Source organism: Macaca fascicularis, chromosome 14 (genome assembly GCF_037993035.2).
Source record: "Macaca fascicularis isolate 582-1 chromosome 14, T2T-MFA8v1.1".
Taxonomy (NCBI): domain Eukaryota; kingdom Metazoa; phylum Chordata; class Mammalia; order Primates; family Cercopithecidae; genus Macaca; species Macaca fascicularis.
In genome coordinates this window covers 68234938-68379116 of record NC_088388.1, presented here as the reverse complement: position 1 = coordinate 68379116, position 144179 = coordinate 68234938, and the positions used below count along the sequence as shown (strand labels likewise).

Genomic DNA, 144179 nt, shown 5'->3' with positions numbered 1-144179 from the left:
TTACTCTGAACTCTAGTCTCTACCAGGTCAGTTTGGCGTACGTTCTATTTTTTCTTTTCTTTTCTTTTTTTTTTTTTTTTTTTGAGACAGGGTTTCACTCTTGTTTCCCAGGCTGGAGTGCAATGGTGCAATCTCGGCTCACTGCAACCTCTACCTCCTCGGTTCAAGCGATTCTCCTGCCTCAGCCTCCTGAGTAGCTGGGATTACAGGTGTGCGCCACCAGGCCCGGCTAATTTTTGTATTTTTAGTAGAGACGGGGTTTCTCCATGTTGGTCGGGCTGGTGCCGAACTCCCAACCTCAGGCAATCCGCCTGCCTCAGCCTCCCAAAGTGCTGGGATTACAGGCGTGAGCCACTGCACCTGGCTAGTCTACATTCTTTTTTTTTTTTTTTTTTTTTTTTTTTTGAGACGGAGTCTCGCTTTGTGGCCCAGGCTGGAGTGCAGTGGCCGGATCTCAGCTCACTGCAAGCTCTGCCTCCTGGGTTTATGCCATTCTCCTGCCTCAGCCTCCCGAGTAGCTGGGACTACAGTTGCCCGCCACCTCGCCCAGCTAGTTTTTTGTATTTTTTTAGTAGAGACGGGGTTTCACCGTGTTAGCCAGGATGGTCTCGATCTCCTGACCTCGTGATCCACCCGTCTCGGCCTCCCAAAGTGCTGGGATTACAGGCTTGAGCCACCGCGACCGGCCTAGTCTACATTCTTAATGGTTTTAGGTCATCTACTGCTCTTTATTACAAATTTTGTTTTGTTTTAGCAGATATGGACGAATGAAATGTCTTTGGTCTCCTTTATGCCAGACATAACTTTTCCACATAGATTTTTTTTCAAGAACAAAGCCAATAGCTGGATCTACACATACAATCAAATAGTTTTGCTTTTTTGTATTGGTACTTTTATGTTGTATGTAACATAAACCAAATAAAACTGGATTAAATGGTGAAAAGGATTTTGGAAAGGGCAATTACAACTTCAGTCATAGCTGAATTTTGAAACTCAAACCTTGTCATCAAGATCTGGTCTATGGGCCGAGCACAGTGACTCCCACCTGTGATCCCAGAACTTTGGGAGGCTAAGGCGAGCAGATTAGTTGAGGTCAGGAGATCGAGACCAGCCTGGCCAATCTGGTGAAATCCTGTCTCTTCAAAAAATATGCATGCCTATATAATCCCAGCTACTCGGGAGGCTGCAGCACAAGAATTGTTTGAACCCAGGAGGCAGAGGTTGCAGTTATCCAAGATCATGCCACTGCACTCCAGCCTGGGCGACAGAGTGAGACTCCATCGGAAAACAAAAAACAAAAATGTGATCAATGTCCTTCTCCAAATTCTACTTATTCCTCTACATTGAGTTTATTCTCTGTACATGAAGGAAATGTAACTCTCCTGATACAAACCCCAGCAGAAAGGAGAACTTCTAAGTTTTAACATAAAAAACTTTTAGGCTTGCGTGGCATTTGTCTGTGTTGGATTAGGTGCCCATCTTTTTTTTTTTTTTTTCTTTTTTTTTTTGAGACGGAGTCTCACTCTGTCGCCCAGGCTGGAGTGTAGTGGCACGATCTCGGCTCACTGCAAACTCTGCCTCGTAGGTTCACGCCATTCTCCTGTCTCAGCCTCCCCAGTAGCTGGGACTACAGGCTCCCACCACCACGCCCAGCTAATTTTTTTTTTTTTTTTAAGTAGAGACAAAGTTTCACCGTGTTAGCCAGGATGATCTCGATCTCCTGACGTGATCCGCCCGACTCCGCCTCCCAAAGTGCTAAGATTACAGGCACGAGCCACTGCGCCCAGCCCAGATGCCCATCTTAAAAGCACTACTGCATTGTGGCTGGAAACAACAGGAATTACATATATTAACTTAACTAGAAGTAAGTTATATGCAACCCTGGCCATGCTAAAGACACACACATATGGAAAGGATAAGTGAAACAACATATCAGTGAGTAAATTGTAGCAGATTTCAAAACAGCCTTAACTTTGAATTAATTTGGACAATCTCACTAACCCAAGCACAGATTCATCAGGAGAGGACAGAAGCCTTACTGCCTTGAGGGGATTGAACATAACTTCTATTTGAGCTAGGATGCCAAACTTAAAAATTATATTTGAGTTTTCTTTAAACACAGCAGAGACAGTAGCAACCATAAGGAAGTAACTAAATGAAGATACAGAAACGCTTCTTGCTGGGTAGAGACTAGAGGATGGGAAATCTCAGAAACTACAAAGTAACAAATATGTACATTTTGACCAGCTGCAGTGGCTTATTCCTGTAATCCCAGGACTTTGGGAGGCTGAGGCAAGTGGATTGAAACCAACCTGGGCAACATGGTGAAATCCCATCTCTACAAAAAATACAAAAATTAGGTGAGCATGGTAGTGTGGAGCTGTGGTCGCAGCTACTCTGGGGACTGAGGTGAGGGGATTGCTTGAGTTCAGGAGGTCAGGCTATAGTGAGTCAAGATCGCACTACTACATACTAGCACTCTGTCACTCTGGGTGACAGAGTGAGACTCTGTCTAAAATATATATATATATTTTTTTTATTTACAAAAGAAATGTATACAAATACAAAGGAACAAGATAGAATACCACAGCTCGGGGGATTTAAAAAAACACACACACACACACACACAAAAAAAACCCCAAAACAATAAATTGAAAATATCCTCAAGTGACCCCAGATGTTGGAACTAGAAGATAAAGACTTCAAAGCAACTATTGCAAATAGGTTAAAAAACTAAGGAGAACTATGCTTAAAGGATTGAAGTATAGGCCGGGCGCGGTGGCTCAAGCCTGTAATCCCAGCACTTTGGGAGGCCGAGATGGGCGGATCACGAGGTCAGGAGATCGAGACCATCCTGGCTAACACGGTGAAACCCCGTCTCTACTAAGAAATACAAAAAAAATAGCCGGGCGAGGTAGCAGCGCCTGTAGTCCCAGCTACTCGGGAGGCTGAGGCCGGAGAATGGCGTGAACCCGGGAGGCGGAGCTTGCAGTGAGCTGAGATCCGGCCACTGCACTCCAGCCTGGGCTACAGAGCGAGACTCCGTCTCAAAAAAAAAAAAAAAAAAAAAAAAAAAAAAAAAGGATTGAAGTATAAAAACAATGACTCAAAAAAATAGATACGCTTGAGAGAGAGAAATGATAAGGAAATAAAAATTCTGAAAATTTTAAGTAAAATAACAATAATGAAATATTTGCTAAAAGTGCTCCACAGCACACAAAAAGATCGTTGAACCTGAAAAGCTGCATCAATAAAAATTTTCTCATTTAAAGAACAGAGAGAAAAAAGACTTAAAAAACAAAAATAGCCTCAAAGACATGTCAGATGTCACAATGTAGCAATGTAGCAATGTACATGTAATAGGTCTTCCAGAAGGAAAGAAGAGAGGAAAAGATTTCTAAAACCTGTTTTAAGACCTATTACATGTATGTTGCTACATTTTCAAGTAGAAAAGAATAATTGGGGAAAAATAGTTTAAATTCTATAAAAATTAATATTTCATCTATGTTAATATATTCATCTGTGTTCAATGAACCCCAAGTTAAATAACTAATGAGATCCATATATCATAGAAAAATTTCCAAAGGCTACAATCAAAGCAAAGAAAAAATTAAAGGAGCAAGAGAAAAATTAATCATTATATAAGGAATGCTTTCAATATGGTTAATAGCTGACTTCTCATCTAAATAATAATAGATGACAGAAAAGACTAGATTGACTTATTGAAAGCACAAAGCTGTCAACTCCAAACTCCATATAAAGCAAAAATTTTCTTCAAATATGAAGAAAAAATATTCTCAGATGAAGACTGAGAGAATTTGTTGCTGGAAGATGGAAGAAAAAATGTTTTTTCCTTTTTTTCTTTTTTTTTTTTTTTTGAGACGGAGTCTGGCTCTGTTCAGGCTGGAGTGCAGTGGCACCATCTCAACTCACTGTAACCTCTGCCTCCCAGGTTCAAGTGATTCTCCTGCCTCAGTTTCTCAAGTAGGTGGGATTACAGGCACGTGCCACTATGCCCAGCTAATTTTTGCATTTTTAGTAGAGATGGAGTTTCTGCATGTTGGCCAGCTGATCTTGAACTCCTGACCTCAGGTGATCCACCTGCCCCAGCCTCCCAAATTGCTGGGATTACAGGTGTGAGCTCCTGCAAAATATTTCTTCCCATAAATATTTCTTCCCAAAAATATTTTTTAAATTTTCTTCAGTTGAAATTAATTTCCTCCAAAGATTTACTCAACCTAAACAAAATGGTAATACTATAAAATGTGAGTTAAGATAAAAGAATCTATAGTTTATTTCCCAAAGTATTTTCTTAATAACTTCAAAAGACATTAAGTTTATTACAAAGTAACTCAATACTATATTAATAGGTTATAACATATATGCATGTGATATATGACAAAATGATAACCAAAGATGAAGAAAATGAAGCAATACTGAAGGAAAGTTTCTGTATTTTACCGGAATTAAGTTACCATTAATCAGAAGCTGGCTGTGATAGGACAAGATGCATATTGTAATCATTAAAGCAACCACTAGGAAGAATACTAATGTCATATAGCTGAAAAAGAGAAAAACTAAAAATAGACATTGGAGAATATTTATTTAACATAAACGAAGCCAGTTAAGGATGCAGAAGATAACAACATCAAAAAAGACAGCAGAAATACAGAAAACGAATAGCAAAATAGTAAATTTAAGTAAAACTGTATCAATAATTGCATTAAATGTTATAATGAAAACCCAAATGGAAAGTCAGAGACTGTCAGACAGACTGGGCAAAGAAGATTCAGTTATCACTACCTATAGAAGAGCACATATTAGATTCAAAGGCATAAATAAACCCAAAGTAGAAATAAAATATATATACTATGAAAGCTTTAACCATAAGACAACTCAAGTAGATATATTAATATTAGACCAAAGATACTTTAAGGCAAGAACTGCTAAGTGAGAATAACAGGAATATTTCATAATGAAAGAAAGTTTCAATATGTCAAGAGGAAATAACAATATTAATGTATCTTCACTTAACAACAGAGCTTCAAAATACTAAAAACAATATATAAAGAATTAAAAAATGGAAAACAGACAACTCAGTAACAACTGGTGAAGATTTCAATAATTTACTTTCAGTAATTAATTGAAAAGCTAGTATAAAAACCATAAAGGATATAGAAGACAACACTATCAGTTAGCTTGACTTAATGGACATCTTTAGATTATTTCACCAAATGAATGCAAAATACATATTCTTTTCAAATGCATATAAAACATTTTCCTGCTCATGTAATGTTCCATACCATTAAGTTTTAATACATTAACAAATGATAAAAGTTATCTGATTACCAAGGAACGGGATTTGAAATCCACAGCAGAAAAAACATTTTAAAAATTCTTAAATGCTTTAAAATTAAACACTACTTTTCTGAATAACCCAAGAGAAAACCAAAAAATCACAAAGAAAATTAGAAAATACATTGAGCTGAATGAAAACTCAAAAATTAAAATGTATGAGATACAGTTAAAGCAATTCACTGAATAAACACTATATCAGAAAAAAAAGATTTCACAGTATCTAAGATTTCACCTTGGGACATTAGGAAAGGAACAACAACAAAAAACTCAATGAAAAAGATGAAATAATAAAGATCAGAGCAGAAACGATATAGAAAGCTTAAAAAAATATAAAAATCAATGTAGCAAAAAGCCTTTTTAACCTCGTAAAAGTTAATAAAATTAACCCAATTATAACTGAAAGGACAAAAAAAGGGAGAGAAAACAAAATCACCAAAATCAGGAATAAAAGAGGAGACATAAGTGTGTGTGCTGTAGATAGAAATGAAAGGAATTGCAGATGGGTGTCAGCAAAATAGTATCATAGGAGTCTCTAGCAGTTGTCTCCCCGCAAAAACAATTTAAACCACCATCCAAGAACTAAAACACCTCACCAGAACTAAGCAATAGAGTAGGAGCTTACAGCATCTGGGTATAGCACAGAAATAAGAAAAACACTCATGGAAGAATGTAGGAAGGACAGTTTTACATTTTCCATTTCACCCCTCTTACAACTCTAGGCAGCATAGCATGTAAGAGGTAACCCCCATAAGGAGAAAGAGGGGAAAATCAGCACCAAAATTTACCTCAGGCCCTAACACTGGGTTCAATCTAGTAAAACCCTGTCTGGCAGGTCTGAAGGCATCAGACTCCAGACTGGTACCTACGGATAAGCCTCCAGGCTGTATCTCACAGCCCTAGGCTCCAGATCTGTGCAGTGGACTCAGTCTACGGGCCATCTAAATGCCAGGTTGCCCTCAGTGGTAGGACCAATCTCAGTTTTAGGACAGTCCAATAGCCTCAGGCTCCAGATTGGCCCCACAGCCAGGCTGACCTCAGGCCCTGATGGCCACAGGCTTCTGGCCCATACCAGCACCAGATCTAGCCCTGTATCCCTAGTTATCAGGCTGACAATTCTGAACCTAGCCTTCAGTTCAGTCCCTGCATATACAGGCTATAGGCCAGTACCCACGGACCGAATCTCCAAGCCCAACCCTATGCCACACAGTATCCCACAGCCTCAGGCTCAAGTCCTGCCCAATGGACTCGGTCTATAATCCTGCCCCAGAGCCAGGTTTACCCCAGGGTGCATACTGTCCCTGGTGCCAGGTCAGTCCCCACAGAATCAGCCTTCTAGCGTTGCCTAGGTTCAGGCTTTCCCCTGTGGCCCCAGGCTCCAAACTGCCTCCAGTATCCAACTGGTCTCCATGGCCCCAGGCTTTAAGTCTGCCACAGCATCACACTGACTTCCACAGTATTAGTCATCATGGGTACCTGCAGACACATCCTTCAGCCTAGTTCCTGCAGACATATGACACAGGCCCACCCAACACCACAGCATCCCCTATGACTCCAGGCTTCAGTCCTACTACAGTGCCAGCTCAGCACCCTTGGCCACAAACACCAGGTAGGTATTTGAGAACACAGGATCCAGGCCTATTCAGTGCCAGGCCAGTCCCCCATGGCCTTACCCTCCAGGCTTGATCCTGTGAGTCCACGAGCCAGCAGACTCAGAATCCAGGCCTGCTCCAGCACACCGAACGTAAAGCCTGTCCAAATAGAACACATTGCTGGACTGCATCCAGCTCCAGCTCTGCCACTGTGCATCCTTGTTCCAGGCCAGCTCCTGAGGCCTCAGGACCCAGGTCTGCACTTGTGGACCTAAGCTTTAGGATAGCACCTGCACAATCAGCTTCTATTCTAGCACCAAGGGACAGAGGCTCCAGGCACCAGGTCAGTGCCTGTGATCTTGGGCTTCAGACTCGCCTTAGTAAACCCAGACTAAACACTGGCTCCAGCACCAGGAGGGTCAATGTTGACCCAGGCTCCAGAGGACCTAGAGTCTAGACTGGGCTCCAGTATACTTAGGATCCAGGTCTACTCCCAGTGGACCCTAGTGCCAGACCAGAGCCCATGAACTGGCCAGATTCTGCTAACTTTAGCTCAAGGCCCGCTGCAGTATCAGATCAAGACCTGTGAATTGAGGATTCAGGATGGCCCCCAGAGATACAGGCTCTAGGCTCACTGTCATGGACTCAGGCTATAGGTCCAACTCCGTAGAGTCAGCTGCCAGGCCTGGCCACCTGCTGACTCTGGGCCACCCTGCCTGAACGCTGAAGCAGCAAGCTTACCCTTGAACCATAGCAGACAGTATGCCTAGAATCTCAGAAAACAAACAAAGCCAGTGCACAGAAACTAAATTATGTCCTTCTGCAAACGTATAGACATAAACATAAGGAAACAACAAATTTGAAAACCCAGTTTTGTTTATTCTTTTGAAGAACCAACTGTTAGCTTCAGTAATCTTTTGCATGGGTTTTTGTGCCTCAGTTTTATTCAGTTCTTCTCCAGTTTTACTTATTTATTTTCTTCCGCTACTTTGGAGGAACGGTTCATTCTTTTCTTTCTCATTCTTCTAGATGGAAAGTTAGATTGTTAATTTGAAATCTTTCTAACTCTTTAATGAAGATGCTTTGTGCTATAAAGTTTCCTCTTAATTGTTTTAGCTGCATGCCAGAGATTTTTGTAAGTTTTGTTCTTATTTTTACAGTTTTCAAATAATTTTTTGACTCCTGCCTTAATGTCAGTATTCACTCAGGAGTTATTAAGGAGCAAGTTGTTTAATTTGCATGTATTTGTGTAGTTTTGAGAGGTCTCCTTGATATTGATTTCTATTTTTTTTTTTTTGAGACGGAGTCTTGCTCTGTCGCCCAGGCTGGAGTGCAGTGGCGCGATCTTGGCTCACTGCAACCTCCACCTCCTGGGTTCACGTCATTCTCCTGCCTCAGCCTCCTGAGTAGCTGGGACTATAGGCGCCCACTACCATGCCTGGTTAATTTTTGTATTTTTAGTAGAGACAGGGTTTCACCATGTTGGCCAGAATGGTCTCGATCTCTTGACCTCGTGATCCGCCCGCCTCGGCCTCCCAAAGTGCTGGGATTACAGGTGTGAGCCACCGTGCCTGGCCATTTTTTTTTTTTTTTTTTTTAATATATTGAGACTTGCTTTATGACCCAACATGTGACTGATGATAGAATATGTTCTGGTCCAGATGAGAAAAATGTATTTTCTGTGGTTGTTTCATGAAGTATTCTGTAGATGTGTATTAGATCCAGTTGGTCAGGGGTCATGTTTAAGTCCAGAGTTTCTTTGTTAGTTTTCTGCCTTGATGATCTGTCTAATGCTTTCAGTGAAATGTTGATGTCTCCCAGTATTATTGTGAGGTCGTCTAAGTCTTTTCTCCGGTGAAGAAAAGCTTGTTTTGTGAATCTGGGTGTTCCTACCTATGGTGCATATATATTTAAGATGGGTAAGTCTTCCTGTTGAATGATACCCTTTATCATGTTTGCTCTTTTTGTCCTTGGTTGTCATTGTTCAAAAAGTATGTTTTATCTGATATAAGAATAGCTACTCCTGCTCCTTTTTGTTTTCCATTTCCATTAGATCTTTCTCCACTCCCTTGCTTTGAGCCTGTGGGTGTCATTACATGTGAGATGGGTCTCTTGAAGACAGCAGACGGGGTTGAGTCTTATCTTTTTATTCCTTTTGCCACTTTATGTCTTTTAAGTAGTGGATTGAGTTCATTTACATTCTGGGTTAGTATTGATATGTGACATTATGCTGTTCATTGGCTGTTAGGTAGACTTGATTGTGTACTTGTTTTATATCGTCTGTAGGGTATGTGCGTTAGTGTGTTTTTTTTTTTTTTTGTATCAGTTGTTCTTTCTATTCCATGTTTAGCACTCCCTTTAGGACCTCTTATAAGCCTGCTCTAAGGCTGCTGTAATGATGAGTTGTAATATGGTGGTAGTCTAGTTGTAATATCCTTAAATGTACATGTTACCCAAAGTAATCTACAGATTCCATGCAATCCTTACTGAAATTCTGACATTTCTTACAAAAATAGATACAAAAAAAAAAAACCCTCAAGTTTGTATGAGACCAGAAAAGACCCTAAATCACCAAAGAAATCCTGAACAAAAAGAATAATGCTGGAAGCATCATACCTGACTTCAAAATATATTATGAAGCTATAGTAATCTAAACAGTATAGTGCTAGCATTAGAAACAGACACATAGACCAATGGAACAGTATAGTAACCCAGAAAAAAATTCATACCTTTATGATCAGTTAGTTTTTGACAGTGGTAACAGCATTCATTGAGGGAAGGACAGTCTCTTCGATACACTGTATTGGAACAACTGGATAGCCATATGCAGAAGACTATCTCACACCATGGAGGACTTTAAGTAAAATAAGTCAGGAACAGAAAGACAAATACTGTATAATATCACTTAGTATGTAGATGTAAAAAATAGTTGAGCTCATAAAAGTAGAGAGTGGAAGACGGGTTTCCAGGAGCTGGGGTGTAGGGAGAGTTCAGGCCGATGTTGGTAAAGGGATACCAACTTCAGAATGAAAAGAAGACTATCTTTAAGAGCTCTATTGCACAATGTGGCAATTATAGTTAACAATTATAGTTAACATCATGAAAATTGGGATGAGAGCAGTTTTCGTTGTTTTTTTTTTTTTTGAGATGGAGTCTTGCACTGTCACCCAGGCTGGAGTGCAGTGGGGCCATCTTGGCTCACTGCAAACTCCGCCTCCCGGGTTCACGCCATTCTCCTGCCTCAGCCTCCCAAGTAGCTGGGATTACAGGCACTTGCCACCACACCTGGCTAATTTTTTGTATTTTTAGTAGAGACGGGGTTTCACCGTGTTAGCCAGGATAGTCTCAATCTCCTGACGTCGTGATCCACCATGCCCGACCTTTACTAGTGAATCCTGTTCAGCATATAAAGAAGTGATAGCAGTTATTTATTTTTTTTCAGAAAATAAAGAGGAAAAAGTCTCAATTAATTTCATGAAGGGAAACAATAAAAAGCATCTTGTATTTTGATGTGTATTTGTTTGCCAGTGGCTAAGCTAAGCAATGAAAACTGCACTGATAAGGGCTTAACACTGGATTACAGAGAATAGGAACCCATCAAACATAACTAGAGCTAATTGATCATCTCTACTATGTCAAATTTGTGTACTGCTCTGGGATAAATTAATAAAAATGGGATTATCTCTTGTTACTTCTACATTCAATTATTCCTATAACTTCAGCAACTGATTCAGAAAAGCGGTCCTGCAGGGAACACTGTTAGTATTAGAAAGAGCACAGCAACACAGAAAAGGAAATAGCCTTCACTTTTCTTTAATCTCAATGCTCAGGCTTCTTTCCCCTTTTTACCTGCAGTAGATCCATCATTGACCCCTGCAACCGATGCTCCAGATCTGAGATGAGCTCTCTCACGTACTGGGTCTGCTGCACCATCTTCGTTTCAGACTTTGTAAGACTTTTCAGAATGTCTTCTTCCTCCTTCTCCAGGTTCTGCAGCTCATTGCTCTCCTCCCGGTCCAGGATCTCTCTCAGTTGCTCAAAATCTGCCAAGACGTTGGTTTTGTCGTAGTCTATTTGAATCTTCAGAGATGAGAAAAGAGAAAGGGGCACTCAGTCTACCAGGCAGAGGCTGTTAGTCAGAAAATGAACTTTCTTTTGAGGAGTTTTCACAAGGGGAGACACAGTAGCAGGAGAGTAGGTCTTAGGAAAGCTGATTTTCCTATTTCTTTTCCTTCATGACATTTTAAAACAATGACCTTGAATGGGTATGTTGAGGTTCATTCTGAGTCAAAATGGGTTACCTGGATGTAGCTTGCCTTTCACGCAGCTGTCCAGGACACTCATGCCTGCCTATATTACTTTTATCAGCCCAAGCTCAAACTCCCTGCCAAAAGTTGGACATTGAGGACAGAATCATGAGCCACTGCCAAATGTCTTCCCAAAGTAGAGTCATGGACTCAGAAAGTAGCACAAAAATAGAATGCAGGATTCACTAGCCATCCTCACCAGAGAGATCCTTCATGTAAACAGCTCCCTACAGATGTCTGTGTTCATTGTGGCATATTTACTTCCCAGCCACCACACCCCATCAGGGAAAGAATGAAGAGGACTAATCAAATGACATCTGGACTTATCAAGTGTCAGGGAATAAAGAGGAAAAAAGCTCCTTCCCATGGTTCTGCCCAGATTTCTAGCTAACTCCTTCAGGAACCACATCCTCTTGCCTTCCAGGAAGCTTTCTCTTCTCTGATGTCAGCTTCCAACTTTTCAGCTTCCTGCTGCTTCTGCCTCAGCATCTCCAGAGCTGTCTGGAGCTTCACCTGTGAGAAAGGAATCACACCATAGTCAAGCTATGAGCTTTCTCAGCACCTAGGTAGAGTATAAACGTGAAATCAGGTTGAGCTCAGAAGAAACAAATTTGCAGAAACTGTGAGAATGGCCATGAGAATCCATGATTTGGAAGAAAACTTACATTGGCGAATATGCTCCCTACATCTCAGGTAATAGACCTCCCCATCTCCTCACCATGAGTAGACTGATTCTTTTTGTCCTAGAAGAAAAATCTGATCCTGCAGCAAGGAAAGAACTTACATCTCAACCCACTCCAGTTACTCTCCTGCTGAAAGGGGTAATCAGAGCTTTTCTTGGACACCAAATCTCTACCCATCTAACCCAAGGTACAAAATATTTACTCCTGGCCAGGAATATATACTCTAGGATTATTCTCCAGTAACTGAGTGAAATGCAAAAAACCGTCCTTCAAGCCTCAGAAGTTAAGCATAGCATGAAAAAAATAATCCCAGGCCTCAGGTCTATGATGACAAGGCAATTAATGTCAAAGGCAAAGTGAAAATTTTCCATCAGGTCCCATTTTCTGCCCTCTCTTCCTTCCATCCCAGTCTCTTACGTGGTACTCCTGGGCAACCTCCTCCATGAGGAAAGTGTGGTGACCACGGTGCTCCTGAGACCGCTCACAAAGCCAGCAAATGACCTTGCTGTCCTCCTGACAGAAGAGTAGGAGTTTCTCTCCATGGCGTGCACAGTGATCAACCTTCTGCCCCTCTTCTGGGCTCAACTTGACCTCCCTGAGCTTCTCCACTATGTTGGCTACATGCCGATTAGGCTGTATGTTCTCAGGCTGGTAACTGATCCGGCACACAGGGCAGCTTCTCTCTCCTTCTTTGTATAGCATGGACTTCTTGTGGTTCGCAGTGATGCACGCTTGGCAGAAGCTGTGGCCGCAGTGCAGACTCAGGGGTTCTGTCAGGAGTTCCAGGCAGATGGGACAGGTCACCTCCTCCTTTACATTAAGCAGGATTTCAGAAGCCATAGCAGCTTCTCCACTGCTCCTGCCTGTCCTGGCTGCTGAGGTTCGTCTTGTTCACAGATCCCTGCATGATTGGGAAGGTTAAAATGGGACTAAGTAAGAAAGGTAGAAATAGAAAGGATATTGATTGTACACAATTAGAAAATGGGCAAGATGAAAATAGTTAAGGACAAAAAAAAAGGGGGAGAAATAAGAAAACATGTTTGGTTACCTGGTAATAAGGGCTTTTTGTAATCACCTTAAATACTTTACTCCCAGTTCGTGTCATATGACAAATTCTGTTCTTATCTGTGCATTGGTTATCATTTTTCTTTATTTTCAATGAACAGAAAACAGACTGAGGTCTTTTCTACCAAGATCTTTGTGTGACCCATCATCTCTCAGGGCTTTTCTTTCCCAAGCCAAAACACATCCTCAATATTACAATCACCAAATCATTTATGCCTCAGGGCTTTCACATTTGCTCTTCTCTCAGCATGAAATGTTTCTCTGATGTTAGTATGATTTTATTAAATTCTCTCCTTACATGTTGTATTATCAAAAATACCTGCTCTGACTACCTTATATGCAGTATAACAAATCTCACCACTCACTGTACATTTGCAATGATTGCTCTTATTATCAGTAGAGTGAATGACTGTTTCATCAAATTTATAAATTGACATAATAAGTGATTTACAAAAATTATTTATCTTCAATATGGTGACCTGAGATGACCCCGTATTCAGGGTCCTCTTTCAGTGGCCTCTTTGCTACTCTTTTGGTTAATTGATGACAAATGGAGATAATGGCACATATTCAATTAATACTCAGAGCAATTGGGGTGTGGAAGTAGAGGAATCCACAACAGCTGGAAGGTTCTGGGGAGTCTCGTCCTGAAAGTTTGCCAAGGACATTTATGGGAGCCTAAAGGTATGGACATAGTGTAGAAAGTAATGATAAATAGTGGATCACACATGTCAGAGACTTGAAAACTAGAAACACAGAGGAAATGGATATCAGTCTTAAGAGAGAAGTCTTAAAATACTAGATGAGATGATTTTGTTCCTGGACCAAACGAAGGGTCCGCTGCTTATTCTCGCGGCCCAATAACAAGATGCAGATTTACTGGGAAAGAAGGGAGTTTTTATTTCTGTAACTGCACACACAGAGAAAGCCTAGAAAATATTGCCAGACCGACTCAAAATTACAAAGTTTTCCAGAGCTTATATACCTTCTAAGCTATATGTCTAGGTATAGTTGTGCATTCATCTAAAAACATAAGTGATTAACTTCTTCTTCTAATCTATAACTAAGGTCTGAGTTTTAAAGACCTTCCTCTGGAGCCTCAGTAAATTTACTTAATCTAGATGGGTCCAGCTGCTGGGGTGATTATCCTTATCTTGTCTCTCCTGCTAAATCATTAAGGTTTGGGGAGTTCCTTCAGACCCCCATACAACTTTTTAAATCCTAAACAGGTCCTAATCGATTCCTTCGTTATCTTGTCATGCTTCAAGGCCCAGGAAAGGTCTGGGCAAAACTCTCGGTGGGCTTCTGTTATATTCCAGCCTTTGTATAAGGGCACTGGCTCTATCAGCTTTTATTTATTTATTTATTTTTTGAGACGGAGTCTTGCTCTTTTGCCCAGGCTGGAATGCAATGGCTCAATCTCGGCTCACCGCAACATCCACCTCCCAGGTTCAAGTGACTCCTCTGCCTCAGCCTCCTGAGCCGCTGGGACCACAGGCACGCACCACCACACCCGGCTAATTTTTGTATTTTTGGTAGAAACGGGTTTTCACCATATTGGCCAGGCTGGTCTCGAAATCCTGACCTTGTGATCCGCCTGCCTCGGCCACCCGAAATGCTGGGATTACAGGCGTGAGACGCCGCGCCTGGCCTCAGCTTTTAATATTTAACTTAACCAGTCAGGTGTGGTGGCTCACGCTTGTAATCCTAGCACTTTGAGAGACTGAGGCAGGCAGATCACCTGAGGCAGGGAGTTCAAGACCAGCTTGGCCAACATGGTGAAATTCTGTCTCTACTAAAAATACAAAAATTAGCTGGGCTTGGTGGTGGGTGCCTGTAATCCCAGCTACTTGGGTGGCTGAGGCAGGAGAATTGCTTCAACCTGGAAGGTGGGGGTTGCAATGAGCTGAGATCATACCACTACATTCCAGCCTAGGCAACAGAGCAAGGCTCTGTCTGAAGAAAAAAAAAAAAAAAGTAACTTAACACTCAGTTAGTGCTGAAACAGTTGTTATGGAGGCCTGCGTTAGTGAAACTTGGCCTGCCACAATTTGACAAATTATTGTTGAAGACTGATTATATGCTAGCAACTGGACCACAATCAAGACAAAGATTAACGTGGTGTTTAATCTACTGTAAACTTGGCATTCACCTAAAACATTATAGTAAACTAAATGATCAGCCATATATATACAAAATAGCAGATGTGATGAACACTACTAGAGAGAGGTAAGTGCTCTTGAGAAGTCAAATAATGAAGCGAAGCAAGGGTTATCCAAGAATTACTAATTGAAAACTAAAGGTTTAACTGAAGCGTGATATGAGAAAACGTAGGATGAGAGCAGGGCAAATGTATTAGTAGAAGAAATTACATATATGAATAACTTGTACATGGAAAATGCAACATCTAAGGGTTTTAAGTTGCCAGTTTCCTCTTATGCACAGACCTATTATGGTGCATATTGTGCACAGATCTGTTAGACTTTTAGTATTACAGGGATCAGAAAATGTGACACATCCCAAATGACATATTTGGGAACTCTTTCTTAAGAGTGAGGAAAAATTAGGCTGGGCGCGGTGGCCCACGCCTGTAATCCCACCACTTTGGGAGGCCGAGGCGGGCAGATCACCTGAGGTTGGGAGTTCAAGACCAGTCTGACCAACACAGAGAAACCACGCCTCTACTAAAAACACAAAATTAGCCAGGCCTGGTGGCGCATGCCTATAATCCCAGCTACTTGGGAGGCTGAGGCAGGAGAATCACTTGAACCCTGGAGGTTGCGGTGAGCCAAGATCGCGCCATTGCACTCTGGCCTGGGCAATAAGAGCGAAACTCTGTCTCAAAAGAAAAAAAAAAGAGCGAGGAAAAATTATTAGTATCAACTGTCCATTAAAGTTATCAGTCTCAGTCAGAAGTGGGGACATCATTAACTTTGAGCACGGGTTGCAAAAGGTTAGACAGATCTAGTGTGCAAGGGGGAAGATTAGTTAGGATATAGGAGAGAGCTGATGACAGCTTGCAGGACAAGGTGATGGAAGAAATGGAGAGCAAATGAGAGTGAGAGATAAATCGAGATAAAAGGAACAGTGTTGGGAACTAGACTACACATGTGGGAACAAAGGGTTAATATCAGGCTTGAACTCTTTTCTCCTATAAAGATGATACTAGCTTATCCTTCTGGTATTGTTTTCTTCTGGGAAATTTATTGGGTTACAATAGAGTGAAATGTCAGCTGTCTTGCTAGCCTACATGAGGCTGTTATTGACAGCAATATATTCTGTAATAGAAATATATAGTAATAGTATAGTACAATAGTATATTGATAGTAATTATATTCTGATATATAAAGCAGATTTGGACTAGGAAGGCTGTATATAGATCTTAAATTCCAGTTGGTAGGAACAGACCTCATTTTCCACCACAGAACCAGGTATGTCCCTTTTTTAAGTCCCTGAGAACTGTTCTCATGAGCTTTCACAAGATAATCAGTCCTTTGGGGTACTAAGCTTATCTAACCTACAGCAGTTTCACACACATCCAGCCAGTTTCATTTCTTAAAAAACTCACATGATAGAGATAATACCTCCTGTACTACCCTAGGGACTCTCACTGAGAACTCATCTGAGGAGGCTGTGCCACATGGTTCTTCTGTCCTGCATACCCTGGCTGAACTACACGAACCTGGCTAGTTTAGGGCTATTATCTCCCGCAAGGGAAACTGCATATCAGATTGGAAACTGCTGCTGTTGTTCAGTCAGGGAAATATCACAGAGTGGTGGCTCAGAGATGTTGACTGACAGACCTGGGTTCAGTAATGACCCTGTGGCCTCAATCTAGGATCAAGGGCTGTCAGGAGTTCCAGGTAAATGGAGCTGTAAAGCTAAAAACAAGGTAAGAGAAGACATTAATGGATACTGATGTGTTGCTGGCTGTCAAGGGTTCATGGTAAAACAAAGATCTCCACTATGAGACAGCTGATGAGTCTTTCCCTTGCTCTGAAAAAGAGAGAAATGTTATAAAGGCTATATGGAGATAAATTCAGACCTACAAAAACTGTACACTGCTCCCATCATCTGTGAAGGACATAAAGAACAAGGCTGAATGAAGGTGGGATGGAGGCACAATCCATCCATTGGTATAGATACTGAAAATGGGCCAACGGCATATACTGTTATGCTTCAGGGACATTGGCCTGTATCAGGCTTTGATAAATAGCAAGATCAGAGGTTTAAATCATATGATAATGTCTAGCCTTGTTTATGACTCAAGTTGTGATCCAAACATGAGAGTGAGGACTCCATTTATCTTTTATTCCATTAAAAATTGCATCAGCACTGAGATGCATCAAGAGCCTACGGGAGAGAGGAACGGAGACTGCCTTCTGCCATGAGGCTGTGAAATTTATGTTTGATGTGATATTACAAGGAGCCCATGTCAAAGTAACTGCTGCCATAACAGACATAGTAAGAGGAATATGCAGAGGGACCAGAATTTTCACACATGGGGCTAACCCCGCCACTACCTAAGCAGTGACCCAAGGGCTGCACAGCAGTCAGGGAGGTTGAGATGGGAACACAATTATCTGCCTGGTATCTCTCAGGCCAGCAACCTGCCATACATGTCAGGTTATTGCACCTTACACATGGACCTTCTGACATCTGAGATCATGAAAATGTAAATTCAACATGTCCTAGAGGTGACAGCTAAACACAAGCAACAAAGACATTACAAGACAATAACAAGTTTTTGTAAAATCCAAGCAATATGCATATAGACAGAATTTTCTTCTCCTGTGACCAGGGTAAAACTGTTTCTCTAAGCATAATATAGCTGCAAATTACTGAAATTATATGGGAAGGCATCACCTTTCATACATAGGTGGGAAAAATGAAATTGTACTGAGATTCATTTGCTAATCAATATCATCTAATACTGTTATAGGAGTTATTAAGAAATTATTTTAGGCAGATAGAGAGTAAAAGGGGTCCTTGGGAAGTTTTCGTTTGTTTTAAAGCAGCTCCAGAAACATTTGTCTAGCAGAAAAGCCCCAGCTCTTAGAGCTGGGCCAGCAAGCTGTAATATGCAAATGCTGGCCATTAGAAACTGGGTCCATCCAAACCTGGTGATTCTCACCATCTTCTTCCTTGCCCCAGTATGTGCCTGGCAATATAGCTGCCACCACATATCCCCACCATGTGTAAAACATTGTGGTGCCCTGCATTTGCATATTGAAAGGCTAGGCTGAGAGGGCCAGTTTTTTCCCGAGTCACACGAATGACATGCCTGGTCAAACCAATCCCCTGAGTTCTATGCAAATCAGACACCACCTCCTCCAGCCTCCTAGTATAAGCAGCCACTTTTCCACCACACGAGAGGTTTTCCTCTTTGCCAAATCCCCCCTTCCCCTGTCTCTATTTGGGGGAGCTGTTTTCTTCTTCCTTCCTTCCTTCTTGCCTATTAAACTTTTCGCTCCTTAAAATCACTCCACGTGTGTCCGTGTCATTAATCCTATCGGTGCCAAGACGAAAAACCTGGTGTTCCTCCAGTCAGAGCTGTATCCATAGTACTGTGTAGGAAACAAAGAAACTCAGCATAGCCTATACTCTCAGTAAACAATCAACACAGAAGACGTCTGTGATCAAATTTGCGAGAGTTTTTCCCAAAACTAGAAGGAGGCCTTCTTTCAGCAGCAAACTCCAATGGGGTGTCTTCTAATTCAATTCTGACACTATACCTGGAGAGAGCATCAGATTCCACAGGCTGAAGGCTTGGGCCCACAGACTGCTCCCCAACTTCTGATGCCAACTCCAAGACTCAGCTTGTTTTACCTGTGCTTCTGCCTGACTGGCTATAAGTCAGGGTTCTCCCCTTTATATGTACTGGTTTATTATGAAGGACATCACAAAGTATACAGATAGAGGCATAGGCTGACACATGAGAGAAGGGGCATGGAGCTTCCCTGCCCTCAGCAGGCACACTACGCTCCAGAAACCTCCAAGTGTTCAGCTATTTGGAACCTTATTGAACCCTGTCCTTTTAGGTTTTCATGGAGGCATCATTACATTGGTATAATAGATTAAATCACTGGCTATCAGTACAACTTAACCTTTAGCCCCTCTCTTCTCCCCAGAGGTTGGTGGGTTGAGCTGAAAGTCCCAACCCTCATTTTCTGCCTTAGTCTTTCTGGCGAGGACCCCCACTCCTGAAGCTACCGAGGGGCTGCCAGCCATTAATTGATTAATTATCATACAAAAAGACACTTACCACTTTGCAGATTCAAGAATTGTAGGAGATGTATGCTAGGTTTAGTGATGAAGACCAAACGTATTTCACAGTATCACAACCATTTAATGGTATACTCCCCACCATACCAGCAAAATAAAAAAATAGAAGCCGAAGATTATCGAGTCAGTTCTAAAATCTTGAAATATATGGTTTAAAATGAAAATAACAATCTGGGGCCCCAAACTCACTATGCCAAAGGGAATACTAAAACTTGGGAATTGGGCCATCTTCTATAATATTTTGTTCCTAGATAGCTGCAAAGATACCATAGCTGCAAAGCCACATACCTCCCAGGTGGCTTCCCTCACAATTTGCTCACAAGGAAATTTCTTGTGGGCCCCAAGGTCTTTACTCTGAAACGGAGATCTGTTGAATTTCACCCTGACAATGTCAATTAGCAAGCTTATCTTCACTAGTATGGGACAAAGACAGAGGATAAATCATCCCTCAGCTCACCTGAGACAAATGCATGTTTGACTGTTTCTGCTACTCCCTGTTTATCTTTTGTAAAAATGCAGATTCACTGAGTGGGAGACAGTGCATAATTGATTACTCCTCCAAGCCCTCCTTTAACATGTAAATTATGGCTTCAGCTAACGCTAGCTAAAGCCTCAAAAGAATGTAACCTTTTGCTTCTTTTATCGACTCTCCTCCATTTTTTTCTTTTCTCTTTCCCCTTTAAATACTGAAGTCCTCAAACCCCCTTTGGAAAAAGCATGAATTACAGATGTTCCTGTGATTTTATGCTCCTTTTTCCTAGGCATGTCCTCAACCCTGGCAAAATAAACATCCAAATTGAGTGAGGCCCCCTTCCATTAGTTTCTTTGGTTTACAATGCCACCAGAAAGGTATTCTGTATGAGTTCAGAAGATGGGTGCCAAACACTGATTTATCACCAGAAGCAGGGACAAGAAACATGAAGCAGAGGTGAGCTCTCCAAAATCAACCTTAAGGCAGTAAGATTTGGTCAGATGAAGGGAAGTTGGGATGAGGAAACAGTTTTGCCTGGAGTCTTCCATATAAGCTTGAATTAGCTTAAGTGCAGCTATATCTTTCATGGGAAGGACATTTGGAGTTGAATACAGAGGGTCCCCATGAGAGAGACTCCCTCTCTCATGTGTCTCAGGATCCTGTTATCACACCACTTCTGACATCTGATATCATTAACATCAACCAAGTGTCGATGAAAAGGGTCAAACTCTGTAAAATATTTTGAAGAGATTTATTCTGTGCCAAATATGAGTGGCGATGCCCCATGACACAGCCCTCAGGAGATCCTAAGAACATGTGTCCAAGCTGGTTGGGGTGTAGCTTGGTTTCATATATTTTAAGGAGACAAGATACTTCAATCAAATACATTTAAGAAAGACTCTGGTTGACAACTGTCTTTATCTAAAGACCTGGGATCAATAGAAAGGAAATGTCTGAGTTCAGATAAGCAACTGTGGAGACCAAAGTTCTTACTGTGCAGATGCAGCCTTAGGGTATCAGGCTTCAGAGAGAATAGACTGAAATGTTTCTTACCAGACTTAGGGTCTATGTTGAAGTTCATGCTGGAGAGGAATAATGAGTCAGGTCCCACTTCCGTTTCCTGTCATGGCCTGAATCAGTCTTTCAGGTTACATTTTAAGAGCAGCCTGGCTGAGAAAGTCCATTCAGGTGGCTAGGGGCCACAGAATTTTATTTTTGGTTTACACAAGTACTCATTTTGTTTATTAAAAGTTAGAAACGGTGCCATCTCTGGGTATTCCTTCACATGCTTCTGCTGCTCTTTGTATCTCACCTAAGCTCTGCTTTTGCAGGGCACATTCGGCCCAAGGAGAGGGAGGAGCAAGGTTAATGATTTTTAAGGAAATCCAGTTGTTCCCTGAGTCTGGACTTGGTGCCTAGTAAGGGTAAACAGATGCTGTCACCACGAAGCCCTGATGAAATAACTGGGAAAGTTATTTTTCTTAATGGTTTTCTTTATTCCTTTTATTTATAGACAAAGCTGCTTAAAGAAGCCAGACTGCCCAGCATGGTCCATATCTTCACCCCGACCAGATCCAAGGGGGAAATTAGACCCCCAAACCTGCGTAAACTGGAACAGACAATCCCTCATTGCCTTTGGATCATTAACATATCACTAGAGTGTTATCCCACCCCGACAGCAAACAAGAAAATCTCCACCACTTTGTGGCATGTGTTGTATGAAGACATGTGTTTATAAACAGAGGTGGCACAACTGGAGCTTCACCCTGCAGGCTAACACTCCTTTCTCTTCCCATGCAGAGTTCTTTTAAAGCCCATGCTTCCCACTGTTTCGGGGGAGGGGGCTTTAGAGAAGGAGTTCTCTTATTCTCCACTCCCAGCAAGAAATAAAACCTGCTTGCCTTTTTTTGCCATTATCTTTGTAACCAATATGAACTAGGGAAATAACTCCGTTTACCAGTGACAATGACAGGGCTACAGAGCTGGACAGCTGTCACACCACCAAGGTGATGCCACAGAGACAGGCCCAGGTGATGAGAGCTGACCTGTAGAGTTATGCAGAAACACTACATTAGCACACTGATAGGCATTAAATCATTAGGGTTCCAAGGCCCCTGTCTTTGCCCTTGTTGGGAGAAGGCACTGAAAGAGAATTCTGGCTCTCTACAGCAAAGTTCAATAAAAAATTATAGAATAGAGAGGGGATGGCGAGAGAGTCAGCGTGGAAAAATAACCAGCCTTCCAGGAAACAAAGCGCTTCATTTTAAAGCTCTCCCTTCTTTCAAATCTGCCTGCCCACGAGGCAGCTCTATTCCCCTCAGTCAGCTCTGGCAGCAGGACGTCTGTGAACGGTGTCTTTTCCCCATCCCGAACAGCTTTTCAGATAAGTTAAACTCACCAAGGTAAATTCAGTTTTGTCCCAAAGACTTCCTACTTCTGCCCTCCACAAAGTCACTCAATACACCTTCAGACACCAGTGCAGAAGTAGTGAGTCTGGGGAGAAGAGTGAAGGCAGGCCAGGAAAGACACGGTTAGGATTCAGTCACCAATCCAGGGGCCTGATCTGCGCAAAGGAATTTTCCTAGAGGAAGTGCAGGAAATTCTTGCTCACATCGGGGCAGGAAAGTGAAAGATAAACTACAGGCCAATGGCGTTTCTCCACGTAGGGCCTGGTTGAGTCCCGCCCTCTGAATGAGTCAGCCTGCTGTGTAGCTGTGCTGTTCACAGGAGGAGCCTGTGAAGGGAAATAGAGGCATCCCCACTCTATTTCCCTTTTCTCTTGAGTCTCAGGATCTTGTTATCATGCCACTTCTGACATAGTTTCAGATTAACCCAACCAAGCATTAAAAATTAGAAAAGGTGCCCTTTATCGAAATTCTTCCAAAGTGCTCCTCTTGCTCCTGATCTCGCAGCTGAGTTCTGCTTCTGGGTGACAGATATGGCCCAAAGAGAAGGAAGAATAAAGTTAATGATTTTTAGAGAATCGCAGTAGATTTCTGGTCTGGACTTAAAAATCTTACAGGACCTATGAACAGAAAAGGAGCTACAGATAGAAGAGATGTCATATTATTAAGACTCCCAGACCCAGAGAGGACAGGATGCTAGAAATGTATCTGGAGAGGGCCGGGCGCGGTGGCTCACGCGCACTTTAGGAGGCCGAGGTGGGCGGATCACGACATCAGGAGATCGAGACCATCCTGGCTAACACGGTGAAAACCCGTCTCTACTTATAAAACACACACACACACACACACAAATTAGCCGGGCGTGGTGGCGGGCACCTGTGGTCCCAGCTACTCGGAAGGCTGAGGCAGGAGAATGGCATGAACCCGGGAGGCAGAGCTTGCAGTGACTGGAGATCACGCTCCTGCACCTACAGCCTGGGTGACAGAGCGAGACTCCGTCTAAAGAAAAAAAAAAAGAAAGAAAAGAAATTTATCTGGAGAGCCATGAAGAAACACCACATTATTACACTGACAGCAGTTCAACTATTAACTTTCAAAGAACTCTCCAACTTCCCCTTGTTGTCTTTTTCAAAGTATCTATTCCATCCCAGAGCAGGGCCAGGCCTTCCTCTCTTCTCTTCTGGTTACTATGTAAAACTTGTCCAAAAGGCTGAACTGTGGTCCATGTACCATAGCCTCCCTTCTAAGCCTTCCTTTACTGGAACATCTCAGGAAGTCCACACTGGAACTAGGATCACTGGTAGAGAGGAGTATTTAGTATGAAAATGAAAATGCCCCGGTGTGTGATGTTCCCCTTCCCGAGTCCAGGTGATCTCATTGTTCAGTTCCCACCTATGAGTGAGAACATGCGGTGTATCATGGGGAGGGGGAGGAGGGAGGGACTGCATTGAGAGTTATACCTGATGTAAATGAGGTATAACTAGTAGTTGATGGGTGCTGACGAGTTGATGGGTGCAGCACAGCAACATGGCACAAGTATACATATGTAATAAACCTGCACGTTACGCACATGTACCCTAGAACTTAAAGTATAATAATAATAAAAAATAAAAAAATAAAAATAAATAAAAAAAGAAAAAAAGAAAATGAAAATGCCTGAGGAGAAGGTAATGGGGAGCACTGTAGTGGGCAGCCTGTTATCACTTAATCCCATCATCAGTAACCCCATAGCCCCTCCACACTGTACCCCCCGGCTCTAAGTTTCATGAAGTCAGGTAGGGGGTTTTTACATTTTGTTCTTTATTGCCTCAGATTTACCAGAATATGGTGTATATAAGGAGTAACATTTAAAGAGACAGATATGAAGATATATAGCTATTAATCTAATTTTAATTGAATTGAATATCTTGATGTCACATTTCTGTTCTATTCTTGCTGTAAAGATAACTGCTGTGTCACATAGTTTAATTCAAATATTCTTCTGGCATTAGTAATAATTATCTGGCTGTAATAATTATAATTAGTTATTATTAATAATAATTACAATCAATTAATAATAATTACAGTTATTATTAATGAGAATTAATATTACTAATTATTAATTAGTAATACTTAGGTGGCATTAGTAATTATTATGTAATAATTACTCTCACATTGGCTCACTCCTGTAATCCTAGCACTTCGGGAGGCCGAGGGGGGTGGATCACTTGAGGTCAGGGGTTTGAGACCAGCCTGATTGACATGGTGAAACTTCATCTCTACTAAAAATACAAAAATTAGCTGGGTGTAATGGCGGATGCCTGTAATCCCAGCTACTCAGGAGGCTGAGGAAGGAGAATTGCGTGAATCCGGAAAGTGGAGGTTGAAGTGAGCTGAGATCGTGCCAGTACACTCCAGCCTGGGCAATAGAGTGAGATTCTGTCTCAGAAAAAAAAAAAAAAGTAATAATTATGTAAATTTTTAAACAAATTTTAAACGATTTTTAAAAATATCCTCTCTGTTTTCTTCCTATTATTCAGACTCTAACCATATTTACTCTTACTTTGCTCCTTTTCTTGAGGAGAAAAATGTTAAACATCCATGGACTCAAAGGTGGAGATATTTCATGATTCCTCGTCAAGCAGGAAAGCGGATATAAGGTTTACAGAGAAAACACAGAGACCCAACAATAATTTATATTTTCTACAATTTAGAGCATAAGTTAGAATATGGAGCCTGCCAACATGCTCAAATCTGGTGACAAATTATGTGTGGTGCATTCAGGTTTCCTATTGGCCCAGGTTTTCTGGTATCTTGTCAGGACCTAATATTCCTACTGCTTTCTCTCAGCTGCAATTAATACTTCATGAGATAAATCAGAACAGGATGAAAGGTCAGTTCAGATGTTCAAAGGCAGAGGAGAAGAAAAGGATGGCTATGAGATCTATGGAAGTGCTGAGAAGGGAAGAAATAATGGACAGAGAAAAGGTCTCTGGATAAATGAATTCATTCACTTTGTCCATTGTGGTTGACACCTGGACTCCACTCTGTGCACTCCAGAAAAACACATTCACTCACTGAGCCCTCACTGCCCTACAAATGTCAACAAGATATTCGATTCAAACATGGAATATACCTAAAATTACATCTCTTGCTTATTTCTCTGCATTCATGCCTGTCTTAGTCAAGGTTCATCACAGCAAAGGAATCACTAAACTATGAATTTATTTGGAAAGAGACTTGAGAAATGTCTCATGTGATTTTGGAAACTGGCAAATTCAAAGTCTGCAAGGTGGACCAAGAGACTCTGGATCCAAGAAGGAGTCAATGTTATTGCTCAAGCCTGAAGTTTGCCTGCTGGTAATATTCCCTCTTGTGGGGGAGAAGTCAGTTTTTTCTTCTCTTGAGGCTTTCAACTGATTGAATAAGGTCCTCATAGATATAAGTGAGTAGGAAAGAATTTATAGCCAGGATTAGCTTATTATTTTGTGAGCAACAATTAATACCAAAGTACCTATTATTTAAATAATAAACATTGATTTCTCAGTCATCCTACATGTGTATCATTGATTAAAGTATGAAGATGGCCATGCTCCATAGTGTCAGTCAGGGATCCACGTTATGGAAGCTCCATGAGCTGCCTTTTTCTTTTTTGGGGGGGTGTGTGTGTGTGGTGTGGTGTGTTGTGTTTGTTTTTTGTAGAGACAAGGTCTTACTATGTCACCCAGGCTGGAGTGCTATGGTGCAATGGTGCAATCTTGGCTCAATGCAACCTCTACCTCCTGGGCTCAAACCATCCTCCCATCTCAGTTTCCCCAGTAGCTGGGGCTACAGGTGCACATGACCACACCTAGCTATTTTTTCTTTTTTTTTAATTTTTCTTAGAAATGGGATTTCGCCATGTTGCCCAGGCTGGCGTTGAAGTCCTGGGCTCATGTGATCCACCCACCTGGGCCTCCCAGAGTGCTGGGATTACAGGCATGAGACATTATGGGCCTCCATCAGTTTTTTATGGCATTATCTGGCACATGCAGTTAAACAAACAAGAATATGATAGACAACAGGGCACAGAAGTATGTGCATGACACATAACATGTTTCAGTGCTACTTTTTAATTGATTGTGTAAAAGTGACCAAATTTTTCTTAGGGAAGCAGGGAAAAGTGGAAAAATTGTGAAGGCATGAAAGTAACTCAGTGAATGATTATAATTAAACAGCATCATCCATTAACTTCCATGTCCTCACCTGCCTCCGTGGCTAGGTAACATGACACTGACACAGTTTTACCTCTATTATTCTCTGGAATCCATCCTCATCTGGCCTGTCTGGATTAGGAGCAGGAAGTGATAATTAACTGATGGACTTTTAAGATTTAATGACATTTTGAGAACATTTTTTTCAATGGGCTCACACTAAAGGTCCTTTTATTTATAAAAATAATTTTATTTTTACCATTCACAATGTCAGCTGCTAATACTCATCTCATCAGTCCAAATTTGTAGAGCTTTATAACTGAGTATCTTCCTCATCAGACTGCATTTCAAGAAGCTAGGTCCCAAGTCTCTGGATCTTTATTTTCCTTGCTTAGGTCTTAAATAGAAGATAAATTTGATAATAATTTTAGAACTGCATTGGAATTCTAAGTGTTCAGGCAAGCTGTAGAATGTATAACTGTAATTCACATTCTTTTTATTCAAATATTTTTGCTTGAGGAAACCACACTAAGAACAAGGAAGTAGTGACTGAGTGCCTTGCCGGTACAGCAGATGCTAGAACATACTGCAACATTACTATTCCCCAGGGCTTATTGTTATGTAAGTTCCTATTCAGCTTCCTTTGTTTTCTTTCACTTCTGAGAACTTAACTTTCGTTTCTCACTCAGCTCCTGTGAGTGAATCTGGTCCACGCCTGCTCCTGCCCTGCCCTCACTCTTCTCCCCTGATTCAAGACTCCTCTACTTTGGACTGAAGGTGAGTGGGGCAATTTGTGGGAGCATAGAATGGGAGGCTTTGAGAAGAATAGGTTGATTGTGTCTGGCTGAGTTTAATTTGTGGTTCTGAAGCTGCTCTGCATAAACAAAAAGAGGCAGCTTATGAACTGTCTGCTGAAATGGCGGAGGAAGAAAGCATTGAGTCTGGGAAAGGGGTAACCTTTAAAGAAGAGAGGTTTGCAAAAGCAAAAAGTCTTGTTTGTTTCCTAGAGAGACCATTCATTTCTTCAATCTAGGTACCTCTATCATTTTCCTTGTTGGAAATAAAGCTCAGAATCTTAAGGGAGATGAGCACTCAAACAAAGGATTTCTCAGCAAAGCAATTTTACTTCTGCGTAGACGGGTGCTTCTTCTTGGCCAGTCACCATGAGAGCACACTAGAACAAAGGAGGAAGAAATTTTTTATTCCTGATGCAAATCTTGCCCCTGTGTCATTTCCCCATTGGCTGGAGTCAGCCACACAATCTAAACTAGACCCAGTTGGCTAAACATTTTAACTTTCTTTAGATAAGATGAGCACGTGAGGGAGAGTGGGGAGATGGGGAAGGGGTGTCTGCGATGAGCTAGAGAACTAATCTTCCAAAATAAGGAAAGGAATGTGAGTTGGTACTGATAACGCCTGCTACTGTGGCATGTCTGGGCATGTAGCAAAAGCAGAAAGGAAAGAAAAGAGAAGAAATGGGAAATGGGGGGCGGGAGGGGGCACTGTGAATTAAAGAATAAAGGATTGATCAGGCTATTTGAAGAGAAACCTTATCATATCCCACATTCCTATTCTGTCATTTTGATTTTTCCAGTTTGCCAACGTGGATCAGAATATTCTCTTATTCAGAGGCAGCAAATTCCTTCCTCCTTTCTCCCGAAGAAGCTTGTGCAATGAAGCTGTTTTCATTTTTCATAAAGCAACCTCATGATGAGGTTCAGCAGGGATGAGAGCCCTTATCTGGATCTGGGTATGAGGGGAAGGAGTCTTAGGTACTCATTCTTCAGGAGGAAGGCCCTTTTGAAGCATATCCTTTTACTTGCCTTCTGGTAACTTTTCGGATGCTGTCCATAGCTTTCCTGATGAATTAGCAGCCCTCTGGTTAGTCTGATGAGAGAGGTTGCGGAATGGTCAGACTGCTGCTCATCTCTGCAGCTCCGCTTTGGTCACTTGTCTCTGAAGGTCTAGCCACAGGGAACTTGTTCTTCTGAGAGCCCACAGCTTACTCTTAGTTCTGTAGCACTCCACGAACCTTGGGTATCTGCTCCTGCTTTAGAAGTTGCTATTATTCTAGGTACACCTTTTCATCATGAGTTCCCTCAACTCCCTACTCACTTTTCCCTTGCACAGAGTTAAGGCAAGGAGTTGGTAATTTCTCCTGAGTCTTATCTTGATCTTATCTCTGAGCATTTTGTACCTTGATGCCTGTGTCACCCATATTCTGATGCGTCCTTTTCTTTGTTTCATTTTTCAGAGGTCCAGGTAACTGTCTCCTTATGTGTCTGTGCTGTACATCTTGTCAAGGTCCATATCTAGTATTTATTAATTGTCTACTCAAATCTCGTACAGGGCCTAATAAATAAAACTGTACTTTTAATTTTTAAAAAATATTTTTGACTAAATTCACAAAACAAAAGCATACAGCTAGAGTAAAAAAAAAAAAAAAAAGAAACTATTTGATATACAATAAACATTAAATACTGGGAAGAGATTGTACTCTGGACTAGGGAAAAGGAAGTAAACACGCAGTCAAATAAAGGAAGTAGGCTGGGCACGGTGGCTCAGGCCTGTAATCCCAGTACTTTGGGAGGCCGAGGTGGGTGGATCATGAGGTCAGGAAATCAAGACCATCCTGACTAACATGGTGAAACCCCGTCTCTACTAAAAATACAAAGAATTAGCCGGGCGTGGTGGCGGGCGCCTGTAATCCCAGCTATTCGGGAGGCTGAGGCAGGAGAATGGCTTGAACCTGGGAGGTGGAGCTTGCAGTGAGCTGAGATGGTGCCACCGCACTCCAGCCTAGGTTACTCCGGAGCGAGACTCCGGCTCAAAAAAAAAAAAAAAAAAAAAAAAGGAAGCAAACCAGCAGTTTTAATGTAGCAAAAAGGTAGCAGTTACTACAGGATAAATGTAAAATCAACAAAGCAAAAGCAACAAACTAAAAGGGCTGCAATAGGATCTGGTATCTGCAGTGCTCTTGTCAAGGGCTTTGCAACTTTAAATATAGATTTCAAATTAGGTCTCACTGTGAGAAAATGATTTTGAGCAGAGTCTTCAATAAAATGATGGATTTAAGAACTGATGAACTAACTGTGAGAGAAAGAGATGAAACTGGAGTAGCTTTATGAAATTTGTCCTCTGTTACAAAATGACTTATCTGAAACATATTGACCAGAGAGTTAGAACTCTTGGAAAAAGGGTCATTAATGTAGGGAAAACTAAACCCTGGACATTTTAATGGGTCATGGAAAAAGGAACTCTGAGTTTAGACAAATAGGAAGTGGTAACAATGTTTCTAAGTTCTACAGGTTTCTGCATGCCAAGAACAGGAACTATTTTCTCCATTGGTAGTTCCTGACCCAAGAAACAGGGGAAATTTAAAAGATGTTCGCTAGGCCAGGCATGGTGGCTCGTGCCAATGCCTAGCCAAAAATGCCAGCACTTTGGGAAGCCGAGGCAAGAGGATCGCTTGAGCTCAGGAGTTTGAGACCAGCCTGGGCAACGTAGTGAGACCTTGTTTCAAAAAAGAAAAAAAAAAAGATATTGGTGGCTAAACTCCTTATAGCAGTTTTTCTCCTTATTGTATAGCCACTCTAATTTAATTTAATATTTATTTATTTATTTATTTATTTATTGAGTCTTGCTCTGTCGCCAGGCTGGAGTGCAGTGGCGTGATCTCAGCTCACTGCAACCTCTGCCTCCCGGGTTCAAGCGATTCTCCTGCCTCAGCCTCCCAATTAGCTGGGACTACAGGCAACTGCCATCACACCTGACTAATTTTTGTATTTTTTTTTTTTTAGTAGATACAGGGTCTCACCATATTAGCCAGGCTGATCTCAAACTCCTGACCTCAGGTAATCTGCCTGCCTCAGCCTCCCAAAGTGCTGGGATTATAGGTTTGAGCTCCAGCGCCTGACCATTTTTTTTTTTAAATCTAAATTGTACACATACGGAAAGCTTCTGTGCAGGTAATCAGAGTATTCTGAAATAAGGAAGTTATGGACCTAGTTAGCCTTCACCGTGTCATAAAAACTCCTACATTTGTACCACCTTCAAAGGGGAGCATGCATTTTGTTTATGTGTCTATCTGTTTACCTGTCTTAGGTTGGAAGGGTTTCAATGGGGCTACATTTCTTCAATGTTAGAATAAAGAATGAATAAATCAAGAAAAATAAGCACTTGTATTAGTTTTCTAGAGCTGTCGTAGAAAAAGTACCAAAAGTGGTTGGCTTAAATAGCAGAAATATATTGCCTTACAATTCTGGAGACTAGTTATCCAAGATAAAATGTGTTGGCAGGGCTGGCTCCTTCTGAAGGCTATGAAGGAGGCATCTGCTCCATGCCTCTCTTCCAGCTTCTAATAGTTTCCTGGAAACCTTTAGCATTCCTTGGCTTATAGGTGCATCACCTTGATCTCTGCTTTCTTCTTCACCCTAGCATATTCCTTGTGTGTAAATGTCCCTTTTTAGTAAGGATACAGTCATGTTGGATAAGGGTCTATCCTAATGAGCACATGGTAACTAAATAGTATTTAAATATACTATCTGCAAATAAAAGGACATTCACACATTAGGATTCCAGCATCATTTGGGGAGAAACAGGACAGACCTTATCCCTCCGCTACATATTCTCAATATACTTGGCCTCCTTTATGGATAGAGACTTTTCTCCCACGACCAACAGATGTTTCTTTAAAAAGTATATTCATTGAGTCTATGTCACGTGTGTGATCCTGTAACTATTTTAGCCTCTTTTCGTCTTCCCTAAAGATATACACCTTTAGGTTCCTATCACCATCCTCGCCTTATGTCCAGGCCACGGTGAAATTTCAACATTTAAAACCACAGCATGCCCTAGAACTACATAGCTGGTCTGAATCTCTCCATTTCTATACCCCCATAGCACTGGGTATCAGTATAACTGTTGTAACCTTTACCTTTGTTGTCTGTTTAAATCTGTGCAGTAGTGGAGAGAACTCTGAAGGAGGACCTTGGAGACCAATACATTCACTCTTACTCTACCGATTAGATTAGAATGAGTGATCTTTGTAAGTTACTTAATTCTATTGACACACCTGAAGAAAGGGAGTATTCTTCTTTCTCAAGGGTTTTGTATGAAGAATAAAGAAGTCAAAATTATTTCCAAATTGTAACTGGTTATAAAATTCTTTATGATAAAATTATTTTCTTATTGTGATGGTGGCGGTGGTGGTGGTTGCAGTGGTGTGTGGGTGTGTGTGTATGTCTTTGAGGAGTGAGTGTGAGGTCATGGGAGGACTTGCTATGGGTAGATGTGTTAGGATGTGAACTCTTCTTCACTGGAAACCATAATCATGGTCCCAAAGCTCAGCTATTGGGAAACTGCTAATTGATGGAAAGAAAAGATGAAAATCTGATTCAAAGGTCTAATCATCTATGGAGGGAGAGGAAAGTTGTAGCTTTAAATATTCATTCAACATTTTATTCCTGTATGTGATTCGCTCTTCTATGTATAGAGGACATATCAGTGAACAAAAACAGTCCCATGTCTATGAATGGATTACTTTTCAGGAGGAAGAAGTAGACATTTAAAGAACAATCTTATATATTACATAGTAAAAATAAGAAGATAAATGTGCAGTGAGTGATATTACTGGTGGTTTTGCTATAAGTAAGTTATAGTATGTCCTTCTAAGAAGAGGACATCTAAGAGATTGAATTAAATTTAAGAATGACTCTTGCTAACATCAGGGGAAGGATCATTTTATGGAGAGAGAGGAGCAAGTGCAAAAGCCTTGAGGAGTCATAGATTTGATAGTTTAATTGAGGAGGTGTTTTTTACATGTGGAAAAAGCAGAGGAGATAAACCTTAACAGTATAAATAAAATAATTCAGATACCAAAGACCATATATTATGATTCTATTTTTATCAATTGATTAAAAATCCAAAGGATATTAGTGATTGTCTGGAGCTTGGGATCAGAATAGGAGTAACGGCATTAGGGTTTGTTTTTTTTTTTTTTTTTTTCAGGTGGTAAAAATAATTTTAAATTGTGTTACAGTAACAGTCATATAGTTCCACAAATTTAGTTGAAATTATCACATTATACACTTAAAAATGAGAGTGTATGATGCTATGTAAATACAACTCAGTAGCTTAAAAATACACAAATATTAGTGAATCATGCAAATATTAGAGATACAATCACGTCATCCAGAGAGAAAAGCATGTGCAAAAGCCCAGGGGCAGTGGTGTGCTTAGTGCATTTAACATGGAAAATGTGTTTTGGGTTGGGGAACAAAAGGCAGGATAAATGATGGGTTACACGAACCTCTTGGTAGAAAAGCTTCAGTTTGTCCTCTCCAGTAGAAGAGAAAATAACAATAATTGCCTTGATGGGGTGAAATTTGTCCTGAGACAAAAATTAAGAATAAAGTGTTTCAAATTACTACAAAGTCCATTTTATTCTGTCATTGGTTTATTCTTCTTGCCTTTCTTTTCTCCTTTCTCTGTTAAATATTAATTTTTGGTCCTGTTCTAAATCTCTGTAAAAGCAGTATTCTTTCTATTCCCGCTTTTCTTACCCTGTCCCCTTCAACATTTCCAGCACTGCAGGATTTTCTGACCAAGAAGTTCAAGAGTCAAGACAGAAAGAAGCCAAGGGAGCAGTGCAATGGATTTCTCAGTAAAGGTAGACATAGAGAAGGAGGTGACCTGCCCCATCTGCCTGGAGCTCCTAACAGAACCTCTGAGCCTAGATTGTGGCCACAGCTTCTGCCAAGCCTGCATCACTGCAAAGATCAAGGAGTCAGTGACCATCTCAAGAGGAGAAAGCAGCTGTCCTGTGTGTCAGAGCAGATTCCAGCCTGGGAAGCTCCGACCTAATCGGCATCTGGCCAACATAGTTGAGAGAGTCAAGGAGGTCAAGATGAGCCCACAGGAGGGGCAGAAGAGAGACATCTGTGAGCACCATGGAAAAAAACTCCAGATCTTCTGTAAGGAAGATGGAAAAGTCATTTGCTGGGTTTGTGAACTGTCTCAGGAACACCAAGGTCACCAAACATTCCGCATAAACGAGGTGGTCAAGGAATGTCAGGTAGGCTCCAAGGTAGAGGAAGAGAAAGCAGAGAGCAGAAATGGTACCTGATGTGAAATCTCCACGTTTTTTGTCCTGCTTTATTCCCCTTTTCACCATAGAACTGAGAGCCCTGTGATCTCTTTCCAAACTCTTTACTTAGTTTCTGAAGCCTGAAGGACAGTGCTGCACGTTGCTTTTATTTAAAAGAGTACATTTTTTAGCAAGGAAAAGTTGAATGAATGGAGAATTGCTTTGTAAGATAAGCTTTAATTGCCACTCCGAGAAGAAAGGTGTTTTTGAGAACATGTCTTGTTAGATGTGGCAAAAGTGGCAATGAAAGGAAGTCTTTCCTTAATGCAGGGTCTGCTTTTTCTCTAGGAAAAGAATCAGGCTACTCTTGATAAGGGGATGGTAACTTCCATCATCCAGTAATAAAGAATACGTTCATCTCCTCAGATTTTCCCCCATGCCATAGGTTCTAATCACCAGCCTCACTGTTTCTGTAAACTAGTCCCTTCTGAGAGCCATCCGATTTCTTCCTTGCTATCCTCTATCCAGGTGCTGAGAAAACTCATAACTTTACTCTGGTATAATTTCTTTCTCACAGGAAAAGCTGCAGGCAGCCCTGCAGAAGCTGACAAAGGAGGATCAAGAAGCTGAGAAGCTGGAAGATGACGTCAGACAAGAGAGAACCGTCTGGAAGGCAGGAGGAGACACCTCCTAAGGGATAATTAGACAGGAATCTGGGCAGGACCTTGGGCTCTATCACAAGGAGACCACTTCCCCTTTGCTGTGCTAGAATTAACAATTATAGAAGTCATATGATTAGGTCTCATTTAATTCCTTCCTTGTTGGAGTTTGGGGGCTGGAGAGCAGACATATCATAAATCAACACAATATTTGGAAGTGAAGGCATGGAGGGAAATACCTGTGAAAATGCTTCCTGTGAATCCTGTGTTCCATTTGTGTCATCAAGTTTGAGGCTCCAATCCTTCCAGTAAACAACCTGAGGAAAGACCCAGGATTCCCTGTTTAGGTGGTTTGGGTAGGGGAATTTTTTTTTTTTTTTTTAGACAAGAGTCTCGATTTGTCATCTAGGCTGGAGTGCAGTGGAGTGATCTCGGCTCACTGCAACCTCTGCCTTCCCGGTTCAAGCGATTCTCCTGCCTCAGCCTCCCAAGTAGCTGGGACTACAGGCACGTGCCACCATGCCCGGCTAATTTTTTGTATTTTCAGTAGAGATGGGGTTTCACCATGCTAGCCAGGATGGTCTTGATCTCCTGAGCTCGTGATCCGCCCACCTCTGCATCCCAAAGTGCTGGGATTACAGGCGTGAACCACTGTGCCCGACCAGGTAGAGGGATTTAAGAGAGAGAAAGGCAAGGTTGTTCAGGACAGGTGTCTATAATCCAAGCCTCACCCAAGCATCACATTTTGTCTCAGATTAGGCCTCAATAAAAGACTTGAGTGTATTGCTTTGGAAGGAGTTCCGGTTAAAAAATAGAAAAGCATGGCTTCACCAGAAATTGTGTATTGGCTTTTGCCTCGTATTCCTTTTGAGAACTCCCTGAGGAAAACAGTTCTTATCCTGGCTCCCAGGCTCATACAAAGCAGGCCTTCAACCAGCCAGACTGACTGCCTCTTTCTCTTCTCTTCTCATTCAAGAATTATATCCAGCTCGAGAGACAGAAGATTCTGAAAGGGTTCAATGAAATGAGAGTCATCTTGGACAGTGAGGAGCAGAGAGAGCTGCAAAAGCTGGAGGAAGGTGAGGTGAATGTGCTGGATAACCTGGCAGCAGCTAGAGACCAGCTGGTCCAGCAGAGGCAGGATGCCAGCAAGCTCATCTCAGATCTCCAGCGGAGGTTGAGGGGGTCATCAATAGAGATGCTGCAGGTAAGACTTGGGATGGAGCACCTACATATGAGATTAGGGGAAAAACACAGAGGCTGATTTTCCTTCCCTTCCCAGTCTCTAGGCTTTCTTCTGTGTGGTGACATTAAATGGTTCCTTTGGCCTGGCAGTGCCCCTTTTATGCCCATCATTTCAGGAGTCACAGAGATAATTAAGTGTATGAGTGGCAAAGGAAATTCCCTTTATTATTTACTTATGAGAGGCAGTGTAAAAATTTGAGCTTGGAGAGAAGATTCTTTGTACCATGAGCAAATTCGTTTTAGAACTTCCCCATCACATCAAAAACATTTCTCATGCCTGTTTACAGTCAATATCTGCTTCTACCTCCACCTCCTGGCAACCAATCTGTTTTCTGTCTGTATAGAATTGGCTTCTCTGGACATTTCAATATGAATTGAATTATACAACATGTAGTCTTTTGCATCTGGCATCTTTAATTTAGCATAATATTTTGAGGTTTATTTATATTGCAGTATGTATCAGCATTTTGCTCTTTCTTATTGCTAATACTATTCCATTATCTGAATAAATCATGTTATGTTTGTGTATTCACCAGTTGGTGGCTATATGAATATTTTCCAGTTAGGGACTATTATGAATAATGCTACAGTAAACATTCACTTACATGTCCTCATACAACCATGTTTTCATTTATCTTGAGTAGATTTTAAGAGTGTTATATGTTAAGTTTATGTATAATTTTTAAGTTGTTGTACTATTTTCCAAAGTCGTTACTCATTCTATATGAGTAACAATATAAAAGCTTATAAAAAGTAATATAAAAAGTTTTTAGGTTCTTCACATCCTTTTTAATACTTGATATTTCCTTCTTTTTTTTTTTTTTTGTTTAGTTACAGCCTTTCTAGTGGGAATGTAATGGTATCTCAATGTAGTTTTAATTTGCTTTTTCCTAAAAACTAACACTGCTGAAAAGCTTATTATTTCCACATGTAGATTCTGTACATCTCTTTTTAGAGTTTATCCTATTTTTTATTTTTGGTGCTATTGTGATTTTTTCTATTTCAAATTTCAATTCTTCATTGCTGGCACATAGAAAAGAAATTGACTTTAGTGTTTTAATCATGTATATTGCAACCTTGCTATAATTACTTATTAGTCATAGAAGAGTTTTTTTTAATGTCAATTCTTTGGCATTTTCTACATAGAGAATCATGTCATCTGAGAATAAAGTTAATTATTTCATACTTTGCAGTTTGTATAGTTTTCTTTTCTGTTTTTTTTGTTTGTTTGTTTGTTTTGTTTTGTTTTGTTTTGTTTTGTTTTGTTTTTTGGGAGAAGGAGTCTTGCTCTGTTACCCAGGCTGGAGTGTAGTGGCATGATCTCAGCTCACTGCAACCTTCACCTCCTGGGTTCAAATAATTCCCCCTCCTTAACCTTCCAAGTAGCTGGGACTAGCGCACACTGCCACACCTGGCTAAATTTTTTTTTATATTTTAGTAAAGACAGGGATTCACTGTGTTGCCCAGGCTGGTCTCGAACTCTTGAGCTCAGGCAATCTACCTGCCTTGGCCTCCCAAAGTGCTAGGATTACAGGCATGAGCCACCACGCCCAGCCAGCAGTTTGTATAGTTTTCATGTGTCTTCACTTATTTTATTGCACTAACCAGGACTTCTAGTACAATGTTCAGTAGGCATGGAGAGAGGGGATATCCTTTCCTTTTTCCTGACCTCAGGAGGAAAGTACTCAGTCTCTCATTTCCTGATGTTAGCTATAGGAGTCGTTTTGTTTTTAAATTTGTAATGAAGTTGAGAAACTTCCTCTTTTTTTCTTTTTTTTTTTTTTTTGAGATGCAGTCTCATTCTCTCACCCGGGCTGGAGTGCAGTGGCACCATCTCAGCTCACTGCAAACTCCACCTCCCTGGCTCAAGCGATTCTCCTGCCTCAGCTGGGATTACAGGCTGCCCACCACCACGCCCGGTTAATTTTTGTATTTTTAGTAGATACTGGGTTTCGCCATATTGGGCAGGCTGGTTTCGAACTCCTGACCTCAGTCAGGTGCGACCGGCGGAGAAACTTCCTTTTTATTCCTAGTTTGCTGAGAGTTTTTATCATGAAGTGTGTGAATTTTGTCAAATAGCTTTTCTGCCTCAGTTGACATAATCATATGATTTTTCTTCTTTATTGATGTGGTAGATTACATAATCAATTTTCAAAGATTGAACCAGCTTGCATACATTGAATAAATCCCACTTACTTGTGGTGCACAATTTTTGTATATATTTTGTTGGATTTGTTTAACTAATGTACTGTTGATAATTTTTGCATCTGTGTTCATGAGAGATACTGGTTTCTGGTTTTCCTTTCTCATAATGTCTTTACTTGGCTTTGGATTAGGGTAATGTTGACCTCATAGAATGGGTTACAAAGTAGTCCATCTCCTTTCGTTTTCTGAACAAATTTGGGGATAATTTCCTTCTCCAACTTTTGGTAGAATTCATCAATTTACCAATAAAGCCAGCTAAACCTATTTTTAAAGTGTTACTTAATATTTTGGAGTATAGCAGCTATCGGTTATTGATTACTAGTTAAATTCTATTGTCTAAGAAAACATTTTGTATGAGTTCAGTTGTTTACATTTGTTAAAGTGTATTTTGTGGTATAGAATGTGTTATAGCTTGGTTAATTTTCCGTGTGAGCTTGAGAAGAATAGATATTTGCCTATTAGATGGAATATTCTATGAATGCCATTTAGATCAGTTGATATATAGTGTGCTTTTCGGGTACAACTATAGTGGTAATCGTTATAGTGTGCTTTTCGGGTACAACTATAGTGGTAATCGTTTCCTGTGACTGCTGTAAGAAATTGTCACAAACTTTGTGACTTAAAACCACATACCAAAAAATTGTCTCATAGTTCTGAAAGCCCAGAGTCCGAAATCAGTGTACCAGCAACCACCAGAAGCTAGCTAATAGGGAAGCATGGAACGGATTACAGTAGGGACAAACATTACCAATATCGTGAGTTTGGACCTAGATTCAAGAACTGTGACAGAATAAATCTCAGTTGTTTAAAAACCATACAGTTTGTGCTACTTTGTTACAGCAATCCCAGAAAATTAAAACACCTGCCATTTTTGACTGTTTTCTATTTACTCTACTTGTTCTTTGCTTTTTTTCCCTTCCTCTCTTTTTCTACCCTCTTTTACTTTTAACTACTTTGTATTATTCAATTGAGTATTTCTTATTATTCAATTTTCTTTCCTCTCTTAGCTTATTAGTTATGTATTAGTAATATACATAACTAATATAGCTATATTAGTTATATATCATATACATTACTAATATACATAACATAATATTAGTTACATATAACTAATATGCATAAAGGTATATATAAATATAAAACATACATATATATTGAAGTATAAAAATATTAAAAAATAAACATTTTATAAATATATAAAAATATATTTTAAAAATATAAATAACACTATACATATATATATAAAGGCTTAGTGCTTGCCCTGGAGTTTGTAATATGCATTTACAGCTAATCTAAGTCTACTTACAAATAACACTATACCCCTTCACATGTAGTGCAGGTACCTTAGAGCAGAGTATCCTCAATCTTGAGTAACATTGCTGTCATCTATTTCACTTATCCATAAGCTATAATCACCTGCTACATTGTTGATATTATTACTGTAAACCATTATCTTATATATTAGTTGAGAATAAGAAAAATGAAATATTTTATTTTACTTTTATTTCTTTTTCAGTGCTCTTTCTCTCTTTGTGAAGATCTGAATTTCAGACATATAATCTTTTCTTCCCCCAAACGTCTTTTAACATTTATGGCAAAGTATTTCTTCATTATTGCAGGACAAAATTTCTGAATATAAAATTCTTGAATAATGAGTTTTATTCTTTCAAAACTTTAATATTTATTCCACATGCTAAACTTTTACTAGTTTTAGTAGTTGTGTGTTTCTGTGTATATTCTTTGAGATCATTTACATACCTAATCATGCTATCTGTAAATAAATATAGTTAATTTTTAAATTTTCACTTTTATTTAAGATACAGGGAGTATATGTACAGGTTTGTTACATGCAAAATATTGTGTGATGCTGAGGGTTTGGGATACAGATCCCATCACCCAGGTAATGAGCATAGCACCCAATCAGTAGTTTTTCAGCTCACACACCCTTCCTCCCTCCCCTAGTGTAGCCTGCAGTGTCTATTATTTCCATATGTATATCCATGTATGTTCAATATTTAGCTTCCACTTATAAGTGAGAACATGCAGTGCTTGATTTTCAGTTCCTGTGTTAATTTGCTTAGGATTATGGCCTCCTGCTGCATTGATGTTGCAAAGAACATGATTTTATTCTTTTTTACGGCTGTGTAGTATTCCATGGTGTATATGTACCACATTTTGTTTATCCAGTCTACCATTGATGGATACCTGGGTTGATTCCATGTCTTTGCAAGCAAAAACACAAAGCGTCCCATTAAAAACGGGCAAAATAATGAACAGACATTTATGAAAAGAAGACATACAGGCTGCCAACAAACATATGAAAAAATACTCATCATTGCTGATAACCAGAGGAATGCAAATCAAAATCACAGCAAAATACCATCTCACAACAGTCAGAATGGCTATTATAATAAAGTCAAAAATTAACAGAAGCTAGTGAGGCTACAGAGTAATGGGAGCATGTACTCTGTTGGTAGAAATGTAAATTATTTCAGCCATTGTAGAAAGCAGTCTGGAGATTTCTGAAAGAACTTAAAACAAAGCTACTGTTAGACCCAGCAATCCCACTACTGGTTATATACGCAAAGGAAAATAAATCATTCTACCCAACAAATATAGTTTTACTTCTCTTTCATGCTAGATGTCTTATTTCCTTTTATTTTTCCTTTTTTCTTTTTTATCTTTCTTTTTTGTTGTTATGTGTGTTTGTGTGTGTGTTTTTTTATTGCACTTGATAGAACTTCCACTACAATGTTGACCGTAGTGGTGAAACCACACACGCTAGTCTTTTTCTTGATTTTAGGAGGAAGTAATTCAGACTTTCACTATTAATTATGATATTAGCTGTATATTACTTATACATGTTTCTTATCAGTTTTGAGGATGTTCTCTTTTATTACCAGTTTGTTGAGAGGTTTTATCTGAATAGATGTTGATTTTCTTGTTGAATTGTAGGAGTCATTTACAGATTCTGGATATTAATACCTTATCAGACATATGATTTGTAACTATGCTTTCCCATTCTGTGGATTGGCTTTTCACTCTCTTCATAGTGTTTTTCATAACTTAAGAGTGATTTTTTTAAAGTTTAATTTTGGTAAAGGTCTGTTTGTTTATTTTTTTCTCACATTGGCTTTTCTTTTTATATCATAGCCAACAAATAGCTACCAAATCCAATGTCATGCAATTTTCCCTTTTTCTTCTAGGAGTTTTATAGGTTTAGGTCTTTGATTTATTTTTAGTTATAGTGGTTATATGGTATAAGTTATCTATTTTTAATGTTATTGTAGCCATTGTATTATATTGTGCCATTTTTTGGAAACAGTTTGGTAATAAGGGTGAAGAGGTGGCAGACAGCTGAGGAATGGACCATAGAGGACAACATTTGTTTGTCCAACCTCTATTCCTTTTGATTGTTTCTTTACAATAACTTTTGAGGAACCATCACTACCCTATCTCATTCCCTGTGGTTGGTTAAAGTAGACAAAATTAGTAGCATTAGGCATGTATGTTACTCAGTTCTGGTAAATCATTATAGCCAATTCTTGTATTTTTACCAAGCTTACAGTTATTATTTTACGATATATACTTGACTCAATTGGGGTCAATAGTTTGCATGCCTTAGAATTTTACTGTCATGAGTAAAAAGAGAATTTGTCTTTTCTGATGGGTGTCATATCAGGAATAATAATTTAAACCAAGAGAATCAAGCTGATGCCATAATTAATCTGAAAATAAGTCAATATAATAGGTATAAAATATAATTTTTAGAAGAAAAACCAGATTCTGATGGCAAGATTTTAGTTTAAAAACCCAGCTATGAGTAAAATTATACTTGACCCCTTGAATTTGTTTTTTAAAAATTTAAACCAGTTTTAGTTGGGTTTTGTCAGACATTATAACAACAAAAAAGCTAATACAGGCAGTGAAACTATTTCTGAGGGTGTGAAGTCAACTGGAGGTCAATTCTTTGTTGGTATAAAAGAGGTCAGATCAGACAGCAGAGAGACCAAATACATTGGCACATACTTGTTCAAAAAAATAAAGGAAATAAAGGTCATGGTGAGAAAGAAAAGACAGCTAAAAACAGTTAAAAATGGAAACTAGTCTAGGTTAATAAAATGTTGGAATCCAGGATAAAATTTTATAGTTTCTAAGATGATGACTAAGTGGATATTGATACTATTCTGGACAGTGGGGTGTAAATAGTTGGGAAATAGTAAGTTACATTTAAGACCTATGCAGTTACTTGCTCCTGTGGCTTGTTTCATACTGAAAAATGGATGAGATCACCTACAGTAGAGTTTAGTCGCATGTAGAGTGAGTACATGGAGGCCAGACAAACTTTTACTTGAGATGCTTGCTTGCTTTTACTCTCATGGCAACAGCACACTTCTTAAGGACTTTGATTATTAATTTTCATCATTGAACCCCTAAAGCCTGAAAAAATATCTGGCAAACATATTTTGCCATTTTGTGTCTGTTGATGTATAAAATAAAAACACAAAAAATTAATGAGGTTATCTCATTAAAATGTATAAAAATATTAGAATTTCTCCCTCTTTTTAAAATATATTCCTTCTTGAGATACTTGAAGCATCTTCCTAACTCCCTCATCTGAGTCCTCTGCAGTGGTCAGTCTGAATCTTATCTCCACACTTCGGCCCGTCTGTGACCATCTATTTATTCCCACCATATCCAGGGGTAGTAAGAGTGTGGGGAGGAAGGTGGATAAAACTTTGTAAGACAGGAGGGCTTATCACTCTTAAGCATTGCTAGACAAAATACAGGATGCTCAGTTTAAGTTTAATTTCAGATAAAAGAAACGTAATAGTTTTAGTACAAGAGTATCTTAAATATTGCAAGGGTCATATATATAAAACAAAAAAAGTATTGTTTATCCCAAATTCAAATTGAACTAGCCACTTTTATGTTCTAAATCTGGCAACCCTATCTTGACTTATGTTTTCTATCTTTTCCCCAGGATGTGATTGACGTCATGAAAAGGTATATGTGGAAGAGAGATATGGCCTCATTTGTCTGAAAAGAGAATTATAGTCCTGAAAGATATCTTCCTTCAATCAGAACAACATAAAAAATCACAAGGCTTGGAAACTGTATTAAATTGTCCCAAATTGCTAATCACAGATTAAAGTTTTCAACTGTAAGAAATTTAGGTGTTGGGAGGTCACAGAGTTAGGGCCAATGGAGGCCTTAGGAATAAGAGTTTGCAATATCAGAACCCCATGATTTCACTTACTTTATTCAAACCTTTGTCTCTGTTGTTTCCATATTGCATAGATGCCTGTCTTATTGCAGTGAGGGTCTGCCCTCTTTATATGCCAGACTCCAAATTTTCCAGAGACAGCGCCTTTATATTTATTGTCCTCACTGAGAATAAAATAAACAATAACTTTCTAGGTGGTGCTTTTTAGATTTCTAAAAAAATATATTCGAGTCTTGAGTAATAGTGGCTTTGGTCCTGGTGCTAATATAACCTTTTCTTGTTCACATACTTTACTATCTTGTAGGAAAAAATAATATTCTTGTGTCTAAAATTGCCCACCTACTTGGCAGCATCAAAGTTTTTTTAAACACATGAAAATCAGACCACTATTAATTAATTTGGTCATCGTAATTTCTTCTCTCCCCAAAGAACTTGAAACCTCAGAGATTATTCTCTAGGTCTCATATTGGGATAACAGATTTTGGAAATCCTTTAGCTCTTCAATATAGGATTCCATTTTGATATCTCTCAAACACTCAGTAGACAGATTCTATGGCCTCTTTAATGACCACCTGTCTAGGAACCCACACCTCTGGCTTCTTCCTGGTGGACCCACTGAGATGGCAATGACTTTTCTAAATATTAAATAAGTTTCTTAGAGGCACAGAATATCTTTTAAAAGCATTATTGGCTGGGTGTGGTGGCTCACGCCTATAATCCTAGCACTTTGGGAGACCGAGGTGGGCGGATCACTTGAAGTCAGGAGTTCAAAACTAGCCTGGCCAACATGGTGAAACCCCGTCTCTACCAAAAGTACAAAAAAATTAGCTGGATATGGTGGCAGGCAACTGTAATCCCAGCTACTCAGGAGGGTGAGGCAGGAGAATCCCTTGAACCTGGGAGGCAGAGGTTGCAGTGAACCGAGGTTGCTCCACTATACTTCAGCCTAGATGACAGAGTAAGACTGTCTCCAAACAGAAGCAAACAAACAAACAAAAAGCATTATTATTTTATCCAATTTCATATTCATTTTTAAGAGGTCCAGCCTGGGTGACAGAGCGAGACTCCGTCTCAAAAAAAAAAAAAAAAAAATTATTATTTTATCTAATTTTATATTCATTTTTAAGAGGTAGAAAGCGTGGGGTTAATTATTACATTTTAAAAGTAAGAAAGTGAACATCTTTGAGTGAAGACCTTCCCAAGGTTACACAGAGGGGAAGTGGGCAGACAGGTAGACCTGAGCACATTTCTCTGGGCTCCAGTGTCAGGTGTCTCCCCTCTACTGTCCTCAGGGAAGAGGGTCCAAGTGCATCAGTAAGTATGGTGAAAGGTGAGAGAGACAGTGATCTTGGATGGAGAGAAACAGGGCAAAGCTGTAAAGGTTATCAATTTTTGTTATCACTAGGAGTGAAAACTGGACACTGAAGAAGCCAAAACCTGTTTCCAAGAAACTGAAGAGTGTATTCAGAGCACCAGATCTCAGTAGGATGTTTCAAGTTCACAAAGGTAAGGGGATTCAGAGGAAGGCTGTGAGTGTGGATTTCTTAGTATCAGGGCTCAATAGGGAAGCAGGTGTTTTTTTTAGGTTAGGACATAGGAGAGGAGGTGGGCCAGAGAAGGAGGAAAATCCTATGCGGTAGATGTGGTCCTATCTTAGGGGGAATGGCCAGGTGTCTGATTCATCCTCTCATTCACCAGTGCATAGAATGCCAGTATTCCCCTTTCCTTTCCCTACTCTGGGGAAGAGACAAGTGTCAGTACTTACTCTTTTGCTTCTAACAACATCACTGAAACTTTTGTCATTTCAGAGCTGACAGATGTCCAGTGCTACTGGGGTAAGATATGGGGTTTTCAAATCACCTCCTTTCAGAATTGTGGTTACTATTAGAACCCATAATCTGAGTCTCATGTGTTCCTCCCCAAACATGCTTATACCCTGTAGTTCTTAAACGTCCTACTAACCTCTATCAGCACAAGTTCCATTTGATATCGACACAAGTTCCACTTTCAATATGTCTCTTCTCAATGCCATAAGACACACCTATCCCATATTCTTCACTTGACTCTGTAATTTTTTCTACAGTGGACGTGATGCTGAATCCAAACAGTACCATTTCGAATGTTGCTGTTTCTGTGGATCAGAGACAAGTGGCAACTGTACGCACCTTCACATTTAAGAATTCAAATCCACGTGATTTTTCTGATTTTGGTGTCTTGGGCTGCCAATATTTCTCTTCGGGGAAATATTACTGGGAAGTAGATGTGTCTGGAAAGATTGCCTGGATCCTGGGCGTATACAGTAAAATAAGTAGTCCTAATAAAAGGAAGAGCTCTGGGTTTGTTTTTGATCCAAGTGTAAATTATGCAAATGTTTATTCCAAATACAGACCTCAATATGGCTACTGGGTTATAGGATTACAGAATACATGTGAATATAATGCTTTTGAGGACTCCTCCTCGGCTGATCCCAAGGTTTTGACTCTCTTTATGGCTGTGCCTCCCTGCCGTGTTGGGGTTTTCCTAAACTATGAGGCAGGCATTGTCTCATTTTTCAATGTCACAAACCATGGAGCACTCATCTACAAGTTCTCTGGATGTCGCTTTTCTCAACCTGCTTATCCGTATTTCAATCCTTGGAACTGCCAAGTCCCCATGACCCTGTGCCAACCGAGCTCCTGAGTGTTCTCATTCCCTTACCTATTTCTGCATAGTAGCCCTTGTGCTGAGATTCAGATTCTGCACCTGAGTTCATCTCCACTGAGACCATCTCTTCCTTTCTTTCCCCTTCTTTACTTAGAATGTCTTTGTATTCATTTGCTAGGGCTTCCAAAACAAAGCATCATAGACTGCTGATTTAAACTGTAATTGTATTGTTGTACTGTGGGCTGGAAATCCAAAATCTAGATTCCAGCAGAGTTGGTTCTTTCTGAAGTCTGCAAGGAAGGGCTTTGTTCCATGCCTCTCTCCTTGACTTGTAGACAACATCTTCTCCCTATGACTCTTCACATTGTCTGTATGTACATCTCTGTGCCCAAGTTTTCCCTTTTCATTAAGACACCAGTCATACTGGCTCAGGGCCCACCGCTAATGCCTTAATGAAATCATTTTAACATTATATTCTCCACAAAGACCTTATTTCCAAATAAGGTAATATTTGGAGGTATTGGGAATAAAAACTCCAACATATAAATTTGAGGAAGTCACAATTTAACTTGTAACAATCTTACCCTTTCTTGCAAGAGATGCTTGTACATTATTATTCCTAGTATCTTGGTTTCACTAGTAGTAAATAATATATATATTTTTTGTATTTGCAAGGGAAATACATCTAATCCCTCCTATAGAAAGAACAGTATTACTGTAATTCCTTTGCAATCTCTTTTCTTCCTCATTTACTCTGCCCCTTAAAAGATTGAGGAAAGAGAAACTTGTCAACTCATATCTAGCAAAGTACATAAGAATCCGTCACTAAATAATGTATCCTTGAGAATGTGTTGGTTTACCAGTGACACCCCATATTCATCACAAAATTAAAGCAAGAAGTCCGTAGTAATTTATTTACTAATAGTGGATTTTTAATGCTCAGAGTTTCTGAGGTCAAATTTTATCTTTTCACTTACAAGCTCTATGATCTTAAATAGTTTACTTAATGCTTTTGGTGTATTTTCCTCAAATTAATATTGGTGTTCAAGACTGTATCTATTTCCTCTGATAACTTTGAGAAGCAAACTTTTATTAAATGTAAGGCACTTTTCTATGAATTTTAAATATAAAAATAAATATTGTTCTGATTATTACTGAAAAAATGTCAGCTATTTCAATGTCTTGGGAAACAATTTTTTGTTTTTGTTCTGTTTTCTTTTTGCTTCAATAAAACAATACTTGGCTCTACTGAAGTCTCATTCTTCAGTTTCCAAAATCTGGCTGCAGGGAATATGAGTTTCCATATGTCCAGTAAAGAAGGTCATGTCTAGGCTCAGCTGTCCTTGATAAGAGATGACCTTATGCTGTTCAGATGTTTTTCTCATAATGAAGCACTTGAGTGCACCATTGCATTTACCATCCTATGTACTTTTCTTCTTTTTTTTTCTTTTTTTTAAAGTCTTTTTTCAAACACAGGATGAGTAGTAGAACTACCTAGGATAGCAAAGACACAAAACATTCTTAAAGAAATATATTGTATTAGTCGGGGTTCTCCAGAGAAACAGACAATAAGAGATACATATTTATGAGGAATTGGCTCACTTGATTATGGAGGCTAAGACTTCACATTATCTGACATTTGGAAGCCAGAGACCCACAAAGCTGGTGATATAAGTCAGTGTGGCTCTAAAGTCTTAAGAACCAGGGAGCTGATGGTATAAATGCCAGTAGAAAGGCAGAAAAAGATGAGGTGACATGTCTCAGTTCAAGCACTGAGGCAGGAAAAGAAGCAAATATCTTATTCCTCGACTCTTTCTCCTACTCAGGTCCTTCATGGATTAGATGATGTCCAGCAACTTGGGGGAAGGCAAGCTTTGGAGAGGCAGACATTACTAAGTCCAGCAATTCAGGTGCTAATCTTTTTCAGAAACACCCTTAAAAATAAAACCAGACATACTCTTAAAAATAGAACCAGAAATAATGTTTAATCTGGACACTCCATGGCCAGTCAAATTAGCATGTAAAATTAACCATCAGGTATTCATTATAAATTAGGGCAGGTTATGCCAGTGTAGAGAATTCACATCAAGATTTGCAGGACTTTGAAGAAAGAGGAATAGTGTGAAAGTGCCTGGCTTGAGATTGATATGAACATGTATACACATTCATATATCTATACATACAGGTATAGATACATATAATATGTATAAATATATATACACATAGGAACATTATCCAAGATAGTCTGTACAAATATCATAAAAAAGAGATTTTTCTTTTTTTTCTTTTTTTTTCTGAGATGGAGTTTTGCTGTTGTTGCCCAGGCTGGAATGCAATGGGATGATCTCGGCTCACTAAAACGGCGCAATATCGACTCACTGCAACCTCTGCCTCCTGGGTTCAAGTGATTCTCCTCCCTCAGCCTCCCGAATAGCTGGGATTATAGGCACGTGCCACCATACCCGGCTAGTTTTTTTTTGTATTTTTAGTAGAGATAGGGCTTCGCCATGTTGGCTAGGCTGGTCTCGAACTGCTGACCTCAGGTAATTCACATGCCTTGGCCTCCCAAAGTGCTGGGATTACAGGCGTGAGCTACCATGCCTGGCCAAGGATAAATTTATATAAAGGGGTTGAAGGAGTTGATAAACTGTTAGAGTTTTCCTGATGGTCTCAAAGATATTGAGTAGAAGAGGCAGGATTAATACCAGGCCTGTGTTACTAAGTACCTGTGCTCACTCCTCTGCACCACATCACCATGGAGAAGGCAGCAGCCGATTTCCCAGGAGATGAGGACAGAAGGGAGAGCCCAGGAAATACTGATCTGCAGGAGTTTTAAGAAAAATTTTAGGTGCCATCATATGTAAATTGATATTCTGAATATATATAGTCATAAATGAGGAAGAAGGACATGGAAACACTTTATGACAAGTATGCTATTGCAGATGACATAAAGAAAACGTTCCCTCCCCTTGCTGTAGAGGATGAATATTATAATTGAATGGCTACAAACTTGCATTCTGAAAACAGTTGGAATTTTACATAATGATGACACAGCCACCTAGTGGCCCTTATAAGACCTACCTGGCAGTGATATTATGAGAATTAAATGGTAGTATATTTGTAATAACTTCTGCTATTTTATGGAACATATGCACTGACACAGAGTGGTATATATTATTTTTTTCTTGGATTCTTTTCTCTGACTTGAGATAAATAATTTTAAGAATGCATATTAATTTACTTTTGAAACAATTAACTCTGTTTTAAGAAATAGAATAATCTGAGTAAAGGATCACAGTCCTTAACATTTTCAATTCAATTATAAATAAATATTATATTATTGTACAGTATTTTACTCATGCACATAAAAGTTGCATTAGCTTTCTTTGCTGCATAAAAATAGGCTATTGCAAATTCAATAGCAAGATAAATGTAAGATAACACTTGTTATCTTACAGTATCTGCAGATCAGAAGTCTAGACCCAGCTTAAATGGGGTCTCTCCTTCACGATCTCTCCATAATGAACTCACAGTGCCAGCTGGGATGAGTCTTCATGTGAAAGTCGGAGTAGGGAAGGGTCCATTTTCAAGCTAACTTAGGTTATTAGTAGAATTCAGTTCCTCGCTTGTGTAGGACCTAGGCCCTCTGATCCTGAAGACTGCCTGAAGTTTCTTGCTACATGAACCTCTTAATAGGTGGTTCACACTATGGTTGTTGCCTCTTCAAGGCCACAGGAGAAGTAGACTATTCCAGTGAGAAGGCCTCACATAATATAAGACAACCATGGTAGTAACATCCCATAACTTTTGCCACATACCATTGATTATAAGGAATTCAGAAATTTTGCCTACTCTAAAAGGGAAGAAATTGCATAAAGGCATGAGTATAAAGAGGTGGAAATTAGTGGGTGTCTGTTCGTTACAGAGGGGTTTGGAGAAAGCTAGTGAAACAGTTCTCTAGCCACTGCTTAGGGCCCTAAGGGAACAGGCAGTGGGCTTCTGCAAGCCATGTTAACTCTACTCAGGTCTCTGGCCCTGATAAATACCCTGTAGTGCAGCAAGTTGTTGCAACTTCAAAGGAAAGAAAAGGAAAGAAAAGGTGAGATCACTTTGCCCAGCAGCCCTAAAGAGACCTTAGAGACTTACTTAAATGCCCTCCAGAGGTAATCTTGCTATAGTTAGTAAGCAAGACTAGCACAGTATAGGGTGACTTATTACAGACCTCATTCTTCAGAGTGCCCTGACAGTGGCTGCTGCCTTGATAACAGCACACAAGCAGCACAGCAGCAGCCACATCCTTCTGGGGGGCAGCGCCAGAAAGCTTGTGGGAAGCCTGAGCTGAGCTCAAATCAGCTGTCTCTGTACGGTTCCCAGAAGTTCTGGCCATAAAACAGCCATCTACCTGGACCATGCTCCACTCAGCTCTCTAATCCCTCCCTCTATCCCAGAAAACGTGTCTAAATCTTTATAGACAGCCTCTGTGACTCATCTAAGGTGCTTTCCCCCGCCTCTCTCGGTGGGTCTGGGGGTGAGTTAGAGGGCCCTGTTTTGCCCAGATTTCTCAGCTTTCAGAAATAAACAAAACTGGGACTTAAGGTGATGTTCCTCTCTTCCTAGGAGGTACCAGAGGCTCTATGCCAAGGTTAACGTTCAATAAACAGATAAAAGAAAATTGTACTTCTTGGACATTTTAGATACTGGTGCACAGTTGACTATGACCTGTGTGATCCCGAACACTAAGATGAGGGAAAAATAGATAATGCTTGCTGGTTTGGAGTCTGAGGCAACCACCACTGTTAAGAAAAAAATTTATGATACTTACTAAAGATGTACAGTAAGAAAGACTTTATTTAAAGAGTAGAAGAGATTGAACTCAACTGTAAATACAGCAAGTTCTCACTTAACATCACTGAGAGGTTTTTGGAAATGGTGACTTTAAGTGAAACAACATACAACAGATCCTCAATGTCATTTTGTTCAACTACGTTTTGTTCTAACATTGATGAAAAAAAGAAAATTGTTTTCTTTAGATGTCATTTCACTTAGACCTGCAGTTTCCAAGAACCTATAAACAACCTTAAGTGAGGGCTTACTGCACAATAAACCAAGGTGCAGAGTAGGGGATCAGTGGATTAAAAAACTACTAAGAGGTAGGGTAATTTTTTGCTAAACTGACCTAATAGAATTTTTGCTGAAGGCAGGCCAGAGTGTTAAGATATCAAGGATGGTCAGACCAAGGGTGAGGAATTTTTGATAAACTGACTCAATAAGATTTTTTGTAAAACTGGATGATGCAGAGAAGAACACAAAAGATCAAAAGTCAGGGCCCAGTTGAGAAAAGATTTCAGAGGAGCCTGACAGGAGTATGGTTAAGAAGAGAATATTTGTCACCACCCAGATTTGCCCAAGCTTGATTATGGGTGGATATCTTCACGCCCCTGTAGCCTTTACTGCTATGGCTCCTGCTGTTGAACGTATTATTGGTACTGGCTAATTGTCTATTTGCACCTCTGCTAGTCTTAAGCCCTAAACCATAATGGGAATTGCCGCTGTTAGGTACATCATTTTAGCAGGGCATGTTGCAAGACTGTAAACCTACCCGACTATAGCCAGGTATAGCCTGAGCTATAGCTAACGATGTGATCATTTTAGTAGGTCTTGGACTGGAATATAAAACGAGCTCCTTCAGTGGATATTTGGATAAAGCAAATTTGGATAAAATCAGTTCTCTTCCTCATAAATTTTATTACCCATGTAGATGCTCACTAGAGAGATATCTACACTTGACAAAAAAAAAAAAAAAAAAAAAAAAAGACAAAAACAAACAAACAAACAAAATCATCAACCAGCAGACCAGGCTTGTCAACCAAACATGGAGAATAAACTAAGTTTTTCTCCACTCCAGAATTAAAAAGCAAAAACTACATGATCATTTAAATAAATGCAGAAAAAGCTGTCAATAAAGTCTAACGTTCCTTCATGATAAAAACCCTGAACAGATTTGGCATCAAAGAACCATATCTCAAAATAATAAGGGCCATCTATAGAAACCCCACAGCCAACATTATACTGAATGGGCAGAAGTTGGAAGCATTTCCTTTGAAAACTGGAACAAGATAAAGATGGCTATTTCAGGACTCCTATTTGACGTTAATACTGGAAGTCCTAGCCAGAGAAGTCAGACAAGACAAAGAAATAAAATGAATTCAAATAGGAAAAGAAGTCAAATTATCTTTCTTCACTGATGATGTGATTGCATACTATGAAACCCTTAAGACTTGGCCAAAAGGCTACTGGAACTGACAAATAATTTTAGCAAGATTTCAGGATACAAAACCAATGTACAAAAATCGGTGACATTTCTATACGACAACAATATCCAGGTTGAGAGTCACATTAATAACACAATCCCATTTACAATAGCCACAAAGAAAATAAAATACCTTGGAATACAGCTAAGCAAAGAGGTGAAAGATGTCCACAAGGAGAGCTACAAAACATTGCTGATAGAAATCAGCAGATTTCAAGAGATGACACAAATAAATGGAAAAACATTCTATGCTCATGGATTGGAAGAATAATGTCATTGAAATTGCCACACTCCCCGAATAAATTTACAGATTTAACACTATTCCCATCAAACTACCAACATCTTTCTTCACAGAATAGCCAAAGAAATTCTAAGCAAAAAAAATAAAGTTGGAGGCATCACGTAATCTGACTTCTAACTATATAATAAGGCTGCAGTAACCAAAACAGCATGGTACTGGCACAAAAATGGATACATAGATCAATGGAATCAAATAGAAAACTCAGAAATAAAGCCACACACCAACAACCATCTGATCTTCAACAAAGGCTGACAGAAAAAACAAGTAATGAGAAAGAACTCCTTATTCAATAATGTGTTGGGATAACTGGTGGCTAGCCATGTGCAGGAGAATGAAACTAGACACTTAACTTTTACCATGTAAAAAATTAATTCAAGATGGATTAAAGGCTGGGTGCCATGGCTCTTGCTTATAATCCCAGCACTTTGGGAGGCTTAGGCAGGAGGATTGCTTGAGCCCAGGAGTTTCAGACCAGCCTGGGCAACATAACAAGACCCCATCTCTACAAAAAATTTAAAAATTAGTCAGAGTTGGTATCATGCACCTGTAGTCCAAGCTACTCGGGAAACTGAGGTAGGAGGATCACTCAAACCTGGGAGGTTGAGGCCGCAGAGAGCTGTAATTGTACCATTGAACTCTAGCCTGAGTGACAGAGAAAGACCCTTTCTCAAAAAAAGAGGAAATAAAGATTTAAATGTAAGATCTCAAACTATTAATATCCTAGAAGAAAACTAAAGAAATACCCTTGTTGACATCAGCGTTGGCAAAAAATTGTTGGCTAAGTCCCACAAAACAATTGTAACAAAACAAAAATTGACAAGTGGGACCTACAGAGCTTCTGCACAGCAAAAGAAACTGTCAATGGAGTAAGCAGGCAACCTGCAGAATAGGAGAAAATATTTGCAAACTATGCATCTGAGAAAGGTCTAGTACCCAAAATCCATAATGAATTTAAACAAATCAACAAGCAAAAAACAAATAACCAAAATAAAAAGGGGCAAAAGACGTGCACAGATACTTCTCAAAATAATACATACAAGCAGCCAACAAGCATATGAAAAAATGCTCAATATCACTAATTATCAGAGAAATACATATCAAAACCACAATGAGATACCACCTCACAGTCTTCTGAATGGCTATTCTTAAAAAGTCCATAAGCAAAAAACAAAAACAAAAACAAAACAAAACAAAACAAAAAACCAAAAAAAGCCCCAGCAGATCTGACAAGGCTGCAGAGAAAGGAGAACATTTGTATGCTGTTGGTGGGAATGTAAATTAGTTCAGCCACTGTGGAAAACAGCTTGGAGATTTCTCAAAGAATTTAAAACAGAGCTACCATTGGACCCAGCAATCCCATTACTGTGTATACACTCAAAAGGAAAATATATCATTATACCAAAAAGACACATGCATTCAAATGTTCATTGCTGTGCTATTTATAATAGCAGACATGTAATCAACCTAGGTACCTATCAATGGTAGATTAGATAAAGAAAATGTGGAATACTATGCAGCCATAAGAAATGATGATATCATGTCCTTTGCAGCAACATGAGCTGGATGCTATACTCCGAAGCAAATTAATGCAAGAACAGAAAACTAAATGCTGCATGTTCTTCCTTATAAGTGGGAGGCCAGCACTGAGCACACATTTACATAAATAAGGAAATAATAGACACTGTGGACTACTAGAGGGGGCAGGGAGCGGGGGAGATATGAGCTGAAAAACTACCTGTTGGGTACTACACTCCCACCTGGGTGCAATATGCCAAGTAGCAAACCTGCATATGTGTCCCCTTTATCTAAAATAAATGTTTAATTAAAAAAAATTAGAGCAATAAGTGTGGAAAATATATTTTACAAATGATGAAACTATGCAGAATAATGTCCTCCAGTAGAAATGCTCATCTAAAACCCCAGAACCTGTGATTATGTTGGGTTACATGGCAAAAGAGAATCATCAGATGAAATTTAGATGAAAGTAATTGATAAACCTTAAACTAATGTATAAACCAGAGATTATCCTGGTTTATTGGATGGCTCAGATACAATCATAAGAGTTTTTAAAAGCAGAAGAGGCCTGTAGTCCCAGCTACTCAGGAGGCTGAGGCAGGAGAATCACTTAAACCCTGGAGGTAGAGGTTGCAGCGAGCCGAGATCACACCACTGCACTCCAGCCTGGGCGACAGAGCGAGACTCCATCACAAAAAAAAACCAAAAAAAAAAACCAAAAAAAAAAAAAACAGCAGAAGAGGAAGTGGGAATGAGGAAGTCAGTGGAAAATATGACTTAAAATGTGGCAGAAATGTAGAAGTAACATTGCTGACTTTGAAGAAGAAAGAAAGGAGCTTCTAGAGGTTGGAAAAGCAAGGAATCAAATTTTCTTCTAGTGTTTTCCAAAAGACATACAGTTTTCCATACACCTTGCTTTTAGTCCAATGAGACTCATGCCAGACTCCTGAACTACAAAACTATAGTTCATGATACATTTGTGTCATTTTAAGCTGTGAAGTTTGTGGTAATTTTTTATAGTGAGTATAGGACGCTAATATATTCTGCTTCTAAAAACGGGAGGTATTTGTATGTTTTAAGAACATATGAACATTTTAATCCATTATTGAGGAAACCAAAAGAGGCTATATTAATGAGAAGATATATGATATTTAAAATATTTATACTATGAATATACAGCATTATGAACATATCAAATATTTCTATATTGACAAAAAGATTCAATGCAATCTAAAAGCTTGTGTGTGTGTGTTGCCAATTAAGAACTGCTTATGAAACTTTCTTGGCAATGCTAAGTACCAAGAATGGCTAAAAAATAAATAAAAATAAATAATTGGAGGGTTTACCTTCCAAAATCAAGTATATAGAAAATCTCAGTTGTATTTGTATAGTATTGGTGCAAGTTTACACAAATACACTAATTAAAGAATACTGAACATACAGAAAACTTCTTATGCTTTTGAAAATTCTATCTGAACTGACTGAGTTTGAATTGTCTTAGGCTGAATCCACAGGTTACTACTGAAACCCCAAGATACATTCCATCTCAAGGGAAAATAGTTAATACGGTTAGTCCTATCCCTTTTGTGGGAATAGAAAATAGAGGGGCTCTGATAACCTATCATCTTCTGGGAACATGAGAAAATGCATAAATATTTTCATTTTACCCCTTAATAGAATTGTCATCAGCCTAAAGCTTTTACTTGCATCCTTCTAAATAGACACTTCCTACTAACCCTGTGAACCAGAATAGAACAGAGCCCAGTAAGTAGAAAACTGCCGACAATTAACAAGAAGAAAAACCCTACACTGGCTCTTTGATTTTATAAAATAACAGAGACTTTACTTTAATCAATGTTCAAATAGAGGTTGTGTCCTAGAGGACATGGCCCTGGGAGAAATAGGTTTTTATGACACCAATGATTCTATAATAAGGAGATAAATAATGGTAAGAGAATATTGATTTCACGTGTAGACCAGCTAATGTGACCAGTGATGCAAAAGGGAACTCAGAAGAAAAGAGGGACTGGGTGTTGTGGTGCATCCCTTTAATCCCAGCATTTTGGGAGGTTGAGGTGGGTAGATTGCACCAGCTCAGTAGTTTGAGACTAGCCTGGGCCACATGGTGAGACCTCGTCTCTAAAAAAATACAACAATTTTCTAGACATAGTGATACATATCTGTAGCCCCAGCTACTCGGGAGGCTGAGATGGGAGGATCGCTTGAGCCTGGGAGACAGAGGCTGCAGTGAGCTAAAAGAGCTCTTTGGGTAGAAGAAATGAGATCAGAGTAGGATTTGACTGAACCAACAAACCTTAGTTTGGATGTTTTCTTTTGGCTTTCCTTCATAGTTTTAATAACTAGTTATTAATTTTTCTCACCTTTAAATGTATTCCCTGTAACCCCAGTGAAAGGTGCTTCCTGTCTGGAGGCAGTGAATCAGTGCTCCAAGAATCTGAGCTGCAAATTATCATAAATTATAGAGACATTTTGTTTTTTTTCACAGTTTGTTTTAGTCTACTACTTTTTAGACCACAAGAGATCATGTGACCACCAATTTAGGGAGGACTTCATGAAGACTCCGCTGCTATGTGTTATCCCTATAAGCTGCATGCCAGTAGGAGTTCAGTCTGAATCAGACCAGGAGATGTAACTTGGAACAGACTTTCATTCAGAGGATTGACTTTTGGCAGTGAGAGCTAGTCACATGTCTCCTAGGAAAATATAATACGCCCACTTCAGCTAATTAATGACTGTCAGGGACAAAATTAAGGGAGGGAAGCTCACCTATGTAAAGCTTTGACTAGGGACTTGGCAGATATCACTAAATCCTACTTGGGTTGATCTACTCTTCCTTATGAAGAAGGCTACAGATCCTCACCAAACAATAATACAGAGCTGGTGTGATATTGCACAAAATCCACTCTTTCCTTAAAAGCTTTTTGAAGGACTTTGTAAATTTGTTGGGGAAGGTAAGACCCAAACCATGGCTTATGTTCTGGGGTGCCTCTCTAATGTTGCGGTTCCCGGTATCATGACCCTGATTCTCTTTTCTTTTCAAAAGTACTCTATAAAATAGGTCACACTAGCAAAGTTAAAACTCAAAGGGTGTTTTCAATGCAAAAGCTGCCTTCAAGAGTGGGCTCTGTTTAGTACAAAGCTGGAGATTCTCACAGATGAGGTCCAAGCACCGGCAAGCCAGAACTGAAAACACTGGGGTAAAACTTCTTTTATTATTCTTTATTTCATCTTTAGAAGGTATGAATCTGCTCTGCTAGACTTTGCCTAGGACTAATTCCCTTGCTGTTTTCTGTTATGAAGGCATTGTCAGACTCATGGAGAGGTAAAGTGGTCTCCTTTACTAACATCAGAGATCCTCCAGAGTTTAGGACATTGACTTTGAAGTCATAAATTATGCTTTGAACTCACTGCTCTCTGCTTGAGTCAGAGTAATGTTGTTCACTTGTCCCTTGTGTTTTCTGATACATACATTTTCTCATATTAACGTTCCAGTAAACATGCGCTCTGAACCATATTTCAATCCCTCTGAAATGAAACTCTACCAAAACACACAGCATTGGAATCTGCCTTTTCTTTTTTCTTCCCTTTTTATTGATTTTTCTTTTGTTTTATGCACATTCTTCAGTTTATCAGACCCATTGTCTGAAACATATTTGCTCTGTAAAAGTCAATTGCTCCCCTTTTCTCATAGCTCATCGTCATCCAGCTTGATATTTTAAATATTTTTATTATTCTCTCTCTCCCTTCCGTGTCTCCCTACTCCTTTTCCTTATACTTGTTTTTTTCCTGTCTTTAAAACCTGAATCTATCCTTAATAATCTGCATTGAAAAAGAAAACCGGTTAATCATGTTTAATCATATGAAATTGCTGACCTACAAAAATAAAACTATTTCATAGATTTATTAGTAAATATCTAAAGAAATGAGGTGGGTCATATGCCAAAGAGAAGGGCAAATGAAGGGTCTGAGGCCAAGAGAAGGGTTAGTTTTAGAGGTGCCAGCTCTTCCTGGGACAGGAGGTGCTTCAGTGTGGTTACACTGGATGTGACAGTTGCAGCCCCCAACAATGTTCCACACTGGCGGGGAACTGTAGGTTTCGCAGCCCATTCTGACAGTTGGTTTGTCCTCAGGGCTCAAGAACCAGTGGATCCCAGACTGAAGAGACCATGTATAACTTGAGTTGTTATAACCCCAGTTCCTTTATCTTTGTTGGAATACCTGGCCTGGAGAAGTTCCACATATGGATTGGGATTCCCTTTTGTGTCATCTATGTTGTGGCTGTTGTGGGCAATTGCATCCTTCTCTACCTCATTGCAGTTGAACACAGCCTTCATGAGCCCATGTTTTTCTTCCTCTCTATGCTGGCCACCACAGACCTCATCTTGTCCACTGCCACAGTGCCCAAACTGCTCAGTAACTTCTGGATTGGCTCCCAAGAAATAACCTTTTCTGGTTGTCTAACTCAGATGTTCTTCCTCCACTTCAGCTTTGTGGTGGACTCAGCCATCCTGCTGGCCATGGCATTTGATCGCTATGTGGCCATCTGCTTCCCCTTGAGATATACCACCATCCTCACTCCGCAAGTGATTATCAAGCTTATGGTGAGCATTGTTGTGAGAAGCTTCTCCATCATCCTACCAGATGTTTTTCTGCTAAAACGGTTACCCTTTTGCAGGACACATATCATCCCTCACACCTACTGTGAGCACATAGGTGTTGCTCAGCTTTCATCTGCAGACATCTCCATCAACATCTGGTATGGGTTTGCTGTACCTCTCATGACTGTCATCTCAGATGTGATCTTCATTGCTGTTTCCTATGCCTTCATCCTTTGTGCTGTATTCCAACTCTCATCCCAGGGTGCCCGCCAAAAAGCCCTCAGCACCTGTGGTTCCCATGTCTGTGTCATCCTCATGTTTTACACCCCCGCCTTCTTCTCCATCCTTGCTCATCGCTTTGGGCACAGTGTTCCTCAAAATGTGCTTATCCTGTTTGCCAACCTCTATGTGGCCATCCCTCCTGCTCTAAATCCTATTGTTTATGGAGTGAAGACAAAGCAGACACAGGACAAATTTATTCTCCTCTTCTCTTTGAAGAAGTCACAATGAGTGGACACTGAAGGAGAAATGTATGTGAAATTGATTTGGTGAAATTTTGTGTAACATAGGGCAGCATAAAGATAAAGCTGTAACTCTTATTAATTTGAAATTTCAACATTCTACCTATGTGCAAAGTATAGGCAAGAGGGAGAGGGGAGAGAGAAAAATCTTATAAACTTCTAGAAAATAAAGGACTTCTTTGGTTTAGTTTTTTTCACCACTTGTGTGAAGAAGCTGACGACGAATACAGTAGAGCACTAAAACTAAAGCTTATATCTTTCCTAATGCTAATCTTAGTATATTTGAAGGATGCATATTTTCTAACATGGAAATGCACCCCCGTGTTTCTCAGCTTATGAATTAAAGGTAAAGCCTCTTGCCTTCCCTTGTTAAGTAGTTATCAATCCTCTCTACTATAATTCTCAAACATATGGCTTCACACTTCTTTAGTCCAGATTCTATACATTATTAATGCTTCCTTCTGTGCCCTTTACTTTCTCCCCTTATCCATCTCTTATTACGTAGAGTTGCTTATATTTTGTGTATTTAATTGTATGTTCCAAGAAAATTCCAACCTTGGTTTTTCATAACCCTAGACCTGTATTTTATAAGTATTTATATTTTTAATTAAGAAAATAATTATGAGAGGGTAATATTAGTTAATTTGGTTTACAGATGAGGAAGCCAAAACATAAAGATTGCAGAAAGGTAATTAATAGATCTACAGGATCTAAATCCAGGTCTGAATGATTCCAGACTCAACTCCTTAGCCAATAACTTCCTGGGTATCTACTCACAAAAATGGTTTTCAAGCTTCTTAAACTTAATTTCTCCAAAATTTGCATAGAAACGTACTATCTTCCTCTCTCTAAAAAAAAATAAAAATAAAAATAAAAAAACTCTTTCTTTTCTGTCTTCCTAAATGACACTATCAAAAACAGAAATTTCCAAGCAAGAAATCTATCATTTATTCTTTATTTCTCCTAAATTACTCTCAAAGAAAATTAAGTCAACGTTAGGTTTATTATTTGAGTCTGAGGTGGTTATAAGTTATTCCAGTGGATACGTTCATAACATTCTTACCTTTATTATGGCTGTTGAGCTTGACTGGGCTCTAATCTATTATCTGTCTCTCCGAAAGTATTCCAAAATCTTTTTGAAGGGGTTCCACTCTTGCTCCATCCAATCCACTTTCTCTATAAAAGCCAGAGTGATCATTTTACAATTCACATATGATTATGACACTTTGTACCTTGAAACTCTTCAATGGTTCCATTGTCCTCAGGGCCATGCATAAGTACTGTCCTTCCTTAGGGTCATTGTAGGGAATGCAAGACTTGAATGAAAAGAGCGACCTTCTGTAAAACTAACAGCTTTGCACTTTATTTACATTTGTTTATATTTTATTTATGTTTATTTACACTTTATTTGCACTCCCCTGACTCTTAGAGAGAATAATTCCAGAAGTGATATTTTTCTTTTATGTTATCATATTCAGTGTCCTGTTTTTGTTTTTGTTTTGTTTTACATAAAATAAAACTTGGTGTGGGTGGAGAATGTGTTGGGTGGAGTTGGGTAGGATTTATTCAAGCTCCTGTTAGGAAACTATCCCAAGATAACAACACCTATTTCTTAAGATCTCCACTGCAAAAGAAGACATACATTGAATCAAGATGAACATATTAAATTACTTGAGAGGAAGAAGTAAAGAGTAAAATGGGCATTCTGAGATAAGATCCTGTGTGTATGTGAGTGTATGGTGTGTGTGTGTGTGTGTGGTATATGTTGATATTTTCTTTGCTTCTGTAATGCCCTGTAGCCAGAAAAGACACATGTAGAGGCTGCTTCATTTATGCCACTATTAAAAATTGGCATATTTATTTGCTTATATCTTTATCTGCCCACAGCTATGTTATTGATGCAGAATTTTTCTCAGCCACTTTTGCCAGCTGGAGACCTCTGGATGGTGATGCCCCTGCCCAGGCCTTGCTCAGGCCAAGGTTTGCCGCAGAAGATGCCCCATATATTCAGTCTGCTGGGCCATTCCTGGCCTACACTCTGGTGCAAATCCCACAGTGGTTGTGACTGTGCACTCAGTCCCTGGCAGGAGAGGGTGGGTGAGCGAGAAAGTGTGGGGTCTGGCCAGCTGTTCTGAGTGCCAGCACAGTAGCAGGGTCTGTGCAGGGCTTGTAGCCAGACCAGGGACCAGGAGTGTCACAAGCCACTCTTGCGGTGGACTTTAGCATCCAGACAAAGGGAATGTGGTGGCAACTAGGCAAGGGTGTCCATGACCCTGAAGCCTCAGAGGGGATGTTATAGTGTGCTAATTAGCTCTTTTAGTACTGTTATCTGCAGCCTGATGAATGGCAGCACTTTAACAGCTCTGTCAGCCCCTTACCTTGCTCCAGCCCACGACTCTGGGTCTAATTTGGCCCTGCTACTGCTTCCTGTTGCATGGGGTGGCTGCCCTCTGCCAGCAGAGGGCAGAGGGCCACAGTTCTTACAGCCTCCAATATACCTACATTCAGTGTGTCCCAAGTTTTTGTACCATGTCCAAGAAGAATGAGATCACACTGACAATAAATGGGTGAAGAGGTCAGGGAAGAATTTTACTGAGCAACAAAATAGCTCTCAGCAGAGCAGGGACATAAGGGTGGTCTCCCACCAGAAGTCACATGGTTTCTCTCTCTGTGTGGCTGGATCTGAGGCTTTTATGGGATCAGAATGGGCAGTGCATGCTGATTGGTTTGTGAGTATGCAGAAAAGGCTAAAACAAAAGCACCACTCAAAGGTGGGCACAACAGTGTAAAAAACTAATTAGGGAAGGGAAGGTATATGTAAAATAGGTGAAGGGTGAGGATCAATCAGAGGAAAGTGTGCCATATGGAAAGAGAGGTTCTCAATCCAGTTGTGGACTTACCCAGGATTTTTAGCTTGGCTTTCAGGCTTTAAGCTGTCTTTGGTTTGAAGGTAGGGTTTCACCAGGGACCTGCCCCTGTCTGTCTAGGATTTGTCTGCCTCCTGCTGCCATCATTATGAGCTCCTCGAAGGCAGAAACTTAGTCTTAGGCACCTTCTTACACCCTGTCCAATGAAAATACCTGCCAAACCATGTGATTTCAGTATGTTTCATACATATTCAAACTACATCAGAAATGTATTCCTTCAAGCTGTCATCCTAACTTTTTCTTTCTTCCTTTTCTAGCCAGCTTAGATTCCAGAATGCATTGAGTCATTGTCTTATGTCCTAAACTTCCCTGTCTCTTCTATACACTCAGTTGAAAAAGTATTCCTAGAATCTTGATAAAGTTAGTTCTGTGTTTTGGAGAAGATGGCAAAAGTGACCACAAACTGTTACTACTGCAAGTGAATTACAATAGTACAGCTGTCATACTTGCCTGGTTTCAGCTTCTCAAATAAACCAAATGTTTCCTTGCTTATTCTCTTTACTATTCTTTGCTTGACAACTCATGTTTAGGCTTCAGTTAAAATTCCTTCCTCAGATATTCCTTCTTTAATCCTGCACACTAGATTAGTATCACTTGCATATGTTTTCATGACACAATGTAGTTTTTATTTTAGGACTATTCACAACTTGAATAAGGTGATAACTTATATTCTTAGTTTTTAGTGTTTATCCCTTTCATTAGGTCATTGAAGACCTGTTTAGTGTCCACCTTGTTTATCACTGTTTTCTCATCACCTGTAAAGTTTTTAGCACATATAAGTGCTCAATAAGTACTTGCTGAATAGATGGGTTGAAACAAATGAGTTTTAATTAATTCATGAAATCTCTATTTTCCATGGTAAGAATCTGCCTGAATTTGTAACTCAGCCTAATCAGAAAGATAATTCTGAAGAGTCAACGAGAAAGGTTTATTTTCTTCATAGAAAGTTGATGATTGTTATTTCACTTATTCCTTGATCCTTGTCTATAATCATTTCCAAGTAATTTTCTTTTTCACAGTTGTGGAAACTAGTTTTCAAAACAGTTAAGTATTTTGCTATAGCACAAGTGAAGGGATAAGGAAAACAAGGAAAAAATTCTAGATTTTTTGCCACTTGACTTGGAAATTAGATTCCTCGTTGGACTTATGGGAGGCTGTGTTTAGAGTTTTCCTAAGTACTCATGTTGGATCTATAATTTTTAGTCCTGTATGTAATTTACCCCACACCAATAGACTACTAATCTGTACTCTAAATAATGGATTAAAAACAAAGTTGATGTTGATTCAGCACTGAAGAAAGAGAATTACCAAGCAAGTCTGGCCATTGAGGAAAGTATCAGAAAAGGGAGGCCTCTGAATACCTGGGGGGATGGCAGCCTCAATGAGAAATATTTTCAGGATTTTGTCGTCTACGGTTAAAGGGGGATTCCTTTTAATTCAACAGGCATTTGTTCATTACCCACTATGAAGTAATCTCTTCCAAGGATTGAGAAAATAAAACATTCCCTGCACAAGAAGTTTTAGGAGCGTTAGCCTAAGTCCAGGGACATGACAAACCCAATTCTTGCAAAGTTTCTTTATCAAGTTGCTGATTGAGCTAGATAAAAACCTTGCTGAGATTCAGTATGCTACTGTTGTGGCTCAGAACATGATAACCCAAAGTATGGTATCTTGGCACCCTGAGTGCTTTGAACTGAAGGAGATCGAGATTGGAAGGGCCTCCCAAGCAAGACATCTTGTCTCACTTTCTTCCACCCTCTTTTCTCCTTCTCTCTTTCTCCCTCAAAGCAGGTCATGGAAACTAGACTTACTTACTTATTCCCCAAGGCATGTCATAGAAACTAGAACTCATCTCCCTCAAAGCAAGCCATAAAACCTAGAGAAGTCACTCTCTGATCTACCTCCACTGAAAGTAGTCTATAGACCCATATTCCAGAGGGTCTTGCCCCGTAACTGGAGTGAAGGAGGGAAAGGGCTTCTCTACACAGAGAAGCCAAGAAGAATCTGAACAAATAGATCTTGCTAAGTTCTCCTTAGTTTGTTACCATTAGATCATACCCTTTTAGTCCAATCACATTTCTACACAGCCCTCCATCTTTCTTTGAACCTGAGCATTAAAAAAAACCCTGGGTTTTGGAGTTTTTATATTTGATGTCTCCTGTGTCATGTAAAACTTTGATTAAATAAATTTATTATACTTTTGTTAATCAGTCTTTTGTCATAGGGGTGTTGGCCATGGACATTGAATAGACGAGGAAAGGGTATAACAACTTTTTACCCTTACACTACTTTCTTAGATTCAAAAATTCCCAACTCACCACTAATAAGAGCAGAAGTATAGATTTTTAAGATGAGAAAGTGTTAATTTGGTTGAATCCTTGCTCATATCCTAGACTAACTTGGGGCCTTGGGACCTATAGATCCCCTGGCTCAGAGGCCCTCTGACCTAACCTGTCTCTAATCCCTGGAGAACACGAGGGGTGTACTTTTGTATGTCACTCCTGTAGGCTCTGTGTTAGTTCTTCCCTACTACAAGCATGATCCTATGTCTATCCCTTTTGTTCTGTGTCTGTCCTTCCTGAGCCTAGGACTACTTCTCCTGTCCTTTGGTCTGTATATTGCCAGCTGTGCTTCCACACACCCTACTTTTTATCCTGCTTTTTGCAAAATACAGTTCCAGCACCAAGGCCTCCAAGGTATCAGTTGGTGGAGAATAGTGAGGAACTATTTGGTAGTGAAGCTGGTGGGGAGTAGAGCAGATGAGAAATAGATCTGGTGAAGAGGACAGAAGGAGTTGGGAAAAGGGTGGGCTCCAAAAAAAGGAAAGGCCAAGATTAAAACTTTGAATGTAGTTTTTAGATCCAACAGTTATTGTAAGAGACTACAGAAAAAGAGAAGTATCTACTTGGAGCTTCCTTCTGAGCCTCCCCCTCTGCTCTCTTCAAAATGTTTTCAAGTTGGCAGGGTGAGGTTGCTCACGCCTATAATCCCAGCACTTTGGAAGGCTGAGGTGGGCGGATCATGAGGTCAGGAGTTCAAGACTAGCCTGGCTAAGATGGTGAAACCCCCGTCTCTACTAAAAATACAAAAAAATTAGCTAGGCATGGTGGCGGGCACCTGTAATCCCAGCTACTCGGGAGGCTGAGGCAGAGAATTACTTGAACCCAGGAGGCAGACATTGCAGTGAGCCAAGATCACGCCACTGCACTCTAGCCTGGGCGACAGAGTGAAACTCCGTCTCAAAAAAAAACAAAAACAAAAACAAAACAAAAAAGCTATAATTGTTTAATAATAGATATAATTGTCCCATATAAGCACCATTTAGAGGGAGGTAGTCTCTGACAAGTTTTTCTTTTTGTTTCATATATAGGTCTATTTAGGTTTTCTTATTATTCATAAATTATATTTGTTATTTTTAAGTTTCCTTAATATCACTAATTTTAATTCAATTGTTAAAACATTAAAATTGCTTTGTAAAATACCATCATTGTTAGAAAATATATTTTTCATTATTAGAACTTATATTTTTGTCTTTTTATCTGAATTTTAATCATTGTATTTATGTAATTTACTTGTGACATTAGAGATTCAATTCCACTAATTACAATTGACACTTTTTTCTTTTTAAAACAATTGATTTCCATTTTTGGATATTTAGTATATTTATATTATTTATTATTAAATCAGTAATGTGATTAAGATTACAATTTTGCATCTTATGCAGCTTCTATTAATTTTTGAAGTAATGCCATTTAGTGTGATAATTCGGGCTTTTTTTCAGTCTATATTTACAGTTCTGCCTTTCTACCTAACTTAGCATTTGTTACTTATTTATTTACCTCAACATATTTCTTAAAAACCTTATCCTCATATAGCTCTCAGATAGATACTCTTTTTTAATACAATGTGAAAGTTTTCTTGTGATTTGATTTACATGTTTTTTTGATTCATGAGGAATTTTATGGTATTTAGCATAAACTATGGACCTAGCTACATTTTTTCTATAAACAATACTGAATTATTTCTATGCTATTTGTAGAATAATCCAGTACTTTTAAATTTTTACAATTTAATTTTGATTCTTTCAATTACTACAATATGATAAAAATTACAGCCAATTTTGGAGCTATATATTTTGCTCTTTGAGTATATTTATTCTTTTTTTCACACTTCACCTTCTTTAATGAACTTGTGGCTTTCATTTCTTTCTCTGATAGTGTTAGGGTGCTATAACCTTTAATCATCTTCCAGCATTTCTTACTAAATGTTTACATGGACTCATTTTTTTTTGATTCTCTATATTGAATCTGCTATTATAATCTAATGCTTCTTATTCACATTTTTAGAGTAATGACACTTTTATTATATATTTAAGATGTACAACATATTGTTTTCTCATATTTTTAGTTGGCACAATAATTGTATAATACTATTTATGAGTACAGACTAATAATATTCTGATACAATGTATAATGATGTAATCCGGGTGATTAGAGTATCTAGAACCTTAAATATTTAAAATTCACTTGTGTAGGAAACATTCAAAATCCTCTCTTCTAGCTTTTTGAACTGTACAATAAATTATTGTTAATATATTCACCCTACAGTGATGTAGGATTCTAGAATTTATTCCTTTTATCTAGCTGTAATTTTGTAACTGTTAACCAGTCTCTCCTTATCTTCCCCTTCCTTTATCTACCCTTCCCAGTTTCTGATAACCATAATTCTACTCTCTGCTTCTGTGAGCTCTTTGTGCTTAGCTGCCACATGTGGATGAGAACATGCAGGATTTACCTTTTTATGCCTGACTTATTTTACTTAACATAGTAATGTTCAGGTTCACCCATGTTGCCATAAATGACAAGATTTCATTTTTTTATGATTGAATAGTATTTCATTGTACATACATACACAATTTTAAAAATCTTTGTTGTTAGGCACTTAGGTTGATTACCTATCTTGGCTATTATGAACAGTGCTGCAATAAACATGAGGGTGCAAATGTGTCTTCGATATACTGATTTCCTTTCCTTTGGATAAATACCCAGTAGTGAGATTACTCAATTATATGATAGTTCTATTTTTAGTTTTTTGAGGACCCTCCACAGTTTTCTATAATGGCTATATTAATTTACAGTCTTACCAACATCTTCACTAGCATTTGTTATTTTTGATTTTTTGATAATAGCCATTCGAACTAGGGTAAGATTATACCTCATTGTAGTTTTGATTTGCATGTCCCTTATGATTAATCATGTTGAGGATTTTTTTCATATACTTGTTGACTTTTTTTTCTTTTTAATCTTTTTTTTTCTTTAGATGGAGTCTCACTTTGTCACTCAGGCTGGAGTGCAATGAGGCGTTCTTGGTTCACTGCAACTGCCACCTCCTGGGTTCAAGTGATTCTTCTGCTTCAGTCTCCAGAGTAGCTGGAACTACAGGTGACTGCCACCACACTCAGCTAATTTTTTTGCATATTTAGTAGAGACAGGTTTCTACATGTTGGCCAGGCTTGTCTCAAACTCTCAAGTTCACTTGTCTTGACCTCAAGTGATCTGCCCACCTTGGCCTCTCAAAGTGCTGGCATTACAGGCATGAGCCACCGTATCAGGCCATATTGTTTTTTTTAAAAGAAAAAAAGTACAATTATTTTATTTGCACTTGATATGATCTTAGGTTCAGAAGATTATAAGAAATTTACTAAAAGTTATTAGGAATAATAAATACGTTCCGTACAGTAACAGGATACAAAGTCAATGTAAAAATCAATTGTATTGCTGAACACAAAAAATAAATAATAAAAATAGCCTTAAAAATTCTAGTTACAACAGCATCAAAAGCAAAATACTTAAGAATAACCTCAACAAAAGTGTCAACTTGAACACTGAAAATTCCAACATGAACTTGTGGCTTTCGTTTCTTTCTCTGATAGTGTTAGGGTGCTATAACCTGGCTAGTGTTAGAAAACCGGATATCATCCCTGAGACTCCCTTCTTTGACTTTGGTAACTTGGCATTCCTAGGGGAAAAAATGAATTGCATTCTAGGCCTTTATATTATTAGAGGTGGGTTTAAAAAAAAAAAATCTTAACCTGTTCTTTGTTCTTCAGACGTAATAAAGACCATGCAGTTTGTGTGTATGCCTCAGATTGCAATTCTTTCTTCTCAAATAAAATGTTACATTTAGAGATTCATTTCTACATTTCAATTTTGACTTTGGTGTATGTGGTGTCAGAAGTAGGATGCAGCTGGGTGTGGTGGCTCACACCCGTAATCCCAGCCATTTAGGAGGCTGAGGAGGAAGGATTGCTTGAGGATGGGAGTTCAAGACTAACCTGGGCAACATAGAGAGACACTTTCTCTGTAAATTTTTTTAAAAAGTTAGCTGGGTGTAATGGGACACACTTGCTGTTTTAGCTACTCACTGAGGTGGAAGGATCACTTGAGGCTAGGAGTTTGAGGGTACAATGAGCGATGAGTGTTCCACTGTACTCTAGCCTAAATTACAGAGTGAGACCCTGTCTCAAAACAAAAACAAAAACAAAAAACAAAAAAGTGGAAATTCAAAGCTAATTCAACTTCAGGAGAAACACCAGTCCCTGCAACTGTGGCATGAGATACACATGTTGGGCTCCACAGTCTGCCTGTTCTACCCACAGAGAGTCTTGGACAGAACTTCCAAATTTGGTTTAAGTTATGTTTTATTTGGCATTTGTTTGGGGAGGGGTCTTGCCCTCTTTTGTTTGAAGAGAGATTGTTCCCCCACCTGTTTAGAAAATCACTTACTGGGGACTTGTTGATTATTTGTATATCTTCTTTTGAGAAATGTTTATTCAGATCTTTTGCCCATTTATACATGTTATTTATTATTTTACCATTAAGCTATTATTTTACCATTAAGTTGTTACCATTAAGCAGTTTTATTATTTTACCATTAAGTTGTTTATTATTTTACCATTAAGTTGTTTTATTATTTTACCATTAAGTTGTTTGTGTATATTGTCCCTTGTCAGATGAATAATTTGCAAATAAATTTTCCCGTTTTACAGGTTGTTTCTTCCCTCTATTTTTGCTGTGCAGAAGCTTTTTAGTTTAATCAAGTCCCAGCTGTCTATGTTTCTTTCTGATACCTGTGCCTTTGTAGTTTTACCCTTAAATTCTTTGCCTAAACCAGTATCCCAGAGCACTTCCCTTATATTTTCACCTAGTAGTTTTATAGCTTTGGGTCTTAATACATTTAAGTCTTTAATCCATTTTGAGTAGATTTATATACATGGTGAAAAATAGGGGTCAAGTTTTATTCTTCTGCATGTGGATATCCAGTTTTCCCAGTATCATTTATTGAAGAGGTGTTCTTTCTCCAGTGTATGTTCTTGGTACCTTTGTCACAAGTCAGTTGGCTATAAATATGCATTTACCTCTGAGTTTTCTGTTTTGTTCAGTTTATGTGTGTCTTTACATGTGAGGTAAGATTCTTGTAGGCAGCACAGAGTTGAGTCTTTTTGTTGTTGTTATTGTTCATTCACCCAGTCACATCTGGGGAGATCCAGTGTAACTTCCCTCTCTGGGACGATGCAGTCACATGGAGTCTAGACAGCCGTCTATTCTAGGCTCTCCTGTAGCTAGGATTGCAGACATCTGTATTGTGATCTGCTGGGAATCTTTCACTTACCTTTTCCCTGCAATGGTTAGTCCCTCTTGTCTCCAAGCCTATCCTGGTTGGCTGCTTTGCTTTCCCTTTTAAGGTGCCATCTTGAGTTCTGTGTCTCAGGGGTCTTTGTCCCTTTCTTGCTGATTATGGTACAGATTTTCCCTTTGATGCTCTCTTCAATGTGTGGTTATCTATTTTCTATTTTTTCGTCTTTCTTTGTGGATGGAGCCAGTGCTGGGCATAGTCAGCCATCTTGATACGTATTTATTCTTGAGTCAGCAATAAGCTATGTTATATATATTTTTAATTAATTTTATGTATTTATGCATTTAATAAATATATTTAAATTAATTATGCCATTTATCTTCAACACATAAAAGGGATGATCTTCTTCAATATCATTAAAAATACTTTCTTACATATTTTAACTTTTATTTAAATATATATGTATATGAAAATATATTCTAAAATTGTGTTACCAGTTAAATTTAAATTCTAGGTGGATTATGATTAATGTTGCATTACATATATAATGTAATAAAATGACATATCAGTAATTATTAATATTTTAACAAATGCTCATTTTTTATTTCTTGGAATTTGTAATGTTTTTACTAATTTAATTTTTCCCTTTCAACTTTTTTGTTTTGCTTTTTTTTTAAATTAAATTAAATTTAATTTAATTTCAAATTCCGAGATACATGTGGAGAATGTGCAGGTTTGTTACATATGTAAATGTGTACCATGGTGGTTTGCTGCACTTATCAACCTATCACATAAGTGTTAAGTACCACATGGCTTAGCTATTTTCCTAATGCTACCACTCCTCTTACCCAACTCCCCAACAGGCCCCAGTGTGTGTTGTTCCTCTCCCTGTGTCCATATGTTCTCATTGTTCAGCTTCCACTTATAAATGAGAACATGGGGTGTTTACTTTTCTGTTCCTGTGTTAGTTTGTTGAGGATAATGGTTTCCAACTCCATCCATGTCCCTGCAAAGGACATGATCTCACTCCTTTTTATGGCTACATAACATTCCATGGTGTATATGTACCACATTTTCTTTATGCAGTCTATCATCAATGGGCATTTGGGCTAATTCCTTGTCTTTGCTATTGTGAATAGTGCCGCAATGAACATATGAGTGCGTATATCTTTATAATAGAAGGATTAATCCCAGTAACAGGATTGCTGGGTCAAATGATATTTCTGGTTCTAGGTCTTTGAGGAATTCCTCACAGTCTCCCACAATGGTTGAACTAATTTACATTCCCAACAACAATGTAAAAGCATTCCTATTTCTCCACAGCCTTGCCAGCATCTGTTGCTCCTTGATGTTTTAATAATCACTATTCTGACTGGCGTGAGATGGTATCTCATTGAGGTTTTGATTCGCATTTCTCCAGTGATCAGTGATGTTGAACTTTTTTTCATTTGTTTGTTGGTTGTATAAATGTCTTCTTTTGAGAAGTGTCTGTTCATGTCCTTTGTACACTTTTTAATGGAGTTGTTTTATTTATTTGTGGAAATTTGTTTAAGTTCCTTGTAGATTCTGACTATTAGACCTTTGTCCAATTGCAAAATTTTTCTCCCATTCTGTAGGTTATCTGTTCACTCTGATGATAGCTTCTTTTGTTGTGCAGAAGCTCTTTGGTTTAATTAGATCTCATTTATCAATTTTTGCTTTTGTTACAATTGCTTTTGATGTTTTTGTCATGAAATTTTTGCCTGTGCCTATGTCCTGCATGGTATTGGCTATATTTTCTTCTAGGGTTTTTATAGTTTTGGGTTTTACGTTTAAAGCTTTAATCCATCTTGGGTTAATTTCTGTATTAGGTGTAAGGAAGTGGTCCAGTTTCAATTTTCTGCATATGGCCAGCCAGCTTTTCCAGCACTGTTATTAAATACAGAATTCTTTCCCCATTGCTTGTTCTTGTCAGGTTTCTTGAAGATCAGATGGTTGTAGATGTGTGGTCATATTTCTGAGATCTCTGTTCTCTTCCATTGGTCTATGTGTCTGTTTTTGTACAAGTATCATGCTGTTTTTATTACTGTAGTCTTGTAGTATAGTTTGAAGTTGGATAGCCTGGTGCCTCTAGCTTTGTTCTTTTTGCTTAGGATTGTCTTAACTATATGGGCTCTTTTTTGGTTTTCTGTAAATTTTAAAGTAATGTTTTTCTAATTCTGTGAAGAATGTCAATGTAAATCTGTGAAGAATCTCAAAGTTTTTTAAACAAAAGCTTATTTTTTAAACAAATAAATTACCTATATATGAAGTTAAATGTTAAATTATATACTGTATATATTAAAGTTACAAAAAATTTAAACTCTCTCTATAAACATCCTTAGAATAGTTGATGCATATTGTTCTAGGCCTTTAAATGCAAATAAAAACATAAACAACAAATCAACACTAATAACAAATACTAGCACTGTGCTAATTTGTCTCTTTTTATTTAACAAATATATTTTGGCATCTTTTGATTTCTATACACATAGGTTTACCTCATTCTTTTAAAAGGGTAAGTATTTTATTATAGAATTATACTGTAAGTTTTAAAATCATTCCCCTATTAAAATTTAAATGGATGCCAACTTTTCAATTTTTATTATCCACATTATAATTTTACTCAAATTTTCTATTTCAAAGATTGCAGCAATGGCTATTTACATACCTTTCTATTTGCATAACTATCTTTGGAAGCATTTCTATGTTTGGAACTTCTGTGACAATGGATATATTCATTTTATATTTTGATATATATTGTCAAATTAAACTCTAAGAATATTTTATAGTAAACCCTTCTAAAATAGCTATAACAGTTCTTAATTCCTCAGACCTTTCACAGAATTAGAGAGTTGATAGTACGTAGGATAGAATTGGATATCATCAATGAGATCATTGATCTTTAAAAATATTTGCTAATCTGGTAAATAATATCCTTTATTCATGTTTTATATAGAATTTATTTAAGATATTTAGAATATTCTATATATGTACTAAATATTAGAATTTATTTTTATATAAATTGCAAAATTTATTTTTATATAAATTTATTTTATATAAATTTTTATATGGTTGTTTGTATTCATTGCCAATTTTTCTACTTGACTCAAGGGCTTCACCTAAGTGATTTGTAAGAATACTTTAAATATTAATGGAATCATACATTTTTTATTTGAATTAGTTTTTAATTATGATACTTTAAAAATGGGATTTATTGTCTCCTATTTAATTATTATCTCTGTGTAACAGTTATCCTTCCAATTTCCATTTTGACTTTTTTTTTTTCCCCAGATATGTCTATATGTATATGTGATAGGGGACATGGGATGTGGGATAGCTTATGTACAATTTTGTGATACTGAATAGAATATCTTAGATCTGCTATGCTAAACCTTAATTGAGGCTTCTCTATGCATTGACCTCTTCTGTAATTGAATCCATTGGTAATGAAATGAACCTTATCTAGGCTTTAGCACAGACAAAATCCACTGCTGCTGACTACCAGCTTTGCCATTTTGTTCTATCTGGAACTGACAGGCTTTCCACTTTCTGTTTCTCTTAATTTGGGATACACCCTATATCACATCTTTCCTTCTCCAGGAGAAATAATCTTGTACTTCTGAGGTCAGCTTTAATAGCAGGAAAATCACAAAAAGTACATCAGAAAATATTTAAAAAATATTCTTTTCATTATATGTATATAATTTTGTTTCCTTTATCAACTTTTAATTGCTCAAGCAAAATGAATGCATTTAAGTTAGAAAAAATATGCAGAGGTCTTGATGAGAATTGGTGGCATGTAGGATAGAGCAGTCATTGTAGGAGTAGCAATAAGTGGATGTAACATGAATATTTACTAATTGAATACTTACTTATAATACAATAATTATTTAGAAGATGAGGATGATGATTATGTGTGAGAAAGATTTAATTTAGGTAGCTTCAAGGTTTCTAGATTGAGAAATTGATTGTGTTGTACTGCCATTTGTTGAGTTGAAAACCATTGTAGGAGAAACGGTCTGGGGCAATAGAAAGACAAATGGGATAGTTTGGAACATACTGACTTGGATGCACCTGTAGCATTTCTAAGTAAAGATTACAAGCATAAGATAACTAATTTTTAAACTGAGAAGAGAGGAATTTTTTGTTTGTTTGTTTTGAGATGGAGTCTCGCTCTGTCACCCAGACTGGAGTGCAGTGGCGCGACCTCGGCTCACTGCAAGCTCCATCTCCGGGGTTCACGCCATTCTCTTGCCTCGGCCTTCCGAGTAGCTGGGACTACAGGCGCCTGCCACCATGCCCGGCTAATTTTTTGTATTTTTAGTAGAGACGGGGTTTCACCGTGTTCGCCAGGATGGTCTGGATCTCCTGACCTCGTGATCCGCCCGCCTCGGCCTCCCAAAGTGCTGGGATTACAGGCGTGAGCCACCGCGCCCGGCCAAGAGGAATTTTTTAAAAATTATACACTTCATAATCTTCAACATAGGGGCCACAGTTCAAACCATGACATTTGTGGAAATCTTCCAGATACAGTTTTTCCGCCAAGAAAGCAGCAGGCATGGATGCGTGGATAGAGCACTGTGGAATTCCAACCCTCGAAGGACAGATAGAAAAAAAAAAGAGTGAATACTGAGGTTGGAGGAAAAGAGTCATCTATCATGTCATGAAATAGAAGAGTTTTGGAAGAAAGATTCAACTGTTTCTATGAAGTCTCAAAAAATGAATCATTAAACGGATTAAGCAGGGATAAGAATGCTATTGCACAATACTGCCAGGGGAGTGGGCTTCCCCTGCTGATATATGCCTTCTTTGTTGGATAAGAGGAGGTTTCTACCTTCTTTTCATGAGACAAATCTGACATAGTAAATTATTGGGGTCTGTCTTTTCTTGAAAATTTCTCCAACCTAGGGATGTCTGAAGGGGCAGATTAAACCACCTAAACCTTTTTATGGAGGAATGTTCTCCATTTCCTCTTCATGTTGGTGAGCTTTTCTGTAAGAGTAATGGCAACCCAGGCAGATGTTTTAGTGGTTGGGGGAGAAGCAAGGAAGTAAGGGACAGCGTTGTCTACTTAGGTTTTAGAAACTGAACCTGCTTTTGTTAAACCCCTTGTGATCCTCTAGAGTTGTTATTTCAGTTTCCCAGGAACAGGAGATTTCACAATGAATTTTGCTTCAAATCTCTGACTAGTAACAATGTTTCTCTGCCTAATGTTATTTTATGCATATGTTTTCTTAGAAAACTTGCTGGGTTGCTGAGAGGTAGGCAAGACTGGTTTAAATTATATGACATATTTCTGTGAAATATTGCAATAACATTTTTATTATGGCTTAAAATTATAACTGAAAATTTGACAGATCTTTATTGTAAAGAGAAGAGAAGAGGGATAAGTTGTCATTTCCTAGAACTGAAAGTGAGGGGATAATATTGGAGAAGGGTCTTTCCGATCAGAGGCAGATTTTTGTAGATCACAGTAACAATCAGCCATACAACTTTTATTTTCAGTTCACGAGACACATCTAATTGATGACCATAATGACAACATTCAACTTGAGCAGCTTCAATCCAGGCCCATTCATCCTACTGGGGATTCCAGGGCTGGAGCAGTTTCACATCTGGATAGGGATTCCCTTCTTTATTACCTACCTTGTGGCACTTGCAGTCAATAGCGTCCTTCTCTACCTCATTTCTATGGAGCAGAGCCTCCATGAACCCATGTTCTTTTTCCTTTCCATGCTGGCTGCTACAGATCTCATGCTGTCTAATACATGTTTACCAAAAACATTCAGCATTTTCTGGCTGGGTCCTCAGGAAATCACCTTTCCTGGATGTCTTACTTAGATGTTTTTTCTCCACTACAGCTTTGCCATGGATTCTGCCATCCTTCTGGCCATGGCATTTGATCATTATGTTGCTACTTGCTTCCCTCTAAGATACACCACTATTGTCATTCATGAAATTATTACTAAGATTGTGGTGGGTATTATCAGCAGGAGCTTTTTCTTCCCATGTGTGTTCCTGTTAAAGCGACTACCTTTCTGTAAAACACTCATCATTCCCAACACATACTGTGAGCACATAGGCTTTGCCCAGCTTGCCTGCGCGGACATCTCCATCAACATCTGGTATGGCTTTGCTGTGCCTATAATGACTGTCATATCAGACCTGATTCTCACTGGCATCTCCTACACTCTTATTCTTCATGCTATCTTTAACCTGCTATCCTTAGATACCCGCCAGAAAGCCCTCAGCACATCTAATTCCCACATTTGTGTTATTCTTACATTCTACATACCAGCCATATTCTCCGTCCTTGCCCACCGTTTTGGTCACAATATTCCTCATTCCTTCCAAATACTATTTGCCAACCTCTACGTAGCTATCCCCCCTGCACTCAATCCAATCATCTATGGAGTGAAGACCAAGCAGATTTGAGACAAAATCATCCTCCTCTTTTTCTCTAAAGGGAACCAGTGACATGAAGCTGACAGCTTGGGAAATAAATCAGGTAATTATATTGATTTTCTAGTATTTCTTATTTTTTAAAAGCTGGAATCCTTACAACATTGACTTAAATGTATATGAAATCCTGTAAATCCACTATGTGTTATAGGAAACAGTGAGACAAGATGAATAGGTAGAGAAGCCAAATAAAAGTTGAAGAAAAATTTCATATATAAAAGGATCAGAGGGAAATTTATATCTCATTTTCAGATAAGATTTCTTAGCTACCAGAATCACCAGAACTGTTGAAGAATGTATAGCAAGCCCATTAAAGTAGGATAGAGCTTACTTGCATTTTTGCATTTGCATTTTTACCAAATTCCCCAGGGGACTGTGATGACCACTAAAGTTTGAGAACCACTATCTCTTAGAAGATTTATTTTCCTGAAGGATTCTTAAAAGAGGGTAATTATTTGCTCTATCTTTACTGAATCTCATCTGGAAAGTGTCCTACAAAGGTATCTCAAATTGTGAGGATTTTACTTATGTCTTTTAACCTTTTTATAAGACTAATCTGTCTAGTTATATATGATCAACATACTATCTTCTAAGTGTTGGAATTCTTAAACGTTCATAAACAATTTGGAAATCATATTTAAATATTCTAGTGGGTAGCCCCAGTGGAGATCCCAGCCAACAGCTAACAACAGCTAGCTATGTCAGTAAGCCATCTTGGATATTCAGTCCAATTGAGACTTCAGACATCTGTAGCAATAATATGAAAAACTGTACAGTATACTTAATAAACATATGTGTTTGGCTAAGGAGATTTTAAAGCAAAGTACTGGAAGTACCAACACTATTTTTATGCTACATATGGTAATGAACGTATAAAGAAATATGAAGTAATAAATGAAATTGTTTAAGGTTCAAACAACATTTAGAGTAAATACAAAGGTGACATATCTGGCTAGGTTCAAATAAAAAATTAACTCTCTCCACCCCTGGCTTCTCCAAATGACAAAAAATTCTCACAGTGAAAAATGGTCCCAGGGTGTAGTATCATCTCCAGAAAAAGGCTGTAAGATCCTTTGCTAACAATAGAGAAATATTTAAGTTTGCATCTTATAGAGGTTTTCAATTAAAGAAGCTTCTAAGAATCTTTAGGATTTTTTTTCAGAGTACTGTAACTCTCAGACAAAATCAGAAAGGTAAAAATCTAAAAGGTATATGTGGATATGACTTTTGTCTAATAGAGTAAACTCAAATTTTTATAGAGAACTCAGATTTTAAGAAAAATGTGCAGTTATAAGTACCATGAGCTTTGGTGGAAAATGACATAGTCATTGCAAAATAAAAAGAAGTCCTTAGATTTTTAACTTTATTAAGCAGGAAGCAGGCTGAGAAAGCTACTCACATATATATACAAGTCATTTTTTACAAAAAAAAAAAAAAAAAAAGATGACATAGAATATAGAGTTAATTTCCCATGGTTGTAGTCAAGCCATGGAGAATTACTCCCAGGGAGCAGGAGCGGGATTGGGTCCTTATTAGGAAAGTGGTGGTGTTTTTCTGGCTGTACTTTAGAATTAAAATAGACAAGTGGCTATTATATGCCTTTGCCACTATTTCACGTGTGAGTATCTATTGCAGTTATTCTATCTCTGTATCACAATTGTATGTTGGCTGTATAGGAGACAGATAACTCATTTGATTTACTTCACAAATCTTCAGATTGAGAGAAGCTGCACTCATGGAGCTGTACAAAAGGAACTGAACCCAAGGGGTCTTATTCATACTTTGTCCTGATTTTCAGGCTGAGATTCTGGGCTTCGAACTAATCCCATAATGAGAATGAGACTTTGGGGTCTTCAAGAAGAGGTGAATGCATTTTTATGTATGAGGCTATGTGTATTATGGCCAGAGGACAGAATGTTGTAGGTTTTATTTTTCAAAGATGGCAAGACAACATCTTGCATCACATACACTTTTCTGCAATATTACCTCACCATTCTTCTAATAAGTAAAATCAATTTTCTTTCCCTATTTTTCTGGTCTGTCCTTAGCAATGTTTTTGAAAAATAGATGTGACATTTGGGGATATTTGAGGCAAGGTTATAAGAAATCTTACAGCTTTGTCATTGGTGTCTTTGAATATGTACTTTTTGGGTACTCTAGAAAACAGACATCATGCTGTGATAATCTAAAGCCATATGGAGAGGTCATGTGGTTGACAGCTTTGGCTGAGCTCCTGGTTAACAGCATCAATACTAGTCAAGCCGAGTGATGACTACACATGCATAAAATGTCTGATTATAGCCACATGAGAGAGATATCCCAAGTGAGAAATGCCCAAATGATCTCAGTAAACCTATAGCATTGTAAGAGATAATAATAAATTGTTTTAAAGCTATTGTTTGGGAGTGGTTTGTTATGCAGCAATAGTTAACTGGAATAATTAGAGTCTTAGGTACTCTGATCTTTCTTCCAGAGATCTTGACTACCCTACTTCATCTACTTAATTCCTTGGAAATACTTTTGAATTTGTATTTAAAAAAATATATGGAAATTATTAATAATCTAAAACTCAGGCAATTTGCTCCTCACCAATCACCTGCTATTTTTCAGCTCATTTTCTCTTGAATCCCGATTCAACAATCTTTCAACTTAAGGACTTTGATAACAAATTAATCTTTATATTTTTTCACATTTCATCATTTTCTTTATTTCTTAATTTCCCCCTTCCCATTATTAATTTTATGGTCCATTCCTTTAATTACTTTTTTAATACAAATATTCTCTCTCTTTCCCTCTTTTCTCTTTCCTTTCCTCCCTAACACACACATACACTTTGTTGTGCTTGTTCAGCCACACAGTAACTCTACCTAAATGTAACTCTCCACCAATTTGTACCTGCAGCCATTGGCTCAGCAATTTTTTTCTCTCATCTTGAATTATCAATTTTCACTCTCTTTTGCATCTTTCTCTATTATTACAAGCACTTGATAATATTTATCTCATCTTAAAATTGTTTCTTGACTCCAGTTCCCTTCCAGCTATTACTCCCAATTCTCTACTTTATTTTGCAGTATAACTCCTTGAAACAGTTGTCTATATTTACTGTTTCTAGTTCTTCTCTCCCATTTTCTCTTTAACTCAGTCCTACCCAAATTTCATATTAATATTGCATAATTCTCTTCTTGTCAAAATCTATCATAGCTACAATTTCTAAAAGCAGCGGTCTCAGTCCTTATTCCTTGACATATCTGCAGTATTTCATATACCTTTAAAATATTATATATATATCTCTTTAAAAAATTACTTTATTCACTAGCATACAGTGGTTTTTCTTCTACCCTAAAAGTGCTACTTATTTGTGTCCTTAACTTGTTCTTCTTAATCATTTGACCTCTAATGTTAGCGTTTAGTCCCAGTGCTCTTGTAGGCATTCATTTTCTTTTAATCTCATTTAGATATTGTCATTATAATGATGATTAGCAAATGTGTCTCTCCACTGTGGATCTTTTCTTTAATCTCCTGACTTGTATATCAACAACTGCCAATATATCATTTCCTCAGTGGATTATGGGAAAAGCATGTATCCTCACACTAAACAGTAACTAGCAGTACCTTTGATTAAGTAGCTTATCATCTGGTATAATTAGATGAAGAAAAAAAGACAATGACTTACCCTAATAAACACATAAGAATGTTAAAGTGAAATAAATAATCAGGCTCAAGATCAACCTGGAGGAATTCAGATTAGACACAGTGATGCTTTTTTTCAATAATAGGCAACATGTGATACTGGATTAGGCAACAACAATAACAACAACAACAACAACAACAACAACAACAACAACAACAACAACAAAAGCTGTAGAAATTCTAATCCAAGATATATGTCTTCCGACACTATTCTTCTTCCGTGTTTCCTTCCTTCTCCCTGAATTGCTCTCCCCAAGAATCTGGCACAATTTGGTTACAAATTTTGTCTAAAAGTTAGGCAGCTATTAACCCCTTGGTGCAAGACCATGGTGACCGCATTTCCTGCCTTAAAAAAAGTCTAGCCTTTAAAAGAAGACCCTGACATGACTGATATGTCTCCCCAGAGATCTTATTTGCAAATTAACCACTGTTTTTAGCAGTTTGGACCATCGGTGCTCTGAGCCATGCCACAGCCTCTCTTGACCAAAAAAACCTTCCCAGGGTGGGAGTAAATGCAACAAGAAGACCTCAGATTCAGGAACTATGCTCTTGTGTTCTGTCCAGTCTTCTCCATGACTGCTGACTAATGAGTCTGGGGTGAGCATTATATGGATGAGGTAGGCGGAAAATAAGGCTGAAGACTGTTCTGTGAAGCCAGGAGCAGAGGTAGGTAAAGAGAGAATTGACAATCCAGATGTTCTGATGTATTTGGCTACTCTGGAGATCATCCAGACTTTTCCCTGGCTCCATTATAGAAACTAGTTCCTTGAATTTCTCAGGTTATTTATTTATTTATTTATTTTTTTGAGATGGAGTCTTGCTCTGTCACCCAGGCTAGAGTGCAATGGCACGATCTTGGCTCACTGCAACCTCTACCTCCCGGGTTCGTGCCATTCTCCTGCCTCAGCCTCCTGAGTTGCTGGGAATTACAAGAGTGGGCCGCAACGCCTGGTTAATTTTTTTGTATTTTTAGTAGAGATGGGGTTTCACCATGTTGGTCAGGCTGGTCTCAATCTCCTGACCTCAGGTGATCCGCCTGCCTCAGCCTCCCAAAGTGGTGGGATTACAGGCATGAGCTACCATTCCTGGCCACTCAGGTGTTTGAGTAGACTTAATGTGTACCAAATTATCATTAATAAATCCTTTGCTTTGCGCTTGAATCCCTCTTCTTGCAGTTAGAGATTTTAGTCTCTTGCTGTTTCATTATGGGCTCAAGGCAAGCCAGTCAGATCTCTGGAGCAGACTTTCTTAAAACAATGATGGAGTCTGAATTTTTTTTTTTTAATAATTTTTATGCATATGTTTAAGGTATAAAACATGATGTTATACAATACATATAAATAATAAAATGGTTACTGTAGTGAAGCACAATAGTTGCATCTTAATCTCACTTGTATCTGTCAGGCTAGCCAGGCAGAAGTGAAGTTATATGTATTTGTTAGTAACTTTATACCTGAACAGATAGGACCCTAGTAGTGTTTTCCAAAAATGTATCTGTCTGATTTCTTGTCTTCTCAGTTTCTGAGCATACCTGGTATCCCCCAAATCTCATTTCCTCCACGTAAGTAATCCTGGAATTTTGTGTGCAGAAACTTTTGATGACTGCTAAGCTAGAAATCCTTGCTGCAGCATTCCTAGGTTTGTTTCTATCCAGGGCAAAGTCAGGTGACTGCCTCATTAAACACACTAACAGAACTTCTTCCTTTAATTAGATAAGCATTCCTTCATCCTTACTCTGCTCTTAATGGCAGCATAGAACACACTGGCTCCTTTTGTGTTGAAGAACCTCACAATGTCACAATAGTTCCTTGACCTCACAGGAAATTAATGAGTGGACATCAATGTAGTACTATATTGGTGTGATTGGGATTACTGGGGAGCCATCTCATTTCATATCCTGCGAGAATGCACCTCATTCAGCTGAGGACCAGTCTTGGATCTTTGAAGAGAGTATTTGACTTAGAAGAGACTGAAACCATACTGTCTTCACCCTTGTATTATGGACTCAAGCCTATGTGTTTTTCAACTTGAGGAACTAAATGCAGTTTCCTCTTTTGAGAGGTGAGTACATAGTTAGAGAAAGGGACTCAGAGATTTCAAAATCATGAGAAATCACAGCGAATATTTTAGTTAGTGCTTATGAAGTTACAGAGACTGTATTATACACTTCACATGCTTTTTCTCAATTAAATCTCCATTAAACTCTATCAAGTATTGTCTGAATTTTATAATAGGAAATTGAGGACTATGGGGAATAAGGAAATTGCTCAAAGTAATACAGTTAGCAAGTTAATGTAATAGAGCAATATTTTGAACCTAGGAGGTCTGAACATAGGCCCTGATCTCGTATTTTTCAGACTAGACTACAGAAGGAGAGCTTCAGGAGTCAAGTCATACAAGAGTTGCTTGAAGCATTTGGGGAAGACTCAGATTTAGAGATGAATTTCATTTTCTCAGGGAAGCCTGCCCTAAGTAGAAACTGTCTCATGCAACTCTTCATCATAGCATATATCAATTTGGCATTTTATGCATGTATTGGGAATTATTTGATTAATTTTGTCTTCTTATTAGACTATAAACTTAGTAGATCGTTGAATATGTATGTTCTTACTCTTCAATGTGTATTTCAAACATCTAGAAGAATAACTGGTACATAATAATATTTCTTTGTCAAAAATATTTTGACAAGTAAATGAAAGGAAAAAGCAGCCTTTGAAAGAACATAAAATTGGAAGCTTAAGACAATGAAGAGAAATCATAGTGTTTAATGTGGGTTGTGGTTATAGACATTGACTCAATAAAAAGAAAAGCATTCTTAAGCTCAGAAAGTCTAAAGTTGAGAATGGCTGCCTCAAAAAAGGCAGACTTATACATCACTAAATGATTCCCTGTCATTGGAGATGTATAAGCAACTTCCATGTAATCATTTTTCACAAGATACTACATTTGGGAGTCAACACTATATAATTAGTGAACTACATATGCTTTGTAATTTACTTCCCAACTAGGTGACAATATTATGTTCCATTGGTTTATCAATAAAGTAAAATAAATAAAAGGAAAATATAAAAAACTTAGATATTGCCAGAAACCAAAAGCATTCATATTTTTAAAAAATTTTTGAGGATGTATCAAGTTAAAGTAAACAAAATAACTTTATAAGTAATTAAAACTTGTAATAATGTTATTATGTGTACAATTTACAGTGACCATTAATATAAAGTTAGTATAAACTTGCAGTAGTATACGAGAAATGCTTACTACAGTTACTAAAACAAAATTTATAATGCTATATGAATTTATTCATATGAATAAATACTATATGAGTTCAAATGCTATATGAGTTTATTTTCACTATATTCAATTGAGCAGGAGATTAAAAGAAAAATATTCTTTTCTTAAAATTTTTAAATTTTAGCTTCAGGGGTACATGCACAGTTTTGTTATATAGGTAAGTTTGTGTCTCAGGGGTTTGCTGTACAGATTATTTCCTTACTCAGGTACTAAGCCTGGTGCCCAATACTTATTTTTTCTACTTCTCTCCCTCCTCCCACTCTTCACCCTCAAGCAAGTCCCAGTGTCTGTTGTTTCCTAAAACAAGGATATTCTTTATAATTATTATAGAACTCTTTAATCCTATCTTAGGTTCTTCCACATTCTAAAATTCTTTTTAGGTGAGAATGACTGGATGAAGTTAACATTAATATCCCTTCTAGAATCAAGAATCTTTGAACCTCTAAGACTGGCCTTCAACAAGGTAAGAGTGATGGTTCTGACTTCACCTACAGGAGTCCAGATGTTTTTTCTTATTTTTCTTTCCTATTTTCTTATTTTTCTTTCTATTGGCATAACCTCAAACCACAGAGCAGGCATTCTGAGAAACTCCCTGATTTAAGTCACCTGTAAATCCCCAGTCTCTCCTTTTCTTCTTTCCTTCCCATGGCATGCTTTATCTGCTTAAGTATTTCCTGCAGCACACACTGTGTGGCTATTGGACTTACTGGTCCCAAAGTATCATTACCCTAAAGTATTATATTCTAAAGCTGGGAAAACAGACTAGGATTAATTAAAAAACAGATAGAAATGTATTATACAGATTAGGTTATAAATCTGTATAAATGTATTATACAGATTAGGTTATAAATCTGTATAAATGTATTATACAGATTAGGTTAAGTACTGAATCAGAGGTGATAAGGAGCACCTATTAGAACATACAGGATGAACAGAACATGGGAGGAATCACAGATCCAGCAAGGGAAGATCTGGTCTGATTCATAAGGAAGGCCCCCAAGAGGGAACACTATTTTGCAAACATGGTCACTTACCCAAGTTTGTTAAGAAATTCAATTATTACCAGCCTGGCCAATATGGTGAAACCACTCCTCTACTAAAAATACAAAAATTAGTGGAGCATGGTGGTGCATGCTTGTAGTTCCAGCTATTCCAGAGACTGAGGCACGAGACTTGCTTCAGCCCGGGAGGCAGAGGTTGCAGTAAGCCAAGATCACACCACTGAACTCTAGACGACAGAGCAAGACTCTGTCTCCAGAAAAAAAAGAAAAGAAATTTAATTACTGCATTTAATCTTTTATTAATTGTTTATTAAATGTTATTTGTTGGCCTAATGTATATAAGGCATAGATGTTGAATACAGAGAACAAAAAACGAGACTCAGAAATTTCACAGTGTAATGGGAAGAGAGATATATACATACTTATTAAACAATTTTATATTTCCAAAGTGAGACACTCTGAAGACGCACAGTTCACTCTTCATAGGAGAAGGGATTATAGAAGGACTTCAAAGAGAAAAATGTATTCAGCTGGTTTTTGAAAGACTGTTAGGAACTATCCAGGTGACCAAATGAAAACAGCCCTTCTATGCAGGAAAAACACCAAATAAAAATGAATACTGGTGTAAGAAAGCATGTTTTTAGACACTTCATGATGCATATATAATTGGAACATGAAATATATGGTGAAATGTGGTGCTAAAAAATGCTAGTTAGCAAGAGCAATTGTATCAGACCCCCAGAAAGAGACAGATTACACACTGAAATAATTTGAGGCGAATGTAATACAGAAACCATTTACAAAGGTGTGGTTATGTGTAAGAAAACCACAAGTGCTTGTGATATTGGTTAAGTAGCAGTAGGCACTATTACAACCATTGGATTAAAGACACAAGAGGAAGATATGATTGCCAGAGAGAACCAGAGCCAGAGAAGACTTAGATAGGGATGACATTAGCTTGCAACAGCTTTCTTGGGAGAATACTGAAGGAATAAACATCTGACTGTTTTCTTCCTCCCTCCTATCTCTTGTTGGTGTTTTCTATTGCCAAATTCAGCCAGAAGTGAGAAGGCAAGGGAACCTGTTCATGTAGTCCATAGAGGTCAATGTTTCAGAGCTCAGAACATGATAGAAAGTGGTGGAGGGTAGAACAGAGGAGGTTAATGTAAGGTAGTCTGCACAACATAAATGTAGAGAGATCATATTTATATTACAGTTGGTTATATTCACATGATAGAATATTTAGGCAGCAATGCAGAGGCTCCACTCGAAGATGGAAATCCTGGAAGTAAACATATTAGTGACAAAGCTATTTTAATAACAGAGACAATAAGTGAGGAGGGCATGAATTTGAGTAAAATTGGTGGGAATGAAGAAAGGCAAGAAATTGAATGAATAATTAAGAGGAAGAAATGGCTTCTAGGATGACGTTATTTTATTTTTAACCACTTTTAGGAAAATAAGGCCTCTGTTCTCTGCATTATTATGTTCTCTGCATCTATCCCCAATGACACTGCCCTCAACCCTTCAACATTTATTCTGTTTGAAATCCCAGGGATGCAAGACCAACATGTTTGTATGTCCTTGCTCTGATGGGAAATGGTACCATCCTGCACATCATTATGACAGACAGAACTTTGCACGAGCCAGTGTACCTTTTCCTGTGCCTGCTTTCCATCACTGACCTGGTACTTTGTTTGTCTACATTGCCCAAAATGCTAACAATCTTCTGACTTAGTTCTCACATGATTTCCTACTATGGCTGCCTCACCCAGATGTTTTTTGTTCATGGAGTCTTTGCCACAGAGTCAGCTGTTCTGTTGGCCATGGCTTTTGATCGCTATGTGGCCATCTGCTGTCCACCTCATTATGCATCCATCCTCAATGCCACCATGATTGGGAAGGTTGGTGTAGCATGTGTGATTCATGGTCTTCTCTTTGTTTTCCCCTTTGTCATCTTCACTGAACGCTTACCCTTCTGTGGACGTCACATCATTCCCCACACCTACTGTGAGCACACGGGCATAGCCAAGCTTGCCTGTGCCAGCATCAAGCCCAACACCATTTACGGTCTCACTGTGGCACTTTCAATCACTGGCATGGATGTGGTCCTCATTGCCTCCTCTTGCCTCCTGATCCTGCTGACTGTGCTGCGCTTGCACTCTAAGGATGCTCAGCTCTGAGCATTTAGTACTTGCAGAGCCCACATTTGTGTGATTCTTATTTTCTATATTCCTGCCCTTTTTTTCCCTTTTTCACTCACCGTTTTGGCCACCAAGTACCCCCTCACGTCCACATTGTACTTGCAAATCTCTATCTCCTTGGGCCTCCTGTTCTCAACCCCCTGGTCTAAGGCATCAACACTAGACAGATTCGCCTGAGACTATTTGGCTTTTTTTTATGAGGAGGAGGTAACTATACTCTCTACATGCACAGAGGATTAATGGAAAAAGTTATAATTAATCTTTTACTTTCTTTAGCACCTCTTATCCTTGGACTAGAGGTTTCTACTTCTGCTAATTCTAGCACACCAGTATCATGTATTATTGGAGAGTTTTTGAAGTATTTGTGAGAAACCATCTATACCTGCTAAATATGCAGAATATCATTTTTCTATAAAATTATCCTGTGACCTGTTAATGGGCCTATAGGTATTGAATATTTCCAGGGAAAGGCAATGTAGTTCACTTGAAAGTAAAAGGCAAGGAGAGTTATTCTCTCCATGTAGTGAAATCTCATATGCTAGAGTTGAGGAATCGAGAACACACACACACACACACACACACACACACACACACACACAAAATTAATTATTGCCAGCATTTTCTTAGACCAGGAGAGTCTTCAGTGAGAGTTTCAGCCTAGACCAGAGATTGCTGTGAGAACTCAACACCAAGGATTAGGTTGACAATACATGAGGAGGACTACAGGGGGAGAAGTCTGAAAGCACATAATTCCATAGGAACCCCATCATATTAGTTTCTCAAGGAAGTAGTCCAAAATATGTCACTTTTGGCCAGATGTGGTGGCTTCTATCTGTAATCCTAGCATTTTGAGAGGCCAAGGTGGGAGGATTGCTTGAGCTTAGGAATTCAAGACTAGCCTGGGCATCATGGCTAGACCCTGTCTCCGCAAAAAATTAAAAATTTAGCCAGGCGTGGTATCATGTGTCTGTAGTCCTAGCTACTTGGGAGGCTGAGGCGGGGGATCACTTGAGCCTAGGAGGTTGAGGCTGCAGTGAGCCATGTTTGTGCTACTACATTCCAGCACAGGGAACAGAGTGAGACCCTATCTTAAAATAAAATAATAATAAAAATGTCACTTTGTAGCTAATATAGTCACCTCCTGACTGATGACCTTTGCATTTTTCCTGGCATTTTAAGTGTGATGGACTTATCATGTAAATTATTCTGAGAGGCACTGTGAACTTGATCTAACCTTTTGTTTCCTCCATTAGTCTATAGCACTTTGGGTATACAAGGGTGCCTAGGACATTGAGTTGCCTGTTAATGCTATCCAGACTAATTGGATGACAGTAAACCTTCCCCAAACAGCTGGCTGGCATGTTTTTAGCACAGGCTTAACTTCCACAAGAATTGATGTTCCCCCACTTGGAAAAAATAAATGCGAGTAACCAGTCTATTCTCCTATGTAACGCAATAATATTCTCCAGCATCAATTTTTCATCATATAGTGCTTATTACCAGAAACTCTTGATCTTTTAAGGCATTCATTCTACTTTTCAACTTCAGTATCTAAGTTTCTTTTTTTTTTTTAAGAGTCTGAGATTGATCCCACCCACAGTTAACTTAGTTTGTAATGTGGTGTTTGATAAATAGGATCCTATAAACAGAGACCACAGTTTCTTTTATTATGTTATAGTAAAATATATATAACATAAACTTTGTTATTTTAACCATTTGTAAGTGTATGGTTTGTGACATTAATTACATTTACAATATTGTGTGACTATTACCATTATGTCCAAGACTTTTTATCACCTCAAACAGAAACTCTGTAACCACTAAGCAATAACTCCCCATTTCTCCTTCTACTCATGCCTGGAAATTTCTAATCTTCTTCTTGAAGAGAAAAACCTTATGCAGAAACTTTAGAAATACTCTTCATTTATTTTTTCTTATAGTTGAACATCTGTTCAGAAATATTTCTTGAGGATCAACTATATTCTAGACGATAATATAATTTCACAGGTGACTAAGGCCCAGTGTCAGACTTTAGAAAACCCACAATCTAGAAGGAGAGGAAATAATGTAATAACAACAAAATATGGCATTTTCAGTGATATAGTATAAAAGATACCATGGGAGTGAAGAGGAAAGTATGCATATGTTAAATAATGATATTTTGGACACTGAAGTAATTATCATTTTATGGATTCATCTTAATTCTAGACCCTTTTTTCCACTGGGCTGAAGCAAAAAGGTGCCATGTGTCCATAACGTGAGATTTTTTTTTTTTTTTTGAGACTGAGTCTCCCTCTATTGCCCAGGAGTGCCCTCTATTGCTGGAGTGCAGTGGCGCTATCTCTGCTCACTGCAAACTCCACCTCCCAGGTTCAAACCATCCTTGTGCCTCAGCCTCCTGCGTAGCTGGGATTACAGGTGCCCGCCACCACGCCTAGCTAATTTTTGTATTTTTAGTAGAGACAGGTTTCACCATGTTGGCCAGGCTCGTCTTGAACTCCTGACCTCAAGTGATCCACCTGCCTTGGCCTCCCAAAGTACTGGGATTATAGATGTGAGCCACCGCTCCCGGTGAGAGAATATTTTTTCATCTTCTCATGGTTCTCATGTTGACTAAGTAAGCCATTTCTATGGAAAATTTTGTATCAAAAATTAATTATAAAAAGCTGCTGCTTACATATTAAGGAAAGAAAAATTAAACAACTATGAAGACTATCTCCTCTGTTGGAAGTTATTAAAACTCACTTAAGACAACAGGAAATATATCTATACTCAAAACTTAGGTTTATTAATCCTGCTACAGCAAGCAAGAAAGCATTCCAAAAGAGCCCCTGGGTAACTCAAAAGAGTTGGGAGGGGATTCTTATATGATATGAACTTGTTGTGCTTGATAACTTTAAGGAGAGATCTTGGAAGTTTGGGAGGATTCCAGTTTGGATGTGGTCAAGCAATATGGGTAATTTGGAATTGTATATCAATAGTTTCTAAATCTAGGAAATGTGAGAACAAAAGTGGGCTAGAATTAACATTGGTAAAGCAAAAGCAGTTACCCATGTTAGCAAGAAGAGTAATTCTGATTGGCTTTCTCTCAGTCTTCTTCCAGACTTTGTCACAGAATGGCCTGTCTGTATTGTTCACATTCTTCAGGCTTTGTTTATGTTCAACAGGGAACAACATGTACTAAATTCTGGTGGATTTATTTTTTTAATCTTTCATTGTCCCCTTTTGGCCAAAAACAGATGAAAACAGCCTTCAACACATTAATTTGTGCATTCCAGTTAACCATTGTCAGAATTGTACTGATAGAAGGTTGCTCAGAAAACAGCCTGTAGTCCTGCATGTTTCTTTTGTTAAATGATAATCGTTGAATAACGTAATATGACAATGACTATGCAGCAGTATTTAAGACTTCAGACTGGTCTTGTATTGTACTGAACAAATGCCATACAGACTATGACCAGCAAATCAATGATTCATAGTTTATGTAGTAGGCTATGGAACCAGAGACCTAGATCACCAAACTCAGGCCACATAAAAACATAATCAAATTCCATTTCAGTTTATTTTTGAGATCCAGGAGGCTTTCCTTTAGCTTAACCACACTGTTTCACCTAAAAGGTGGTATTTGCATGGGTACTACAGAAGGTCTTAAATGTGCCAAATGTCTCCTTGGCTAGCTAAGAAGAAAATGGTTAGTGTTTTTCTGACTATGGGAGGAGCAGTCTGAGACAGTGGACAGGAAGAGGGAGTTAGCTCCCTTTCCAGGAACTTCCTGACTAACCCATACCTACTCATTTTGGAAGTCCATCTAGATGTTCTTCTTGGGAAAATACAGTTCACTAGAAGGTTATAGGTTTTAAATATTTGAAAATCTGTAGGCATTACTCCTTTGTTACAAGAGAGATTTATGTGTGTCAGGTACACAGAAGTCCACCTTTAGAACACAAACATCATTGTCATTGTATCATTTATTACCACAAGATTGGAACAATTTTTTATTTTTTTCAAAAGGAGGAAATTATCTTTGGAATGACATCGAACCTATAAAACAGACTAGAGAGTACATGAAAATACTCACTACTGTAATAAAAATTGTCCCAATATTTGTCACTACCCCTACTGACCTTGAATATACTGCAAATGATGAAATAAATTTAGCTTATGTATTGTGTTGACTCTAGGTCCGGCCTAATATTTAAAATATTAACGATTGAGGTCAGTGACGTGAGGAAAGTATGATACCAAAAGGAACTTGAGGAAAAAAAGCTGTCTTCTTGAATATTTGAAGGAAGAGTTAATAATTGTTTGGGGGATGACAAATCCAGCATTCAGAGGACTAGCTGTGGTCACACAGCTGTGGTCACACATGCCCCCCAACCCCAGCCCTATCCAGGTATTATTTTGCTTTAAATAGCAGAGAAACACATTATGAGATTAGGCTGTGATTACAGTTAAAACATGTTTAAATGCATTTAGAAACCCTTAGGCAACCACTAAGATATATCAAATTAAGATGATAAAAAATTTTAGCAATAAGACAAAAAAAAAAGAACAGAGATACAAAAAGTTAATCTTGTTCTGTTGTCTTGGCATGAGAAAGTACACTTCACACCATCATCTGCTAATTAGAAAATTTCGGGTTAACCTTGCCGTGTAAGGGTCATCTGCTTCTGGAAGATCCTGAAAAATCTTCAGTTTAAGGTTCCAATAAGTATGTACTTAACTAACAGTTTTCATTGAAAAGGGCCAATTACATTGTGAGCTGGAAACATGTATGTAATAATCAATCCTTTGAGGCTTTACTGCTTTGCTGGTTGTTAACAGTACTTGAGAAATTTTCTCCAGTGTGAATCAATGTTACTATTTTTCTGGTGTTTCTAAAATATCTAGTTTCGTCTTTTACCATTATTTGTAGAAAATAAATAAGTGGCAGGTGAGGAAAAGTGGTTCTTATATGTCAATGATAAGCTTAAACAACTCCAGTCAGTGTATCATGTTAACCCGCATTATCAAAATCAAGAAGTAAATTCCCAATTGATACAAAACACGTAATTAACTTTTAAGAATTTTTAATCTGTAATCATTCTGGCAATAAGAATATATTATTGAAAATGAAGCCACTAATATTTAGGCCTCTTATTTATTCCATGATGTATATCATAAATACAGTTTCTGTGTCTATATTTGAACATAAACATAAATATGTTTTATTTAATGTGAAAAGTAAACAGTCATCAAAATTTGTAAATCCTAATTTGGAAAGAGAAAAACACTTTCACAATAGAATTAATTGAAATTTCGGGAAGTCTTCAGGATTTTCTAGGTATAGAATCACATTGTCAACAAAGAGAGAATTTGACGACTTCTTTCCCTATTTGGATGCCTTTTATTTCTTTCTCTTGCCTAATTCCTCTGGCTAGAACTTTCAGTACTAAGGGAATGATGAGAGTGAATAGGAATGATGAGTGTGGGCATCCTTGTCTTGTTTCAGTTTCAAGGGGAGTGGTTTCAGCTTTAGCCTGCTTAGTATGATGCTGGCTGTGGATTTGTCATTGATGACTCTTAATATTTTGAGGTGTGTTCTCCCATGCCTATTTGATTGAGGGGTTTTAGCATGGAGGAATGTGGGATTTTATTAAAATCTTTTTCTGCACCTATTGAGATAATTATGTCATTTTCTTTTTAAATTCTGTTTATGTGGCAAATCACATTTATTTATATGTATATGTTGAACCAACCTAGCATCCTAGGAATGAAGTCTACTTGATCATGATGAACTAATTTTTTGATGTGCTGCTGGATTTGGTTTGCTAGTATTTTCTAGAGGATTTTGGCATCAGTGTTCATCAGGAGTATTAGCCTATAGTTTTCCTTTTTCATTGTGTCTTTGCCAGGTTTTGTTGTCACGGTGATCGAGGCTTCATAGAATCAGTTAGGAAGGAGTCCCTCCTTGATTTTTTTAGAATATTTTCAGTAGAATTGATACCAACTCTTCTTTGTATGTCTGGTAAAATTCAGCTGTAAATCTCTCTGGTCTGGAGGTATTTTTGGTTTGTAGGTTTTTTGTTTGTTTGTTTGTTTTGTTTTTTTATTAGTGGTTCCATTTGGAACTCAATTTTGGTGTGTTTCAATTTCTTCCTGATTCAATCTTGGTATGTTATCTGTTTCCAGGAATTTATTCATTTTTTCTATGTTTTCCAGTTTTTGTACATAGAGGTGTTCATAATACTCTCCGAGGATCTTTTGCATTTCTATGATATCCATTGTAATGTTGCTTTTGTCATTTCTGATTGCATTTGTTTGTATCTACATATGGTTTGGCTGTATCACCACCCAAATCTCATCTTGAATTGTAGCTCTCATAATCCCCACATGTCGTGAGAGGGACCCAGTGGGAGGTAATTGAATCATAGGGGTGGTTACCTCCATGCTGTTCACTTGATAATGAGTGAGTTCTCACGAGATCTGTTGGTTTTTATAAGGGGCTTTTTCCCCCTCGTTGCTCTCATTCTTCTCTTTGCTGCTGCCATGAGAAGAAGGACATGTTTGCTTCCCCTTCCACCATGATTGTAAGTTTCCTGAGGCCTCCCCAGCCATGCTGAACTGTGAGCCAATTAAACCTTTTTCCTTTATAAATTACCCAATCTGGGGTATGTCTCTATTAGCAGCATGAGAATGAACTAATACAGATCTTTATTTTTTCTTTGCTAATCTAGCTAGTGGTCCATCAATCTTATTCAGCCTTTCAGAGAATCAACTTTTGGTTTTGTTTATTCCTTTTATGAATTTTTCTGTCTCGCTTTCACTCAGTTTTGCTTTGCAAATGTATTTCTTTACTTTTGGTAACTTCAGGGGATTAATTTGTTTTTATTTTTATAGCTCCTCTTGGTTTTGGCTTGTTAATTTGAAATCTAAATATGTGAGGTAGGCATTTAGCACCATAAACTTTTAACACTGCTTTTGCTGTATCACAGATTTTTGTATGTTTTGTCTCTGTTTTCACTTACTTCACAGATTTTTAAAATTTCTACCTAAATTTTACTCTTTACTCAGAAGCCATTCAGGAACAAGTTGTTTAATTTCAACTTAATTATGTGGTTTTGAAAAATCTTCCTGGTATTTATTTCTATTTTTATCCACTGTGATCCAAGTGTATGGTTAATATAATTTTGATTTTTTTGAATTTATTCAGACTTGATTTATGGCCCAGCATGTGGCTGATCTTGTGGTATATTCCTTGTGCAGATCAGAAGAACGCATATTCTGTGGTTATTGGGCGGACCAATCTGTAGATGTGTATTAGATCCAATTGGTTAAGTGTCAAATTTAAGTCCAGAATTCTTTTGTTAGTTTTCTGTCCTGATGATCTAACACTGCCAATGAGGTATTGAAGTCCCCCACTATATTATTATGTGGCTGAGAAGTAGGCCCTAATCCAATAGTAGGGAGCTTCAACACCCCACTTTCAGCATTGGACAGATTAGGCACAATATCAATAACAAAACATAGAACTTAAACTGCAATATCAACCAAGTGTAACTAACAAACATTTGAAGAATATTTTGTCCAATAACTTCAACTGTTCATTCTTTTTATCAGGACATGGAACACATGTTTTAGGATATACCATATTGTAGGGCACAAAACATGTTAAAATTTTTAAAAATTCAAAATCATATCAAGCATCTTTTCATACTACAATGGAATAAAGGTAGACGTAAATAACAAGAGGAAAATCAGAAACTGTACATACACATAGAAATAAACAATGTACTCTTGAATGACCAGTTAATTTCTTTATTGAAAATGAAACAAAACTAGAAGAAAAATATACTAAAACCCATGGGATATAACAACAGCTGTACTGAGAAGAAAGTTTATAGCAATAAATACTTACCATTAGAAAAGTAGAAAGATTTTAAATAAACAACTAATAATGCACCTCAAGAAAGGAGGAAAGCAAGAACAAACAAAATCCAAAATTAGTAGAAATAAGAAGTAATGAAGAGCAGAGCAAAAATAAACAAAATAGAGAATAAAAATACAGTACTAAAGATCAACCAAATGAAATGTTGGTGTTTTGAAAAAATAAAATTGACAAACCATTAGCTAGACACAGAAAAAGAGAGAAGATGAAATTAATAAAATTAGAAACAAAAAAGTAGACATTGCAACGGATATCACAGACATACAAAAGATTATTAGAGACTACTATAAACAACTCTAAACCAACAAATTGGAAAACCTAGGGAAAACAGATAAATTCTTTGGCATATATAACTTACCAAAAGTGAACTGGGAAGAAATAGAAAACCTGAATAGATCAGTAACAGGAAATGAGATTTAAAAAAATTTTTTTTTGTTATTATACTTTAAGTTTTAGGGTACACGTGCACAATGTGCAGGTTTGTTACATATGTATACATGTGCCATGTTGGTGTGCTGCACCCATCAACTCGTCATTTACATTAGATATATCTCCTAATGCTATCCTTCTCCCCTCCCCCGACCTCATGACAGGCCCCAATAACAGGGAATAAGATTTACTCAGTAATACAAGTCTCCCAATGAAGGAAAGCCCAAGACAAGATGACATCATTATTAAATTCTACAAAACGTTCAAAGAAGAACTGACACCAATTCTTCTCATACAATTTCAAAAATTTGAAAAGGAGAGACTTCTTCCTAACTCATTCTACCAAGCCAGCATTACCATGATAGCAAAATCAGATTAGCACACAACTAAATAAACAAGCAAAAACCAACAGGCCAGAATCCTGATGAACATAGATAGAAAAACTCCCAAGAAAGTACTAGAAAATTGAGTACAGCAGTACATCAAATAGATTGAACAACATGATAAAGTGGTATTTACTTCAGAGATGCAAAGATAGTTCAACATATCAATAAATACAAGAAATCAATAAACATAATCTATCACATCAATAGAATAAAAAACATAGAATTATCTCAATAGAGAAAGAAAAGCATTTCATAAAATTTAATATCTTCCCATGATAAGAACTCTCAACATATGTATACCAGAAATGTACCTCTATGCAATAAGGGCCATATATGACAGTCCTACAGATAACACCATACTTGATGTGGAAAAGCTGAAAGTTCTTCCTCTATGAAATGTAACAAGACAAATATGCTCACTTCCACCTCTCCTATTCAACATAGTGCTGAAAGTTCTAGCTGGAGAAATCAGGCAAGAAAAAAAAACAAAGGGCATCCATAATGGAAAAGAGAAAATCAAATTTTCCCTCTTTGCAGATGGCATGATCTCATATAGAAAAACTTAAAAACTCCACTGAAAAACTCCTAGAACTGACAAATTCAGTAAAGTTGCAGGGTATAAAATCAACATAAAACAATCAGTAATGTTTTTATAAATCAATAGTGCACAAACTAAAAAAAAAATCAAGACAGCAATCTCATATAGAGTAGCTACAAAAAAACAACTTTTTTGATCTTTTAATAATACCCATTCCGGCTGCTGTTAGAGAATATCTCATTGTGATTTTGATTTGCATTTCTCTAATGATTAATAATATTGAACATTTTTATATGCTTGCTGGCCACATGTATGTCTTCTTTTGAAAAATGACTGTTCATGGTTCTTGCCCTACTTTTTAATGGGGTTGTTTGGTTTTTACTTGTTAATTTAAGTTTCTTAGAGATTCTAGATATTAGACCTTTGTCAGATAGAGATGCTGGAGAGGTTGTAGAGAAAAAGAAATGCTCATATGCTGCCGGTGGGAATGTAAATTAGTTCAGCCATTGTGGAAAGCACTGTGGCAATTTCTCAAAAAACTTGAAAAAGAAGTACCATTCGACCTAGCAATCACATTACTAGGTACATACCCAAAGGAATATAAATTGTTCTACCTTAAAGACACACACACACGTACGTTCTTCACAGCACTTCTTACAATAGCAAAGTCCTGGAGTCAACCTACATGGCCATCAATGGTAGACTGGATAAATGTGCTAAACATACACCATGGAATACTATACACTCATAAAAAAATGAAATCATATCCTTTGCAGCAACATGGATGCAGCTGGAGGCCATAATCCTAAGCAAACTAACACAGAAACAGAAAAATAAATACTGCATATTCTCATTTATAAGTGGGTGCTGAACATTGAGTACATGTGGACACAAATAAGGGAACAACAGATACTGGGGCCTACTTGAGGGTGGAGGATTGGAGGAGGGAGAGGATACAAAAGCTACCCATCAGGTACTATGCTTATTACCTGGGTGGCAAAATAGTCAGCACACCAAATCCCTGTGACATGCCATTTACCTGTATAAGAAACCAGCATGTGTATCCCTGCACGTAAAATAAAAGTTAAAAAGTTTTTTTTTTTTCTTAAAGAAAAAGGAAGAGAGAAAGAGCAGAGAAAATGCTTTGAAATATTTGGAATTTGGCTAACTACACTTGTGAGTTCTAAAAGGGCAAACTGAAGAGGTTTGATTTGAGAGATGAAAGAGATTGGGAAAGGAAGCAAGATAGACATTGTATTACAGAATATGTGGAAAGTTCTCTTGAGTTTTAGTTTCATTAAAAAAAGTGGAGAATTGAAACCATTAGCTAAATGATTCTGCTAAAAATTTCAGATTATTATATTAATTTTACTGTTTAGCTTGTATTGTGCAGTTATAATTTCATATGTTATCAAAGATGAAACATACAATAATAAAGAGAAGAGATAAAAACTGAAAAAATAATAAAATAACTAGGATTAAATTTAACCAAGCAGGTGAAAACTTCTACAATGAAAACTGCAACACATGGATAAAATAAATTAAAATGGGAAAAACGGGAAAGGTATCTCATGTTCATGGATTGAAAAAATTACTATAATAAGTAGTATAGCATAGTTATACTATCCAATGTAATTGGCAGACTCAGTGCAATCACTGTCAAATACCAAAGGCATTCTTCCCATAAATAGAAAAAACAATCCTAAAATTTGTATGGAACAAAAGGCCGTGAATAATCAAAGCAATCCTAAGAGGGTGAAAGAAGCTAGAAGTATCATACTACCTGACTTCAAAATACAAGTCTAGATTAACCAAAATATCATGGCAGTGGTATTAAAACAGACACATGGACCAATGGAACTGCATAGAGAACTCAATAATAAATTCCCAAACTTACAGCCAAGTGATTTTCAACTAAGGCACCAAGAATACACATTGGGAAAAGGAAATTCTCTTCAATTAATGGTGCTGAATAAACTGGATATTCATATGCTGAAGAAAGAAACTAGACCCTATCTGTCATCGTATATTAAAATCAACTCAAAGTGAATTAAAGACTCAAATGTAACACTAAAATCTATAAAAATACTAGAACAATATGTAAGGAAAAAGCTTCATGACATTGGAATGGGTGAAGATTTTATGGGAAAGACTTTAAAGCGCAGGTAATGAAAACAAAAATAGGCAAATGAGATTATATCAAGTGAAAGAGCTTCTGCACAACAAAGGAACTAACAGAATGAAGAGACAACTTGTAGAATGGGAGGAGGTATTTGCAAACTATCGATCCCACGAGAGATTAATATTAAGAAAGTACAGGGAACTCAACAGCAAAAAACAAATAATTTGATTAAAAATAAGCAAAGGATCTGAGCAGACTTTTTTTTTTTTTTAAAGAAGACATACAAATAGCCAAGTATGGGAAAAAAAATGTTCAACATCGCTAATCATCAGGGAAATGCAAGTCAAAACCACAAAGAGAGATAATCTCATTCCAGTTAGAATGACTACTATTAAAAAGGCAAAAAGCAACAAGTGCAGGCAAGGATTTGGAGGAAAGAGAACTCTTTAATTGTTTTTTTTTTTAAATTTTACTTTAAGTTCTGGAATACATGTGCAGAATGTGCAGGTTTGTTACGTAGGTATAAATGTGCCATGGTAGTTTGCTGCACCTATCAACCCATCGTCTAGGTTTTAAGGCCCACATGGATTATGTTATTTGTCCTAATGCTCTCCCTCCCCTTGACTCCCATCCCCCGGCAGGCCCTGGTGTGTGATGTTCCCCTCCCTGTGTCCGTGTCCATCTCATTGTTCAGCTCCCACTTATGAGTGAGAACATGTGGTGTTTGGTTTTCTGTTCCTGTGTTAGTTTGCTGAGAATGATGGTTTCCAGTTTCATCCATGTCCCTGCAAAGGACATGAACTCATCCTTTTTAATGGCTGCATAGTATTCCATGGTGTATATGTGCCACATTTTCTTTATCCAGTCTATCATTCATGGGCATTTGGGTTGGTTCCAAGTCTTTGCTATTGTAAATAGTGCTACAATAAACATACATATGCATGTGTCTTTACAGTAGAATGATTTATAATCCTTTGGGTATATACCCATTAATGGGATTGCTGGGTCAAATGGTTATTTCTGGTTCTAGATCCTTGAAGAATTGCCACACTGTCTTCCACAATGGTTGAACTAATTTACACTCCCACCAACAGTATAAAAGCATTCCTATTTCGGAGGAAAGAGAACTCTTACATGCCATTGGTGGGAATGTAAATACGTAGAGGCATTATGGAAAACAGTAAGACATTTTCTCAAAAAACTAAAAACTAGAAGTACCAGATATGACCTAGCAATTATAGTGCTGAGTATCGAAAAGAAAAAAATCAGTATGTCAAAAACATTAATACATCTGAACTCCCATGTTTTTTGCAGAATTATTCACAATAGCTAAAATATGGAATCAACCTAAGTGTCTATCAACAGATGAATGGATAAAGAAAAGATGGTATATAGACAAAATGAAATACTGTTTAGCCGTAAAAGTAAATGAAATTCTGTCATTCATGGCAACATAGATGAGGTTGGAGGACATTATCTTAAGTGAGATAAACCAGGCACAGAAAGATAAAAATCACGTTTTCATTCGTATTTTGCAGCTAGAAAGGTTGCTCTCAAGCAGAGTAGAAAGATGACTATAAGGGGCTACGAATAATCAGTGGAGCATGAGATAGGAATATGTTGGTTAACAGATACAAACTTACAATTTGATAGAAGAAATACATTCTATTGTTCTATAGCACTGTAGGGTGACTATAGTTAACTCTAATTTATTGTATATTTTCAAATAGCTAGAAGAGATTTTTGAATGTTCTCAATGCAAAGACATAATAAATGATTGAGGTGATGGATATAATAATTACCTTAATTTGATTAATATACATTGTATACATGCATTGAAATGTTACTTTCTACTGCATAAATATGTACAGTCATTATACATCAATTAAATATAAAATAAAAATTAAAAATATGGAGGTATTTAAATATCATTTTTAACTCAATTTGGTATTTATGTAAGGTTTTAATGATAACTAAAATATGTAAATTATTATTTAATTTGTTACATGAAGACCCTATCATTTGAAATAGTGTAAGACTTTGGCAAGTAAGATCCTTTAAAAAGATATCAGTTATTAGAATTTTATGGAATTAAACATCACTTTATATTTTTATAATATTTAAAATAAAATATTGATATATTAAAAAATGTAGGACATTTAGAAAGTTTAAATTATGAGAACTTAACTCAGTTTTGTATAAACTAGTATATTGTGTTATTATCATGGCTTGGTAAAATCAAAGAGAAAATGTAGAGTTGAGGTTTTTAAACAATTAATAATTTAATGTATCCCCAATTTATCTAGTCAACAGAAATATTGACCAACTTTTTTAAAAACAAAATTCATAAACCACTATGTTTATGAAACAATGTTAAGACCTCTTTAACTCATGTAGAAAATCTGCATCTTGCTGAAGAAAAGGCCTTTGACAAAATTCAACAGCCCTTCATGCTAAAAACTCTCAATAAATTCGGTATTGATGGAACATATCTCAAAATAATAAGAGCTATTTATGACAAACCTACAGTCAATATTATACTGAATGGGCAAAAACTGGAAGCATTCCTTTTGAAAACTGGCACAAGACAAGGATGCCCTCTCTCACCACTCCTATTCACATAGTGTTGGAAGTTCTGGTCAGGGCAATCGGGCAGGAGAAAGAAAGAAAAGGTATTCAGTCAGGAAAAGGGGAAGTCAAATTGTCTGTGTTTGCAGATGACATGATTGTACATTTAGAAAACCCCATTGTCTCAGCCCCAAATCTCCTTAAGTTGATAAACAATTTCAGCAAATTCTCATGATACAAAATCAATGTGCAAAAATCACAAGCATTTCTATATACCAATAACAGACAAACAGAGAGCCAAATCATGAGTGAACTTCCATTCACAATTGCTACTAAGAGAATAATATACCTAGGAATACAACATACAAGGGATGTGAAGGACCTCGTCAAGGAGAACTACAAACGACTGCTCAATGAAATAAAAGAGGATACAAACAAAGGGAAGAACATTCCACGCTCATGGATAGAAAGAATCAATATCATGAAAATTGCCATACTGCCCAAGGTAATTTATAGATTCAATGCCATCCCCATCAAGCTACCAATGACTTTCTTCACAGAATTGGAAAAAACTATTTTAAAGTTCATATGGAAACATAAAAGAGTCTGTATAGCCAAGACAATTTTAACTAAAAAGAGCAAAGCTGGAGGCATCACACTACCTGACTTCAAACTATACTATAAAGCTACAGTAACCAAAACAGCATGGTACTGGTACCAAAACAGAGATATAAACCAATGGAACAGAACAGAGGCCTCAGAAATAACACCACACCACCTCAGAATAACGTCTACAAGCATCTGATCTTTGACAATCCTGACAGAAACAGGCAATGGGGAAAGGATTCCCTATTTCATAAATGGTGCTGAACACTAGTTAGCCATATGTAGAAAACTGAAACTGGATCCCTTCCTTACACCTTATACAAAAATTAACTCAAGATGGATTAAAGACTTAAATGTAAGACCTACAACCATAAAAACCCTAGAAGAAAACCTAGGCAATATCATTCAGGACATAGGCATGGGCAAAGACTTCATGACTAAAACACCAAAAGCAATGGCAACAAAAGCCAAAATAGACAAATGGGATCTAATTAAACTGAAAAGCTTCTGCACATTAAAAGAAACTATCATCAGAGTGAACAGGCAACCTACAGAATGGGAGAAAATTTTTGCAATCTATCCATCTGACAAAGGGCTAATATCCAGAATCTACAAAGAACTTAAACGAATTTACAAGAAAGAGACAACCCCATCAAAAAGTGGGCAAAAGATGTGAACAGACACTTCTCAAAAGAAGACATTCATGCAGTCCACAGACATATGAAAAAATGCTCATCATCACTGGTCATTAGAGAAATGCAAATCAAAACCACAATGAGATACCATCTCACAGCAGTTAGAATGGTGATCATTAAAAAGTCAGGAAACAATAGATGCTGAAGAGGATTTGGAGAAATAGGAACGCTTTTGCACTGTTGGCAGGAGCGTAAATTAGTTCAACAGTTGTGGAAGACAGTGTGGTGATTCCTGAAGGATCTAGAACTAGAAATACCATTTGACCCAGCCATCCTATTACTGGGTATACACTCAAAGGATTATAAATCATGCTGCTATAAAGACACATGCACACGTATGTTTATTGCGGCACTATTCACAATAGCAAAGATTTGAAACCAACCCAAATGTCCATCAATAGTAGACTGAATTAAGAAAATATGGCACACATACCCCAGGGAATACTATGCAGCCATAAAAAAGGATGAGTTCATGTCCTTTGCAGGGACATGGATGAAGCTGGAAACCGTCATTCTCAGAAAACTATCACAAGGTCAGAAAATCAAACACCACATGTTCTCACTCATAAGTGGGAGTTGAACAATGATAACACATGGACACAGGGCAGGGAATATCACACACTGGGGCCTGTCAGGGGGTGGGTGGCTGAGGGAGGGATAGCATTAGGAGAAATAACTAATGCGAATGAGTTGATGGGTGCAACATACCAACATGGCACATGTATACATACGTTATAAACTTGCACGTTGTGCACATGTAACATAGAACTTAAAGTATAATAATAAAATTACCTACTGTGTACTATGCTTACTACCTGGATGATGGTATCCATATTCCAAACTTCAACAACATGAAATATACCCATGTAATAAACTTGCTCATAAACTCCCTGTATCTAAACTAAGAGTTGAAATTATTTTAAAAAATAAAATATAAATAAGAAGTGGGCAAATAACCTGAATAGACATCTGTCAAAAGCAGAAATACAAATGGCCAATAGGTACATAAAAAAGTTCAATATCACCAGTCATTCAGAAAATGTAACTGAAAACCACAATGAGATATCATCTTACCTCAGTTAGAAGGCTGTTATCAGAAAGACAAAACAATAACAGTTGCTGCTAAAGATGTGGAGAAAAGGGAGCTCTTATATACTGTTGATGAGAATGTAAATTTAGCCATTATGAAAAACAGTATGAACATTTCTTTAAAAACTTATAATAGAAATACTGTACAATCCAGAAATCCCAGTACTGGGTATTAATCCGAAGGAAAAAATAATTAGTGTATCAAAGGGATACCTGCACCACATGTTTATTGCAACATTATTTATAATAGCAAAGACATGGCATCAATCTAAGTGTATCAACAGATGAATGAACAAAGCAAGTGTGGTATGGTGGTATGTGCACAAAATGGAATACTATTCAGCCATAAAAATGAGTGAAATCATGTCATTTGCAGTGACAAGAATGGAACACTGTGTTAAGTGAAATAAAGCCAGTCAGAAAAACAAATATTGCATCTTCTCACTTACATGTGGGAGCTAAAAGTATATGTGGGAATTAATAGAGGTCGGGAGTAGAAGAATAGTTACCAGAGGCTGGGAACGGTGTGTGTGGGGTCAGGGGAATGACAGAGGTTGGTTAATGTTACAAACATACATTTAGATAGAAAGAATAAAATCTCACATTTGATAGCAGAATAAACTGATTATATTTAAGAACAATGTATTGTATATTTCAAAACAGCTAGAAGAGGTAACTTAAAATGTTCTCAACATGCAGAAATGATAAATATACAAGGTGTTTGATATCTTAACCACTGAGAATTGATCATTACACATTGTATACATTTAAAAAAGTATCACATGTACCCCATAAATATGTGCAAAAATTATGTAAAATGAAAAAACAGTAACAACAAAACAAAAGCTGAGAAAGAATTTTTACAGAATTCTTATTTGAATTTTAATTGTGCTTATGTTGAATTACTTTTGGAAAGGTCAGGGAAACAGGTGATTCTAGTTTAGGAGTATTGGAATGACTATATATCTTTATCTAGATATTCAGTACTATGTATCCAATTTGCTTTAGAAGATTTTAAAAACTAAATGATATCTGTGGGAGTTAATAAAAAGATGATTACATAAATATATCTTGTCCCTCATGATCCTCTTACAACTTTATCTTTTCACTCTACTGAGAGGTTCAGGCTATGTCCTCCTGCCTTAAATATGGGCTGGCCTTAGTGATTAAATTCTAGTAAATAAAATGTGGTGGAAGTGACACTAAGTGATTCTGAAGCCAGGTAACAGAAGAAAATACTGTCTGGTTTTTCTCCTCTCCTTCCCTCTCCCTTTTTTTCCCCTTCCTTTCTTTCCCCTCACTCCTCCTCCTCTGCCTCTTTCACCTCCCTCTTCCTTCTTTGCCTCTTCTTCCTTCTTCTCTTCCTTCTCCCTCCTCCTGCTCTCCCTCCCTCCTCCTCCGCTGCTGCTGCTTCTTTTCTCCTCCTCTTCCCCCCTCCTCCTCCTCCTCCCTTCTCTTCTCCCTCGTCCCTCCTCCCTCCTCTTCCTTCCTTCCTTCCTCCTCCTCCTTTCTTCCTCTTCTTCTCCTCCTCCTCCTCTTCCTCCTTTTTCCTCCTTCTTCTCCTTTTCCTTATTCTTCTTTCTCAGTAGCCTTTAATTCACATGTAAAACATCTAGCTTCCCTGAAGCTGCCATAATGTTATACTCAGAGGGAGAGAGATGAATGAGGATTCCCAGGTACACCAGGCTTTAGCTATTTGAATCTTTCCAGCCCAGGCACTAGACTCTGTAATGAGTCAACCTTCAGATAACTCAAGCCCTCAGCCTTTGAACTGCCCTGGCTGACACCAAATAGATCCAACCTTGAAGCTGTCCTAGTCAGCAACTTAGGAAAAAAAAATCTCAGCAATTTTAGACTGCTGGGTTCGGACTAAATTTCAATTTATGAACAAAATAAATATTGTTTTATGCTGCTAAGCTTTGGAATGGTTTATTATGCAACAATAAATAATTAAACCAATGTTTAGCACAGTTTTCCTTATGACCAATAATTATGTAGTGAAACGAAGAAAATATTTTTCAATTCAGTGATTATAGTTACCTGGAGTTAACCAAATGGCAAGTTCTGAGGAAACAACATCCCTCACAAGAGTACCTTTACTTCACATACCACCTGCAAATTTGGGGGCTTCCTACACCACCATTACTTCAGATCAACTGACTACAAATTTTGGGGCCATCATGGCCATCTTCAGATTCAATAACTTGCTAGAACAATTTCACAAATCTCAGGAAAGTGATGTAATTGCAGTATTACAGTAAAAAGTTTCAAATTAAATTCGTCAAAGAAAAGAGAAGCATAGAGTAGAATCCAGAAGGAGTTCAAATGTGGAGCTTCCAGTTATCCTTTCCCTGTGGAGTCATAGATGAGCGCTGTATTAGTTTGTTTTCACACTGTTGATAAAGACATACCCAAGACTGGGTAATTTATAAAGAAAAAGAGGTTTAATGCACTCACAGTTCCACGTGGTTGGGGAGGCCTCACAATCATGGTGGAAGGTAAAAGGCATGTCTCACATGGCAGCAGACAAGAGAAGTTGTGCAGGGAAACTCCCCTTCATAAAACCATCAGATCTCATGAGACTTAGTCACCATCACAAGAATAGCATGGGAAAAGCCCACCCCCATGATCTGATTACCCCCTACCAGGTTCCTCTCACAACACATGGGAATTGTGGGAGCTACAATTCAAGATAAGATTTGGGTGAGGACATGGCCAAACCATATCAAGTGCCATCTGTTCCTCTTGGTCATGATGTGTTGCTATACGCACATAATATTGGTAACCAGAAATTCTCACTTGAGCCTTTGGTGTCCAGAGACTTTACAGAGGCTCGATCCCATACAGCTAACATGACTGACTTTTAATCTCTGGTACCTCCAGAAGGTTGGGCTAACATTTATAGTCTACAGTTCCTTTTCAGGTTGGAACTAATATGACAGGGCCCAAAAGACCACATCACATTGCTAGACTGTCTGGTGGTCAAAGCCCCAGGCAAAAGCGAAGTCGTTTTTGTCAGGCAGAACGACAGGCCAGGGGGCTTGGAGATCACCTCCCAGTAGCAGAAGGCAAGGGTCAAATGTTTCTTTTGGGAAACTTAATTTTTCAGTACATAATAACAATTCTAAAATGATTTGTTTGGTCATTTACATTGTTTCAACTTTTTTTGTAGTAAAGAGGGAAAGAAATAATTTTCTTTAAGACATGGACAGACATTGTATACCTTCTCCTACCACTGCTATTCAATAAGATTTTGAAAGTTTAAAGTGACATAATAACACATTAAAAAGGACTGGGATTTTAAGAGTCACAAAGGAAAAAGAAAGTTTCATTGCTAATGAATGACATGAATTTTCTACAGGGAAAACCCATGACACTCTAAAGATAGATTTTTGTAACTAATTATCTTTTAAGAAATTTGCTGAGTTTGAGGTAAATCATTAATAAACACAATTAATTATACTGTTATATAAAGTAGCCATTGGAAATATATATTTTAAAAGTTATAACTGATTATAGTGACAAAATATATAAGGTACTTACAATGAACAGAAACAAAATGTACATGGAACCTATGCCAAAACAGGAAAGCAATTGAAATATATTTGCTAAAGATCTATTAAATAAATGAAAATATATATTAAATATGTATTTAATATGTATTGCAAATTCGAATCAACTACTTTTGAGATTGAATTATTAATATTTAGGAAAGTTAGACATATGCATGATCTTCAACCCAGGAATTTCACCCCTAAATGTATGCTCTAGAGACATGCCTCAGAAGTAAGGAAGAATTTAATAACATTACAATAATTGTAAATAACCTAAAAATTCTTCAAAAGGAATGAATAAACTAAATATAATATCTTCATTTAAATAAATGAATGAATTAAACATAGTGCCTTAACTCAATAAAATATGGTATCTCGCATATAGTAGTAATAAATACACTGTATAGAAGCAATAAGTACTTACCCAGAACTACATCAACATGCATCAACATGAATGTATCTCACATAATGTTGAACAAAACTTAACATGCAGAAAAATGACATGACATAACATCATTTAAATACAGAAATTATTCTCTAAATCACTATGCATTATTTTAGGATTTATATATGTAGTAAAAGTAAAACTAAGTACAAAATGTTATGGGAATGATGATGCAATTCATTTCTAAAGGATTAAGAAACCACATATGCCACCTGGATGAGCTGTACAGAAGGTTTTCCTGCTTTTCTTTTTGTAATATCATGTATCTTAATATATATTATGTATACCTGGATGTATGGTATATTATTAGTTATAACTTTTGTGTGTTCAAAATATGTTAGAATAGAGGTAAACTACATTTGGCATTGGTAGACAGGAAAATATCATAAGTGATGTAAGAAGGCTCCAAACAAAATGAATTATTGACATTCATTTGGACTTTCTCTGAATTTATACACTCATTTAAGGAGCAGATGTAGCTTTTGCCACTTAGTTATGTTTTTGATTTTTATATATAAAAGAAAAGAAAAATGAGTAAGAGCTCATGAAGTAGGATATACTTTTTGATTATTTTTACATGAATTTATATATCTGCTTATTTATTACATAGTCACTCATTTAACACTCTATGTGTACTATGCACCCAACATATTAGTGATAAGAATACAGGATTTGGGGATATGGTCTATTATCCCAGGTTGGTGTAATTATACAAATGGTGAGGTTAAAAATTTCTGATGGAGAAGTAAGAGCCCACTGGACAATAGCAAAGGGCCTCTGATAGAGCACTGGGGTGGGGGGGTATTTTGCAAGAAAAGTTTCTTTAACAAGTCGTATTCAGGGATTTGATAGGACCATTGATACGGAAGTGAGAGAACAATGCATTTGACTCTTTGGTTGCCACCTATTACTGTCTTTCATTAGGACCACTACAGGGCAGCAAGGAAAGAAATAACAGAGGACAGAATTTCTCAATGTGATTAGAGCCAAAGCTTTCTGCAGGAGACAGCTGCAGACTGTGGATATGTACCTCTAAGCAAGGGTACCTGTGTTTGTGTTTAGTAGATTTTTCTATTGTTGTATTAATTGTCCCAGGCCATTTAATTTGCCACTCACTTTTCACTGCCATTGCTTCCCTCTTACTGACATCTGGCTCTGAACGAAGTCTCTTCACAGAACTTATCTGTAGGCAGAACTTACACTACATCAGGATTTAGAATCTGGCTCTCTGACTTCCACTTTTATGTAGGCTTTGCAAGATTTTGTGACTGTTTATTTTGTGCATTTTGCAGTGGTCTTGGCAAAGTACTTTTTGACAGAAATTAATAACTTCCTCTGAAGCAAAGAAATCTAGCTGTCTCTGAATTCAGAAATTGGAGAGATGCTGAGGCTCAGAGGCCATGAGGATGGATTGCAATGGATTGCCAAAGATGCCCTGAGGAATGCCTAGGGCAAAATCTTAGGCCTGGGACAAAGGTTAGAGACCAAAAACCAGAAAAATGCCAGAGATAGATAGAATTTGAGGCTGCTAACACTATTTTGCCAGGATATCCATCAACAGAAGTTTTACCTCTGATGCCTTAATTGGCGTAATTACCCCAGCCACAGAATAAGCATCTCCTTGGCTCCCACACCTACACATGCTTGGGAATGAGGGCTGTTAGAATGCCCAAACTGCTAGTCCCCAGTCTAGTGCCAGATTCAATTTTGTTTTAAAAATAATTTTTATTGTGTATATTTAAGGTATACAACACAATATTATAACATATCTGTATCAGTAGTATATATATGTTCCACTATAGTGGAACAAATTAACATATTTATCATCTCTCATAGCTACCCATTTTTTCCCCATGTAGCAAAAGCAGCTACAATCTACTCATTCAACAAAAATCCTGAATACAGTATACTGTTATTAACTATAGTGCCCATGTTGTACATTAGGTGTTTTGATTTGTTCATTCTGCATGGTTGCTATTTTGTATCTTTTGACCAATATCTTTAGTTCCTCTCTGTGTCCCCAACCCTGGTAATCATTTTATTTGCTGCATGTTTGACCCCCCTTTTTTCCAAATTTCACATGTAAGTGAGATCATGTGGTATTTGTCCCTCTGTGACGAGCTTATTTAATTTATTTTCATCTCCTCCGGGTACATTTATGTTACATCAAATGCAGGATATCCTCTTTTTTTAAGCTTGAATAATATTCACATTGTACATATACTCCACAGTTTACTTATTTATCCATCCATCCATTGATTCAGTTTTAACTTCACCCTCTCTCTCTTCAAACTCCTCCAAGATTGGCAAAGACTGGAACATTTCCTGAATTCCTAAGATTAATTACCCTCATCTCTTGGGAGCTCAGGCAACCTCCAGGGTCAGTTTTACACATAATAATAGTTGTGCCTTGTGTGTTGGGACGTGGAAGATTGGGGTTGGCAGAAGTAAGCAAAGAGCTAATGCTGGACACCCTGAGGGCCTTTACTTAGGTTATTTAAAGGATCACACCATGGATTCTGGGTGCCCAGAAGTGAAGTGTGGAGAGATGCAGGGCCACAAGTGTGCTCTCCAAGAGTCATATGGGTGTTTAAGATATACCTTCATACACATGTACACACTCATACATACACATTCTCAGAAGGTGTCTGGAACCAGCTGCCTATCCTCTCACTACCTTCCTTTCAGGTAAGTGTTCTAGGTGAAGGTGGGCTTTATGTTCACATTCTGCTGAGCTTTAGCTGTCCAGCACCCGTTGCCTACTTCATTCCTCCTCATCATTGCACCATTCTCATCAATAAGGTTCCCACTTCCTCATATCCTGTATCTGCTGAAAATGTGTATTCCTTAATGTGTATTCCTTAATTTTTGGATGCAGAATTCTATTATAAGCTTTTAAATTATCTTAATTTTTAAAAATCTGTTTTGTTGAATACATTTCATCTTTTGGTTTCTGAGAGGGGTATATTGCATTTTGTCAGCTTCTCTTTGTATTCCTTGCATTTTTGCTGTACATACTTCAAGTTCTGTTCTTGAAGTTGATACATGTTTATTTCTTAATATATTAAAATTTATTTAATACAATATTTTATTAATGAATAATGAATCATTTTGTCCTTAATAAAAACATTTAGCATAAAATATATCCTGTTGGATATTATTACAGTTATACTTCATTATTGCTACTGTACTATTACAACTATACCCTATGATACATAACATCATGATTTCAGAATCATTTTTGTGTATAACATTTCAATCTTTGTTTTCCATGTTGAGACTCTTTTTTTAAATTGAAGCTCATATAGCCTCTTTATTGTTCTCCACAGGTACTTCAGCAGGGTGCCACCATGACTGCTTGCAATGCCTCACAGGGCCACCCTTCTTTCTTCATTCTCCAAGGCATTCTTGGCATGGAGGACAAACATAGATGGATATCTATCCCCTTCTCCTCCATGTATTTCATTACGGTGCTCGGGAACTGCACCATCCTCCTCACTGTCTCCACAGAGCGCTCCCTGCACAAACCCATGTTCTTGCTCCTTTGCCTATTGGCCCTCACAGACCTGGGCATGTCCACTACCACCATTCCCAAGGTGCTGTGCATTTTCTGGTTTCGCCAAAGTGAGATCAGCTATGAAGGATGCCTGGTTCAGCTGTTCTTCATCTACTCCATCTCTGCCATGCAGTCAGCTATCCTGATGACCATGGCCTTTGACTGCTATGTGGCCATCTGCAAGCCCTTGCACTATGCCACCATCCTTTCCAATAGTCGCATTGGACTCATTAGCTTAGTGAGTTTGGTGAGAGCTATTCTCTTTATTCTCCCCATGCCCATCCTCCTTCAGCAAATGCCCTATCATGCCAATCATGTCATCCCCACCACCTACTGTGAGCACATGGCTGTGGTGAAGATGGTTTGTGTAGATACTACAGTCAACAGGATATATGGCCTGGTGGTGGCCTTGTTGGTTGCGGGGCTAGATCTCTCAGCTATTGCTTCATCATATGTGCTAATCATCCAGGCTATAATGTGTCTCTCTTCTAAGGAAGCCCACCACAAAGCAGTCAACACCTGCACCACACACATCTGTGTCATGCTTATTTCTTATACTCCCTCACTTTTCTGTTTTCTCACTCACCGCTTTGGCCGAGGCATTCCAGCCCATGTCCACATCATTCTTGGCAGCCTGTACTTCCTTATACCTCCAATGCTCAATCCTATAATTTATGGAGTGAAAACTAAGGAGTTCCGGGACAAAGTGACCAAATATGGTTGCTGGAAAAGAGAACCCACAACCACTGCCCGTGGTCAGAAACTTGTCTGGTAATCCAGCAGCTGTGAGGATGAGGAAGGAACGTTAAGTAGATGCAATTCCTCGGGGAATCAGCTAGTGGTAGAAATATGTCATGTTGGCACATTTAGCTGCCAAGATGTTTATCCTTGGTCAGAGAAGCTAAGGGACAGGAGACCTTCTTGATCTCAGTAATTCCGAAGCAAGGAAATTATCCTCACTGTGAAATGAAAATAATGACATTTGCTTTCTGTACCTGATAGAGGGGTTGGACAAATTACACGTTATAATGTCTGTAAAAGCACTTTGAAGAACACATGCTGAACACATGTAAGATGAGGTAGAATGTTTCCATGTGGAGAGAACATATGAGCACCCAATAACTTGCCCAATATCCAATCAATGAGTTGTAGAATGCTACTTACTTTGCCAAGATAAGGCTAAGTTGTGTGTGTGTGTGTGTGTGTGTGTATTTTTGTGTTCAAGTGGAAGGTAAAATGGAGAAGATTGCTTAGGGGAGTCAAAAAGGACAATGGATGTTCAAAACTGAGTTTCGTCACTACGTTATACTTACTGCAGAAGCCTTACACTTGAGCAACGGAACTTACTGCTTCCTTTTAAGCCTAGGGAATATGTACAGAAAACATAATCTGAAATTCCCAGAGAAATTTCAAAGGAAAAGGAGAAAATGAGAAACTCTTACTCTTAAAAGGTGGATATGCATTCTAACAAATTGTATATTTATAACAATTCTTAGAGTCAACTGTTCTGCTTGTCTCAACTAATTCCAGCATATGACAAAAATCTTTAGCAAAGAGAAAATTCTGAGAATGTTCTGTGAAGGGTCACAGTTATAAAAGTCAATTTTATATTGGAAATCTTGGTTACAGAATTCTGCCAGGCCATTTCTCTGGAAATCCAGGAAGAAATCATGAACAAGCACTTGGGGTGGTGTGCAGAGTTCAGATCGTGTGCCAAGATATGTGAAGACATTAAGTTCAGGAGATATTGTTTATCACTTCTAGACATTGATTTGGAAATATAGTGGCAAATATTTTAAGACACGTGAAGTTTGTAGCCTGAAATAGTTTAGGGTTTTTCATCATATCGTATAGCTAACATGTAAAGGCAGAATTCAGTGAAAATGACACCTACTTTAAAAGCCACATGACCACTATTTAAATGAGACTCTTAAAATGGCAGGAAAAGAAACGAAACTTCTCCAAAGTGTTGTTCTAGTTATACTAATAGTTAAGGCTTGAAGTAAAAAAAAAATTAATAACATGGGCTGAGAAAGGTGGGATATCTCAGAGCTTGTAGCAAACAATTCAACCTTCAGGAGGAAAAAAAAAAAGAGAGAACTAATAAGAAGTGCCTTTTCTATAAATGAAAGACCAGAGATCAAGGAAAATTTGCACGAGCATTAATGGCTGAAGAACAGAGTACTGCTTGTCTGAAATAAGTACTAAGTACATATGTAACCCACCACAAACCTACAAAGAAAAAAACGTCATCAGCAAAATGTTGTGGTTAACAATTGAAAACAGTCTGAGGGAATCATTAGCCTGACAATGTGGCAGCATACAACTTCCTTTTTGCTAAAATATCGAGTGAATTTGTTTGTTTGTTTCATCTTGTTGAAATAGGATTGAGGGACAAAAGCAGAGCATTCAAGTGCTATATGATATTATGATCTCTCATATATTTCCTTTTTCTTTCATTTTTTGATATTTTAAATAAAAATTTGAAGCCTTTTTTTTCCCTGAAATTATGAGCAAAAGATTTATTTACACCTGAGCACAGTATATATTGAGAGAATTATGCCACAAAAGCTGGTAGCAACAGCTAGTTCTGGGGAAACTGAGGAACTGAAGAAAATCAGAGAAAACACAGGAAGAACAGCCTGTTTGGTCTGCTCTTTCTTGCTTGAGTTCTTTTCTTTCCGCAAAAGTTTCGTTAATCTATCTTGTTAATAGTCAATGTACCTTGACTTTTTACTGCAGGATGAGTTTGATTCTTCTCTTTTTGACTTGTTGGAAATGTGACAGATGACACTAATATTAACCTACTATTTCTCTTTTTGTGTCTGACATGGTTGGAATCTGTGTCCCTGCCCAAATCTTACTTTGAAATGGAATCCCCAGTGTTGGAGGTGGAGACTGGTGGGAGGTGATTGCATCATGGGGGTGGATTTCCCCCATGGTACTGTACTTGCAGTGGTGACTGAGCGCTCAGGAGACCTAGTTGTTTAAAAGTGTGTGGCACCTCGCCTCTCCCCCTCTTCCTCCTGCTCTGGCCATGTGAAGTGCCTGCTTCTCCTTCACCGTTCGCCAGGATTTTAAGCTTCCCCAGGCCTCCCCAGAATCTGAGTAGATGCTGCCATGCTTCCTGCACAGCCTGGATAATCATGAGCTAATTGTATCTCTTTTCTTTATAAATTACCCAGTCTTAGCTATTTCTTTATAACAATGTCTGAGTAGACTAATACAGTGTCTATAGAATTGTTCCTAGCTATGGAAAAGCTGGAAAAATGTTCATGTGTCTGATCTCTTGGTCAAGGTTAAATCACTTTCTAAGTGTCTGTTAGGTATTTGGAAGTTGAATTAATGCTCAGTCCACTTCTCTATCACTGTCTCCATCATATTTGGACAACTTGGGCCTTGAAATGGTCACAAGGCTCCAGATAAAAATATTATAAATAATTATATGAGTAATTATATATAATTACATATCAGTGAGAGGAGGGGCCAGCTGGGCTTCCTGGGTCGAGTAGGGGCTCAGAAAGCTGTAAAACTCATTCATTTCCTGCACCAGGACTTACTTCGGTCTTGGATGAATAAAATTGAAGATACATGCTTACAATATTCCTAACACCAGGATTTGTGCATATGTTTTCTTCCCTAAGAAAGCTATAAACAGCGAAAATGTTGCTGTAAGCTTCCGTGTGTCCTCTCTCCCTTTCTCCCTCTCTCCCTTCCCCCTCCCCCAAAACTAAAAGGCATGTTAACTGCCCATTTTTCTGTGACCAGCAGAATTTACCTATACTCCCAATTCCAATTCCTTGTGAACATACTTTGTAAAGTCCTGTGAGATCCTGCCTCCTTTGCTATGCTGCTGCAAGGTCATAAAGTAGATAAAACCTAAGTTGCAATTCCGGTTTTTCTCAAAATCTAAGACACGTCACAAAATAATTCACTGCCTTTGTTTCTCACTCTGGAAACATCTTCCCGCCACACGTATTTCCTGCCTTAAAGAGTTTAAAAGGCAATTGTATAATTTAATTCTGGCTACCCGTTCAGGACCCCTTCCATGCTGTGGAAACTTTGTACTTTCACTTTACTCAATAAAGCCTACAACTTTTTCTCTCTCGTGGTCCGTGTCTCTATCACTCGCCATGGTCAGGCGCCACACCAATTCTTTGTCATGGTTAGGCAAGAACCTTAAACATTACATTAGTAATTATATAAATAAATAACTTCTAGTAAATTATTAGGGAGGTATCACCTTTAACTAGAAATGAAGGGATAAGGGCAGATTTTTCAGCATGGGATAATCTAAGCCTGGTTCCCCAGAAAGCAGAACCTAAGGCAAAAGTTTGTATATTGGCTGCTTATTTGGAAATATGATCACGTAGGGTGAGTGCAAAACAAGCAGAGTGAATTAGGGAAGGAGGAAAAGCCAGTGCAAGGATTTCTTATCTAGCTGATCAGTGCTAGTGAAGACAGGTTTCCAATGTTGGGATGACCATCTGAAGAGCCATATAAAACATATTTCAGAGGCTTAGTGTGGTGGCTCATGCCTGTAATTTCAGACTTTGGGAGGTCGAGGCAGGCAGATTGCTTGAGGTCAGGAGGCTGAGACCAGCCTGGCCAACATGACGAAACCCTATCTCTACTAAAAATACAAAAATTAGTCAGGTGTGATGGTGCACACCTGTATTCCCAGCTACTCAGAAGGCTGAGGCACGAGAGTCACTTAACCCAGGAGGCGGAGGTTGCAGTGAGCCAAGATCGTGCCACTGCACTCCAGCCTGGATGGTAGAGCGAGTCTCTGTCTCAACAACAACAACAACAACAACAACAACAACAACAACAACATATTTCAGAAATGTTTTCCCAGGTACTGAAATAATTTTATCTACTAGCTTATGTGGGACTCAGGAGCTGCTTGACAGGTGTTAACTCCTTCATACTTCCAGGTTGTGTATGCATCAGTGCAGAGCTCGTTGCTGGAAGTGCTCCATCCAACAGAGTTAGGAAAGCCCCATGGCAAGCAGCTTTAGGTACTAGGCATGACCTCAGGTGGATTCTCAGATTATATCTGCATGGAAATCGTCACAGCAGCAGTGGCTGAATAAGAAATATTGTCAAAGGGACTATGAAATGGTGTGTAATAATTGTCTAACAGTCTATGTGATGGAATTCTTACAGTACACCGTGGGCTTTCTTTGTGATTAATAGGGGCCTCACACCTGGAGCCCACTTCATTGAATTATTTATTTAATTTTTCAGCTATGAATACCAAAATCATCAGTCTTTTTTATTTATTAAGAGAATTTAATTCCACAAACAATAACGGCCAATTCGTGTAACCTTAGAAAATAGTCTTTTAAAAATACTTAAAGGACACTCCGAGAAAGAAAAGAGCTTCTATAGGTATGCATAGTCCTCCTCAATCCTTATTTCATTCTCAGTCTTATTTTTCACCTAGAACTAAATAAGAATGATATCATTATTATTCTGCTGTTTATTTTTTGTCATTATTATTAAAGTATTTCTGTGTCCTTGGTAAAGCAATCAAATGCGATAGGAGACACAATGGAATGTAAAAGTCTTCCTTTGTTTCTATGTGGTTATATTTTATGGGTTTATGAAAAAGCTACAAATTTGATTCTTTGTAAAATATGATCAGGACAAAGGACTGACTTCGAATACTTAAATATTAATTCAAATGGTTAATATCAGAAGAACGGGGAGTGCAGTCAAGATCATGCAAAACACTACTGATTGTAATGGAAGAAAACTTCATTGGAGCTTAGGGGATTTTTATATGAACTGTGGACTGTTGATATCAGTTGTCATATGGGAGAGCTATACTTAAAAAACGGTTTGGTTTCAGGGAACTTCAATCTTGGACTGGTGAAATACACTTAGAATTTAATCAGAGAAAGTTTAAGCAATTGTTGGCAAATGATAAATGAAAAATATTTTAATTTGTATCAGATATCCTCCCATCTGATTTTATTTGAATTGTCTGTCATTTGCTTAAACACAATACTAATGATAAAATCAATCAATGTTGTTTATTAGAGATTTTTAAAAGGTTATTTCTGTTGTTCTATTGTTTAAAAACACAAAGAGTCCTGACACTCTTGTCTACTATTATGCAACCGAACCTTGTGGTTTAGTTAACCAGAAATCCTAAAAACTAGGCCTAGGCTATTGACATCTGGATGGATGTTCCAGCTTGGGACCACTTTAAATTTGGTAGTAGAGTATTCTAATTTTTAGCAAATTACTAAGTGTAAATTTAGGAAACATGCATCCTTAACATAATATAAACGTCATTACCTGTCTTCTATGGAACAAGATATATAGTGAAGGTTAAACAACAAATAACTTCTGTAGGCAAAATACAATTACAGTTTTAATTCACACAATAGAAATAAATTATTCTAATTTTTGTTTATTTATTTATTTAATAATATCTCTTAGTGACTGTTCTTTATCACCCAAACAGACCTATTTATTTATTATTTATTATTTTTCCATGGTTTATAGCATTTCTTTGTATGTTGGTCAACATTCATTCAAGCAGTCACCTATCAATAGACAGATGTTTGTTTTTAGGCTTTAGTTGTTTGAAAAAGTTCTAAGATTATCTTTTTACATTGACTTTTTTTGCTTTTTCACAAAGTATTATTGCACAATAAGCATAAAAAATGAAATTATTAGAGCAAAGGCTATGTACACTTTTTACTTTCTTATTGTAGCATATTTTACCTGATCACCAAAATGCACACCATAAAATTTAAACACTAAAATATAAAATGTAGAATGTAAACATCTTCCCCAATGATAACTGATAATATTTGGACATATGTATTAGTTTATTTATTTTTTTCTTTTTTTAATTTTTTTAATTATTATTATACTTTAAGTTCTAGGGTACATGTGCATAACGTGCAGGTTTGTTACATATGTATACTTGTGCCATGTTGCTGTGCTGCACCCATCAACTCGTCAGCACCCATCAACTCGTCATTTACATCAGGTATAACTCCCAATGCAATCCCTCCCCCTTCCCCCCTCCCCATGATAGGCCCCGGTGTGTGATGTCCCCCTTCCCAAGTCTGAGTCCAAGTGATCTCATTGTTCAGTTCCCACCTATGAGTGAAAACATGCAGTGTTTGGTTTTCTGTTCTTGTGATAGTTTGCTAAGAATGATGGTTTCCAGCTGCATCCATGTCCCTACAAAGGACACAAACTCATCCTTTTTGATGGCTGCATAGTATTTCATGGTGTATATGTGCCACATTTTCTTAATCCAGTCTGTCACTGATGGACATTTGGGTTGATTCCAAGTCTTTGCTATTGTGAATAGTGCTGCAATAAACATACGTGTGCATGTGTCTTTATAGCAGCATGATTTATAATCCTTTGGGTATATACCCAGTAATGGGATGGCTGGGTCAAATGGTACTTCTAGTTCTAGATCCTTGAGGAATCGCCATACTGTTTTCCATAATGGTTGAACTAGTTTACAATCCCACTAACAGTGTAAAAGTGTTCCTATTTCTCCACATCCTCTCCAGCACCTGTTGTTTCCTGACTTTTTAATGATTGCCATTCTAACTGGTGGGAGATGTTATCTCATTGTGGTTTTGATTTGCATTTCTCTGATGGCCAGTGATGATGAGCATTTTTTCATGTGTCTATTGGCTGTATGAATGTCCTCTTTTGAGAAGTGTCTGTTCATATCCTTTGCCCACTTTTCGATGGGATTGTTTGCTTTTTCTTGTCAATTTGTTTGAGTTCTTTGTAGGTTGTGGATATTAGCCCTTTGTCAGATGAGTAGATTGCAAAAATTTTCTCCCATTCTGTAGGTTGCCTGTTCACTCTGATGGTAGTTTCTTTTGCTGTGCAGAAGCTCTTTAGTTTAATGAGATCCCATTTGTCAATTTTGGCTTTGGTTGCCGTTGCTTTTGGTGTTTTAGACATGAAGTCTTTGCCCATGCCTATGTCCTGAATGGTACTACCTAGGTTTTCCTCTAGGATTTTTATGGTATTAGGTCTAACATTTAAGTCTCTAATCCATCTTGAATGAATTTTCGTATAAGGAGTAAGGAAAGGATCCAGTTTCAGCTTTCTCCTTATGGCTAGCCAATTTTCCTAGCACCATTTATTAAATAGGGAATCCTTTCCCCATTTCTTGTTTTTCTCAGGTTTATCAAAGATCAGATGGCTGTAGATGTGTGGTATTATTTCTGAGGACTCTGTTCTGTTCCATTGGTCTAGATCTCTGTTTTGGTACCAGTACCATGCTGTTTTGGTTACTGTAGCCTTGTAGTATAGTTTGAAGTCAGGTAGCATGATGCCTCCAGCTTTGTTCTTTTGACTTAGGATTGTCTTGGAGATGCGGGCTCTTTTTTGGTTCCATATGAACTTTAAAGCAGTTTTTTCCAATTCTGTGAAGAAACTCATTGGTAGCTTGATGGGGATGGCATTGAATCTATAAATTACCTTGGGCAGTATGGCCATTTTCACGATATTGATTCTTCCTATCCATGAGCATGGTATGTTCTTCCATTTGTTTGTGTCCTCTTTGATTTCACTGAGCAGTGGTTTGTAGTTCTCCTTGAAGAGGTCCTTTACATCCCTTGTAAGTTGGATTCCTAGGTATTTGATTCTCTTTGAAGCAATTGTGAATGGAAGTTCATTCCTGATTTGGCTCTCTGTTTGTCTGTTACTGGTGTATAAGAATGCTTGTGATTTTTGCACATTAATTTTGTATCCTGAGACTTTGCTGAAGTTGCTTATCAGCTTAAGGAGATTTTGGGCTGAGACAATGGGGTTTTCTAAATATACAATCATGTCATCTGCAAACAGGGACAATTTGACTTCTTCTTTTCCTAACTGAATACCCTTGATTTCTTTCTCTTGCCTGATTGCCCTAGCCAGAACTTCCAACACTATGTTGAATAGGAGTGGTGAGAGAGGGCATCCCTGTCTTGTGACAGTTTTCAAACGGAATGCTTCCAGTTTTTGCCCATTCAGTATGATATTGGCTGTGGGTTTGTCATAAATAGCTCTTATTATTTTGAGGTACGTTCCATCAATACCAAATTCATTGAGCATTTTTAGCATGAAGGGCTGTTGAATTTTGTCAAAAGCCTTTTCTGCATCTATTGAGATAATCATGTGGTTCTTGTCTTTGGTTCTGTTTATATGCTGGATTATGTTTATTGATTTGCGAATGTTGAACCAGCCTTGCATCCCAGGGATGAAGCCCACTTGATCATGGTGGATAAGCTTTTTGATGTGTTGCTGAATCCGGTTTGCCAGTATTTTATTGAGGATTTTTGCATCGATGTTCATCAGGGATATTGGTCTATAAAATTCTCTCTTTTTTGTTGTGTATCTGCCAGGCTTTGGTATCAGGATGATGTTGGCCTCATAAAATGAGTTAGGGAGGATTCCCTCTTTTTCTATTGATTGGAATAGTTTCAGAAGGAATGGTACCAGCTCCTCCTTGTACCTCTGGTAGAATTCAGCTGTGAATCCATCTGGTCCTGGACTTTTTTTGGTTGGTAGGCTATTAATTATTGCCTCAATTTCAGAGCCTGCTATTGGTCTATTCAGGGATTCAACTTCTTCCTGATTTAGTCTTGGAAGAGTGTAAGTGTCCAGGAAATTATCCATTTCTTCTAGATTTTCCAGTTTATTTGCGTAGAGGTGTTTATAGTATTCTCTGATGGTAGTTTGTATTTCCGTGGGGTTGGTGGTGTTATCCCCTTTATCATTTTTTATTGCATCTATTTGATTCTTCTCTCTTTTCTTCTTTATTAGTCTTGCTAGCGGTCTGTCAATTTTATTGATCTTTTCAAAAAACCAACTCCTGGATTCATTGATTTTTTGGAGGGTTTTTTGTGTCTCTATCTCCTTCAGTTCTGCTCTGATCTTAGTTATTTCTTGCCTTCTGCTAGCTTTCGAATGTGTTTGTTCTTGCTTCTCTAGTTCTTTTAATTGTGATGTTAGAGTGTCAATTTTAGATCTTTCCTGCTTTCTCTTGTGGGCATTTAGTGCTATAAATTTCCCTCTACACACTGCTTTAAATGTGTCCCAGAGATTCTGGTATTTTGTATCTTTGTTCTCATTGGTTTCAAAGAACATCTTTATTTCTGCCTTCATTTCATTATGTACCCAGTAGTCATTCAGGAGCAGGTTGTTGTTTCCATGTAGTTGAGCGGTTTTGATTGAGTTTCTTAGTCCTGAGTTCTAGTTTGATTGCACTATGGTCTGAGAGACAGTTTGTTATAATTTCTGTTCTTGTACATTTGCTGAGGAGTGCTTTACTTCCAATTATGTCGTTAATTTTGGAATAAGTGCGATGTGGTTGTGAGAAGAATGTATATTCTGTTGATTTGGGGTGGAGAGTTCTATAGATGTCTATTAGGTCTGCTTGCTGCAGAGATGAGTTCAATTCCTGGATATCCTTGTTTACTTTCTGTCTCGTTGATCTGTCTAATGTTGACAGTGGAGTGTTGAAGTCTCCCATTATTATTGTATGGGAGTCTAAGTCTCTTTGTAAGTCTCTGAGGACTTGCTTTATGAATCTGAGTGCTCCTGTTTTGGGTGCATATATATTTAGGATAGTTAGCTCTTCCTGTTGAATTGATCCCTTTACCATTATGTAATGGCCTTCTTTGTCTCTTTTGATCTTTGATGGTTTAAAGTCTGTTTTATCAGAGACTAGTTTTGCAACCCCTGCTTTTTTTTGGTCTCCATTTGCTTGATAAATCTTCCTCTATCCCTTTATTTTGAGCCTATGTATGTGTCTGCATGTGAGATGAGTCTCCTGAATACAGCAGACTGATGGGTCTTGACTCTTTATCCAGTTTGCCAGTCTGTGTCTTTTAATTGGAGCATTTAGTCCATTTACATTTAAGGTTAATATTGTTATGTGTGAACTTGATCCTGCCATTATGATATTAACTGGTTATTTTGCTCGTTGGTTGATGCAGTTTCTTCCTAGCCTCGATGGTCTTTACATTTTGGCATGTTTTTGCAATGGCTGGTACCGATTGTTCCTTTCCATGTTGAGTGCTTCCTTCAGGGTCTCTTGTAAGGCAGGCCTGGTGGTGACAAAATCTCTAAGCATCTGCTTATCTGTAAAGGATTTTATTTCTCCTTCACTTATGAAACTTAGTTTGGCTGGATATGAAATGCTGGGTTTAAAATTCTTTTCTTTAAGAATGTTGAATATTGGCCCCCACTCTCTTCTGGCTTGGAGAGTTTCTGCCGAGAGATCTGCTGTTAGTCTGATGGGCTTCCCTTTGTGGGTAACCCGACCTTTCTCTCTGGCTGCCCTTAAGATTTTTTCCTTCATTTCAACTTTGGTGAATCTGGCAATTATGTGTCTTGGAGTTGCTCTTCTTGAGGAGTATCTTTGTGGCATTCTCTGTATTTCCTGGATTTGAATGTTGGCCTGCCCTACTAGGTTCAGGAAGTTCTCCTGGATGATATCCTGAAGAGTGTTTTCCAACTTGGTTCCATTTTCCCCCTCAGTTTCAGGCACCCCAATCAGACGTAGATTTGGTCTTTTTACATAATCCCATACTTCTTGCAGGCTTTGTTCATTTCTTTTTCTTCTTTTTTCTTTTGGTTTCTCTTCTCACTTCATTTCGTTCACTTGATCCTCAATTGCTGATATTCTTTCTTCCAGTTGATCGAGTTGGTTACTGAAGCTTGTGCATTTGTCACGTATTTCTCATGTCATGGTTTTCATCTCTTTCACTTCGTTTATGACCTTCTCTGCATTAATTACTCTAGCCATCAATTCTTCCACTTTTTTTTCAAGATTTTTAGTTTCTTTGCGCTGGGTATGTAATTCCTCCTTTAGCTCTGAGAAGTTTGATGGACTGAAGCCTTCTTCTCTCATCTCTTCAAAGTCATTCTCCGTCAAGCTTTGATCCACTGCTGGCGTTGAGCTGCGCTCCTTTGCCAGGGGAGATGCGCTCTTATTTTTTGAATTTCCAGCTTTTCTGCCCTGCTTTTTCCCCATCTTTGTGGTTTTATCTGCCTCTGGTCTTTGATGATGATGGTGACGTACTGATGGGGTTTTGGTGTAGGTGTCCTTCCTGTTTGATAGTTTTCCTTCTAACAGTCAGGACCCTCAGCTGTGGGTCTGTTGGAGATTGCTTGAGGCCCACTCTAGACCCTGTTTGCCTGGGTGTCAGCAGCAGAGGCTGCTGAAGATAGAATATTGCTGAACAGCGAGTGTACCTGTCTGATTCTTGCTTTGGAGGCTTCCTCTCAGGGGTGTACTCCACCCTGTGAGGTGTGGGGTGTCAAACTGCCCCAGTGGGGGATGTCTCCCAGTTAGTCTACTCAGTGGTCAGGGACCCACTTGAGCAGGCAGTCTGTCCCTTCTCAGATCTCAACCTCCGTGTTGGGAGATCCACTGCTCTCTTCAAAGCTGTCAGACAGAGTCGTTTGCGTCTGCAGAGGTTTCTGCTGCTTTTGTTTATCTGTGTCCTGTACCCAGAGGTGAAGTCTACAGAGACAGGCAGGTTTCCTTGAGCTGCTGTGAGCTCCACTCAGTTCGAGCTTCCCAGCGGCTTTGTTTACCTACTTAAGCCTCAGCAATGGCAGGCGCCCCTCCCCCAGCCTCGCTGCTGCCTTGCAGTTAGATCGCAGACTGCTGTGCTAGCAATGAGGGAGGCTCCGTGGGCGTGGGACCCTCCCGGCCAGGTGTGGGATATAATCTCCTGGTGTGCCTGTTTGCTTAAAGCGCAGTATTGGGGTGGGAGTTATCCGATTTTCCAGGTGTCGTGTGTCTCAGTTCTCCTGGCTAGGAAAAGGGATTCCCTTTCCCCTTGCGCTTCCCAGGTGAGGCGATGCCTCGCCCTGCTTCAGCTCTTGCTGGTCGGGCTGCAGCAGCTGACCAGCACCGATGGTCCGGCACTCCCTAGTGAGATGAACCCAGTACCTCAGTTGAAAATGCAGAAATCACCGGTCTTCTGTGTCGCTTGCGCTGGGAGTTGGAGACTGGAGCGGTTCCTATTCGGCCATCTTGCTCCACCGACCTGTATTAGTTTCTTAAGGCTGCTGAAACAAATTACCCCAAACTGGGTGCTTAGAACAGCAGAATAATTTTTTTTAACAGTTCTGGACACTATAAGTCCTAAATGGTGTCAGCAAGGATATGCTCTTTCTGAAGTTCTAGGAGAGAATCATTTCTTACCTCTTTCTTAGTTTCTGATGGCTGCTGACAATTCTTAAAATCCCTTGGCTTGAAAACATATCACTCTAATTTCTGCCTCTGACAACACATGGCATCGTCCCTGTGAGTCTATTCACATTACCCTCCCTTTGGGCCTGTCTGTGTCCAAATTTCACCCTTCTTATAATGACACCAGTCATTAGATTAGGTTACACCCTGATCCAGTAAAATCTCATTTTAGCTTGATTTACTCTGCAAAGACACTAGTTCCTAATTGAGGTCACATTCTGAAGTTCTGGGTAGACATAAATTTGGGGGAGGGGTCACTATTCAATAACAATACAACATGTATCTGTTCATAAATATTCCTTATGTAAACAAAAATCTACAAGTATTGTCACTATAAAATGGAATTGTGTTTACACGTGGTATTTTGATATTTATTGTTTAACCTAACATTGTTTGATATTAACCCATGATGGTATATATAAATTTTCAGCACTTAAAAAATTGTCTCATAGTATTTTTTAACCAATCCTGTATTAGTAGACATGTGCATTGATTCCATTTATTCACTTTTATAAACAATACCATTTCTATAGACAGGGATTAAAAAACTGTGGTCTGTGATTTAAGTTTTGTCTGCTGCTTATTTTTATAAATAAAATTTTATTGGAATACATCCAGGCTCATTTACTTACATAATAATTTATAGCTGCTTTTGCACTAGAGTGGAAATGCCAATTATTTGTGACAGAAACCATATCACCTGCAAAGCAAAAAATGTTTACTCTCTGAAATTTTACATAAAAATATTTGCTGACACTTGGCTTAAAGGAATAAAGGAGTCAGAGACAAAGAGAGTGTGGGGAATAATGATTCATAGTTCCCTCTTCTCTTACCCTCAGAATTCTTTTCAGTGTCCTATCATGGCCATATGAATGTGCTGCAGAGGCCTCTTACTACAGGGACCGTAATTGACTGAAGTGCCTAACTCCTGCAATTTGAAATCTGTCATTGAATTTGCACCAAAGTGATGCCTCCCATTGGCTACTCTTCACTATGACTGAATGTGGCAAGGATGCTGAAGGAAACCCATTACTGGGGGATGTGGGACATGTTGGTAGGCTCCTTGGTCCTCTGAATTTGGCTTTGCATCACAATCTAAGATACTTTGGCCAAAAGTTCTCTTTCTTTCTTCTTAACTTGGGATTGAATTTATGTTGTGATGTGACTGCTCTCCAAACTATGATGGTTTGCTTCCTTTCTTTCATACAATGTTTCTTTGACTAAAATTCTTATATGGTAAATCCCATCTTGGCATCTGCTTTGCTGAAGAGTCATACTAATATTAGTAATACTGACAGTGATACAAGTAGTCAGATAAAGAACCGGGACTTTCTGTCTGGCAGGCAGAGGACGCTCTCTTGATTGAGGTGGGGCAGGATAGTACCTGATAAGAGGTAGTGGTTCAGTTGCTATTTCACCAGTGGAAGTAAATGTGGTAAGTGCAACGATAAAGCCATTTGAAATACATGGAGGAAGAATTGCGTACAAAAACAATAGAGTTTACTGATTATTGGAGACTTATTTTGGTGTTGTTTTGAAAGATGAGAGCCAAACCACTAACATTTAATAGCTAATTGTATGAACCAGAGAGCCTCAGTGGTGGTAGTATATGAAGAGGCTTTTATCACCCGTAGTGGAAGGGCAGACACAGTCAATGGCAGGCTGAAGGCTTACTTGGAAGACTCACAGGGATCCAGTGAAGCCTAAACATTCAACTAAAGTGGTTCTATAATGTGTAGGTCAAGATGCTGGTAAAGAAAAACTAGAATTTTGAAAACTGAGACAGAGTCATTATTATCTAGATGGGTGCTTCTGAAGATGTTTACTCAATAATGTTTTTTTGGACCTTCTAGACATGCAGAAATCTCTGCAGAGGTCTAGTATTATTTCTGTGCTAGATGATGCTGCAGAAGCTAATGCCCCAAAAGACAACAGGCACTTCCTCATGACATGTTTCCTCCCCTTCTCCTGGCTGCCAGGCTTGTAACTAAGGCTACATTACTGCGTAACACAGGTAGGTACATTCTAGATCTCATCAGAGATGCCAGGCTTATAACTAAGGCTACATTACTGCATAACACAGGTAGGTACACTCTCAACAGAGAATAAAAGAGATATGCATCTAAATAATTACAAGAATTAGCTGGCATGTATTGGCAGGAGGCAAAGGCAACCCTTGGGTTTGGATTTTGAGGATGCTTGATTGAAAGTGCTAGAACTTAAAGGCTAGATGAGCAAGAATTAACTTACTTTCTCAGAAATAGAATGTTAAAACTTAGTATCATTATTAAAGGCTTAAAAGGTATCAGGGTTGTGGTGCCTATGACATATCTGTTTATTCTGTTTAATTCTGGTCCACGCAGAATGTAGATGAATCCTGAAGAATAACTGTGGACTATTTTACACTTAACATAGAAACTGATTGCAACTATTGTGCCAGATGTGGTATCACAGATAGAACAGTATACTTAAGCCCTGATGTACATAGAATGTAGTCATTTTTCCTATTCCAATTAGAAAAGTGAATCACAAACAGCATTCACATGGGACAAACAATTTTCATTTACAGTTTTGTTTGAAGACCATGTTAATTCTACTGCCCTATAACATGACAGAGTCCACAGAGATCTAGATTGCTTGACATCCCACAAAATATCACGTGGATCTATAACATTGACAATATCATGTTGAATGGTTGGACAAGATGAGCGAGATTGCCTAAATAATATAGGACTTTCTCAGATACATGCACTCCAGAGGTAGGAGACAAATCCTATGAAGATGCAAGAACTAGCCACTTTAGTAAAGTTTTTAAGGGTGCAGGGATCAGGGAAATACCAAGATATCCCCCAAAACCAAAAGTCAAATTGATGTATTTTGCATACTCTTCTGCACCTCCCTGAAGAAAGAAGCACAGAGCTTTACAATACCCTTTAGAGTATGGGTGACACATCCCACACATAGGAAAATTGCTTGAGTTAAAATAGTGGGTGACATAGGAGGCTGTAACTTTAACTGGAGGCCAGGAGCAGCAGGTCCAGGCCATTGTGCAATTATCTCTGCTGCTTGGGCCACATGATCTTGCAAACCTGTTACTGGGTATCAGTTGTGGGACAAGATGCAGGATGGAACTAATGGCAAATTCCAGTAGCAGTATCACAATGAAGAATCCTGGGATTTGGGAGTAAGACCATATTAACTGCAGCAGAGGCTTGCTTGTCTTTTGATAAACAGCTCTTCGTGTATTACCGAGACTTGGAAGAGAAAAATTACTTGAACATAGACACTTTGGTAACCAGATTCCATGATGTCACCCAGTGATTCATGCTTCCTGGTACACAAGCCCTTTTTTAGTCCGGTTACACATTGTATCAGGGTTATTCTGCATGGCCAATAGAAAATGGCAGACATGACACTAGATTGTATCTGAGAATAGGTCATAAAAGGTTTTGTAGCTTTTTTCTCTCTTCTTGGATTAATAACTCTTGGGGAAACCAGCTTCCACGGGCATACTGCAGTAGCCTCATGGAGAGATTTATGTGGTAAGAAACTAAGGCCTCCAGTCAACAGTCATGTGGGTATAAATTCTTAGAAGTGGATCCTTTCATCTCATTCAAGCCTTAAGATGACTTTAGCCTGCTAGTATATTTATATCATTATACCACATATTTATATCATACCTCATGAAAGAACCTGAACTAGAACCACCTGTCAAACTGCTCCCACACTTCTTATTTTCAACAACTCTGTGATAATAAGTATCGTTTGTTCTAACTTGCTTTGTTTAGGGATAATTCGTTTTACAGCAATGTATCAGGCAGTGACTATCTGTCTAGAACTTCCTCTAGTGACCAAGATACTGTCGGACCTGCCAAGTTATAAAGTCAGGCTCACCAAGTTATGAAGATAGCAGATCATCATTAGATGTAAAGAATGCATCAGAATTGATCCTGAGTGGGACCACAGGGCACAAATAGACTACAGGAGGAAGAAGTCCAGACACCCATATTACTCAACAGAGTTGCACTAGTGCTTCTCCAGGGTTTGCACTTATACCTGGGGAGGGAGAAAGGGTGTCTAGAATGACCAACCAAGGAAGAGAAAAAAGCCTGAATAAGGTTATAAGGTTTATATATTGGCCATCTTGGAAAGTAGGTGCAAGAAGAAAATGGATGGAGTTTGCTTTGCAGCCGCATTCAGGCATGGCTGGCCCCAAATAACAGTGGAGAAAAAAATCTTTCCCATGGGTGGAGCAGTGCAATAACCATGGGTTTTGAGTGAAAGAAGTGGCCCTATGGTGGCCCTATGGTGAGAATAAAATTGCCTGGACAGTGCCCAATAGCCTGGACGCCTGGTTGGGGTTATAAAAGTGAATGGAGTAAAGATTGAAGGCAAGAAGGTTTGGGTCAAAGGCATGTGGTGAATATATGAGAATGGGCATAAAATTTGAAGACTTTTGTGTTACATGTTAATAACTATCAAAATACCAAAGCACATCCACATCAGAAGACAACTAAGTACATAAAATGACTTAGCCAATTGACATTAGCCAGTCTTCATCATCAGCCGCTGTAGAAGTGGCACATAGTCACCATGGTGGCAGAGATGAAAGCTGCATGTTTTCCCAGCCTACCCGGTTTCCTTTTTTCTTCCACACAGGTATTTCACTTTCACTTCTTTATTTGGTTTCAAAATTCTTGTATTTGTAATCTGTCTCTTTTTCCGAGGACTGAGACTCACACAGCTTTCTTTGACAAACCTTATCATAAATCAGATGGCAATGGGTATTGGGTGACACACTCCATCAAAGCCAACTCCTAGTGATACAACAAGCATCTCAGAAGAGTAGAAATTTAATGAAGTTCAGGTAGAACATTAAAAAATTAATAACTAGACAAGGAAGATATTTTCACTTCTCCAAATAGATTGCAACTGTCTGTACACCAAACTTGAATTAGTTTTTGGTATTAGGAATGAGGTAGGCACACAATAGTTGCCTTGTTTTTATGACTGAAGCCGTTCTTTTGCACTATTCCACTTAAGTCTTGCTCCACAACTTCTTCATTCTATATTCTTGGTTGTCTTTAAAAAGACAATATAGGCATAATAGAATGGGAAGACATCTTATGATTAGACATATTAGGATTAGAATCCAGGCTAACTACTCGCTACCAGTAAGTGTAACTTGCATAAGGAAATTGAGCCTTTGTAACTTAATCTGCAAAATGGATATTATTACATAACTTGAGTTAAATTTGAAATAATTCAATTAGCTATTTTATGTAAAAATAGCTAGCATGGAGCCACCTAAAGAGTTGGTATTTTTGCTGGAATTAATAGAATGTGAGGAAGATAATGTGGAACCCTTTATTCGCTCCTTTTCTAAGACAGAAAATGCCCCAACCTGAGCGGTACTCCTGAATTTTTCTTAGGGTTTCTTATCACCCAGTATCTTCACCTGCTTTCCAAGATTTGAATGCTATAATTCTTCTCCATCAATGGGATTATATTTTAATGACAGTAGAATATTCAGCGGTTTATTTTTTTTAGTTTTCTCTGAACTCTGCCATGCTAATCATGATGGTGACAAAAGGTGTTAGACATAAATCCTCTCTTCATGCTCTAATCTTCAGTGAGAGATCTGGCTTATGAAGAGCAAAAAGGCACAAAAAGTCTAACATAAAATAATGATCTACTATATTATTACATTCCTACACTGCTATAAATAACTATCTGAGACTGGGTAATTTATGAAGAAAAGAGGTTTAATTGGCTCATGGTTCTGCAGGCTGTACAGAAAGAATGGCTAGGAGGCCTCACAAAACTTGCAATCATGGCAGAAGGCGAAAGGAAAGCAAGTGCGTCTTACCATGGCAGAGCAGGAGTGAGAGACAGAGTGAAGTGGGAAGTGCTACACACTCTCAAACAATCAGATCTTGTGAGAACTCCATCACAAGAACAGCAAAGAGGAAATCTGCTGAAATGATCCAGTCACCTCCCACTAGGTCTCTTCCCCAATATTGGGAATTACAATTAGACATGAGATTTGGGTGGGGACACAACCCAACCATATCACTGACTTTACCTCTTTTCCTCCTTCTATGCCAACTTTTCCCAACACAGTCTCCATAAAAACACTTTCATAGTTAAGAGTAAATTGGACCATTTCTTATCTAAGAGAATTAACAACAGGACTGGCTGGATAGAATTTTGTTACTCTCTTATACAGATAAAATGATGTTTTTCCTGCTTGGAGTCGTCTTCCTACCTAAAGACTAGGCAAGACTAGGTGAAACTAGTTTCCTAGACTAGGAATTCCTGTTCTAGATCACAGGAATTAAAGATGTTCTTAGAATTTATAGACTGTTTAGCTCACCAGTGTAGAGAGGAGATAAGAATTTGTTAGAAGTCATGGCTAGGGATAAAGAGTACATACATTACACTTATTCTCTATGTCATTGTCTTTTTAAGGTTCTCAAACACAGTGATTTATATTTGAAAGGAGTTTAGAGATATTGGATTATTTCTCCTGATTCTAAACTCAATAATCACATATGTTTAAATTGTGCTAAAGCTGTGATTATACTAATTTTCAGTAGTTCCTATATTCTGCAGTTTCAATTTAACATTTGTTAATTTTAACTTTTATCTGCTTAAATACCCAATCTTGTATTTGCCTTATTATGTTGTACAATTGATCCAATGATAGCTGTATATTTAAATGATTAGATAGAAATTTCATTCATTACAATGATTCAAAACATGTCAACAAAGCAATGCTTCACCAAAACAATATAAGTTAGTCTTTGTACATGATCTGAGTCACTGTGGAATATCACTTCAAGAACAGGTGGCTTCATGTTCACATATGTTTTTTAAAGATGAAGTTCCTGGTCATGGCAGTCTTTTGAATTAGATATATAAATACATGTTTTCCTTTGCAATAAAACTTTTTGAAATATGTATCTCAGCAGTCCCTGAATTCACTCTATGTATGTCATCCTCAAATCCCTTCATTTTTGTCATCGCATACATATCATCACAATCATCCTGTCAGTACTGTGAACATACCACATTACTATTTCATTTAAAGTATTCTTGATGGAAAGGTCAATTGCCTGAAGAGTTATCACATGTCAAGGTGTTGTACTAAGATAGTAAGTACTGCATTCCTTTCAGCAAAAAGATACTAGTTAGAAATAGACACAGATAATTTGAGAAATAGAAAATATAAAGAAGACTGAAGCAAATATAAAGTCTCCACCAAGAAAAGGAAACATGACCTTGGATCATTGCAGAGCAATATTGTATGTAATTGATGAACATGAACAAAACACAGATGTGAATGTCATCAGGAGACCCATGCCATCAGAGTGTCCCTGGTAAATAGGCATAGAAAGAGATAGATTAGGCACTCCCTTTTGTAGTCCATAACTCAATGAAAGTACAAACATATTGGTCCTTCTTGTAAACTCCACCAACCACTCCCCACAAAAAAGAAAAAGAAAATCACTTATCCATGGTTTATTTTTCCCACAGCTCATATGGAGATACAACTGGGTACTGAATGGTTGGGCAAAAGCATTATCAGTTGTCCTTATTGTTCACTTACTCACAGGTTTATTGCTGGGACCCATAGTCTAGGCAATTCCTCTGCACAGGCATTTGACTCGTATTTCCTTCATCTTTATACCATAGATGATGGGGTTGAGCATTGAGGGCAGGAGAAGGTAGAGATTGGCAAGGAGAATATGGGTATGAGGTGAGATATCATGACCAATGGGGTGGGTAATAGAAGAAAAGAGTGCAGGCACATAAGTGACAAGGATGAAAAAGAGGTGTGCTGAGCAGGTGTTGAGGGCTTTGCAGGTGGCATCTCAAGAGCTGAGGTGTACCACAGCCTGCAGGATGAGGGCATAAGAGAAGCCAATGAGCAGCAGATCAAGTCCCACCACAAGCAGGATCACGAAGAACCCATAGATAAGATGGGGCCTGTTGTGGTTACAGGCCATCTTCACCATAGCCATGTGATCACAGTAGGTATGAGGAATGGCCGCGTGGCAGAAGGTTAATCTTTGAAGTAGAAGAGGCATGGGTAGGATAAGGATCACCCCCTTGGCAAGAGCCAGCAGTCCCAGGCGTCCAACTAAAGAATGGCTCAGAATTATGTTGTAGCGTAAGGGCTCACATATGGCCACAAAGTAGTCAAAAACCATGAAAACAAGGAGGGCTGATCGTACCACGGATGATCCATGGATGAAAAACATCTGAGTGAAACAAGCATTGGCAGCTATGTCTTGATTATTGAACCAGAAGAGGCAGAGGAGTTTAGGCACCACAGCCAGAGTGGATATGAGGTCAGCCACCATCAGTAGGGCCAGAAGCAGGTACATTTGTGAATGAAGTGTGGGCTCTGTGGCCAAGAGAAAAAGGATAGAACCATTGCCAATGAGAATAGCCAAAAACATGGAGCAGAAAGGAACAGATAGCCACAAGTGCTGTGACTCTAAGCCAGGTGTGCTCATCAGCGTGAATGTCATGAAGCTGGAATGGTTGAGGATTAGCATGGTTGAAATAGTCGGCAGTTGTTAAAGTTTTACACCTGTCAATGAGACATGGTTGGTGCATAGTTTTTACTGGGTTTGGGTTCTAAAGACTTGCTGAGACAGGGCCTAGAGAGAGATGGCAGAATAGACCTTTGAGATCATTAAATCCACAATCTGGTTTCAAGTCTATTTCTAAGCACCTACATTGCTTTCACAATAATTTATTTATGGGACTTTGGCTTCTTATCTGTATAAAGGATATTCAGTTTGAACATTTATTCTCACCTTTTCCAGTTCAGCAATTCCATATTTTAAGAAGTCTGACTAAATAGGATAAAACTTTATCTTTGATAAAAAGATGGAAAAACTTGATAGAAAAGCCATAACCGTCTCCTTGGGAAGCCTCAAAAATATATAAAAAGAGAGGAAACATATTTTCCCCCACCTTGTTCCAGGGGCTCTGAACTATTGGAAGAACTGAGTTCCTTTGCTTTTATGTTTTGTCCCTCTTTTAGAGATCCACTTTTAAGTGGTTATTGCTTCACTCCCCTTGGGGCCTTCTGGGTTTTGGCCGACAAAATATGAAAGATACAATGTCCAAATAAAAACACTATCAAGTGGCTATTTCCCATCATCTCCGGAGTTATGCATATTTGTAACTTGCTGGACAATCCATTGAGGTTTTGGATCTGACTCGTGCATCTCTCTGTCTCTCTTTATTATAACTGACCTTCAAGTGTAAATTGTATTACCTTTAATCATGAGGTAGGTATTTGCTTTAAATTTGTACACTGGGCTACCTAAGAGTACTCATTCTTTGGTTTTTATCATAAATTCAGCAGAATTTCTCTCTCCTTCCAGGGATCTGTGGACACTTTAAGTACTAATTAAATCAAGAACTCTTTCCACTAATTCCTACCTCTGTGGTACCAACTGTCTTTCATTTCCTATGCATTGTCCAAACTATCTGTTTTTTTGGTTGTAGACATTCAATTTAAGCTTATGACCTCTGGTCATAGTTCCATATGTTGGGGAATTATATTTAGAAATCCTCTGAGCTGTGCAATTGTGAAGCTGGTTAATAGTTCTTAGAGGAAGCAGGTGTTCATACATCTGCATAATGAGGGAAATCTGTATTAAATCTGGATTTCTAATAGGAAACTAATCTTTATAATTGAGTGTATGGTATGGGGAGAAAGAACCAATAACACAGAAAAAAAATCTTCAACTGAATAAAATTAGCATTTTGAAAATAATATTAACATGAAATATGGAAAATAGAAATGTAGAATGTACTTAGATAGAACTTTGCACTCATGCTTGAGAAAACACTAAGAACAATTAGTTCTGATACAAACAAGTAATATCCAGATGAAGTTTGTGGAACAGAATCTGTAGATTTTGCATAATACGGGAAGAAAAGCTTAAGATGAAACAGAGACATTTTGTCTAGTGATATAGCTAGGAGTTCTATAGTTATATTAGAAGTTCAGTGTAGATAACATACATGACATTTTCATTACTTTGTGAATCACTAGACTCATTAACACTATTACAAGATATAATTTCCCCCCTTAAAAAACACAGACAATACTTGAATATTTGAGCTACACCTCTGGAGCTTAATGATTTCACAAATAATTGTTTCAGATTATTAATAATGCTATTAAAATAAATTTTTCAATTAAACTCCACCCAATAGCAAGATTCTTGGAACTTGCCTGCATGTAGCAAAATGTAAATATTAAATTTGCTTATACTAAGTAGTTTCTGCATATTCTTTGACTTTTAGAAAACATAGTCGTAGCTCATTTCAGTACTCATTCTAGCATCTGAGTACACCTGTCATTAATTATAATGCTTTTTTCCTGCTTTTATAAAGCCCCCAGCTAAAGACCTCTGTTTTTTCACAGATATCCAATCCTAACTGATGATTATAACTAAAATTCTGGAAGAGCAGCACTTCTTATGGATTACTCTCTTAACCATGCTTATATCAATTAAAATTCAATACTCCTAGAACACCAAGAATATTTAACCTAAAGAACATTACCTCAAGGCATTTAGTAATCAAACTCCCAAAGGTTAAAGATAAAGAAAGGATCCTAAAGCAGCTAGAGAAAAGAAACAACATATAAGGAGCTCCATCCAATATGTCTGGCAGCAGACTTTTTAGTGAAAACCTTATAGGCCAGGAGTGAGTGGCATGGCATAAGGTATTGCAGATGCTGAAGGAAAAAAATATTTTATCCTAGAATAGTATATCCAGTGAAAATATCCTGCAAATATGATAGAGGAATCAGGTCTGTCTTACAAGAAATGCTAAAGGGAGAACTTCAATCAGAAAGAAAACGATGTTATTGAGAAATAAGAAATTACCTGAAGGTACAACACTCCCTGGTAATAGTAAGTACACAGAAAAACACAGAGTATTATAACACTGTAACTGTAGTGTGTAAAATACTCTTTTTTAAATTTTATTTTTATTTTTATTTATTTATTTATTTTTAATTATACTTTAAGTTCTAGGGTACATGTGCATAATGTGAAGGTTTGCTACATATGTATACTTGTGCCATGTTGGTGTGCTGCACCCATCAACTCGTCAGCATCCATCAACTCATCATTTACAAGTAAAACTCCCAATGCAATCCCTCCCCCCACCCCCTCCCCGTGATAGGCCCCGGTGTGTGATGTTCCCCTTCCCGAGTCCAAGTGATCTCATTGCTCAGTTCCCACCTATGAGTGAGAACGTGCGGTGTTTGGTTTTCTGTTCTTGCGATAGTTTGCTAAAAATGATGGTTTCCAGCTGCATCCATGTGCCTACAAAGGACACAAACTCATCCTTTTTTATGGCTGCATAGTATTCCATGGTGTATATGTGCCACATTTTCTTAATCCAGTCTGTCACTGATGGACATTTGGGTTGATTCCAAGTCTGTGCTATTGTGAATAGTGCCGCAATAAACATACGTGTGCATGTGTCTTTATAGCAGCATGATTTATAATCCTTTCGGTATATACCCAGTAATGGGATGGCTGGCTCATATGGTACTTCTAGTTCTAGATCCTTGAGGAATCACCATACTGTTTTCCATAATGGTTGAACTAGTTTACAGTCCCACCAAGAGTGTAAAAGTGTTCCTATTTCTCCACATCCTCTCCAACACCTGTTGTTTCCTGACTTTTTAATGATTGCCATTCTAACTGGTGTGAGATGATATCTCATTGTGGTTTTGATTTGCATTTCTCTGATGGCCAGTGATGATGAGCATTTTTTCATGTGTCTGTTGGCTGTATGAATGTCTTCTTTTGAGAAGTGTCTGTTCATATCCTTTGCCCACTTTTTGATGGGATTGTTTGCTTTTTCTTGTCAATTTGTTTGAGTTCTTTGTAGGTTCTGGATATTAGCCCTTTGTCAGATGAATAGATTGCAAAAATTTTCTCCCATTCTGTAGGTTGCCTGTTCACTCTGATGGTAGTTTCTTCTGCTGTGCAGAAGCTCTTTAGTTTAATGAGATCCCATTTGTCAATTTTGGCTTTTGCTGCCATTGCTTTTGGTGTTTTAGACATGAAGTCTTTGCCCATGCCTATGTCCTGAATGGTACTACCTAGGTTTTCTTCTAGGGTTTTTATGGTATTAGGTCTAACATTTAAGTCTCTAATCCATCTTGAATGAATTTTCGTATAAGGAGTAAGGAAAGGATCCAGTTTCAGCTTTCTCCTTATGGCTAGCCAATTTTCCTAGCACCATTTATTAAATAGGGAATCCTTTCCCCATTTCTTGTTTTTCTCAGGTTTATCAAAGATCAGATGGCTGTAGATGTGTGGTATTATTTCTGAGGACTCTGTTCTGTTCCATTGGTCTAGATCTCTGTTTTGGTAGCAGCATCATGCTGTTTTGGTTACTGTAGCCTTGTAGTGTAGTTTGAAGTCAGGTAGCGTGATGCCTCTAGCTTTGTTCTTTTGACTTAGGATTGTCTTGGCAATGCGGGCTCTTTTTTGGTTCCATGTGAACTTTAAAGCAATTTTTTCCAATTCTGTGAAGAAATTCATTGGTAGCTTGATGGGGATGGCATTGAATATATAAATTACCTTGGGCAATATGGCCAGTTTCACGATATTGACTCTTCCTATCCATGAGCATGGTATGTTCTTCCATTTGTTTGTGTCCTCTTTGATTTCACTGAGCAGTGGTTTGTAGTTCTCCTTGAAGAAGTCCTTTACATCCCTTGTAAGTTGGATTCCTAGGTATTTGATTCTCTTTGAAGCAATTGTGAATGGAAGTTCATTCCTGATTTGGCTCTCTGTTTGTCTGTTACTGGTGTATAAGAATGCTTGTGATTTTTGCACATTAATTTTGTATCCTGAGACTTTGCTGAAGTTGCTTATCAGCTTAAGGAGATTTTGGGCTGAGACAATGGGGTTTTCTAAATATACAATCATGTCATCTGCAAACAGGGACAATTTGACTTCTTCTTTTCCTAACTGAATACCCTTGATTTCTTTCTCTTGCCTGATTGCCCTAGCCAGAACTTCCAAGACTATGTTGAATAGGAGTGGTGAGAGAGGGCATCCCTGTCTTGTGCCAGTTTTCAAAGGGAATTTTTCCAGTTTTTGCCCATTCAGTATGATATTGGCTGTGGGTTTGTTATAAATAGCTCTTATGATTTTGAGATACATTCCATCAATACCGAATTTATTGAGCATTTTTAGCATGAAGGGCTGTGGAATTTTATGAAAGGCCTTTTCTGCATCTATTGAGATAATCATGTGGTTTTTGTCTTTGGTTCTGTTTATATGCTGGATTACGTTTGTTGTATTGCATATGTTGAACCAGTCTTGCATTCCAGGGATGAAGCCCACTTGATCATGGTGGATAAGCTTTTGGATGTGCTGCTGGATCTGGTTTGCCAGTATTTTATTGAGGATTTTTGCATCGATGTTCATCAGGGATATTGGTCTAAAATTCTCTTTTTTTTTGTGTATCTGCCAGGCTTTGGTATCAGGATGATGTTGGCCTCATAAAATGAGTTAGGGAGGATTCCCTCTTTTTCTATTGATTGGAATAGTTTCAGAAGGAATGGTACCAGCTCCTCCTTGTACCTCTGGTAGAATTCAGCTGTGAATCCATCTGGTCCTGGACTTTTTTTGGTTGGTAGGCTATTAATTATTGCCTCACTTTCAGAGCCTGCTATTGGTCTATTCAGGGATTCATGTTCTTCCTGATTTAGTCTTGGGAGCGTGTAAGTGTCCAGGAAATTATCCATTTCTTCTAGATTTTCTAGTTTATTTGCGTAGAGGTGTTTATAGTATTCTCTTATGGTAGTTTGCATTTCTGTGGGGTCAGTGGTGATATCCCCTTTATCATTTTTTATTGCATCTATTTGATTCTTCTCTCTTTTCTTCTTTAATAGTCTTGCTAGCGGTCTGTCAATTTTGTTGATCTTTTCAAAAAACCAACTCCTGGATTCATTGATGTTTTGGAGAGTTTTTTGTTTCTCTATCTCCTTCAGTTCTGCTCTGATCTTAGTTATTCCTTGCCTTCTGCTAGCTTTTGAAGGTGTTTTCTCTTGCTTCTCTAGTTCTTTTCATTGTGATGTTAGAGTGTCAACTTTAGATCTTTCCAGCTTTCTCTTGTGGGCATGTAGTGCTATAAATTTCCCTCTACACACTGCTTTAAATGTGTCCCAGAGATTCTGGTATGTTGTATCTTTGTTCTCATTGGTTTCAAAGAACATCTTTATTTCTGCCTTCATTTCGTTATGTACCCAGTAGTCATTCAGGAGCAGGTTATTCAGTTTCCATGTAGTTGAGCAGTTTTGATTGAGTTTCTTAGTCCTGAGTTCTAGTTTGATTGCACTGTGGTCTGAGAGACAGTTTGTTATAATTTCTGTTCTTGTACATTTGCTGAGGAGTGCTTTACTTCCAGTTATGTGGTCAATTTTGGAATAAGTGCCATGTGGTGCTGAGAAGAATGTATATTCTGTTGATTTGGGGTGGAGAGTTCTGTAGATGTCTATTAGGTCTGCTTGGTGCAGAGATGAGTTCAATTCCTGGATATCCTTGTTTACTTTCTGTCTCGTTGATCTGTCTAATGTTGACAGTGGGGTGTTGAAGTCTCCCATTATTATTGTATGGTAGTCTAAGTCTCTTTGTTAGTCTCTAAGGACTTGCTTTATGAATCTGGGTGCTCCTGTATTGGGTGCATATATATTTAGGATAGTTAGCTCTTCCTGTTGAATTGATCCCTTTACCATTATGTAATGGCCTTCTTTGTCTCTTTTGATCTTTGATGGTTTAAAGTCTGTTTTATCAGTGACTAGGATTGCAACCCCTGCTTTTTTTTGTTCTCCATTTGCTTGGTAGACCTTTCTCCATCCCTTTATTTTGAGTCTATGTATTTCTCTGCGTGTGAGATGGGTCTCCTGAATACAGCAGACTGATGGGTCTTGACTCTTTATCCAGTTTGCCAGTCTGTGTCTTTTAATTGGAGCATTTAGTCCATTTACATTTAAGGTTAAGATTGTTATGTGTGAACTTGATCCTGCCATTATGATATTAACTGGTTAGTTTGCTCGTTAGTTGATGCAGTTTCTTCCTAGCCTTGATGGTCTTTACATTTTGGCATGTTTTTGCAATGTCTGGTACCGGTTGTTTCTTTCCATGTTTAGTGCTTCCTTCAGGGTCTCTTGAAAGGGAGGCCTGGTGGTGACAAAATCTCTAAGCATTTGCTTATCTGTAAAGGATTTTATTTCTCCTTCACTTATGAAACTTAGTTTGGCTGGATGTGAAATGCTGGGTTGAAAATTCTTTTCTTTAAGAGTGTTGAATATTGGCCCCTACTCTCTTCTGGCTTGGAGAGTTTCTGCCGAGAGATCTGCTGTTAGTCTGATGGGCTTCCCTTTGTGGGTAACCCGACCTTTCTCTCTGGCTGCCCTTAAGATTTTTTCCTTCATTTCAACTTTGTTGACTCTGGCAATTATGTGTCTTGGAGTTGCTCTTCTCGAGGAGTATCTTTGTGGAGTTCTCTGTATTTCCTGGATTTGAATGTTGGCGTGCCCTACTAGGTTCAGGAAGTTCTCCTGGATGATATCCTGAAGAGTGTTTTCCAACTTGGTTCCATTTTCCCCCTCACTTTCAGGCACCCCAATCAGACGTAGATTTGGTCTTTTTACATAATCCCATACTTCTTGCAGGCTTTGTTCATTTCTTTTTCTTCTTTTTTCTTTTGGTTTCTCTTCTCGCTTCATTTCATTCATTTGATCCTCAATCGCTGATATTCTTTCTTCCAGTTGATCGAGTTGGTTACTGAAGCTTGTGCATTTGTCACGTATTTCTCGTGTCATGGTTTTCATGTCATGGTTTAGAGACTTAAATGTTAGACCTAATATCATAAAAACCCTAGAAGAAAACCTAGGTAATACCATTCAGGACATAGGCATGGGCAAAGACTTCATGTCTAAAACACCAAAAGCAATGGCAACAAAAGCCAAAATTGACAAATGGGATCTCATTAAACTAAAGAGCTTCTACACAGCAAAAGAAACTGCTATCAGAGTGAACAGGCAACCTACAGAATGGGAGAAAATTTTTGCAATCTACTCATCAGACAAAGGGCTAGTATCCAGAACCTACAAAGAACTCAAGCAAATTTACAAGAAAAAAAACAAACAACCCCATCAAAAAGTGGGCAATGGATATGAACAGAAATTTCTCAAAAGAGGACATTCATATAGCCAACAGACACATGAAAAAATGCTCATCATCACTGGCCATCAGAGAAATGCAAATCAAAACAACAATGAGATACCATCTCACACCAGTTAGAATGGCAATCATTAAAAAGTTAGGAAACAACAGGTGTTGGAGAGGATGTGGAGAAATAGGAACACTTTTACACTCTTGGTGGGACTGTAAACTAGTTCAACCATTATGGAAAACAGTATGGTGATTCCTCAAGGATCTAGAACTAGAAGTACCATATGAGCCAGCCATCCCATTACTGGGTATATACCCAAAGGATTATAAATCATGCTGCTATAAAGACACATGCACACGTATGTTTATTGTGGCACTATTCACAATAGCAAAGACTTGGAATCAACCCAAATGTCCATCAGTGACAGACTGGATTAAGAAAATGTGGCACATATACACCATGGAATACTATGTAGCCATAAAAACGGATGAGTTTGTGTCCTTTGTAGGGACATGGATGCAGCTGGAAACCATCATTCTCAGCAAACTATCGCAAGAACAGAAAACCAAACATCGCATTTTCTCACTCATAGGTGGGAACTGAAGAATGAGATCACTTGGACTCAGGAAGAGGAACATCACACACCGGGGCCTATCATGGGGAGGTGAGAAGTGGAGGGGGAGGGATTGCATTGGGAGTTATACTTGATGTAAATGACGAGTTGATGGGTGCTGACGAGTTGATGGGTGTAGCACACCAACATGGCACAAGTATACATATGTAACAAACCTGTACTTTATGCACATGTACCCTAGAACTTAAAGTATAATAAAAATAAATAAATAAATAACTAAATTTAAATTAACTAGCAGGCTCCTGGATGACCAGTGGGTCAATGAAAAAATTAAGAAGAAAGTTGAAAAATTGTTTGAAACAAATCATAATGGAAACCTAACATACCAAAACCTATGGGATACAGCAAAAGCAGTACGAAGAGGGAAGTTTATAGCTACAAGTACCTACATCAAAACAGAAAAAAGACTTCAAAGAAACAACTTAATGATGCATCTTAAAAAGCTAGAAAAGCAAGAGCAAAACAAACCCCAAATTCAAAGAAATTATAAAGATCAGAGCAGAAATAAGTGAAATTGAAAAGAGAAAAACAATACAAATGATCAATGATACAAAAAGTTGTTTTTTGAAAAGTTAAACAAAATGGACAAAACTTTAGCCCAAGAAGAAAAGAGAGAAGCCCCAATAATAAAATTAGAGATAAAAAGGAGACATTACACTGACATTGTAGAAATTCAAGGGGTCATTAGTGTCTACTGTAAGCAACTATATGCCAATAAATTGGAAAACCTAGCAGAAATGGACAAATTCCTAGATACATACAACCTACTAAGACTGAACCATGAAGAAATCCAAAACCTGAATAGACAAGTAACAAGTAACAAGACTGAAGCCATAATAAAAAGGCTTCAAGGAAAGAAAAGCCTAGGACCTAATGGCTTCACTGCTGAATTCTGCCAAACATTTAAAGAAGAACTAATACCAATTCTGCCCAAACTATTCAAAAGATATAACTTAGAATACTTCCAAACTAATTCTACAATGCCTGTATTACCCTGATACCAAAACCAAACAAACAAACCTCAAAGAATAAAGAGGAAACTACTGGCCAATATCACAGATGAATATTGATGCAAAACCCCTCAACAAAATTCTAGCAAACTGAATATTACAACACATTAAACAGGTCATTCATATGACAAAGTGAGATTTATCCCAGGGATGCAAGGATACTTCAACACATGCAAATCAATCAATGTGATACATTATATAAAGAGAATGAAGGACAGAAACCATGTAATCATTTCAATCGATGCTAAAAAAGCATTTGATGAGATTCAACATCCCTTAATAAGAAAAACCCTAAAAAAACTGGGAATAGAAGGAGCACACCTCAACATAATAAAAACCATATAGACAGACCCACAGCTAGTATCAAACTTAATGGGGAAAAACCGAAAGTGTTTACTCAATATCTTGAACACTACAAGGTCACCCACTTTCACCACTGTTCTTTAACACAGTATTAAAAGTCCTCAGCTAGAGCAATCAAATGGGAGAAAGAAAGAAAGACATCCAACTTGGAAAGGAAGAAGTCAAATTACCCTTGTTTGCAGATGATATGATCTTATATTTGGAAAAATCTAGCCGCCACCAAAAATACTATTAAAACTGATAAATTCAGTGAAGTTGCAGGATACAAAATCGACATACAAAAATCAGTAGTATTTTTAAATGTCAACAGTGAATAATCTGAAAAAGAAATGAAGAAAGTATTCCCATTTACAATAGCTACAAATAAATCAAAATATCTAGGAATTAACTTAAACACAGAAGTGAAAGATCTTTACAGTGAAAACTATGAAACACTGATGCAACCAATGGAAGTGGACACAAAAAATAGAAAGATATTCCATGTTCATCGATTGGAAGAATCAATAGTGTTAGAATGTCCGTACTATTCAAAGCAATCTACAGATTCAATGCAATCTCTATCGAAATACTAACATTTTTGGCAGGAATAGAAAAACCATCCTAAAATTTATGCAGGACCACAAAAAGACCCAGAATAGGCTAGGCTATTATATGCAAAAAGAAAAAAAACTGTAAGAATCACATTATTTGACTTTAAATTATACTACAGAGCCATAGTAACTGAAATGGCATGGTAATGGCATAGCAACAGACCTAAAGACCAGTGGAACAGAGTAGGGAACCCAGAAATAAATCTATAGATATTCAGTGAACTCATTTTAGGCAAAGGTGCCAAGAACATACACTGGGGAAAGGACAGTCTTTTCAATAAATGTTGCTGGGAAAACTGGATATCCATACGCAGAAGAATAAAACTAGACCCTTATATCTCAACATATTAAAAAAATCAAAGAAAAATGGATTAAAGACTTAAATCTAAGACCTTAAACTATGAAATTACTGAGGAAAACATCAAGGAAACTCTCCAGTACATTGGCATAGGCAAAGATTTCCTGAAAATACCCCTACAGGCACAGGCAATCAAAGCAAAAATTGGACTGCATTAAGTTAAAAAGCTTCTGCACAGGAAAGGACACAATCAATGAAGTGAAGAGACAACCCACAGAATGGAAAAAATATTTCCAAATTACCCACCTGACAAGAGATTAATAACCAGAATATATAAAGAGCTCAAACACTCTATAGGAAAAAGTATAATCCAATCAAATAGGGAAAATATCTGAATAGACCTTTCTTAAAAGAAGACATACAAATGACAAACAAGTATATAAAAAGATGCTCAGCATCATTGATCATCAGAGAAATGAAAATCAAAACTACAATGAGATATCATTTCATCCAAGTTAAGTGTTTTTTATTCAAAAGTAGACAATAAGAAATGCAGGTAAGAATGTGGAGAAGAGGGAACCCTCATACACTGTGGTTGGAAATTTAAATTAGTACAACCACTATGGAAAACAGTCTGGAGATTCCTCATAATACTCAAAATGGAGCTACCATTCGATCCAGCAATCCTACTCTTCAGTAGATACCCAAAAGAAAGAAAATCAGTATACTGATTTTCTGCACTCCCATGTTTATTGCAGTACTATTCACAATAGTCAAGATTTGGAAGCAACCCAAGTGTCTATCAGCAGATGAATGGATAAAGAAAATGTAGTACATATACAGTGCAGTATGAATGAGCCATATAAAAGAATGAGATCCAGTCATTTCCAACAATATATATGGAATTGGAGGTCATTATGTTAAGTGAAATAAGCCAGACAGAGAAATACTAACATTGCATTTTCCCACTTATCTGTGGGAGCTAAAAATTAAAACAATTGAACTTAAGGAGATAGAAAGTAGAAGGATTGTTTCTTGGGGGTGGGATGTGCAGTTGGGAAGGAGGGGGATGGAAGAAATGGGACAAATAAATAAGACCTAGAATTTGCTTGCACAACATGGTGACTATAGTAAAAAATAATTTAATCTTATGTTTTAAAATAACTAAAAGAGTATAATTTGATTGTTTTGAAACTCCAAGGATAAATACTTGGTGTGATGTGTATCCTGTTTGCTGTGATGTGATTATTACACATGGCACGCCTATATCAAAATATCTCATGTAACCCATAAATATATACACTTACTATGTACTCATCAAAATAAAAAATTTAAAAATAAAATAATTATAAAATCCAATATCTATAAAATCAATGCATTGTTAAAGTTGCTACAAATGATTATACAGAATGTCAGTGCCAGATTCTTCCACACACTTAAAACTCATCTTCATTCTCAGAGCAACTGTACTAGGTTAAGTCTAAGCATTCAAAAAAGAAACTAATTGATTAAGTATTGACTGATTTCTTTGTTGATTCTGAAGCTAACAAGACATAAAGACAGAATGTGAATAATAATACAAATAAAGAGATTGGAAGAACCATTAATGAGACAGAAGAATTATAGATCATAGTCTCTTATTCTATCCTCACTCTTGCCTCACTTCTGGGTAAAACAAATATTTATGCTTTCCCAGTGACAATGTTCATCGCCATCCCTGCACACTCTCATCTTCTTCTAATCTTCTAACCCTCCCTCCCACTAAACCAATCTCTTTTTTTTTAATGGCTGTAAGATCTCTGCCCTCTTGTTGTTCATGACACTTTCCCCCATTTCAATGCACAGATTACTGTAACATCTATAAAATGTTGAACAATTCTGATAGAACCCATCGTTCTTTTATATTTTTGCAATCTTAATTGTGCTCTCAATTGTCAATAATTATTTTTCATGTACCATTTATTTCA

At 38.0% G+C, this 144179-nt stretch overlaps 5 protein-coding genes and 2 pseudogenes across 17 annotated transcripts in view; 5 read left to right on the top strand and 2 right to left on the bottom strand.

Annotated features, from left to right (window-relative positions):
- The window catches only part of TRIM5 (tripartite motif containing 5), a 28163-nt gene extending 5810 nt beyond the window's left edge, over positions 1–22353 (bottom strand). For 4 of the 9 annotated variants that reach the window (XM_045371400.3, XM_065528682.2, XM_045371404.3 and 1 more), the window contains exons 1-4: positions 22158–22353; positions 12355–12838; positions 11672–11767; positions 10797–11027 (exon numbers count right to left, since the gene is read on the bottom strand). In XM_045371400.3, the coding sequence (XP_045227335.2) occupies positions 10797–11027; positions 11672–11767; positions 12355–12777 (750 nt within the window). In that variant the 5' untranslated portion in view covers positions 12778–12838; positions 22158–22353. Of the gene's footprint in view, positions 1–8943; positions 10343–10796; positions 11028–11671; positions 11768–12354; positions 12839–19267; positions 19406–20812; positions 21111–22157 lie in introns of those variants that run through there. The other 5 variants (XM_045371401.3, XM_074014533.1, XM_065528683.2 and 2 more) reach the window with 4 other exon arrangements.
- Positions 22354–27019: 4666 nt separating this feature from the next.
- TRIM22 (tripartite motif containing 22) lies at positions 27020–46650 on the top strand. 2 transcript variants are annotated; one of them, XM_065528677.1, is made up of 9 exons: positions 27020–27113; positions 27931–28086; positions 32923–33411; positions 34001–34096; positions 35059–35289; positions 42517–42539; positions 44165–44265; positions 44568–44594; positions 44843–46650. In XM_065528677.1, exons 3-9 carry the CDS (start codon positions 32989–32991, stop codon positions 45436–45438), a joined length of 1497 nt encoding a protein of 498 aa, XP_065384749.1. In that variant the 5' UTR covers positions 27020–27113; positions 27931–28086; positions 32923–32988; the 3' UTR covers positions 45439–46650. The 2 variants fall into 2 exon arrangements, with proteins under 2 accessions (XP_065384749.1, XP_005578955.2); XM_005578898.4 differs by lacking the exon at positions 27931–28086.
- Positions 46651–57597: 10947 nt separating this feature from the next.
- On the top strand, positions 57598–78106 carry LOC102135094 (olfactory receptor 52H1-like). 4 transcript variants are annotated; one of them, XM_074014526.1, is made up of 3 exons: positions 57598–58150; positions 75718–75759; positions 77512–78106. In XM_074014526.1, exons 1-3 carry the CDS (start codon positions 57716–57718, stop codon positions 77542–77544), a joined length of 510 nt encoding a protein of 169 aa, XP_073870627.1. In that variant the 5' UTR covers positions 57598–57715; the 3' UTR covers positions 77545–78106. The 4 variants fall into 4 exon arrangements, 3 of the variants coding, with proteins under 3 accessions (XP_073870627.1, XP_073870626.1, XP_073870625.1); XM_074014525.1 differs by having other exon boundaries at positions 77430–78106; XR_012423458.1 differs by lacking the exons at positions 75718–75759; positions 77512–78106 and adding an exon at positions 66915–68151 and having other exon boundaries at positions 58016–58150.
- On the top strand, positions 74637–77155 carry LOC141408483 (olfactory receptor 52H1-like; annotated as a pseudogene).
- Positions 78107–82973: 4867 nt separating the features above from the next.
- On the top strand, positions 82974–111838 carry LOC102133967 (olfactory receptor 52P1-like). The gene is made up of 2 exons (XM_045371407.3): positions 82974–83160; positions 109591–111838. The coding sequence occupies exons 1-2, from the start codon at positions 83092–83094 to the stop codon at positions 110590–110592; spliced, it is 1071 nt and encodes a 356-aa protein (XP_045227342.2). The 5' UTR covers positions 82974–83091; the 3' UTR covers positions 110593–111838.
- Positions 85319–85988, top strand: LOC102134377 (olfactory receptor 52D1-like). Its single transcript, XM_074014528.1, has one exon. The coding sequence runs from the start codon at positions 85444–85446 to the stop codon at positions 85879–85881; it is 438 nt and encodes a 145-aa protein (XP_073870629.1). The 5' UTR covers positions 85319–85443; the 3' UTR covers positions 85882–85988.
- Positions 111839–130709: 18871 nt separating the features above from the next.
- Positions 130710–131636, bottom strand: LOC102118889 (olfactory receptor 52P1-like; annotated as a pseudogene).
- Between the last annotated feature and the right edge of the window lie 12543 nt (positions 131637–144179).

Bases quoted from the DNA above. Each gene is read 5' to 3' on its own strand.
- LOC102134377 (XM_074014528.1), top strand. From the start codon at position 85,444: ATGATTTCCTACTATGGCTGCCTCACCCAGATGTTTTTTGTTCATGGA.
- LOC102135094 (XM_074014524.1), top strand. From the start codon at position 57,716: ATGTATAACTTGAGTTGTTATAACCCCAGTTCCTTTATCTTTGTTGGA.
- LOC102133967 (XM_045371407.3), top strand. From the start codon at position 83,092: ATGAAGTTAACATTAATATCCCTTCTAGAATCAAGAATCTTTGAACCT. The intron at 83,161-109,590 runs GTAAGAGTGATG...TGTTCTCCACAG, and splicing joins TAAGACTGGCCTTCAACAAG to GTACTTCAGCAGGGTGCCAC.
- TRIM22 (XM_005578898.4), top strand. From the start codon at position 32,989: ATGGATTTCTCAGTAAAGGTAGACATAGAGAAGGAGGTGACCTGCCCC. The intron at 34,097-35,058 runs GCAGGAGGAGAC...TTCTCATTCAAG, and splicing joins AAGAGAGAACCGTCTGGAAG to AATTATATCCAGCTCGAGAG. The intron at 42,540-44,164 runs GTATATGTGGAA...TGTTATCACTAG, and splicing joins GTGATTGACGTCATGAAAAG to GAGTGAAAACTGGACACTGA.